At 39.5% G+C, this 144,179-nt stretch overlaps 1 protein-coding gene across 3 annotated transcripts; it reads right to left on the reverse strand.

Annotated features, from left to right (window-relative positions):
- Positions 1–24,881: 24,881 nt before the first annotated feature.
- Positions 24,882–74,589, reverse strand: LOC148010507 (uncharacterized). Of its 3 annotated transcripts, none has more exons than XM_087672064.1 (2): positions 74,384–74,583; positions 24,882–26,022 (listed from the first exon to the last, which is right to left on the reverse strand). In XM_087672064.1, the coding sequence occupies exon 2, from the start codon at positions 26,019–26,021 to the stop codon at positions 25,506–25,508; it is 516 nt and encodes a 171-aa protein (XP_087528190.1). In that variant the 5' UTR covers position 26,022; positions 74,384–74,583; the 3' UTR covers positions 24,882–25,505. The 3 variants fall into 3 exon arrangements, 2 of the variants coding, with proteins under 2 accessions (XP_087528190.1, XP_087528189.1); XM_087672063.1 differs by having other exon boundaries at positions 24,885–26,022; positions 74,357–74,581; XR_015689567.1 differs by lacking the exon at positions 24,882–26,022 and adding an exon at positions 48,875–49,765 and having other exon boundaries at positions 74,357–74,589.
- Between the last annotated feature and the right edge of the window lie 69,590 nt (positions 74,590–144,179).

Below are 144,179 nucleotides of genomic sequence, written 5' to 3' on the forward strand. Positions count from 1 at the left end.
AGAGAAAAATAGTGAAAAGAGAATTGAGATCAATTTCTTAGGAATCCCTAGACCACTAGGCCTGATCATTACTCATCCTCATAGTACTGCTACTATCCATTATGCTGAAGGACTAACATAAGACAAGGAGTACATTGATCCCTTTGTTTGAAATGACAAAGAGAGTCATATTATTTTGCTAGGTTATAGCATGTGTCGATCATGATATTAGGATGAGGGAGGGGGAAAGGAATTATCCAACCTCAAGAAACATTAGCTTGCTAGAATTGCGGACAATCAGGACACATGTCCTCACACTATCTCATCAGAGACAAGAAAAAGCCAAGGAAAATGAAGTAGACCAATGGTGCTTAGATTGTGGAATCACTCACATGTACCAAGATTGCCCTAGATGCAAGGCTAGTAATAGCAAGGCAATTGTGCCTTTGGTATCTTTGAGTCTCTTCATTTTTGAGATGATTAAGGATGAATAAATTATCCCTATTCCAATCAATGCAAGCACTCAAGTGCAAAGCAAAAAAGTTGAGACTACCATTGAGGGACCACCAACCACAACGATTTGATTGACGATATGAAAGAAATAAGAGCTAAAATAGTATTAATCTTAAGTTCAAAAGTGAAGGGTTGACCATGCTACAAGGCACTACTTGTATTTTAGGTGCAAAAAGTGCAACAAAAGTAGGAGAGTACCTCAATCTTGAGTAGCAATTATCTACCATAGATAAAGTCAAGGAATGGGTCAAAGAAGCACAAATTTTTTTACCAAAGTTGAGATATCTATGGATAACATCAGTCTTTCCAGTCTCTCCCGTGCTTCGCATGCATCTCTTTTTGCTCAACCCTTAAACCCTAGTGATTCTACCATCGAACCACTATACTTTGGCTAATATATGCAAGAACAAGAGCTTGTAACTCGCAAGATGTAGGCCATTAACATTTCCAACATCAAGAGATAGGATGCATTGCCATGTTGATCCTCTTCTTGATTTCTTGAAGTCTTGATGAAAGGAATCCCTACTATATGGAAAGCACTGGACGGATAGAGTTGAGAACCTCAATAAGATTATATCTCAATACCTCTCTTGATGATGGCCATTGACTTAGTGTCACACGCTTGTACCAAGGGCTATCCTATCCCTACAAACAAGCTTGAGCTGTACAAAATATTGAGCCAATGGTAGCCATATTTCGTGGTATAACCAAAGCTAACCTCTCAATCTTTATTGAGTTGCGCAATGGCACAATTGGATGGACAAACCTCCATCAAGTCCTATTTGATTTACATAACTATCTCTTCAATTTCCTAATGTGAGAGTAAGGTGTAGACGTCAAGGAGGAAGGAAAACTAGACAAGGACGAACTTATGGACAACAAAGGCAAAGATATAAAACTAATAATAACTCCATTGACTATGAGACCAATGGCCAAATGATAGAGCAAAGCTCGCAGATCCCAAGCCCTCTTAGATAGAAGTTTTAGTTATAGATGTGGTTGCAATCAAACTCAAATTGGAGTTGGTATGATTGGAGCACTTAGAAGTACTTGATTACAAGCAAATGAAACATCAACTTGTTTATTTGATTCCCATCTCCATAGTACTAATGGTTGATAATGAAGTTAATGCAACCTTCTTTGACGCTCCATCCATAGAAGATATTGGCTTGGACATGGATGGAAGTATTAACTTCAAGCTTGAATTCCATCACTTGATCCATCTTAGGCAAAAATGTCTCAAAGACATGGCACCAAACAATGATCCAAAGCCAATAGTTGAAAAATTTGCAAGATCTCCCCAAACAATTTATAACGTATAAGAAAGGAGATCAAATCATTATTTTGTTTGGTGGCAAGAGAGAAGGGCAATCCAATGAATCGTTTGAGGGTTTGATGAAGGTAAAGGAGTAAACCTTATTAAACCAAGGGAACCCCCTAAACCAATTTACATCGTTGAGGATCCTTAGCGCAAAGGCAAAAAATACCTTATTGATCTACTAAAGGAGTATCATGACATTTTTGCTTGGAACTACTTGAACCTTAAGGACATCATCCCAAGTGCTAACACACACAATCCCACAGAAACTTCATGTCGAGTCTATAAAATAAAGACCCTACTCTATCAATCCTTGCTATATGCAACACCATGTTTGATAAGAAATGGAAAATTTTCAAAAAGTAGAAATTATTTACGAGATTGAGCATATGGATTAGGTACCACCCATTGTCATGATACTCAAGAAAAAACATAGGATATGAGTATGGGTTAACTATAAAGAGGTCACAACTGCAACTAAATGACACCATTAACCACTATTGTAGAAATTGGATGTGAATAAGGGCATGGAATATAGTGCAACTTTAGGGAGAATAGAGGTGCCATCTACATGAAATTTTCCAATAAAGACATGAAGGAAAAGGGAAATATCTCATCTTTTTGTTCATGAAGAGAAGCAGCTCATAGTAGGGTAACATCAAGAGAAAGCAAAGATTGAAGATAGAGAGTCCTTGGAGGTTTTTTATGAACTCATCTAAATGAGATCAATGTGCAATACAAGGTATATAGGTGCAGTCTATAGCTTTGGTAGTTAAAGCTCTCTTGATTCGAGTACCTTCTCTTAGTTGTAGCTATCTTGATGAGATAATATAGATAGATTTGAAGATTTCTTGATTTTACTATTAAAGGTCTTGATGTAAGAGTTTATTTTGGATTAAAATAGGTGTCTTAAAAAGCCTCCAACATAGAGCTTTTGGATTTATGCGGGTTGCTTTGACTTGAATGAAATATGCATATATGGGTTTTCTTCTTGGCAAAGGGGTCTATGCCTTCATTTTGGATCATGTATATAGAAATTGGATTAATGCACACAGGGTATTTTTGAGCTATCATCTTAGTGAAATTATCTTGAGCTCTTGTCTCAAACTTGTCTGAATTGGATTCATGTATGTTGTATAAGATTTGAATCAAAGACTCTCCTATAGTTGGGTTTCCGATATTTCTTATGTCTCTATTGTAGACTACATTCTTTCTTCTAAGTTTTCTTGTCTCTCTTCTCTATGACTCTTCTTATTGAATCCTTGTGATTAAGGCATTTTTCTTTAACCTTCACCTCACAACAGTAAGTTGAAATTTACACTATGGTAAACTTTGGACACTATTTTCTCCCCCTTATCTTGTGAATTAGCAAGTCATCAAGAGGAGATGATTTATAAAACTTTTTGTTATTTACAACTCTCTAGTTATAATCTTAAATTGAATCTCGAATAGGAGAGTATGTTATGAAAAATAAGCATTACTTGTCATTTGGTGAGTTTTTTAATAGATTATAAGGTTAAGAATGTGATAGGGATCAACTTATTCTGTAGGATTATGTAATAGATATTATAGAAAATACTATGATAAGATAACTTAAATTTATTTCTTCATAGATTCTCATTTTCTATTAATCACATAATCACGACTTGTCACACGTAAGCACACATGTGATATTGGTTGCATTATGCATGGTAGATAGATGGAAGAATACTAATGTGATTTGTGATGTGGTAAGAAGATTATTATATGAATAATCTTTAAGTAAATCTATATAATAAGTATCATGTATAATAACATACATTCACATGATATTGTGTATTATTAAAATTATTAGTTTATTTATGAATTACAAGTTTAATCTTCTTTAGTGGTAATTTTAAATGAATTATTGATTTCTTAACTAAATTATTTGATTTGATAATGTTCAATATAAGTGATAGTAGAATAATAGATTTAAAATATGATTTAATTAAGATAAGCTTTCTTTATGGAATGCTTTGCTATTTTCTTTATGTGGTTCAAGCTTTCCTAGATTTCTTTATAAAAGCAACATGATTACGTGAAACATGAGAACATGAAAAAAAAATAGTTTTGTTATTTTTCCCTCATTTGAAGAGCTGAAATTTAGAGCTTTCAAATTTATTTTGAAGATTTTGGCATATTCTAGATGTAAAATGGAATGTTAAAACATCATAATTCGATGCACATAATTTTTTATATCAATTGCAACAAACTATAGACATGCCACGTGGTCCGTCCCACGGTAGTGATATTAGAGCTTGGCTATATTCCAACTTTTGGTCATTTGGTATCTTATGCAAAAATGAGCACTATAATACAATCAAGATCTATAAGGCAAACTATTACAAGCAAAACCTATGGTCACAGAGGCTACAATCATAGTTCTCATACTTCAAAATCCTCAATTTCATTACTTAACTACGTCAATTGGTTTATATTTCTTATCTCTAGTTTTTGGATAGAGTTATTGGATTTTGATTGATTATATGGATTGAGTCAACTTCAAAATCTCAAAGTCATTAACATGACTATATTTCAATCCCAAATTCTCTTATGGAGCTATTTTCTAGGTAATATAACTTTCTTTTTGTTCAGTATTTGAGGATAACATATAAACAAAAGTTTTAAGAGATTTAAAATATCTAAAATTACTAGAGGCACGTTTTTACAAATTTGAATATTTTTGAGATATTTTAATACTAAAGTAATCCTAAACCCACATTTCATAGCAATAAGTAGAAATATATATTTTGGTAAACTTTGGGCTCTATTTTCTTATACTTATCTTTAGAATTTGCAAGTCATCTCAAGAGGAGATGATGCAATGGGCTAAACTCTACGTAAAGAGCATGTGTTGTGTATCTCTTTTCTTTCATCTCATGATATCATTATATATGTGCAATTGCATAACACAACAAATGTGATGACTTTTGTGTACATATCAATCACTACCCAACTCTTTTGTTTCATTTTAGAATATCTTTGTGCTATCATTGTATCATGTTGGCACTTCCTCTATCATAAGGATGTGGCAATGGATGAGATGCTACATACTTAAATTGCCATGGATCCACAAGCCAATTGCACAACCACAAACATGCATCCCTTGTCATGTAGTTTACAATCTCTTCCATTGGTAACCCTAGTATAAATTCACCGCATGAGGCAGTACTAGTAACTAGTGACGTAGATTCACCACACAAGACATCATCACTGGATTGCAATGTAGATTCGTCGCATGGAGCAACGTCGATATATTTCTTCGTATAGATTCACTGCACAAGACAATAGAATGATTTGTGGTGCAAATTTGTCGCGTGAGGCAATACCAATGTGTAGCTAATCATTCACATCTATTATGAAATTTGCAAGTGCAAATTCATCGTATGAGGCAACACTGATATGCTAAAATTGAACTTTATCGAGCCTCATTACATGATTTATCAAAATATTATATATATTCCACGTTCTAGTGGTATGGGACAGTAGAATGTGTAGTATGTGGGTGACATAGTACTTGAGTTGTTTATGCTTTCGCCATGAGCATATTAAATTTGTAGTACTTTTTGTTTGAGCACTAATGCTAATTCATGCTTCTTTTAGTAGGAGTATATGGAATTGAGGAGAGTTTCTTCTTAGGAGGAGAGTATGTTATGAAAAATAGACGTTATTTTTTGAGTTTTTTGTAGGTTGTTATAAGGCTAAGAATGTGATAGGGATAAACTTATTCAGTGGAATTGTGCAATAGATTTTATAGAAAATACTAAGAATGTGATAGGGATCAACTTATTCCATTGGATAGTGTAATAGGAATTATAGAATATACTATAATAATAGGACGGTTTTAGGTTTATTTATTTGTAGATTCTCATTATCTATTTTTTGCATAATCATGACATGTTACATGTAAATACGTGTGATACTCGTGTCATTATGCCTCGTAGATAGATGGAAGGATATCAATGTGCTTTGTGATGTGGTAAGTAGATTATTATATGATTTATCCTTAGGTAAATCTCTATAATAAGCATAATGTATAATAATATACATTCAAATGATATCATGCGTTATTGAAATTATTAGGTTATTTATGAATTATAAGTTTAAGCTTCTTCAATAGAAAATTTAAATAAATTATTGATATTTTTAATTAAATTATTTTATTTAATATATTTAATATACATGATATTAAAATAATATATTTAAAATATACTTTTATCAAAATAATCTTTCTTTATGGAATGCTTTGCTAGTTTCTTTATATGATTCAAGCTTTCCTAGCTTTCTTTACAAAAGTAAGAGGATCGTGTGCAAAATAGGAGAACATTGTAAAAACTTAGTTTTGTTGTTTTTTCCTCATTCCAAAGTTGGAATTCAAAGCTTTCAAAGTTTTTTGGGGATTATGGCATGTTTTTGATGCAACGGGGATGCCAAAAAGTTATGATTTAGTACACAAAATTTTATGCATGAATTGCAACAAGCTATAGACTCACCACGTGGTCTGCTTTGCCATAGTGATATCAAAGCTTGGCCACACTCCACCTTTTGATAATTTGGCATCTTATGTGAATGTGAGTAGTGTAGCACAATCAAGATATACAAGGCAAACTGTTAGAAGCAAAAGCTATGGTCATAGAAGCCATGGTTATGTTTCTCATACTTCAAAACCCTCAATTTTATTACTTAATTGCACTGATTGGTTTATCTTTCTTATCTCTAGTTTTTAGGAATGATTAAAATTTGAATGATTATATGGGTTACCCAAACTCCAATATCTCAAAGTCATCACATCATGACTATATATATTTTAGTCCCAAATCCTCTTATGAACTATTTTCTAGGTTTTGTAACTATCTTTCTGTTGTGAGAATTTGAGGATAACATAGAAATAATTTTTTTAGAGATTAAGACTATAATATAATTTTTATTAGATATACTATTTTTCAAATTTTAAATATTTCATGAAATATTTCAATCCTAATGTAACCCTAAACCCAAATTTCACAATAGTAATCATAAGTTTATGCTCTAGTAAATTTTGTGCTCTATTTTCTCACCCTTATCTTTTAAGTTTGCGAATCATCAAGAGGAGATGATACAATGGGATAAATTATATATAAAGATAATGTATTTTCCAACCATTTTATTTAATTTCATGATATTGGTACATATGTACAATTACATAAGATAATAAAGGGGGCCACTTCTCTATGTATATCAATTCATTGTTCAACTCTTTTCTTACATTTTTTTAATATCTTTGTGCCACCTTTGTATCATGTTGGTACTCTCTCCATAATAAGGATGTGGAAATGTATGAGATATTGCACAACTTAAATTTTCTTAAATCCACAAGCCAATTGCACAACCACATGCACACATCCCTTGTCATGTAGTGTACAATCTATCTTGTATAGATTTGTTGCATGAGGCAGTATTAGTAACTAGAAATATAGATTCACTACATGAGATAATGTCATTGCTCACAATGGAGATTTGCCACATGAGGCAACATCAATATATTTCTTCATATAGATTTATTCCATGAGGCAACACCAATGATTTGTGGTGCAAATTTTCTACATGAGGCAATATTGGTGCATGGTTGATTACCCATATCTATTATTGAGTTTGAAAGTATAGACTCGTCATCGCATAAGGCAACACTAATATATTAAAGTTAAATTTTATCGAGCATGGTTACCAATGATATTCTGATTTATCAAAATATGGCACATATTTCATATTGTAGTTGTATGGGACACTATAATGTGTAGTATGTGGGTGACAGAGTATTTGAGTCGTTTATGCTCTTTCCATGAGTATCTTAAATTTTGGAGAGTTGCTTCTCAACATGAGAGTATATTATAGAAAATAGACTTGTCATTTTGTGAGTTTTTTGTAGGTTATAAGCCTAAGAATATGATAGGATTCAACTTATTTCTAGTCACATTATGCCTAGTAGATAGAATGAAGAATAATAATGTGCTTTGTGATGTGGCAAGAATATTTACATGAGATTTTGTATTATTATTATTATTATTAGTTTATTTGTGAATTACAAGTTTAAGATTATTTAGTAGTAATTTTAAATGAATTATTAGTTTTTTAAATTAAATTATTTGGGTTGAAAATTTTAATATAAATGATACTAATATAATATATTTAAAATATAATTTTATGAAAATAAGCTTCTTTCATGGAATGATTTGCTATTTTATATGTGTGGTTCAAGCTTTCCTAGCTTTCTTTACAAAAGCAACAAGATCACATGTAAAATAGGAGAACATGATAAAAACTTAGTTTTATTGTTTTTTCCTCATCTAAAGTTAGAATTTAGAGATTTTAGACTCATTTTGGCAAATTTTTAATATTCTAGATGAGAATCTAGAGGTGTCAAAATGTTATGATTCGATACACAATTTTTTTTGCATTAATTGTAATAAACTACAAACTTGCCATATGATCCGCTTCATAATAGTTGTATGAGAGCTTGAATACTCCAACCTTTGATCATTAGGCATCTTATATCAATACAAGTACTATAATACAATCAAGATCTACAAGGGAGACTATTACAAGCTACAGTCATGTTTCTCATACTTTGAAACCCTCAATTTCATTACTCAACTATACTGATTGGTTTATATTCTTATCTCTAGTTTTTGAAAAGAGTTGTTAAATTTTGCATATTTATATGCATTGCCCATACTCCAAAATCTCAAAGTCATCATCATGACTATACTTCAATCTCCCAAATCCTCTTACGGAGCTATTTTCTAGATATTGCAAGTTTCTTTTTGTTCAAAATTTGAGGAAATGGTATCAACAAAAGTTTTAGAGATTAAAAATATCTATAATTTCTATAAGAGACATGTTTTTCAAATTCTGAATATTTTGTGAGATATATCAATCCTAAAGTAATCCTAGACCCATATTTCACACCAATAAGTAGAAATTTATGTTCTGGTAAACTTAGGGCTCAATCTTCTCACCCTTACCTTTTGAATTAGGAACTCGTCAATGTGAGATGATTTGCAAAAAATTATGTTATCTATGGCTCTTTATTTATTATCTTGAATTGAATCTAAATACTTAGAAAATTCTTTGCCTCTAAACCGAACCTTCAGTTTGTTGACCTAGACTTGGCCAAAATTTTTGGCTAAAACTTATATAGTAGCCTAGTTTCTCATCAAAAGTACTTTTAATTTATTTAGAATCTAGATATACTATAAAAAGAAAAGTTATAGATTATAAAAAGGAATATAACTTATATTAGATATGGTTTTGACTAAATATGTATAGTTTTTAAGGTAATGTTATCCAAAGTCAACCTCTTAATCTAGTTTTGTAATTTTGTCCAAAACTTTGCTACAATCTATTTGTTGGGGGTAAAGGTGCCTCTGCCTAGCCACCTGTGTAAACTACACTGATAGTACCCGCCACTGCACACTGCAGGTGGTGGGTATCCATCACCATCACTTTATTCTTTATTCTTTTAGTAGCAGTTTGAATAAAGGAAGGCCCGATCACACATTGTGACTGTTGGAGTTTCCATTTGTGTCTATCTCGCTTCTTGCTCTTACTCTCTGCCATAGCTCTAATACTAGTTGAAAGGTGAGAAGGATCGAAGCTTGCTTGGAAGTGGCTTAGCCATGCACGCTTACCATATAGAGCTTTTGGACTAAGATAGTCAGTACCGCGGTGCATGTCATAAATAGATCACCTCCTAGTGGTTTGGATTTCCAGGTTACAGAGGAGGTATGGATTGAGAAACCTCTGTCTTATGCACATCTACGTATCTTTGGATGTGAGGCATTCTGCCATGTGCCCAAGGACAAGCATACTAAGTTGGATCCTAAGAGTGTCAAATGCATTTTCCTTGGCTATGGGGATGCAGGCGAGATGGGTTACCGCCTCTAGGATCCACAAGCGCAAAAAGTCATATGCAGCCATGATGTAGTCTTCCATGAAGACAAGATGCATAGGTAGCTTGAGAAGGTGGTAGAGATATGCAAGGTTATATTTCAGGAGGAGCCACGTGCTCCTGCACATCTAGTTGGATAGCCTGCAGCAGTAGTTGGTACACATGGCCAATGTGTTGGATTGACTGTAGCTATGAGATGGTCTACTAGAGATAGACGTCCACTTGATAGATTTGAGCCCTCGATGCATTATGTCTTGGTTAGAGATGTAAGAGAGCCTCTTACCTATGATGAGGCTATGCACTGCACAGGAGTGATAGTCACTCATGGGGGAGAGGGCTATGTAGTCTGAGATAAAATCCTTGCACAAGAATATGACTTGGGATTTGAGTGCACTGCCTCAGGAAGAAGGTTTTGCCACGAAAATGGGTGTACAAACTGAAAAGTATCCCTGGAAACCCCAACCCGGCTTATAAAGCAAGACTTGCTGCTAAAGGTTTTAAATAGGAGCATGGAGTTGACTTTAATGAAGTCTTTTCTCCTATGGCCAAGATGACCACCCTACGCTTGGTTTTGGCCTTAGCTGCACAGCTTGACTTAGACTTGTACCAGATGGATGCCAAGACTGCATTCTTGCATGGGGATTTGCATGATGAGATATACATGGATTAGCCTAAGGGTTTTATAGAACCTGGCGGTGGCAGGCCTAGTGTGCAAGTTAAGGAAAAGCCTTTATGGCTTGAAACTGACACCTAGGGAGTGGTATCATAAGTTTGATGCCTTTATGCAGTCACATGGCTACATCAGGAGTGCTATGGATTTGTCTTTACACGAAGAAAGCCCGTGATGGCTCATTGCTTATTTTGGTACTTTATGTGGATGATATATGGATAGCAGGGAAAGCTCATGATGAGTTGGATGCTCTTAAATCTTAGCTGAAGAAGAGCTTTAAGATGAAGGATTTGGGACATGCCTCTCACATTCTTGGTATGTGCATTAAGGGTGATAGGCATCAAGGACTACTCTACCTCTCTCAAAGGGAGTACATTCATAAAGTCCTTGAGCGTTTCCACATGCACAACATAAAGCCTATTGGATATCCATTACCTTCTTATGTGAAGGTTTCACACGCCAATTGTCCGTAAAATGGATGAGCAGAGGGCCAAGATGGCCAAGATCCCTTATGCATTAGCCGTGGGCAGTTTAATGTATGCTATGATAGCCACTCATCTAGATATTGCCTTTGCAGTTGGTGTTGTGGCACGCTATATGGCTACACTTGGCAAGAAGCATAGGGATGCCATGAAGGGTATCATGAGATACCTAAAAGGCACAGAAGATATGTGTATTTTCTATGGCAGCCAAGATACAGGAGTTGTTGGCTACATAGACTTCAATTATGCAAGACATGCAGATAGTAGGAAGTCCACTTCCGGCTATGCCTTCATCTATGTTGGAGGTGATATTTCTTGGATGTCCAGGGTTCAGAAGTGTACAAATCTCTTTACCATTGAGGCCGAGTATGTTGCGGCCACTGAGGCTTGCAAGGAGGCCATATGGTTGGGCCATTCGATTCATGACCTTGGGATTGATATTATACCTACGTTGCATTCTGATTCTATGACTGCTATTCAGCTAGCCAAGAATCCGATTTTCCATGCGAAGATGAAACACATTGAGGTGAGGTATCACTTCATACGTGGGGTCGTGGAGGAAAAGTCTTTGACTTTGTCAAGATCTCCACTGATGAAAATCCTGCAGATCTGCTCACGAAAAGCCTCACTACTAAACCCACTGCCTTCCTTAGGAGATTGATGGGCGTTGGATGAGATTACGTTTTTCCTCATCCTGCTATACATTTGTACATTGTACTGTCTTTTCTTTTCTTTTCACCTCTCACTAGGACAGATTCGCCTTTAAGTGGGAGGTTGTTGGGGGTAAAGGAACCTTTGCCTAGCCGCCCGTGTATTACTACACCGACAATACCCACCACTGCACACTGCAAGTGGTGGGCGCTCGTCACCATCACTTTATTCTTTATTCTTTTAGTGACAGTTTGAATAAAGGAAGCCTTGGTCACACATTGTGACTGCTGGAGTTCCCATTTGTGTCTCTCTCTCTTCTTGCTCTTGCTCTGCGCCATAGCTTGCTTCCAAAGCAAGCTTCGATCCTTCTCACCTTTCACCGTTAATGTCAAATAACCCTATTTTAACTTTCCAAGTGAATGTATATGATGATTTATGATCTCCCAAGTATTTTTCTTGTCCATTGGTAATCTTAGTACATATTTGTTTTATGTGGCAATACTAGTAACTGGAGGATGTAGATTCGCCACATGAGACAACATCACTAGCTCACTATGGAGATTCACCACATGAGGCAGTACTGGTGTGTGGTTGATCACCCACACCTATTATGGAGTTTGAAAGTGTAGATTAACCACACAAGGCAACACTAATATGTTGAATTTGAATCGTATCGAGCCTCATTACCAATGGTATTTTGATTTATCAGAATATGACACATATTTCATATCCTAATGGTATGGGGCACTAGAATGTGTAGTATGTGGGTGAGAGATTACTTGAGCTTTTTATGCTTTTGCCATAAGCATCTTAAATTTATAATATTTTTTGTTTGAGCATTGATACTAATTCATGTTTCTTTCAATAAGAATATATGCAATTGCAGACAATTGTTTCTCAACACAAAAGTATGTAATGGAAAATAGACTTGTTATTTTGTGAGTTCTTTGTAGATTATAAGGATAAGAGTGTGATAAAGATCAACTTATTTCATGGGATTGTGTAATCGATATTATAGAAAACACTATAATAATGAGATGATTATTGATTTATTTATTTGTGGATTCTTGTTATCTATTTTTTGCATTAGTAGGAGTTTGAGGTCACTTTTTGGCCATTTAGTAGAAGGAGAGAGAGTGCACTCCATCAATGAGAAGGCTTCCGTTATGTAACTTTTTTTTTAGTATCATTTTAGTTGACATTTTTGGAAAATCATTTTGGCATTTTTGAAATGGTTAATTTTATTGAAATGGCTCAAATAATTATCACTTTCCATTAGTAAAGTGGATCAATTGTTGGTTTTATTGAGATGGGGTGGAGTGATTGTTATTTTCTAATAGTAATGTTTGGTTGTCACATTTCAACCATTTCTGTTATGTAGATGAAAAGAAGGTGGCAAAATCCTCCCACTCTAGTTTGAAATATTTTGATGTTCATTTCCTCTCTTCTCTTCACTTGAAAGACCTGGGAGTTCCTCTTTGTTTTCTTTACACTTCATCGGATATTTTTGCTCTCCATCGTTCTAATCCATGGAGATGTTTGCTCAGTGCTACATCCATGTACATCTACAAAGCATGATTTGGTATTCTTCATGCTTTATAGAGACAACATATAGTCCTAAAATCATGTAAGTGCTATTGTTGTGACTCTATCTTCAACTCTATTGTTTTCTACTCTCCTCTATAAATATCATCTTTAAAGGATTAATACATCTATTTTTGACTAGTGTAAATACTTCCAAGACAAGTTTTGTATTGGTTGCTAGATTTATTATACCAAACCTTGAATAGCTACTTGCTTGGCTTTATAGATGGTCTTCTACACATAGACATATAAGGATCTTGATTTGGTTCACTTAACGGTCCTACCACCATATTGTGGGAGGTTAGTCAAACACCCACCTATGATCTAAGTGCCCATTGTTGTGATGTCCCCCATCTCATAAGGAGGATAACAAATCTCGAGTTTCCAATAAGACTTTGGAATGGGTCTTGCCTTGTAGAAAAAATGGTTATGAGATAGGCATCTTAATATACTTTTAGGTTTAGTAGGGTCAATACATAGAAATAGCAAAGCAAACCTTTGAAACACCTTGCATATGGTATATGATTGGCCGCCCTCTAGCACTCTATCTAGATATGTAATGTTTTTTCTAGCATATCACATCTATTGAGCACTCATAAATTGTGACCTCTAGTAAAGCTTGTTGCAACACACAAGTGCACAAAGGCATTGTCCCATTTGGTAAAAAAATTTAACTCTCCTATTTTCTCTATTTTATTTGTATGCCTTCTTATCTTTATGTTGCATTGTATTTTTTTTCACATGTTATGAAGCCTTCAACCTTTCTTTTGGGTGTCTTATTGATATTAAACTACAATAATGCACATTAATGCACTCATTAAGTAGGTAATAAAGTCCTCAATCTAAGCAAGCATGCTAGCCATGCCCAAAAGAGGTTTCAAGAGTCCTATTGTGAAAGAGAATGGGAGATTTGTGGGACCGATGGAACCATCCATGACTCCAATGATAAAAAAGTACTTGAGAAGAGTGAGGACCCAAATGTGCACATTGGAATGTTCAAAAGTAAACCAAGTAGTTTTTGACATATGTTAGTAAGGGGAAGGACAATGATCTCCTGAAATAGCACTTTGACCTCTTGTTGGGGAAGAAACACATGGCATGGATTAGTGTTCTTGAAAAATTGAGCTTTAATTAAAATGAACTGCAAAATTTTTGCCAAAAAAAATCAACATTTCAAGGAGGTGGTGTAGCCATGCAAAATATCCTTGAAGGAGTCTCAACTATGGATATATCCTAACAGTCTATAGCCATGGCTATACCTCACGGTCCAAATATAGTAGATTATAATACTAGCAATTAGCTCCCATTTGTGACAATGTCCCTAGGTTTATTATGACTACAAGTAATGTGGAGTTGGAATCCTACTCAAACATTGTCCAATAATGAGGAAATATAGGCTCCCTTGAACATTTGGAGCATCCTATGAGATATGTGAGGCCTGATTCCTCTTCTTGGAGGCATCCATCCTCCTCTATCAAAAAATGAATGCCCAATCTTTGTTAGTCATAGTGACCACTAGAAGGATATACCCCTTGGAAATGAGACCAAACTAGGTTTGAGAAGTGTGTAACCATCCCACTCAAGAGATACTCCCTCTATCATAGCATTGTCGATCATAGTCATGGCTTTGCTGAGACCTTGTAGTCTTTCCCTCTTTAATCTCTTGCACTAGCTCCTAAAATTTGAACAAATCTCTCCTTGAGGTAGCAACCTGTACAAAGAATCTCCCCGAAGATAGGTAAGTCCTTTGTCCAAGAGTGTGGCCCAACTCTTATCCCAAATGATGATTCAAGAGAAAGGGCTATCTCCTCTTTTCTTTAATAATAGTCAGTGGTAGCTAATGAAGGCTAGTTGAAATCTTTGATAAATACTAGTCATAAATTTGACCTCAAAGCTCCTCTCTAAGTCTTTTGTCTTGATGTGTTGAAAAATCTAGCGAATGATGGTTTGCCTGTTGCGGGCAAATGCGCATGTGCCTAGTTGCTCATGTAATAGTTACAATGACAATACCCACACGCTTGTACATTGTAGGTGGTGGGTGCCCATCATTGTCACTTCATTCTTTATTTTTTCAGTGACATTTGAATAAGGGAAAGTCGATCACACATTGTGGTTGTTGGAGTTTCCACACACACACACACACACACACACTCTCTCTCTCTCTCTCTCTCTCTCCACCATAGCTTTTGCTTCTACTTGTGTTCTTCCACTCAAGGTTCACTTCCTTCAATTGTTATCAGAGCATCTTCACTGAGAGCTTGGACCCGAAAATCGACATTGTTTGAGCTTTCATTCAAATACCTATAATAGGTTTCTCCATTGGTAGCCATAGCTTCAACCTTTGAGATTCATATTGATCCTCCATTTCTCCAGGACTCTTCAATATCTATTGAGGCTTCAAGTGTGTGTTCTTTGGGGCCCATTGGAGCTTGGGTTGCAGCTCATTTGTCATAGCATTGAGGGTAGCAAGTAAAAACGTTTTTTTTTTCAACTGCTAACCTATGAACTTTTAGCACTTATGCCTCTTCAACCACACCTCCATTGGATTTCAGCTTGAAGGATCTTATCCCAAGAATTCTTGAGAAGCCATTGCTCATTGTTAAAGTGAGCATCTAGTTCAATTGGTTCAATAGCCCCTTAGCCTAGGTCAATGCATTTTGCACATAATGCTATCATGATTTCCTTGATTACCATTTGCAGCTCGGGCTCATCATTTGCAACTTGTGAATGCTTCTAACACTTGGTTACTACTCTTGGGCATTGGGTCATGGGATTTAGGCATTGCATGCATTGAATTTGATCTCTTGAGCTTCAATTCATTGGTGTATACAATAGTCATTTGTTGTAATCTATCTAGGAAAGCATACTTATCAATGTTTTGGAGCTTGTATTAATGCCTAGTGATGCTCATTTGATGTTGGCACATTAGTAGATGTTTGGTTATTGCTCAGAGATGCTTTGTGGACCACATTGAGCTCATTTGGATCATTTTGTAGAGGTTGTCTCATTGCTAGAATAATAGGGCAACACACTATTCTATCAGTGATCTTGTATGCCTATTGCTATTGGATGCTTCCCAATCACTTTGGATGGTACACTAGTGTATACCATTAATGTTACATGCTTGGTTATGCTCATAACATGGTATTGAGCTGAGGCTGGAGCTTGGTTTTATTGGCATTGGTTGCCATTCACTATTATGGATGCTACTTGGATGCCAGAGTAAGAACTTTGCAAACTACTTGGGTCCCATGCTTCCAAATGTCTATCATATGGATCCTAAATGTTTAGATGCCACACACACATTATGTTTTGAGCTTCTTATGCTTGTTTGGCATTTAATATTTGTTCCAATGGGAGCCGCTACTTGACACTTGGAAGTTACATAGAGCACTTGATATTTGTAGTTGTGCTTGAGTGTATTACAATGAGACAGTGGAACTCATTGTGACATGTACATGCTCTCTTGATATGTATTGGATGCACTTACCCTATTGTGGGTTGATTTGATCTCTTGACTTTATATGCTTCTGGATTATGTATTAAGCTTTGCTCCATGGGTTATGCATCTGGCAATTCTCTTTATTTACCCTTGTGACCTATCATGTGCATGATGTCTATGCCTATTGCATGTATGGTTATTGACACGCTATAGTTGTGATAGTCTTTAGTGTTGGTTATTCCTCGTATTTTCATCTTGATTGCTCACAATGGGTTGTTGACCTATTGCTGCAATTTATTACAATAGCCTATCATTTTTTATCTATGCGTTCTTTATGAGAGCAGTCACTTGTACTTGACAATTTCTTGATTGTAGTTTGTGGATAGCTCATTACCTTGGCAATCTTTCTTGTTTACAGCTTAATTTGGTAGTGGTTTTGGGGTTGATTTGCAAGAAATTACAGTAGCCTATTTTTCCCTTTTATGCACTTGCTTAGTGTCATTATGGCTGGTGGTTCTTGTGACAATGCTATCTTCAATATTTAAAAACTAGATAGGACCAACTGCAACTACCAAAAGACATAGATATGGTAGGTTTTAGTGTAAAAATTGATGGTTAGACCACTAAAATTTGAGGGTGCCAAACCCAAAAATATTGATGTCGAGGATTGGGCTGAATTGGATGAGCTATGCAGGTCCACAATCATTTTATTACTCTCTAAGCAGGTTCACTACAATATTGTGATTGAAAATTAGATTGCATATCAACTTTGGACCCAGATTATGAATCTTTATGACAAGAAAAGTCATGCATCTCAAATGTATTGGTTGAAATAGTTGATGGACCTTTACATGAAGGAAGTGACTTCTATGTCTGCACATTTGAATGAGTTTCACTCCATCATTAGTCATCTAGCTTCATAGGATATTGAGTCGAGGATACTTTGTTTCCTTTATTTTTGCTTGGTAACTACTTGAGTCATGGGATGCTTTCCGTATGTTTCTATATGCTAACACTTCAAAGGATGGGCTAAAATTGCAAGATGATGAGAGTGCCCCCTTGACAAAAGAGGTGACTAAAAAGAATGCGGATGCTTCTTGTACGGCACATGCATTGACTATAAGAGGCTAGCAAGATGGCAAGGGTCATGGTAGAGACTCTCAAAAGTCTCAATCTAGGACACGTGGACAGTCTCACAATAAGTCGCATGGCCATAAGTCTAGTCTTACTTGTCATTACTATGGGAAAGCAGGTCATATATTCAACCATAGTCTCATAACATGCGCGAAGACATGCACAAGGAAAAGAATAAAGGGAAAGTGCAAGAGAAGAATAATGACTGTAGCATTGTGCCTAGCAAGTCTAGCATCAAGATTAAGGAGATTAATGTGGTGTCGTCTGATGTCTTTGATGATCTCATATTAGTAGCTTCTTTCACAATTAACTGATGCTTTGTTAGGATATACTTAGTATTGGTTGATAGATTCAGGGGCTTCCTTTTATGTGACCCCTCATAGAGAGTGGTTTCACTCCTATCGCAATATGAATGAATCTATGTGCCTTGGGCAATGACCTGGCATTGGAGATAGTTGGTATTAATGATATCTAGGTGCATTTTGGTTCAGGCTGAAAGGGATGCAAGAGACATAGGAGAGAATAGCACACACAATGTAGGTGTTGTCAACAATGTTATGACATCCTTATTGCACTTTCATATATATATGAATAAAGAATATGGGCGGTCACTGTACATGGGTGGGCCCAAGGGCCTTTTACCCCTACAATCTCCCACTCAAAGGCCAATGGACCAAGGAGTGAAAAAACAAAACAAAAGAAAAGAGACAAGGTGAGGAATCATGACATCTCACCCAACGCCCAATTGGAAAGCGAGTTGTGCAATAAGTGGCTGTAATCTCCTCACAAGAAGAGTCAAGTATCCTTGAGTCCATGACATCCAAGAGATAAGCAATCTCGTAGCTCTAGACAATAGAGTAATCCATGACTGCTTCCCATGAAGCAAGAAACACAACTCATAAGTGCACGGTTGTAAAGCATCAGAGTGGCGCATAGCACTAGCACAGCGCATAAAAGATAGCGAAGAGCATACAGACTCTCTAAGGTCAATCATCGAAAGAGGGCCAGCATCTCGAACACAAGTCAAACGGGGTCTCAAGACAGTATGCAGCCTCAGCAAAGCGGAAGACTGACATACGGCTGTAGAATCAGCCGTAAAGTGCATTGAACGGGCATCAAGGGGCCTGAGAGGTGTTTGCGTCTTATAAAAGGCAACATGACGGCTGTGTAGAACCTGCGGGGCATCTAAATCCCAAAACATGTAAGCCGTAAAGTCACCATCTCCATAACCAAGGAGTATGCATCTGCGTGACATAGGCTCATGTGGCATATTGACAGATGCCCAGTAGCCAAACATCCTCAAGTGATCATAGGAGGGTCTCATGCCACTCCATGCCTCATGCAGAGTAATAACATCCAAAGAGAAACACAACGTTCGATTAACCAAGTAGATTTCCGTCATAAGGGCCTCAGCCCAAAAGCCATAGTTGTGGTAAGCATAGAAGCAACCTTTGCCTGTAAAGTCAGGCACATGCCATGAGCAATCCCATAATATCGTGGGCATAAGAAATCAATGTCATATTGCGAACAAGAGATCCGTAAGTTGGGAGAGATAGCATGACTCTCATAATCCATCTGCAAGCATCTAGGCCTGCTACTAATAGAATCCATAAACCTGTAAAGCATAGTAACAGCATCCTCAATCCATACCAAAGGGTAAGCCCAAACACGGTGGGTAGCATGATCCATGAAGGTCACAAAATACGACGCTCCACCAAGTGACTAGGAAGGCATAGGTCCATATACTGCAACATGGACTAGATCTAGAGGAGCATGTCTCACACGATCGCCATAAGCCAAAGAGGCTTTGCACAGACCATGAGTACAATGAGGGCAAGTAGCATGGGGAAGAGCAGGCAATAAACCCATATCACATAAATCATCCATCCCAGTGTGTCATACATACATGGCCTAGGCAACAATGCAATAACAATACATGTGGTATCTGCATAACTGCAACCATAGAATCTCCCACATGAGAGACATGCACTAGATAATCACTGCCATATCTAGCACCTCTGGCCAATACCAAGGAACCACGATAGATTTTCCATGAAGTATCTCCAAGAGAGACATAATATCTTGCACCATGCAACTGACTGACAGAGATCATGCTCTTACTGAGCATACGTATATGCAAGACATTACGGAGCATAAGAGAAGACCCATTTGGCAAAGCCAAGTGTATATCCCATGTACCAATAACATGACAATCCTACTCAAGGCCCAAAGAAATACATCTGTCAACATCCTTGTAAGAAGAGAACGAAGCTCTATGTGGAGTAACATTATGACAAGATGCTATACTATCTAAAAGCCAATCAAAGGTATAGGCCGTATCACTAAGCAAGTAATCTGCAGGGTAACACGATGCCAGGAGTCTAGGCTCAGCTGCATCATCATGGGTAACTACATGCACCATACCACTATCAACAGTCGTCTCACCTCCTGTATCACTGACTATGCTCTCATGTCTAGTGTGACACAATCTTTTCTACTCTCTAATCCACTTGAAGTATTTATGCTTCACATGCCCTATCTTTTCATAATGACAGCAAACAGAACCTGTAAAACCTATAGAAGAGGACAACTACTCTGTAATAGCATGAGTAGGGTTGTCCAATACATCCAAGGAGCTCAAAGAATCAGGGGAACTCTCATCAAAGAGAATAGGCTCATCAAGAGACTGTCTACATGACTAGAAGAGTTGGAAGTCGTCATAGCATACTACAAAGGGGACTCATCCAAACCAAAAGGGGAGAATACAAAGGCATCAACCACGGATGCAAAAGCTCCCACACGGAAAAGCCTAGTAGACAAAAGCATGACATATCCAACCACTATAGCTCATAGCCATAAAAGCATAAGCATGCCTTAGAGCCATAAATGCATAAGCATACTCGAAACATAGGAGTATACATAACTTTTGCAGTGTCTCATAGCATGTACTGACATACATGTCCAGCCAAGAACGACATGTGAAAAATAAACCTGCAAAAATCAAGCTCCAATAAAAGCCCAAATATCTATGTAAAAGCATCCAGGTAAGAGGCTCTGTAAAATACATAGCAGCAGACCATGTGCATACACGAGTGGCCATAAAGATCAACTGCTCCTTGACATATACGGATAATAGTAGCCCAAATACCATAGATGCCATACAACAGAGAAGCAGGATGGCCATAATTGTAAATCCCAAGCACTATCCAAGTCCACTGATCAGTAAGTATCCCGCATATAAAATGCAAACGAGCAATCACAACTCAATAGGCAACTGCCAAAACAAGGGAGCAGTCACTACTCAATACCTATAAGTGCATCCAAGTAATAGCCAAGATCCATAATCGGAGCATCAAATCCCATATAGCATCCAAAGTCATAACAAAAAAAGCCAAGTCGTAACGGAAAAATCCGAGTCAATGTCCAACTGCTCAAGGGGATACTCAAATGAGTGTCGAGATGAGGCTCAAACAACTACCATCCACAACCAACCAAAAGCATTCACCAAGACATCATAACCCACATTGGGTAGCCTAGGCATAAACCATGTCATGACAGGAAATGCCTGCTACAAGGAAGTAACAGTGAACTATAAAATCGAGCTCTAATCTTAGATTAAAACAATTTCAGAGCATAGAAGAACCATGTGGCATCATCCAAATGTGTGAATACATCAACCCAAGTAGCCGGGAGCACCCCGTACTCAATAGGCATAACCTGGAAAATTATTAAATAGCTTCAGCCCTGTAGTTTCCAATAGCATATAACCTCTATAAACTGAGCAAATCAGTGCTCAATCCAAGCTCAAATCCATAGGCATAATTCCTATATGTATAGGCACTAAACGGGCATAAAATGCCAAGACCTGTAAGCATAAAATTAAAGTAACAAGTGGCTGCCATGTTTTGGACAGATCTGGGATTATTTAAAAAAGTCAATGGCTGAGCTAAATCAACTCCAAATGCGTCTCACATAAGAAGCATAACATCCACAAGTGATCCGGTATCAATAGACATCAGTAGAAGCATCACATAAGCCATAGGCATACAAATATATGTTGTCTCAGACCTGAGATCTATTGCAAAATATTCTATCATCAGAATTTGGAAAATCCAACATCACCATCGCGTGCCAAAACCCCAACTTAGACTCTTACCTTGCTTAAATCGGGTTCTGAATGCCCGAGATACGATAAAAAAAGTTATTTTTGAGCCATTTTTACAAATAGCCGCAAATAAAACGTGAGCATGCTGTTGTACTTGAGGGGCCAAATCAGGGTGGGTAGGGGATAAGCAAGAGCCCAATAAAGGCCTACACAAGCCTACGACAAGTCTAAGCAAGATGTGAAGAGAACAAGCTTTAATGATGGAAGCTATGGCTACTTCTTCATAAAACCCTGCTATTCATGTCAAAGAATGGCTGAGAATTGAGTGAGAAGCAAGCTCTCATACCTTGAGTAGATGCCGAGAAAGGCCGGAAAGCACTCGTGAAGGACCTACTTTGATACCAGTTGAAAGGGATGCAAAAGACATGGGAGAGAAGAGCACACACAATGTAAGTACTGTCAACAATGTTATGACAGCCTTATTGCACTTTCATACATATATGAATAAAGAATATGGGCGGTCACTGTACACGGGCAGGCCCAAGGGCCTTTTACCCCAACACGGGCAACATGTTCACTCTTCATGATGTACGCCATGTACCGCCTTTCACAAAGAGCATTATCTCTGTTGGCACCTTCGATGATGTAAGTTATTTTGTCTCTTTTGGTGATTTCTCATGGAAGATTACCTGTGAGAAACTTGTTATTGCATGTGGCACTAAGTCTAGTATCCTTTATTCCTTGCTTGTATTTGGGTCAATTGACCATGTTTTGGCAATGGATACAATTCCATATATATCTCTTTGACATCATTGTCTTGGGCACATGTCTTTGAAAGGAATGAAAGTGCTTACCAGTTTGTAATATCTTCCACCCCTAGACTATAAGCGTTTTAAGTCTTGTGATTATTGTTTATATAGCAAGCAAACATAAAGTATGCATAAGAAGTCAAAAGTTATGGTGATAGATGCATATAAGCCCTTCTCTTATGATAAGGCCATGCACAGATATGATAGTCCCTCATGGGACTATCATATCTGACAGGGTTATGCAATCAGAGTTTGACTCTTTGCAGAAAAACCATATGTGGGATTTGGTTCCTTTGCCTAGTGGCAAGAAGGCATTGCCATGCAAGTGGGTATACAAGTTGAAAAGTATCCCTGCATGTCCAAGCTCGCTTATAAGATCAGATTGGTAGCTAAGGGTTTTAAGCAAGAACATGGTATTGACTTCGATGAAGTATTTTATCACGTGGTCAAGATGATGACTTGGTACTAGCATTGATTGCTCAACTAGATCTGGACATTTATCAAATGGATGTAAAGATGGCTTTTCTATATGAAAACTTGCACGATGAGATTTATATTCAACAGCCTAAGGGCTTTGAGAAAAAAAGTAGAAAATACCTAGAGTGCAAGTTGAGAAAGAGTGTTTATGACCTTAAGCAAGCACTTAGAAAATGGTACCACAAGTTTGATGCTTTTATACATTCACAAGGATATAGCCATAATACTATGGATCAATGTTTATACAAGAAGAAGGCTCATGATGGCATCCTTATGATTTTTATGACTTGAGGACTTAAGAATACTAGAAAGGAGAAGAGTTAAGATTAAAGGCTAACATTCATGCCACAAATGTTGTAGAAGAGGTCATTGAGTCCTTGATAGTCATACTAAGAGTATATCATTTAAATATACATAGATGATCCTTGACAAGCTCACTTTCCAGTGAGGCAAAAGGACTAAGAAGAGTGAAAACCTCATAAAAATGAAAAAAAAACATGTGATTAAAGTAAGCATAATGGGTATAACACCTCATCAATCAAACATTCAAGTAATGTTTAGTTTTTTTTAGAGAAGAGGACTAGCAAAAACCTCTAAAATACCTATGGAAGAATCCATTATGCCTAAATGAGGAAAATAATAAAGTTATTCAAGCCCATCATTCCAAGGAACTTATACATTGACATTGAAATGTATGATATTACACTTGTATACTTTTTGCCACCAAAAAATGGCTCATCATTACTAGGAAACATTAATTGAAGAGATAGACTTGGCCTTCTCCTTTGTGTTGAGCAAAAGTTGCATCAATGAAGATGAAAGAGCTCTAAGATTTAACTTATAAATATGAAACTAGTCAACTCATTACTTGGTTCCAAGTAAACTTTCCTTAAATTTTGTTAACAAACATAGTTCCTTATAGCAAGGTTTCTTTCTTGTTTCAAACTTGAAATATCCTGATTTTTATGAGAGTTGTCTATGAAATCTAAAAATGAAATCCAACAACGATGAGCATGCAAAGAGAAAATGACAATGGAGAGCAATAAATCATGATCTATCTAAAACTGTCACCAAATGAAGCCATCATTCCACAAGGAGCAACCACAAGAGCAAGCACCTGGCTGAAAATGAGCATAAAGTGTGTTGCTAATATTCAAACCTTGTATATGCAATTTAAGTAGCTAATAGCAATTGCCCATCCTACGCTACAACTTTTGAGTTCTCTTTATTCTATCCAAGATACACATCCTATCCAAGTTTGTGAATTGATTACCCATAGTTCAAACATATTTGAATCTCATTGCATTATGAAAATCTCTCATTACTCTTATCATTTGAGCAATGGAAACATAGCTACCAACTCAATTTTCATGGATAACTTGGCTTATCCATATTAGGTATAACCATGGAGATATTGCAGGATGATATTGATCCTCCTTTTCCCATGTCATACCAATGCCACATTGCATCAAATCCCTAGAATATTGAGTCACTTTAGTTATTTATTGTTTCCTAGCTAAATGCTTCTCCTTAGTCCATTTGGCTTTTTGTAGACATTGTGGCTATCCTTGTGCTAAGCCACTTATTTTATTAACTTACTAAACCACTCTCAAATCTCCCTTTTTTAAAACACTTATTAGTGTGCAAAATATATGAGTTGAACCCAACACTTTTGGTCACCACACGATCAACTTGAACAATTGAGCTACATCAATTTGAGCTAAAAGCAGATTTTCTGAAAGGACTTAAGTGAGGATGCTTGAAAGAGATCTAATTAGGTATCTTTCATTGGTTTCTACCTTTTTCCCAGTTTATATCCACACTTGAACTCCCCATCCAGTCTTTGAACCTCTCGCCTTATGAAAGAAAGTTGAGCGAGTATGACATTCTTAAACCTGATTGAATCATAACAGTATTCCTAGTTACAACAAAGATCTATCGAGATATTTAGTTCAACCAGTATACATGAAAAGCCACAGATAAACTGCTGACTCTCTCTCGAAGTATAGTATGTTGCCACCTTCAGCAGAAAGCCATGCAACAGGCCACATCTTTGCGGATTCAAGACAACGGTCTCTCAGGCCACTTACTACAAAGAAGATGGAGCGGATATTCATCATGGTTTTGTTAACAGTCTCACACAGGCCACTTACAACAAAGAAGATAGAGCAGATGACTGTGTTCATGATGAAACCCATGATTTACTGGAGAAATTTTAGTTGATGGTATTATAGGCTTTCCACTGGTGCTCAGCATATCTCAAGTTATCTCAAAGGGGAGACCCAAATAACTTTCCTGCTATCCCTTTCACGCTCAAGCTGTCAATAGATGTCAATAAAAGACAAAACCTTTGTTGTGTCAAGCTTCAACACCCATTCCAGAGTCCAGGGAGCCTACTCATCTGGTTTCACAAAGCCGAACATGAGAACGTCGTGAATTTTTCCTTTTGTATAAACGTAGTTTCGAAGAAGACCTTCTCTTACAAACCCAGCTTTTTCTAGCACTCTTTGAGATGCCTTGTTCTCAGGGTATACCAAAGCCTCTACTCTATGTATTCCCAAATCTTCAAAGCCCTGAGATATTGCTATCTTCACTGCTTGTGTGGTATAGCCTTTTCCCCAATATTTTCTTCCAATTACATATCCCAGTTCAGCACGGCAGCAATTCACACCTGTCCCTTGGTTAAGTGTTACTGAGCCAATAGGAATTCCATTGACACAAATAGCCTTGAACCAAGGATGAGGGATGATACGGGTAGTAATGAACTCCCTGGCCTGTTCAATTGATGCATAAGTGTCCCATGTTGTGAATCGAGTAACATCATCATCTCCTGCCCATACCATGAAATCATCGGCGTCACTTACATCAAAATCGCGAATGGTGACCTTAGGAAGAGAGCCCTCTTCCATCCTGCCATTGTAAGGAAAACTTGTCAGCACAAGGTCTAGTTTCATGTGCGTAGAACTTCAGCAAAAGCCCAATTGCAAATATCCAAACAAACCATTGTAAATGCTGCACACTTGCTTCCAGACATAGTAAGATTTGCCGCAAGCTAAATAAACGGTATTGTACAATTCATGGCAATATTCCACTTTAAATGCTTGGATGCCTGTTCTGAAAAAGTAGCAAGTGGCTGCATTTCAAAACCATCAAAGAACTCCTTTCTTGGCCTAGCTCACTACCCCCCTCACCCCATATCCCCACATTTCATCTACATTAAAAAACATGGAGGGGAAACTCAAGCAAACCCAAGTGTAAACATCCAAACAAAGCCATTGAAACTGCCGATATATGCATTGTTTCCAAACCTACTAAGATTTCAATGCAGGCTAAATGAACATCCTAGCACAAATTATGGCTTGCAAAGCCCAAAGTAAATGCTAGCTATTTGGATGCTCGTTCTCAAAAACTGACTGCTCCACCATGATAATGGCTAAACTGATGCAGCACTACATGCAATCTGCCCCTCCCCTTTTACAGTCCATTTATTCTCTACACCAACTTTAGCACTCTTTTTTGGCATATATCACTATTGTAATACCTTCCACTGTATGGGAGGAGAACCTCAACATGAGGGGACCTCTTCAGCATTTGCAATCAGAACAGTGCAAAGCCAACTCCAATTGGAATCAGCTTTGTTTTCATCAAAAGCCCATTCTACAACATTGTTTTCATCAGCTGAATCTTTAGCTGGCATTGTTGCATCCACCAAGGCTGTCCCAAGCTTTTTTCCACTAGGTGATGTTCTTCTCTGCCAGATTTTGGGCTGAATGTTTGGGACAAAATTCTCCCAAAAGTTGTCCAGAAAATGTACCTTCAAACTCAGCCCTTTTTATGTTCACAAACTTCGTGTCCAAGTTGGGATTCTGAAATGTATTTGCAGGACTGATCATTGCAGCTCTCATGTTGGACTGGATTTGGGATCATTGGCATCTAGAGGACCCTGAAGACCCTTAGGACAGTCATGAAGACTATTAAGACCATAAGGATCGTCCCAAAGACTAATGTGATCGTGAGAATCAACACAAAGACCAATGTCATTGTGACATGGATTGACATGTGAACCGTGACCGGCCTCCTCTTGTCGCCTATTGATTCACCTTTCCCTTCCACTAGCCATAGGGAAAACCATGGAAGATTGTTCTATTTGTCATAAGGCACAAAGGCTATTCAATCCATCCTCTTCATGGCTTTAGCTAGTGTTATTGCATCCTGATAGCTCCCTTTCCTAGTTTTTCCAAAATGCTCCACAATAATTTGCTAGTGTCCTTGTAATGATTATAAAAACAAACCAAACTCATAAACTAACTCCAAGTCTAAAGAGGTCGAATCCAAGGGCTTTCCCAAGGGTCCTCGTTATGGGAAATCCACACATCTCTAGGGAGAAGTACCAAATTTTTAGGCTTGAATTTCAAAGATGTACCTTCAATGCTAACTTGTATGTCTACAAGGATGGTGAAAAGTTTGTAGTGATAGTCCTATATGTGGACGACCTTCTTATTACATGTGACTATGAAGATATGATCCATCAAAATCAAAAGGCTTTGAGCTCCAAGTTTGAAATCACAAACTTGGGCTTTTTGCACTATTGTTTGGGGATTGAAGTCTAGGCAAGAGCCTTGTAAAATCTTCATCTCTCAAAAGAAGTATGCATCATGTCAACGTTTGCTGATCAGTCGCCAACATTTATCACTGGTCGAACAGCATTTCGTCACATTTTCCTATTGGTCAACCATTTTTGGCATATTTTGGCTATATATAGCTAGCTCCTATTTGGTTGGTGCAAGCTCCAGTACACTCCAACATTCCTCCTTTTGATGATGCCATCCACTGATTCAGTAACACCTTGGGCCGTGTGCAAGGACTGATCAGTCCTCCTTGAATTTAGCAGCAATGCAGATTTTTCTCTTCCATTCTCTTCTTTCTTTGCAGTCTTCTTTTTCCCTTCTCTCTCAGTGTTCATGTTTCCTCTTTCGTTGCACTCTCACGTGGTATTATCGCCAAAGTGAGGACTCAGAGGTTCTATGAAGAGAAGACCGCACTTAGGTTGCTGTTTGGAGTAGATCTGCCACGAAAAACACAAATTTTTTGCATTGTTTGGACCCTCTACTAAGTCTTACCAATCAACTCGTCTTGAAGATTGGCACAAAAATCAACCTTTGGGGCCTCACTCTCCCTCAATTAGATCGAGAAGATCAGAGCCCCCTCCTGCTTCTCTTCATATATCTCGCAGGGCTCATACTACCGGCTTGCACATTGCCATGATGGCACCCCTTGTTCAAGTGCATGTACTACTTTCCTTACCCAAAGAAGATCGCCTTGATGGGTCTAATTACACTCCCTATAGTCCTGCAAGGTAGGGTGTATATTGGACACTTTAAATATTTGCCATTTGGGACTTAATTACCACATCAATTCCCTATCCAATGAAGAATCCCCACATTGGTTCCAAGCCGCTCTATGGGATTGGCTCAATTTGCAAGCTTGGTCTCTCCTTTTTATGAGCTTACAAGATTCTGTCCAGTGCATGTGTGCCGGTTGTGATAGGCAACGGAAATGTGAACAAAGCTTGCTTCTTTGTACCATCAGAAGACATTTGCCCACTGTATTACTCTTGAGAGATGGTGCACAATCGGAAAAGGATGTGGCTACGGAAGGCTGCCTTGGAGAACCCTATACAAGAAAGGGGAATGGAGCTTGTAAAGCCCTCTCTCTTACCAACATGTTACTAAAATGACTCCTAAAGAAGAATCCTCAATAAAAATGGCCTACTCGATGAAGAAAAAGTGAGTACTTAGTCTACTAATGCCATAAACAAAGAGGACTGGAAAGCCCAAGTCTAGCATATATAGGACTTCCAAAACGGAGCTCGATGAATGGTAAACAATAACTACAAGTTCTAATACCACTAATAGGCACCGAAGAAATGTCACCAATAGTGATTGTACCCTTTGATGGATGAAGGACCTACAATAAATCTCCTCGAGAAGTCATATGACTTGAAGCACTGTTGTCAATAAGCAAAGGCCTCTCTAAAGCTAATGAAAAAGGCTCCTCCATCTCATGGATATGACAAAACACAAACTTGTGTAACAATTGGTGAAGAAGTAGAGGAGGGCTCGGATATTTTAGCTCCATCCTTCACTAGCGAATGAAGATGAGGATACTCCTTTCAACACTTATCCTCGGGATGAGTGCCCTTCCCATAATGCAAGCATTTAGGTTTCTTTGAATCTATGTCAAAGCCGAAGGAAGAATCCAAATGTTTAACTTGCTTCTTTTTCTTCACCTTCTTGTCCATCTTGTTGCCCCCTCCTAAACCTACAGTAAAAGCTTTAGAAAGATTGGATCCACAATCACCAGTCTCTTTGAGTCACTCTCCGTACTCCAAAGCACCCAAAGCCAGCTCTTTCCATAGAAGAGTCTCCTGAACCCTAGAGGTAGGCAAGCTAGTGTAAAAGACATCATACTTGAAAGATAGAGACTAAGTAATAAAAATCATTGCCATATCCTCCGATGAGATTGTTTCTTGCCAAGGGATGCAAACTCATCCCAGATGCCCTCCATCTTATTTATGTGATCTTGCATTGAAGGGGAATCATCAACAAAAAACATCTAGACTTTCTTCTTTGTGCTGATAACGGTGGGCAAAGGTCTTCTAATGGTAGAGAGAAGAAAGCTTCATCCACACCTTCATTGTGGTCCAAAGTCTATGCACATGCACAAGATAAAATCTTGCAAACTTATAAAGAGAAAAGATCGGGCTCTAAAATTGAGTTATCCCAAAGGCATACTTGTCCATCGCAAAACCAATGCAGAGATCCTCCACTGAAAGGGGAATTGGGATGGTAACAAAGTCCCATAAGTCGAAGGTGTCAAGGATACACTCCACTTTGCAAGACCAAAGGGAGTAGTTCACATCATCAAGTTGATCTTCTTTGGGGAGAGAAGAAAGCATTGGCGCTTAAACACAAGCAACTATCATGACTATGTGAGGATATGTAGTACAGGCCCTATGAGAAACATGTAGAGAAGTGGGGGAAGCAACCATCATGACTATGTGAGGATATGTAGTACAAGCCCTATGAGAAACATGTAGAGAAGGTGGGGGGGGGAGAAGGGGGCTCTGATCTTCTCAATCTATCAAAGTGAGAATGCGGCTCTGAATGTCAATCTTCACGATGGTCTAGCTAACGTGACCACCCATTGAAGAAAGATTGAATAGTCTCCTTATCTGAGTCATCAAACCTATCAAATCAATACCCCATAACTCTTTAGATAGACCTGCAAACACACAAAAAACTCCTGTGTTTTAATGTTGGGTTGCCTGAACGGAGGGAAAATTAGCTACACCCTTCAAATAGAAGTCATAGATGGCCCTACACACCTCGTAGAAAGCCCAAAAAACGAGGCAAAAAATCCATGTTCTTTGAGCAGATCTCCTCCAAACAGCAAGCTGAGTGTGGTGTTCTCTTCGTAGAACCTCCAAATCCTCAATTTGGCGATGATACTATGTGAGAATGCACAACCAAAGTGGAAACACGAGCATGGAGAGAGAAGGGAAGAGAGAGACTGTGATGAAAGAAGAGAATGGAAGAAGAAAATCTGCATCAAATCTGAATGAAAGCTGAATACAAAGAGAACTAATCAGCCCCTGCACGCAGACCAAGGCATTACTGAGGGCATTGGATCAGGCTGGTGATGGAAGGCAGTACCAAAAGATGGAGAAGAGTCCCGATGCGTCAAAGTGTGCTAAGACCTGAAAAATGATGATGGCAGCCACTGGATGCATGCTATGTAAAGCCAAAAATGCTGGACATTGGTCGACCTCATCAAACTGGACCTAAAAATGCTGGCCGACCTGATTATCAATGATGAATAATCAACAAATGCTAGTCATCAACTGAAAAGGCTGATTGCACCATCTGCCTATGTAAACACAGCCTCAAATCACTTTTTTAAAGTGCAATAGTTTGGAAAATAACTCAGGCAATGCGAACACACCTAAATCCAATTGAAAAAGAAATGCATGATATAAACAAAGCTACCTCCTCCATCAAATCACATGACACTATCAAAGCCCTTGATGTCCCTATTTGACTCAAACTAAGGCTCACACGCAAGAGATGACTATGCAAGACTACAAACATCAACCTGATATTTTGTAGTTGACCATAGAGAGTCACAACTCGCATGGTCAACAAAGCCTCATGCATAAGCTATAACTTCTCCCACACCTTGAAAGATATCTTGCAGGAGAGAAATGCCAAAAGGACCTCATTGGAGATGCATCAAAGAAGAGCAAAGTATGCAAGCATCATCATTATCCCAAGTAACTGCTTCCTCAGTGTGTTATGCCATAAACTGCATTTGCAAGTGGTCCTATTTCTACCCATTGTGAAGCCACCTTGCATTATGAAATAACACTATATATAGCTTTCCACCAGTATCTCTCTTTAATATTCTCAAAGGTAGCCCAAACACCCCTGTGACCAGCCCATAGACTCTCATGAAAATCTTACATAATCTGCAATTGAGTGACCTTGTCATGCACAGCTCGCAATGGAGTACCTCCTCTTCATTTAGGCTGTTTCCATAAAAGCCCATGCTTCAAGAAATAACCATATGCCTTTTTACGTACTTTTTTGAACTCCAAATCTGTCCACTCTTCTTTTCTTGTCAAAATGCTCAAATATTGTCCAATTTTCCACCACTCTCCTTCATATAAATGCTCCTCAAGAGTCTCAATTATTGAAACACAATATGTATTATCATTTTCAGCTGTTGTTTCTGCACTTTCAGCTGCAATTTCAGCCTCCTCATCATCAACCAACATATCTTCTTCATCTTCGTATCTGGTTCTAGACAACATGTTTGCCACTGGGTTATCTTTCCCTGCAATGTGTCGGAATTCAAGATTCATAGACTTCATATATGCAATCCATCTCAGCATAGCAATATCCGAAGTAGAATTACTCGTGATCATGCCAAGCAAAGGTGAACAATTAGTCTCCACGATCACTAGAGCTCCAATAAAGTATTCTTTTTTACACTTCAAAGTTGTAACAACTCTCTATAACTCTCTTCTTATATGTGGATATCTTCTCTGCCTTTTATTCAGCACTTTTGCTCCAAATCCGATTGCATACCTATTTCCCTCATTATCATCCTAGCTAATAGTCCAACCGATGCCGCTAGGACTCGTATCTACAGTGATGGCAATGGGCCTTCCACCTATATAATCTGATTTTCCCAAAGTAGGTGCATTCTTTAGTAGTTTCTTCAATTTCCTCATAGCCTTCATGCACATCTGTAATATGCACAAAATGTGGTATTTAGATAAGATAAAATACACTACCTTCTAAAAACCTCCCAACCTCAGACACTAAAGAGTATGTCTCAACCATCTTATCAACTATATCCACTTTTGCTAGTGATGGCCTTCTGCCATATGGTCCACACATATATCCAATAATCAATACTTCATTCAAACCAAAGATTAACTTTGTTGTTGTGGACACGAGGATCGAGACAGAGTGCGGGACTGAGATATGCATAGTAAGAGAGAGAGAGAGAGAGAGAGAGAGTGAGTGCAAAGTAGAGAGTGAGGGAGTGAGAAAGAAGCAAGTCTCGATGTGGGTACAATGGCGAAGTGTACCACTTTGGGTTTTTTATAATATATATAATGTACATGTGTAAGGGTGCGTGCACACCCAAACACCGTAAAGGGCACGGTGACCCTTTATTCCCAACAACCTCCCATCTAAAGGCAACATACCTAAAGGTAGAGAAAAGAATCAGCTAAGTCTATGTATGTACAAAGCTGAAATACACATATACTATCCAATCCCCATCATTTGGTAGCAATGAGCAAAACGCTCTACTAGAAGACCCTTCGTGAGAAGGTCTGCAAGGTTATCATCGGTATGTACCTTGACAAACTCAATACTCTTGCTGTAAAGTACATCCCTGATAAAATGATATTTCACCTATATGTGCTTTGTCTTTGCATGAAAGACACAATTCCGTACTACCATGATAGCACTCTGACTATCATAATGGAGGATAGGAACCTCTATAATGCCAAGCTCTCTCACCATACGTGAAAGCCATAAAGCCTCTTTGCATGCCTCAGTGGCAAACACATACTTTGTCTCTATAGTAGACAAGGCAACATACTTCTGTAGGCTAGATATTCAAGAGACTGCTTCCCCTGTGAACATGAACACATACCTTGAAGTTGACTTCTACAATCAGGATGACCAACACAGTCTGCATCCGTGAAGCCAACAACTGATGACTTCTGCTTCCCAAAGTAGATACACAAGTCCTTTATGCCCTTATGGTATCTCATGATATCCTTCACTGCTTTCCAATGCTTTTTGCCAAGATATGCCATGTATCTGCTAACCATTCTCACCGCAAATGCAATGTCACAATATGTAATAACCATAGCATACATCAAGCTACCAACGGCTGAAGCATAAGGAATCTTGGTCATCTCAGTCTTTCCATCATCAAATGTAGAACTGCCATCTGCACTAAGTTTCACATACGGAGGCAACGGACATTAATGGCTTCCCTCCCCCTTCCATATTGAAACATTGCAAAACCTTAGTAACATACTCTTGATGTGAAAGATAGAGAAGTCCCTGCAATATGTCCCTCAGTATACGCATGCCAAGAATATGATTGGACTCACCAAGATCCTTCATATCAAAGCTATTGTGCAAGCTTTGTTTCATGGAATCCAAAGCATGAACATCCTTGCCTGCAATCAACATGTCATCCACATACAAAACCAAGACAATAAGGTTGCCATCTGGTGCCTTCTTAGTGTATAAGTAGTGATCAACTTGAGAACTATAGACTCCCTAAGATTGCATAAATGTATCAAAATTTATGATTCCATTCTCGTGGTGCTTGTTTTAACCCATACAAACTCTTGTTAAGTTTACATATCATACGCTCTTTCCCCTTTGCAACAAAACCCTCAATCTACTATATAGAGATCTTCTCATGCAGATCACCATGTAAGAAAGTTGTTTTTACATCCATATGTATGAGTTCCATATCTTCAAATACAACCAAGCCCAAAATGATTCACAAAGTAGTCATTTTTACTACACAATAAAAAATCTCATCAAAATCAATTCCATGTTCAAGCTTGTACCTTTTAGCAACCAACTGTGCTTTGTACCTTGGCAAAGAACCAAAAGTGACTTTCATTTTCTAGACCCATTTGCATGGTAGCACTTTCTGTCCTTTAGGCAAATGCACCAAATCCCAAGTGCCATTTTTTATGAGAGATTCCATCTCTGACAACATATCCTTATGCCATTTCTTGCTATTTTTTATGTCCATTGCTTCCTTGAAGCATGACATCTCACCATAATTTGTAAACATGACATAATTAGCCACATAATTGACACCAAGAATAAACCTATCTGGCTGTCTTTGCATTTTTCTCGACCTACGGACCCAATGATCAAGATTTGCTGGCAATTCAGCCTGAAAATCTGCATTAACAGCTTGTTGTTTTGCAGGTTCAGCATGTTGTACAGTTGGTTCTAGTTGTTCTAAAGGCATCTATTCTTGCTAAAAATATGCTACATCATGGGCAATATCTTGCTGATCATTTTCAACATCATTCCTTGCATTTTCAGGGCCATTTACAACAGGTATTTGCTGCTATCTAGTGGGTATTATTTTGTTGTCCTATCGGTACACCTTCTCAGAATACAACCCTTTTGACTTCCTCAGTCTTTTCTGGCTGTTTGTGCATGCGATCTTCTTGCATAACCTATACCCCATTTCGCTCTCATTGCCATATCCTCGGAAAATACATTTACAAGACTTTGGCTCAAGTTTGCTGCATTCTTCCTTGTAAATGTGCACAAATGCCTCGCAACCAAACACTCTCAACTGAGCATAGGAAGGTGGCTTGCCCAACCACGCTTCTTGAGGGACTCCCCCTCCCCAAAGACCTGTTTGGTGACCAATTAATCAAGTGTGCGGCTGTCATAATAATCTCTGTCCAAAATCCATGAGGTAAAGCAGCATGTGACAGCATTGTACAGACCCTGTCTCGAATGGTCCTATTCATAGACTCTCCAACACCATTTTGGAGTGGATTGTGAAGAGCGGTGAGCTCCCTTTTTAATCCTTTTGCTATCACAAAAGTCCTGAAAGGCCTTGGATACATATTCCCCACCATTGTCAGAGTGAAGACACTTTAATGTCTTGCTGGTCTGATTTTCAACAAGTGCCATGAATTTTTTTAATTTATCCAAGGCCTCGTCTTTACGACAGATTGGATAAACCCATACTTTGTGTGTGGCATCATTAACAAAAGTAATGAAATACTTCTTTTCCCCTAGAGATAGCCCTAGTATCTAACATACATCCGAATGTACCAACTCTAAGGGTGAAGACTTTAGAGAAAGAGATTTTTTGTGTGATGTTTGAGCATGCTTACCATAAATACAATGATCACATTGTTCAAAATCAACATACCTCAAAGGTGAAAAATAAAATAAACGAGAAAGCACATTTCATTTCAAATTGACTCATGTGTCCCAATCGGCTATGCCACAAAGAGACACTTGGCTGATCGATTGTGGCAACTACATGGACACGCATGCTAGGTACATACAAAGGATACAAAGTATCACTTTTGGAGCCCTTGGCAACAATGCGAGAGTCCATACAAATTTTCCATTTGCTATCCCCAAAGGTGGTGTAATAGCCTTCATCATCTAGCTGCCCTGTGCTTATCAAGCCCTTGGCAACAATACAAGAGCCTTACCAAATTTTCCATTTGCTATCCCCAAAGGTGGTGTGATAGCCTTCCTCATCTAGCTGCCCTCTGCTTATCAAGCTCTTCTTGAGCTGAGGTACATGCTTCACATTATGCAAAACAAACACGGAGCCATGCTGAAATTTCAATTTCACACTGCCAATACCTGCAATTTAACATGCATAGTTATTCCCCAAGTGAACAACACCACATGCACCACCATTGTAGTCAAAAAACCACTCATAATGTGATATAACATGAAAGGACACGCCCAAATTAAGTATCCAACTGCACATGTCATCATCAGAATCTGTAATCAATGCATGTGCACTCAAAGAAGCAAGAAGTGCATCGCCATCACTGTCATTCTCATGAGTGACTACATTTACCTTCACTATTTTCACACTGCTTTTCTTTACAGGGTTGGTTGTCCTTTTTCTCAGCCTTGTTGTCTTCAATGTTTTTGCTGTTATCTTTCTCTTTTTTCAATTGAAAACAGTCACGTTTGTAGTGCCCTTTCTTTTCACAATGATGACACTCCACATTTTTGCCACAAGACTTGCTGCATGCTCTATTTTCAGAATTGCTGTTTTGCTAAAATCTGCCCCTAATGTGCAATGCATTAAAAGACTTGTTTGCTGAATTATTTTGCTTGTTGAGTTCTTCCATCAGCAAAGAACTCTCCACATCAGAATATAACAGCTGAGCATTTGAGTTACTTAAAGCAGTCTTGGAAGTATCCCAACTTTCAGGCAAAGGGCATAGCAAGAAAGTAGCCTTGAACTCATCATCAATGTGAAAATCCAAAGCAATCAGCTAACTAAAAATTGAGTTGAACTCGTTCAAATGTACAGACATAGACCCATCAACTTTTTTAGCCAATAAACCTTGCTAGCTGCACTTTTCTGAGCATACAATTCCTCAAGTCTTTGCCACATTTCATATGCAGAATTCAGCTTGCATGCACACCCGAACATCGTAAAGGGCATGGTGACCCTTTATTCCCAACAAACTTTTGACCTGAACGAATCAGATTCACCTCTTTCAATCTAGCCAAGATCCACTCACAATTAGCAATATGATCAGCAATGAAACTTCTATATCCCTATTCATTCAATTCCTCATTCTTATCCTCTTTTGCACACCCTTTTATTGGTAAGTCATTTAGAAAAGACATAGTCAAATAAGGTATATAATCTCGTAATACCTTGTTCATAGTATTCATCATGTGGGCAACAAAATTTGTTGCCCCCTATGGTAAAATGCACATACGCACTAATCCCAACGGTGTTTTCATGGCGGTAATCTCTACTTTCAACTATTAACTAAAATTGATCATAGCCAAAATACAAGTCACCCAAGGAAAACACTGCTCTTCTAGCAAAAGCTTTTTGCAAACTCATCAACCATGGGACCTACTCCCACATTCCTAATAGTCACCTTATTGACTAGTTGCATATCTTATATAAACCTCAAAGCCCTATCTTTCTTAGACACAGTGAACCATCTATTTGAGTAAGGAGCTAAGGAAGGCTCAAGAATTCCCATCTTTATCTTTTCATTTAGAAGATCAATCGACTTTTGCAATTGGGCTTTCGGCACTGGAATTGGCTATAAGTTCCATGGTATATGTGGAATAGTAAATATCACCATAGGAGCAACTATACTAGGATCTACACAACCAATCTCATGTGGCTGAAATTCAAATGCCTCAACAACGTCTCCTCAAAGCATCGCTTCTTTGTAGGCAAAAGAAAAAAACTCATCACAACCAATTTTTAGATCTTTGAGAGATTTTGTTGTAAATCTGTGACCAATCTTCTTTGGATCCATCAAACTTGGTTGCTGAGAAGCCAACTCAATTGTCTCGTCACTATTGTAGTCCTGCTTTACAATGGCACTCATTGAAAACCCGGTTCTCTAAATTCTTTTACATTCAGTAGCAATGGATAATCTCTTAATGTATCCCAATTCCTGGCATGGGCACAAACAATCAAAAACCAAACATCACTCTTACCATCTTCACTCCTAATACATGCATAGGCCAAACCATCATCTAGGACTTTCATCTCCATACATACAACAATGATGTACATATGTCCAAGAATAATGGGATAAGAAGAAGATTCATGCACAAAAAAGTGTTACTCATCTTGTGCATCACCAATAGTAACCTTGACATTTGGACACAATGCATACGAATCTCCTAGACAATTGTTGGCTGCCTTCATCCATCCATGATCAACATCTACCGGCCATCTATTGTTCTCATACAAGCTGCGAGCCATGACATTAATTCTTGAACCACGATCAATGAGTGCAATACAAGAAGTTTCAAGGTCCCAACCCTAACAATTGTCTCAATAGTAGCACGACCCCAATGATTACGTGTGTAATGGTTCCTAGGTATCATACCTACAATCGCATCATCATTATAATGTATTTGTTTCACACCTCTTTGAGTATCGCTACAAACTATTGCCTTTTCAGCCATACCATCTGACTTTTCATCATCAACAAGGACATTTTCAGTTTTAGCCAATTTAATTACAGCACCCACATCATCTTCATGAACTACCTGAATACCCTGTAAACCAAGCTTTTCATCACCCTCCATCATAGCATGTATGGGATCTCCAACAAACTGCCTCTTTCTCTTGATAATGTCAATAATTTCTTCATGAAAATTCCTCTTGGCAATGCCAAGAATCTCACCAAGGGTGAATTCAACTTTTCTATTCAACATACGCTCGTCAAGTACCTTTTCAAATCCATTGCAATTTCAATATCTAATTGCAATTTATATCCCAGTTGTTTTCCCTTAGGCTTCACATTTTCTTGCTTTTTCTCTTTTGCAACACCTTCCATGGTGTGTTTCGGCATAGACCTAGCAAAAGGCACAAGAGATGGTTGATCTAAATCAAACCTACCACTTTGGCGACTCTTTTAGAAGGAAGTACCAAGATTGCCATCATCCCTCTTTCTTTTCTCTTCTACAATCACATTGGTGTTCTATGATCTAGCAAGATATGCATAGGCAGAGAAAGAGTCTACTAGTGCATCTCAACCAATCATCTCACAGATACTCTTCCCTGCATCATTGAATTCAGCCCTAGGGATTTTGTCCTTTTCTGCCACATGCATTGCACAAGATCGAAGTTCAGCTTTCTTACCAGAAGCTGCAACACAACAAGGAGTTTTCTCAATTTGAAGACCAAAGGTAGCAACTTCTGCTGCTAAATATGCCTTTCCTACAACCATCTCATCCACTAACTTTTGCATTTCACCCTTCCCAAAATTTTCACAATCCCTGCGCTCGTGTTCTATCTATCACACCAAATACATTGGTGTACAAATCCCTTCTGCATCAAGGCTTAGTGGTACAAATTGACCCTTTTTTTCCATCCTTGCAAATTTCAATTGCAGATTGCACATGCCCTTAACTAGTTCATCCATAACATCCTCCTTATTGAAGACAGGATCTACATAGAGCACTAGTTGGAGAATCAATCGATTTTCTTCTACTACAAAAGCATCACCTCTCGAAAGAGAGGAGTTCCAAGTGCAGTGGAAAGCTATTGCCTAGACAGTTTACATATTGGGCGCCCACTATAGGAGCCTTAGAGATATAGACAAGTGTATGCCTTTGTGTTGCTGAGCATTGACTTCATGTAGTACAAGATTGGGGTATCCTTATAGTAGGGAGAGCACTCTAGGTATTTGTGAGAGTGGAGGAGACGTAAATAGGCTTGCTAGTCATATATGCCCCTAATAGCCAACGAGGGAGAGGACTTTTCTGGACTATGCTTACTCAGTCTCTACCTCATGTTGACCACTAGATTGTAGGTGGGGACTTTAATATGGTCAAAGCCTTGGAGGATAGAAGAGGCAAATGCGTAGACACTATCAAAGGAGGAGTGCAGGCAACTTGGGAGGATTTCATCTTCCATATCAAAGGATAGGACTGTTCGTTCATGGAAAAGTTTGCTAGATCTACAAGTTCCTTGTAGTTTTCCAAAAGATATAGGACAACTAGTGCCAGGATCTTGTCCCAATTGGACAGATTTTATATAGATGATTGGGCTTTGACAAGGGGGGTCTAGTGGGTATTGTTCCAAGAACCACTTTATCAAATCACACACCAATACAGTTGGCTCTTATGGAGGGAGCCAGAGGAACATTTATCAGCGTTAGAATTCCTCTACACTTGTATTATGAGGGGGAACTGAGAGAGGATATTACCACGATTTGCAGGGCCATGTCATTTTCAACAGGCAGGGCAGCTAGGGACTTGGATGAGAGTTTGCAGCAAGTGAGCTCTTTTCTTAAGAAGAAGGCTAGAAGCAAGAGGGAAGGTCTCTTAGAGAAAGAGAGGGCTGCTAGAGCCTCATTGGCAGCACTTCAAAGGGAGGAGGAAAGACAACCAGGATGTAGGTGGGTGGCAGAGAGGATGTATGCAGCCAAAGTGGAAATAGATGTTATGGAGGCAAGATCAGCGTATAAGTACCATGCGAGGGCCTCTTTTTGGACATAAGCAGGAGATAGGGTGAATAAAGAATTCTTTCACACCACAAGTCCTAGACACTCTAGACAAGGTGTTCGCCGACTTAGAAGAGCAGATGGATCCCTTGCCCAAGGACCATAGAAGGTTGGTTAGGTGCCCATCGGTTATTATACTGCTTTGTTGGGCATGATGATGAGGCCTCCAGGATTGGAGAGGGATAGAGAGATTGTGTACCAAAGTACGAAGAGAGTGGTCATAGAGAGCATGAGGATACATTTGATGGCCCCATTCTTAGAGGAGGAGATTGCGGAGGCCTTGCTTAGCACTACCATTAGGGAGTGCCTAGGGGATGATGGATTGGACAAGGATTTCTTCCTCAACTATTGGGATGTGATCAGCACAAGACTTTTAGCAGCATTCCAGGGGATCATTGCATTAGGAGATATGTCAGAAAGGATGTCAGAGGGATTGATTCACCTCATCCCAAAGGGCAACAGAGATAGACTGGAGATCACCTAGACCAACAACAACATATAAAATCCTAGCCAAAAAGATCAGCCTCAGAATCTCTCTCCTAATGCCAAATCTCATTCACCTACCTAGACTAGGGATAGCAACATCCTTGACAATATTTTCACCTTCTGGGAATCCACAACTCTTGCACGATTCAAGGGATAAAATCTCAGTGTTTTGCTTCTCGATTTCAAGAAGACATATGATAGAGTTCATTGGGAGTTTCTAGAGGGCACCATGTTGAGGGTGGGCTTTCCAAAGTAGTGGATTAGAGGTGTATCGGCTCTAAATTCATCAGCTCATAGCCACGTCGTCATTGGTGGGACCAAAGGTGCCAAATTCAGTATTCAAATATCAATGAGACAAGGATGCCCCCTTGCACCCCTCCTTTTCTTATTGGTTGCAAAGGCTATGAGCTCCTTCTTGAGGAATAGGAATACAAGTATTTGAGGCATTAGACTCCCCATTCCAGAGTTTGAGGAGTTGTTGGATGTAGAATTTGCAAATGACACATTTGTCTATCTGGATAGGGATGAGGAGAATTTTAGGGCCTTTGTAGATGTGATGCAAGTGTTCTACAGAGCCTCAAGAGCTCTTATTAACTGGTACAAATCCTATAGATTTTGAGTTTGCGATACTCAACAGATAAACTCGAAACCACTTGGGTCCCCCGTGGCACTTCTATGAGATACTTGGGCTTCCATGTAGGCATTGATATTTCTTCACAACAGCAACTAGCGCCCTTATTACTTAGCATAAGACCAAAACTACTATATTGGAGCATAGCAAGACTATCACTAGCAGGTAGAGTGGTAGTTGCAAATCAGGTTCTCTTAGACACCATGTGATACATAACCTCTTGTTGGGCCTTCTCTAGGTCATGCATTGGCCAAGTGAAGCAGCTCATCATGAATTTCATTTGGTCAAGTGGATATGGTAATCTTGCCAGAGCTAAGGTAGCTTGGGATGTTACCATCCAACATAGATCGAGGGATGATTGGGGAATTATTGACCCAGGTAGTTAGAGTAGAGCACTAATGGTGGTGAAGCTCATTGTAAGGGGTCTTCTTCCAAGTAAGGAGCCATGGAAGAAGCACAACAGTAGAGAGAGAAAGTGGTCACTACTCAACAGTTGATTGATTGAAAAGTGAGATACAAAGTACAAAGTACAACCCTTAGACTTTAGGGTTGTGTAAGTGACTTAAAGTGCGCTTACACACAAATGTATGTAATATGCAGTAAGTGACCAAAATATGTAATATAAATACACAAATGAAAAATAATGTGATTGGGGGAAAAAACTTCTCTTACCGAGAGTAAAAAGTACCCCAATGTCCTATGTACGGATCACAAACACTCCTATGTGAGCAAAGTAAAATCCAACAAACCCTCCTAGAGTGATAAGTGATCAATATACAAGGATTATCCACCAAAGGAGATCAATTTGTCGCGAGGAAGAGCTTTGGTGAAGATGTCTGCCACGTTGTTGTTGGTAGGGCAATAGACAAGGCTGATATCTCGTGCATATAGCCTCTCTCTAACAAAGTGATAATGTATCTCAATGTGTTTCGTACGTGCATGAAACATTGTTCTATGCCACTACAATGACATTTTAATTGTCAGTAAACAAAGAAGTAGGCTCCACGATAGATACATCAAGATTAGACAACAAACATCTCAGCCATACACATTCAACTATAGTAGTAAAAGCCACCTTGTATTTAGCTTCACAAGACGATGTGGCAACAGTGGATTGTTTCTTGCTAAGCTAAGAAATGCAAGAAGAGCCAAGAAAGAAACAATTTTCACTTGTAGAGTGACGAGAATCAAAATCTCGAACCCAATCAGTATCACTGTAAGGATGTAACTGCAATGGCCCCCCCCTTGACATAAAGCAATCCAAGAGTCCTAGTGTCTTACAAGTAACGGAAAACACACTTCACAACTTGCCAATGTGACATGCGTAGGCTATGCATATATCTGCTCAAGGCTGAAACTACAAATTGAATATTTGGCCTTGTGTTGCATAAATAAATAAGGCATCCAACTACTAGAGCATATGTATGAATATCAAACATATCACTGTCATCATGCAAAGACAACTTAAGTCCAGTCTCAATCATGTGCTTACTGGCTTGCAATCCTGGAAACCAAATCTCTCAAGTTTACCAATATATCTAGGTTGTGACGATCCAATACCTCTAGTATCATGAATAAACCGAATATCCAAATAGTAATATAAAGGCCCCAAATCTGACATATCAAAAGTTTGCTGCAAATTTTTCTTAAATATTGAAATTTGACTAGCATGTGGCCCTATGAGCAGAAGATCATCCACATAAAGACATATGACCAGCAAGGATTCCCCCTCTTTGCATACGTAAAGAGTAGACTCTAATGGGCTATCAATTTTGGCATATCAAGCTCATGGAGCTTGTTTCAAACCATACAAAACCTTCTTCAACTTGCATACCGAGTGTTCGAATCCTTTAACTACAAAACCCATGGGCTGCTAAACATACACTTCTTCCTAAAGCTCCCCACATAAAAATGTAGGTTTAATGTCAAGTTAGTGCAGAATCCAATCATAATGGGCTGCCAATGCAACCATACACCTAATAGTGGTCATACAGGATGCAGGACCAAATGTCTCCTCATAATCAATGCCCTTCTTTTGTGCATAGCCTTTTGCTACAAGCTTGGCCTTGTACTTATCAATGGATCCATCTGCTTTTCGTTTCAGCTTATAGACCCATTTAGTACCAATGTTTCTTTCCAACAGGCAATGTAACTAAATCCCATGTTTGATTCTTCATGATAGAATCATATTTAGCTTGCATTGCTACCATCCAATGCACACTCTATTGTGCATCCTCAAAAGAATCGAGCTCATCATCATCAAGTGTGTTTGCTGCCATAACAAACTCCATAGCATTAGCATGATCATACAAACGTGATTGTCTTCGAGTATGACCTACAAGAGAAGCATCCAAATGACTATCTAGTAGAGTCTGCAAGTACCATCAAGGTATGTGTCTAGCCTCCTCATTATGTACATGCTCTTGATGAACCTGATGTTCAATATCTTGCTGAATATTCAGATCAGCCATAGGCTGAATTTCTGCATTATTTAATGGAGCAGCTGGCTGAACATTTTGGTCATTTAATGAAGCTCAAGCTGTATCATCAAAAGAAATAGGCAGCACCCCTTCAAACACATATTTTACAGCTTGATATGTGTAGCTAGAGATAATTCTGATTTTTCATCAAAAATCACATCTCTACTAACAAAAACTTTCTTGAAAACAAGATCGTACAATCTGTACCCTTTGCTTTCACTACTATACCCCACAAATATGCACTTGACAACCTTATTGTCCAACTTTTTTCTCAATACTTTAGGAATATGAGCATATGCAAGACACCCAAAAGTATGAAAGTGACTAACTGAAGGTTTACGGTTGTTCTAAGCCAAGGTTGTCAAGTAAGAAAGGTACGATATGGTGCAGTACGATAAAATACCGTACTAATTGGTACCTTAAGATTTTATAAGGTATGATATGCTATTAGTACAAAATAAAAAATGGCCTTGGTTATTTGGACTACAGATGATAGAGCACATGTTTAGAGCTAATATAGCAATGTCACTTAAGTTAATAAGATGAATACACAAGGGTAACAAGGCAAAACCTGATGCACATGCACAATGCACTACAAGTAGACAAATGGAAGTGTATACATGATACATTATACATCATACAAAAAAGTAAAGTGTAGGGTGGATGGACAGAGGCTCTTCATTCTTATGCGTGTGTATGTGTGTGTGTGTGTGTGAGGCTTGGCAATTTGGGAGAAAAGGAGAGAGAGAAAAACAAAGAGGGGGAGCGAGAGAGGCTTGGAATTGCGTATTCATCTTGGAAGTTGGGGAAAAGAGTGTGAGAGAGGCTTGAAATTATGATAATAAACATAAGGCTTGAAAGTTAGAAGATAATGTATGGTCCAGTCTTCATGGGCGAAAAGTAGTCTATTTTTTGGTACAAATTGGTAGAATGGCCATCTCCATGAGTGACTAATTCTTCCTTTCTACAACCCCATTCTACTGTGGAGTATATGCAATAGTACATTGATGCGCAATGCCTTTTTTCTTCAAAAAATTATTCAGCAAGGAAGACGTATATTCCCCCCCTTGATCCGAACGAAGAGTCTTAATTTGACAGCTAGAGTGATTTTCCACAAGTGCAGTAAAAGCCCAAAATGCATCATACACTTCTGACTTTTTAACCAATGAATAAACCCAACAAAAACATGTAAAGTCATCAATGACGGTGACGAAGTAATAATATCCACCCAATGACTTTGTCTACATGGGTCCACATACATCTAAATGCACAATCTACAACCTAGTCGTAGCTTTAAAGGCAACATCACAAGGAAAAGAAAACTGATGCAATTTTTCCAAAATGCATCCCTCACAAATGTGCTCAAGAGGTCTCTCCAAGAGAGATAAGCCTTTCAACATCTAAGTACGCTACATACGCATCAAACTGCTATAATTCACATGCCCCATATGAGCGTGCCATAACTCTGTCTATGACATAGCAAGAGTAAGAGTAGATGCCAAATAAACTGACTAATCAACCGAGTGAGCATCTAACTCATAAAGTCCATGACATAATGTACCAGTGAGCACCAAAGTCAAGAATTCCTTATCCCTGACCATGCATTTATCATCATTAAAAGTAACTTGCATTCCACATTTTGCTAAAGAAGAAATGGACAACTAATTCTTCTTTATCCCTAGCACATATAAAGCATCCTAAAAACGGAGATAAAGCCACCAATGGCTTTCAAAACAATCTCTCCAACACCTCTAACAGAATAAGATGCATTGTTGGCACATTGCACTGATTTGCCAACAGGAGCTGCAACAACAGAAGTAAACAAATCCTTACGGGATGTTATGTGCTTAAAAGCACCATTGTCAAATAACCAAGTGGAAGCATTCTCTATAAAGTTAAATGCTCAATCTACCCAAGAAGAATCATAATTGCAAGTATAAAAATAGTAGTTATGGTTAATGATAAACGACGCAGACTCTGTAGTAGCAGCAGTAGAAGATGCATCTGAAACTGCCATCCCAAACTCCTTTTTCTCCTTGGCAATGTTTTTCTTGCATTTTGTGATATAATGACCTAGATTTTTACAGTAATGGCACTTGCCATTCTTGGCTTGTGTGCCCCCTTACTTCTTGTTGTTTTGTGAAGTTCCAAAACTTCTAGAACTACAACATCCACCACATTGTTCTTCCTTGTTTGTTCTACTTGTAGCAATAAGCTAACCAACTAAAGAAAAGTAAGTGGCCATGTAGAAACCCGCATAGTAAGATTCAATGCCATATGAAAGGCCAAATAAGAAGGTGGCAAATAATTCAAAGTTATAGAATCATCTGAGCATTAGAATAATACTCATCTACATTCATCAACTGCTCGCGCAAGTCCTGAATTTTATTGAGATGATCTTGCATAGCATCACCTTCTTCCATGCCATGCTACTCGTGAAGTTGCAATAGAACCGATATGCAGGATTATTGACTACTGAATTGCCAATGCAATAAGTGACAATGCTTGGGCATCCCTAGTGTCGCAAGCCTTCTGTGCAACTATTCTTTGGAGTGGTGGCTTGAACTCCAACTTGCCTTTGACCATGACCTCCTTGTGGAGGAGTTACAAGAGCCAAATCACCAAGATGTACTTCCCCACTAACATAATCCCAAAGATTTTTTGCAACAAGCACACTCTTCATCATGAAGGACCACAAAGAATAGTTGTTGCCATCCAATCTATCCTCTTTTGATACATAAGTGAAGACATCACTCTTTCCTTGATTTGCCATGATAAAGGTCACTCTTTCAAATGCACAAGAACGATAACAAAAGCTGGCTGACCTGGAAATCCTCAAATTTCCAAAAATTACAGCAAGTGCCAAGCTGTAATCAACTAAATCCTATCACACTTGACCACTACTGCCTCAACATGCTGAAATCTTTCAGATTTCAGAAAGCAACACGCCGCCCAATGCAATAAGAGTGCTCAGCAGCACTAGAAACACAAAAGCCCCAAAATTTGACCGTCCAGTGTGCGTAATTTCAGTCAATTTCAGACTAAAACAACAATACCAAAGACACAAAAGCCCCAAATTTGCTGTCCCAAATGCTTGCAAATTTCTGCGATTTGTGCACTGAAGCAGAAATTGACCTTTCCCTACAAAATCCCTTTGCTTTGGCTCTAAAATTCTGAATAAAATAATAAAATATACCTGTGGCAGCTAATAACATTGCAGTCTGGGACTGTTCAGCAGATTTACAGGCGATGACTGCAGAGCCGGAAAGTTGCTGACATGGCAGTCAACTGCAAATTGTTATTGCGCAGGAACCAGGGTGATGTGGCAGGGTGGAGCTGGTGAAACAACTGGCGGGCAGAGCTGGCTCAAATCTGGCAGGCGGAACTACTTTCAAACTGGCGAGCTGGTGGGCATGGCTGGAGCTGAACTGGCAGGTGGACTACAAGGCAGCAACAGACTGCAGGGCAGCGGCTGAGGTGGCTCTGATACCAAATGTTGGAGGAGATGGACAGCAGCTCAACTTGAGAGAGTGTGCACGATAGTAGAGAGAGAGTGTGGTCACTGCTTGATACTTGATTGATTGAAAAGTGAGATACAAAGTACGAAGTACAACCCTTAGACTTTAGGGTTGTGTAAGTGACTTAAAGTGCGTTCACACACAGATGTGTGTAATATGCGATAAGTGACCAAAATGTGTAACATAAATACACAGATGAAGAATAATGTGACCGGGGAAAAACCTCTCTCATGGAGAGGAAAAAGTGCCCCAATGTCCTACGTGCAGATCACTGACACTCCTGTGTGAGCTTAGGCGTGAGTAAAATCCAACAAGAGGATCTAGATTAATTAGAGTTCACAAGATGCTCTCGACAAAGGATTAGAGTTGTGGCTCATTATGATAGAACTTGGTACTTAGACCCACACCCTCGAACTTGTATGGAAGATGGATAGAGACATTGAGCATATAGGAAGAGGCCACTACAAAGGCTTCAGTCAGATTTGGTGAAGTGGGTATGGAGAGATCCATTTGCAAAGATGCCTCAAGATATCCCCTTCTTTGGCTATACCACTAGGTTGGGGAGGAGAATACAGATAAGCAGGACTAAAGTGGTGCCACTTGCAGCTGAGCACTAGACTATGTAGGGTATATCACAGTCTTTCCTAGCGGACTTCTATAGAAGATTGGAGAATTGCTTTAGACCAGGAAATATTTCACTCTTTCTTTGGCTACTAGCACACAAGAGTTTAGCAATCGGTACATGGCTTGGCTATGGTAGAGAACCTATTCCTTGCACTAGATGTGGGGAGCATGAGGAGACTCAAAGGCATTGTCTATGGGGTTGCCCACAGGGCTCAAAGAGGTCTAGAGGAGAGCCCTTAGGATGGTGTTTCACGGCACTACAAATTCTATGATTGCTACATGATTCATGCTTGGAAACAAAATCCAACTATCGTTATCATTGTTGCTACTGCAAATAGGCAGTAAATATCTGCAACAATTGCCTTACATCATCTACAAAACCTGAAGTATCGCCCATCCTGCTAAACTCTTCTGCAGGCTTTCACGTCAAATTAACCAAAGATGTCGCGGGATTTAGTGTCCAGTGCCAAAGTCATAGAGACTCAAAACAGTAGGCAAAGCTCAAGAACAAGTCAGAAAGAAGAGAAGAAAATGGTATGTAAGTTGTAGACAAGGGTTCAATCAAGAAACTTTATTCCAATTTGTATAAGCTTGTATGCATCCAAGATTCACAAAACTGAATAACAACCAGCACGAATATTACTTCCAAGAAACCATATTTCATCATGGTTCCAATTTTCTTCAACCCAATTAACATAAACAATTGTATGAATGTCTATGGACAGCATACAAAATCTTGTGATTTCAATTCAAGCCTATATATACATGAGAACAGCCCGAGGTGTATTCAGTCTATAAAACCCTGTTAAACCCTGATCTGACTTGCTTTTGTGCCCTTCTTGAATCTTCATACATCAATCGTTGCATATAAGACAGTAGAGATCCCAGAAAGTTGCATTTCAGTCCACTATCTACATGTAACAGGTAATCACTTCTTGCATGCATCCAACCAAACACATCTGTCTCTAGTCCATAGTATTTTAATGCAAAAGACCAAATTTCATGATGATCAGATCCAAATCATACCCTAGGTTTCAATCAAACATAGTGTTTTCAATTGCATTGCATACATAGTATCAATTTATCAAAAAGGACATATTCTTTGATAAGAACAGTCCAAGGTGATAACAGCCCACATAAACCTGTATTTTTCTGATCTGGAATACTTTCTGATCCTTCTTGCACAGTGAAGCATCAATCTTCTCAAACATGAAAGAAGAGATAGCCAAAAGCATCAAATCCACTAGGTTGCCTCGGACAATCATCAAAAAGCATATAAATCTGGAAGAAATATGGACAGCACTAGTGCAGCCCCTGTTGTACTCTGTTCACAGCAGTGGACTGCTGTAGATCAGTCCACAAACAACACCCAGGAACTCCCTGTCTTCTGCTCTTCCTCAATGTTATCCTGCTATGAGCTCCTTGAAAGCATCAACAAAAAGCATGCTCTTCTTCTCTTTCTCTCCACGTTCTGTACAAGACCAATCCCTGGAGTTTCCACACTGTTTTTCACTAAACAGACCCCTCTCCTCCACGTCCAAATCCAGCCCATAAAGCTCCACTCAACACCTGCAACCTGCAAAAATGGGATCGGGCTAAATGGAGGGCACCCTATCTATTTATAGAAAGTTTGGGTTCTCCCAAATTAGGGTTTGCATGTGGGACACAGATACTCACTAGGAACATAGTTCTTTTAATAAAGTTTGGTAAAATTCTTAATTAAGCATGTGTTGGGCTGGTTTTAAAGAAGCTAATGCATTTTTAGCTCAACACCCCTCTTGGGCTCAAAATTGTTACTAGGAGGGACTACCCCAGCCCCAAGCCCTTTTTCTTGTCTTTTACCCCAAGGTGTCCGTCCCAAAGCAACCAAGGGAATGGGCAAAGGGTGCACATCAGCTGCCTAGTGACCTACCAAGACTATAGAGGCGGCGGTTATCTTACCAAGGGATCCTAAGTGTTTACCCCGAAGAGGCCAGAGCATCGAACAAAGGGTGCACGTCAACTCCCAATAGCTGACTAAGTCCTACAAAGGCACATAAAAATAGTGGACTCTCTTTTCTTTTCTTTTTTGGAGGGCTTTTTGTTGTGTTCAAGATTTAGCATTAAGTGAGGGGTTTCAATCAATTTTCGTTCTATTGAGTATCCTACCCCAATGGGAGAATAATAAGGGATGGTTAAATCCAAGACCTTCACAAAAAAAACAAGCTATCCCTACCATTACTGGCTATCGATGATGAGGAAAAATGGTAGGATGAGGCTATGGGGAGTATGTAGTAGAGACAAAAAATGATAGGTGGAAGCAAGCTAAGCAAGGGAGACTACCGCAGGAGATTGCCATGGAAGATGTCGCAAAAATGATCGATCTAGAGTCAACCACTCCAAAGACTGAAAAGGGATAAGTGCGCACAAAAGCATATTTACAAGAACAGAATATTGATGCATTAGAGTTATGCAAGAGGCAATGCAAGTGATCATGTTCATGCAAAATGCTATGCAACAGTGCCAATTGGACAAGGCCCTCACAAGGAAATTATTCACTTGCTTAAACGCTATTTTACAATCATGGTCATCCTCATGATACAAAAGATGATACAAAGTACAAAATACATACATAGTGTCTCTATCAAATTTTAATCAAAACCCTATCATCATCAAGAGAAGAAAGTGATCCCTCTCAAAGTGGAGGGGAAAGATGAAGGGAGACACCCTCTCCCTGTCGATCTAAAGAAGTAAGGGAGGGTGATGCGAAAGTGGGATACGAAAGGCTTCTTTCCAAAGAAAGCCTCATAGGGAGTCATATCCTTCAAACCAAAGTACAGGATCTCTTGCGGACATGAATTCATTGTACCCACTACCTCACCCTAAAGGGAATGGAATGAGGTAGACTCCTATGCTCTAAACACTGATCAGGCTGTTTTGAGTATGGTCTAATTGGAGTGCTTCACCACACCATTCTCGAATGGTGTTTTCGGATGGAAATACTCCACCTGAACACCATGATCCTTGCAAAATTAAAAAAATAAATTGGAATAAAACTCACCACCATGGCTTGCTCATACACCATGAATCTTGAAAGATGATTGTATTTCCACAAACACCTTCCACATGCAAAAGTTTAGAGTACGCCTTGCTCTTGTATTCCAAGAAGTAGTGCCACACACAACGGTTGAAATCATCAACAATCAACACGACATATTTGGCCTTTCCAAGGGAGGCCATGCCCATATGTCCACAAAGGTCGGTATGAACCAACTCGAGCAATGTAGAAGCCCTCCGAAAAGCAATCTATAGATGAGGCTATATATGCTGCTTGTCCCTTAAGTAGATGGAGCAAAGAGTGTGAATAGAAGGAAAATCGGGAAGTCCCTCCACCATCTGTTTCTAAGAAGCCCACCTAATAGTATCAAAGTTTAAATGCCCATAGCAAGCATGCCAAAGCAGTCCAAGCTCGTGTAAAGACCATGCAACAAGGACTGTGAGTGTGTAAAGTCCACCCTCATATGTATCTGTCCAAAGAACCGCTATTGGAAAAATATCCTCCCATGTCGCTACATATTGTGTAAACACAACGCGGGTGTCTGGCTATGTAAGACCATGAATAGACAATAGGTTAAATCCGAAATTGACTACATAAAGGACTTTGGCTAAAGAGGTTTGCTGATGCAACAATAGGGAAATAGTCCCCACTCCATGACCAGTGGACGAAAGAGTTGTCACCAATGGTGACAGATCCAACTCTAGATCTCATGTCCTAAAGCCAATCTTCGTGGTAAGTCATGTGGAAAGAGGCCCCACTATCAACAAGCCAAGGCTTCTCCACAAAAGAAGAAGCAAGAGCAATGTCCTCCACCTCAAATAAACGGACAAAGACAAACTCAATGGTAGCTGGCGTAGCCTTTGAATCTTTAGACCCCTCCTTGGGATTCAAATAAGGGTACTTTTGCCAACACTTCCCCTCTATATAAGTGCCCTTCCCATAGTGTAGGAACTTGGGCTTCTTCTTAGTATCCTTTGTGTCTTCTTTCTTGTCCTCCTATTTCTTTGCCTTTGGCTTCACCTACTACCTCCCTCCTCTTGAACCTGCTATGAAAACCTTCGTGGAGCTGGATCCACTGGCACCGACCTCCTTAAGCTGCTCATCATGCTCCAAGACCAATAGAGCAAGCTCCTCCCAAATAAGAGTCCCTCGAATCCTCCATGTTAGAAGACTAGTGTAGAACATATCGAACTTTAAAGATGGCAATCAAGTCAAGAGAATCATTGCCAAATCCTCTGAAAAGATAGTTCTCCTAAGGGATGCAAGCTCATCCCTCATGTCCTCCAATTTGTTGATGTAATCCTTCATGGAAGGAGAGTCACCGACACTAAGCATCCGAACTTTCTTCTCAAGAGAAATCTTGTGGACGAACATCTTTTGTGATACAAAGACACAAGCTTCAACTATACTTCCACCATCATCTTTAACCTGCAAACATGCACTAAGACAAAATGTTGTAAGCTCATAAAAAGGAAGGATTGGTCTTGAGAATTGAGCCGATCCAAGAGGGGTGCATGATCCATTGTTGTTCCCACATGGAGATCTTCCACCGGACAAGGAATAGGTACGGTAACAAGCTCCCGAAGATCGAATTTCAACCAAGGGGATCTCCTCTTAAAGAGGTAAATCCATATTGTAACAAACATTTTCTATATCAATTATTACCAAGACATATTGGCTCAATGATTCCAAATTAATTTGATGCTCATATACTTTGAAAGGCGATTTATATTATTTAAGTGTTTAAAATATGATTAAATATTCAAGTTTCTATTTAAGGGTGGCCAATGGCTAGAATGTCCTATAATTATACTTGGGTCGCCATTGATGAGATATCCAAGAGAGATTAAAAGTTTAGTCACATGATCAGATTAACCAAAAAGCTCAGATGACTAAGACTTTTACACTTAGATAGTCACATTGATTAGAAGCCTATATAATAAGTAGTTTCAGAAAGTGGAACTAGATACTCATGATCGAAGAAACAAACCATGAACCAATAAACCTATATAATGAAGGTTTCCAAAAGCTAAATCGGATAACTCTTGAAATTTAGGAGGTTACTATTTTTGAAAGTTGCTCAAATTGAAATTCTATTCACGTCAAAGGCTTCGGAATTTTGCAAGGAACAATTTTGTCTTCAGCAGCTATCTCAAATTCTTAACCATTTGAGAGATTTTTAGAGTAGAAAGTTTGGAAGCTTCTTTCTCTAGAAAAGTGACATATGACATCTAGAAGAGAATATGTGTCATTTTGAAGAGACAAGTATAGGGGACAAGTGACCCTACACTTATCATTTTCAACAAACACTTGTTATTTGTAGCCTCTACTTTTCACTTTTGAGCACCTGAGTCCCATACCTATATACTGGAGGTCTCTCTCTTCATTTGAAACAAGCTCTCGTGTTGAAACTTCAGTTGCATGCTTTGTACTCTCCTATCTATCTCTCATCAAGAAACACTTTCTACTTAGCTCGATCTAATCCAAGTAGTAAAGAAGAGAATCAACTTACTACCCAGAGTTAGCAAAAATTGGGATTTTAAAACCCTAGTTTTTAAAATTGCAATAAATCACCCCTTTTGTATATGGTTCAAACACTTAGTGCCCGTGGTTTTGTTTCAATAAATTCCTGAAAAGAGGAAGAAGTCAGTTTCTCTCTCAATGTGGTGTCCACTCTTTTCTCTCTCTCTATCTTTTAATTTTTGTGGTGATAATTAATCAAGTTGATTAAGTTTAAAGTATTGTTATTCTCACGTTCTTCCCCACACTTACATTGATATCAGAGCAATGACTTCTTTACAAGAACTTTTTTGGGTGATAAGATCTTTGGGCCCAACTTTCTCACCATGTCAATTGGTGAAGAGAAGAATTTTAATGAACAATTGAAAGGCTCCTGACACTCTATATCTATATGCTTCTCTGATTATGAGAAGATACAAAGATACAAGGAGCTGAAAGCTGATTAAGAAATTCAAGCTTTGATGGAGAGAAGGGCTAGAACACGCGCAGAATTGAAGATCTTTGAAGATTTTCTTGCTGAGAAGGCTCTTGAGACAAATGGTATTACGACTACGAAGACCTGCCTCAACATGAAAGGTATCAATGTTATTGATGTCACTAAGTCTACGAAAGATAACATATCGCCTATCATTCAAGGACCCACCAAAGCAGTGGCTTCAAAGTCTCATCATACACAAGCTGCCTCCTCTTGTCCCAAGAATCTCTCCATGGAGAAGGGCATGGAGAAAGTCAAAGAACAAACTGTTTCCATGGTAGTCAAATCTCCAAATATGCTTTTAGCAAAAGAAAATAATGCTAAAAGAAACTTTAAGCCTAGAGAGAATAGCATCAAGTTTTATGTTTTCTATGGTAAGAGAGATTCTCAAAAAGCTCTGTCTTTTACTAGATAGTTTAATGCTACTTTTGGTGGTGAAGATTATACAAAAAAATAAAAAATTAGAATGGTTAAAATGCATCTAAAGGATACCACTTTGAATTGGTGGCTCAAAGTTGTTCAAGAGGAAAAGGAACCCAAGTCTTGGAAAGAGTTTAAAGAGATGTTCAACATGAAGTTTTTGTCTTTATCCTTTGAAGCTGATGTGCAATAAGAATGGAATGAGCTGAAGCAAAGCCATGGAGACAATGTTGAAACATATATCAGCAGGTTTACAGCCGTTTCTCTTAAGTTTATATCTCTTAATGAAGTTCCTTCCAATATGGAGATGAGAAAGTTTATCCACAGATTACATCCGACGTTGCAGTGAGCTATCAAGATGACAAAGCCTAATACTTTGAAAGCAACCCAAGATGCAACCTTAGAAGCTGAAGAACTACATATGCCAAGAAGCTAACATATCAACAGTTAGCAGAATATACAAGAGAATGACGATGTTTCTCTTGTGGAAAAAAGGACACATGACTAGTCAGTGCCCTAATAAGCCAAAGAAGAAAAACTAGCCCCAGAAGATACCTCAAGCAAATGTTGTACCTAAACAATCCTTGCACAGGATGAAACTCCATCAGAGAAAAAGAACCTTTTTATGACTTGGGTTAAGATTGCTAATCAACCTGTTCTCATTCATCTTGATACAGGGGTTACATATCATTATATCCATCCTTAAATTATTCAAGCTCTACATCTACCAAAGGAGAGATTTGGAACACCAGAAATGTCAGGTGCTGCTTTTCAAGAAATGAAGTCTGAAGTTACTCCCATTCTTGGGAAACTACGAATTGAGATAGAAGATTAAGTAGATCATGAGAGTTTTGTCATGGGAGATCTTAGTCATTGTGATGTTGGATTAGGAATACCTTGGCGTAGAAGAATAGATCCAACCATTGATTGAAATCAAAATAAGCTTAGATTCCCTTTCAAGGGTAAAAATATATCTTTTGATATGGAGGTGGAAGAAAACTCTATTCTCATCTTATCCCATGTACAAATTTGTAAAGCAATGAAAAAGTCTATTTCCTCGTACTTGATTTTTATCAAAGATTCTAACAAAGAGTCTAGAACTAAAGAGTCCATTAACAAGAACCGAATGAGTTTCTTAAAGAAGTATAAAGATTGTTTTATAGACACCTTACCCGACGAGTTACCACTAGAGAGGCTAGAAGATCATCACATTGATCTCATCCATTGGAGCTCACCTCCAAATAGGCCACCCTATTGTGTGAGTCCAACACAACAAGAGGAGATCATGAAGTAAGTGAATAAGCTCTTGGACAAGGGTCTAATAAGACCCAATTCCTCACCTTTTTGCTCTCCAGTCCTCTTAGTGCAGAAGAAAGATGGAGGCGCATGGGTATGGACTACAAAGCCCTCAAAAAAATTACAATTCGGAATAGGTTTTCCATTCCAAGAATTGATGATATCTTGGATAGATTGAATGGATCCAAAGTATTCATTCGGATTGACTTAAAGAGTGGCTACCATTAGATAAGGATTGCTCCTCAAGATATTCATAAAACAACATTCATGACAACTTTTGATTTGTATGAGTTTCTTGTGCTACCATTTAGTCTCACCAATGCTTTTGCAACCTTTAATAAAATGATGAAAATAATCTTTAATGCACATCGGAAGTTTATAAATGCTTTCTTTGATAATATTTTAGTTCATTCAAAAGATAAAGAAAAGCATAAGCAACACTTGAAAATAGTGTTTCAAGAACTCCATAAACACAAACTTTATGTGAATGGCAAAAAGAGTGAATTTTTCCTAAAAGAGATTCACTACTTGGGCCATAGTGTATCCAAAGATGAGATTCGGATGGATCCAAAAAAATTCAAGGCTATTGTAGAATCGCCAGAATTAACTATTGGTACAGTCTTAAACCAGAAAGAGCATGCAATTGCTTATACAAGCAGAAGGTTGCAAAATGCAAAAAGAAATGCTACTACCTATGAAAAGGAGTTAATGGCTATCATTCAAGCTTTAAAAGATTGGAAATACTATCTTTTAGATGAAGAATTTCTCATCAAGACAGACCATGACAATTTAAGACATTTTCTCAGCCAACCAAAGATTTTTGAAAAGCATATTCGACAAACCAATTATTTAGCTCAATTTAACTTTCAAATAATATATATTCTTAGAAAGCAAAACAAGGTAGCAAATTCCTCTTAAAAATACCTCAGATTCATGCAATGTTCATGATTCATCATACAGATTTTACTAGTACAAGGGACATGTATGCTTCTAATAAAGATTTTAAAATCATTTGGAAGAATTTACAACTTGATAAAAGAATAAACTCTCGTGTTATTAAAGATGGATTTCTTATGATAGAGAATAAGTTATGTGTTACTAAAGATTCAAGCCTAAAGTAATATAAGAATGTCATGCAGCACCTTACATGGCTCATCGTGATATTCTAGCCACAACCAAGGCACTTTAAATGTTTTTTTTTTTTCCAAGTCTTCGACGAGACATTGAGCAATTTATCAAAGAATGTCTTATGTGCCAAAAGATTAAATTTGATCACTAAAAGCCTGCACGGCTTTTGCAACCATTACTAATTCTGAACCAACCTTAGAAAGCCATTACTATGGATTTTATTTTTGGCTTGTCAAAATCAGCAAACGCCAATGATGATATATCGACTATTATTGACAAGTTTAGCAAATAAGCTTATTTCATTCCAGTCAAGAAAACTATCAAGTCGCAACATATGGCAAGAATATTTATTCAACAAATCTTTAAGTATCATGGGTTACCACAATCCATCATGGGTGATAGAGATCCATGAATCACTAGTCTCTTTTGGCAAGCTCTTAAAAAATTTTGGATACAAAGCTTACATTTTCTTTTTATCATTCTCAAACAGATGGTCAAAGTGAGATAGTCAATCTCACAATATTGGATATACTAAAGTGCTATTGCTATAAAGCCAACCAACAATGGGAAAAGTATTTGCTTATGGTAGAATATGCCTATAATAACACAATTTATACTTCTACAAGTAAAGCACCATTTGAAATTATATATGGAAAACCACTTTTATTACCTATTCTCAAAACCAAGGAAAAGATATATTATGCCAATGAGTTCGAGCGTGATATAGATACAGCTTTCGCCTAAGTTAAACAAGCTATCCAAAGATCTCAAGAAAAACAAAAAAAAGTAGCAAATAAGCATCAAAGACAATTGATTTTTACAAGAAGGAGATTGGATGTGGCTGAAATTTCACAAAGTTCATCTAAGAAGCTCTAATAAACCTTTATCCCAAGTCACTAAGCTCACAGTAAGAAATTATGGGCCATTTCAAGACATTGAAAAGATTAATAATATTTGTTGCAAGTTATCACTTTCAGAGCATAGGAAAATTCACAATGCTTTTCATATCTATCTTTTAAAGTCTTAAGAAGGGCCTCCACCATTGAAACCTATAATAGTAGATCCACCTGAAGTAGATGAATAGGAGGAGATACTTCAACTAGAGTAAATAGTATTTTATATAATCAGAAAACGAAAAAGAAACATTTTTAAAACATTTCTTTTTAAATTTAAAAATTACTTTTATTTAGATTCTAAATGAACATCGGAATAGTATTTTAAAGATAATCCAGAAATCCTTATAGCTTATGAAGAAGCTGTAGCATCAGAAATACTTCAAGCGATGGCTTAAGGACAAGACGGATTTCAAGAGGGAGGGATCTAATAAACCTTTTGTATATCAATTATTACCAGTACATATTGGCTCAATGATTCCAAATTAATTTGATACTCATGTACTTTGAAACGCAATTTGTATTATTTAAGAGTTTCATAATGTGATTAAATGTTTATCTTTCTATTTAAGGGTCGCAGAACATCCTATAATTATGCTTGGGTCCTCATTGACGAGATGCCCAAGAGAAATTTAAAGTTTAGTCAGACGATCACATTAACCAAAAAGCTTAAATAACTAAGACTTTTACACTCGAACAGTCACATTGACTAGAAGCTTATACAATGAGTGGTTTCAAACAGAAATCGGATACTCATGATCAAAGAAACAAACCATGAACCGGCTAACCTATATAATGAAGCTCTTTAAAAGCTAAATTGGGTAACTCCTAAAATTTAGGAGGTTACTATTTTTGAAAGCTGCTCAAATGGAAACTCTATTCACGTCAAAGGCTCCAGAATTTTGCAAGGAACAATTTTGTCTCGACAGCTATCTCAAATTCTTAACCATTTGAGAAATTTTTAGAGTAGAAAGTTTGGAAGCTTCTTTCTCCAAAAAAGTAACATGTGGCATCTAGAAGAGAACATGTGTCATTTTGAAGAGACAAGTACCCCTACACTTGTCATTTTTAGCAAACACTTGTCATTTATAACCTCTACTTTTCGCTTTTGAAAACTCGAGCTCCACACCTACATATTGGAGGTCTCTCTCTTCATTTGAAACAAGCTCTCGTGCCGAAACTTCAACTACATGCTTTGTACTCTCCTATCTATCTCTCATCTGAGAAACACTTTCTACTTAGCTTGATCTAATCCGAGTACTAAATAAGAGAATCAACTTGCTACCCAAAGTTTGCAGAAATTAAAGTTTCAAAACCCTAGTTTTCATAATTGTAGCAAATCAACCCCTTTGTATATAGTTCAAACACTTGGTGCCTGTGGTTTTGTTTCAATAAATTCTTGAAAAGGGGAAGGGGCCGGTTTCCCTCTCAACATGGTGTCAACTCCTCTCTCTCTCTCTCTCTCTCTCAATTTTCATGGTGATAATTATCAAGTTGGTTAAGTTCAAAGTATTGTCATTCTCACGTTCTTCCCCGCACTTACAAGAGTACTCACTTTGGCGATGATACCATGTGAGAGTGCACAACAAAAGAGAACCATGAACATGGAGAGAAAGAGAGAGAAAGACAGCAAGAGATGAAGGAAAGAAATCTGCACTAACTAAAGAAGAATGCTGAATGCAAAGGAGTGGACTGATCAGTCCCTACACGCAGCCCAACGTGTCAATGAGGGCACCGGATCAGGCTAAAATGATGACAACACCACCAACGGTGACAGTGATGGAGACAAAGAATATCCAGCCTGCTGTCCATGCCAGAGATGAAGGAGACCGCAGCCATCAATGGAGCACCTAAAAAGGAAGTGATCTTCCCAGCCAGCCAATCAGCTATACATAGCTGAAAACACAAAAAACTAGCCAACCAATTGACTGGGGATCCAAAAAATCAGACCGAGCTGCAATAAAGTCGGCAACAGCTAGACAAGGTGCAAATGCTGCGTAGCAGCAATAATGCTGACATTGCACTCTTGAAGCAATCAGAAGGTGGCAAGGGCTGGAAAATGTCATACAAAGGCTGCATAAACTCAAATTTGCCTAACAAATCTAGGAAAAACACAATTAGAGCTTGTAGACTCTAACGAAGCTCACAGCCAAGAGATGACAAACTGACTGACTAAAATAGACACACTAACACCACCAAGGTCCAAATCCCCTTTTTGTCAATACTCTCTAGTTCTTTTTCCATGGTCTCTTGCCATTGGGGATGCTGAAGAGCCTCCTACCAACTTTCCGGCTCAGAATGTGCTATGTAGTCTGCTGCAAACAACGACACAAAGCCTAAGAAGCAAGTTGGACAAATCTTCTAGAGCCCCCTGGAGTGGAATCCAATGGAAGGATCCTCGAATCCTGCATGGTTTGCTTGTACCAACAACGTAATGGGTCTCACGAAGGGGACCTAGAAGCTAAAGAATCTATGGGAAGGTCAGGAGCAGGCGATAGACCCAGCTCAAAAGGCACTACCTCCAATGGTGTATGCCAAGGAACTATTTCAAAGGCCAGTGCAAAAGACTACACAATGTCCCTCTCATCAAAACTGACATCTCTCCATACAATCACCTTATTAGTTCAAGGATCAAGCAAACAAGAGGCTTTCGCCTCGAAGAAATATCCAATAAAAATAAGGAGATCAAGGAGTGTGTGTACACACAACACCCAAAGACTCTAAAGGACACTACATGCCGAGAATCGAAAAAAGGTACACCAAAGTGTTAATAGCCTCAACCCAAAGACGCTCAGAGGGAGCTTTGCTACAAATAGCATAGAGCGTGCCATGTTCATGACTACTATTTGGTTCCTACGCTCTATGACTCCATTCTAAGAAGGGGAGTTGATTGAGGTGAGTTGGCAAGAGATACCATGCTCTTATAGAAACTTGGTGAACTCATGGGAGATAAACTCACCACCACTATCACTCCTCGTACAACCTACACAACAACCAGTCTGGTTATGAGCCGTACTCATGCAAAAAAATAGGTGAATGCATCAGATTTATGCTTTATGAAGTACAACTACATGTATCTAGAGAAATCATTCACTATCAAAAAGTACAACGCCCTATCCAAGGCGGCAATGGATGGTGGCCTACAAAGATCAGCATGGAACAATCTCAAGGACACCTCAACTCTATGTGTGAACTATTGAGGAAATGGAGTGTGGTATTGTTTCCCTAGCTAACTGGCTTTGCAAACATCTCGAGACAATTTCAGGCATGGAAGGCTCTCAACCATCTACCAAGAAGACAGCTCATAAAGAGAGTCATAATCGAGATGCCCCAAGTAGTAATGCCAAAGATGCTTATTGTTCATAGGCTCTTGTGTGGTGGCTAAAGCCTACAAGCAATGAAACTCTAAGTCCTCAGCTGTCGGCTCAGAAAGAAACTAGGTCATCATGTAAAGGCCACTACGCTATACCTCACCACAAGAAATTACTAAACCAATCTAAGAGTCAAGGACCTTGATTGTGGTCACTATAAAGAAGACTGCTTGCCTCTAATAGCAAAGCTACTAAACAAATAACAAGTTCACCCAAAGCTAGGGGACATAGTAAACATCATCCAAAGTAGCTAGCTGCAGACCTTGGTCAGTAGTAAAACTCACGCAACTGTGAGTTTGAACCTTGATCAAGGAGTTATTCCTGATCTGGACATGCCAACTCATAGATGTGGACAAGACTTGCATCCTTGGATGTCTCTAAGGAGACAAGGTGGACCTTTGCAAACCAATCAAATAGACCCTCTAGCATTGAGAATGATGTTGACTATGATGGCTAACCAATGGTAGTGTGGGCCTGACCACGCTACCATTGGTTAGCCATCATAGTCAACATCACTAGACCCTCTAGCATTGAGAATGATGTTGACTATGATGGCTAACCAATGGTAGTGTGGGCCTGACCACGCCACTACTCTTGATTTTGGTTGCCACCACCTTGCATTCCCTATTGGGGGTTTGCTCAACTGAGGGGCAAAGGTTTGATTCCGAAGTTTCGGCTATGTGCCTCTTGCCTTTAATCGACACTCATTGTCATAATGACTAGCTTTTTGATCATATTGACAATAGCTATTTTTCTTAGATACATTCTACCACCTAGGTTTAAGAGAAGACTAGGAAGTTCCTTGTGATTCTCTAGCTTAATTTTGGTTTTGATTTTATTTTTAATTTTTATTTTGACTTTGGTTTTGTTTGCCCTTCCCTTGTGGCCCCTTCTAAGAAAATGCAACAAGGGCCCCCTCTAAATAGAAAGTACTATGAAATTGATTGAATAGCAAGCACAATACAATAGTTGATATTTTAATTCATAGAATGTAGGCATGATAGGCTGCAAGATCACATGCTGTGCAAAATGGAAGTATTTCTTCAACAGCTTATTTAGAAACAATGTGACCTAGTCATAAAAGGACTTCGAAGTCCCTATAGTAGAGAATTCAGTGAGAAGTTACCTATACTCGACCAACTTGATCTTGAGGTCACCTTGGTCAGATTTTGAGCCTCTTGATATTTTTCTATCATCTCTCCAAATGCCACCAGCATTAAATGTTGGTAGGCCAATATTTATTGCACCTACAGTTGCAAGTCGCCCAATTTTTGCCATTGTTGGCTATTTATAGCTAGCCTCTCCACTTGGCAAACACACACTCTCCGGTTTTCATTCCCTCATATGTAGATGCGCACTCCAGTACTCCGACACTCCATGCTTGGTGCTGCCATCGTCATCAATCTGATCTAGTGCCCCCACTAGCACTGTGGACTGCATGTAGGGACTAATCAATCCATCCCATTTGTATCAGCATTCTTCTTCAATCAGTGCAGTATTCTTCTTTCGTCTTCTGCTCTCTCTCTCTCTCTCTCTCTCTCTCTCTCTCTCTCTCTCTCTCTCTCTCTCTCTCTGTTTCTTTTCCATTGCGCACTCTCACATGGTATCATTGCCTAAGTGAGGACCCAGTTTGGAGATTTCTCGACAAAGGAGCAAGTGATCTTTCACCGAGGAGCAGCCCAATCCCCAAACACAGGTTTTCCAACTTGCATTTGCTGCAAATACAGCCATCATTGGAGGTTTCATGCAAGAACAACCATCCTTGGCAATAGGTCGTCAATCCACAAGACTAGGTGGCAGCATTTATTGCCCAAACAATAGCAGGCAATAGCATTTATTTGCCCAAATAGCAACAACCGGCAACTTTCTTGGCCAAGCAACAACTTCTAACAACCAATCGCCCCCCTGCACAGGCGACAACACCCTTGGTGCAAGTGACATCCTCTGGTGGCAAGCAACAGCATCTTGTGTGCAAGCGGCACATCTACATTCACTATAGCTGACTACTTTCTATATTCCATGCTAACCAAAACACACATTTTTGGGTGATTACACGATCAAAGATGTCTTATTACCTCACGAGCTTTGATGACTTAGAGGAGGAACTTCTTTCTAGACACTCTTCTAAGGAAAGACACGGTTATCACAACTATTATTGGTGGGAGGAGTCTCCCATTTGCAATTGTACCCCTTCCATTCAAATGTCGCACAAGGCTCCATCCGAAGTGAAGATGTCATCCTTGATACCCTCCGTGTAGGTGCCTATTTTACCTTCCTTACCCAAAGAAGATAAACTAGATGGTTCAAACTATTCAGTGTGGTCGTGTAAGGTAGAGTGCATACTCGACACCTTCGATCTTCGGGAGCTTGTTTTTTATCCTATTCCATGTCCTAACGAGAATCCCACCGATGGGACTTTTATGGACCATGCAAGCTTGTGGGATCGGCTCGATTCTTGAGCCAAATCCTCTCTTTTTAAGTTTGTAGGATTCCATCCTTATGCACATTCACAAGTTGAAGACCGTAGCAGAAGTGTGGAAGAAGCTTGTGTCTTTATATCAGCCCAAGACGTTTGCCCACAAGATTTCCCTTGAGAAGTTGCAAATGCTCAATATTGATTACTCCTCTTCCATGAAGAAGCACATCACTAAGATGGAGGACATGAGGGGTGAGCTTGCCTCGCTTGGTCAGAAGATATCCTTGATGGCTCCTCTTCCACAAAGGAGCACATCACTAAGATGGAGGACATGAGGGGTGAGCTTGCCTCTCTTGGTCGGAAGATATCCTCTAAAGACATAGCTATGATCCTTTTGACTCAACTGCCGCCTCCTTGGTTCGATGTCTGCTACACCAACCTTATCACATCAAGGACCTGCGAGACACTCTTATGGAAGGAGCTTTCACCACTAGTCTTGGAGCATGATGAGCAACTCAAAGAGATTTGGGTCAATGGTTCTAGCTCCACCAAGGCATTTATTGGAGGTACAAGTAGAGGGAAGAAGAAGAAGGAGAAGGCTAAGGAAAAGAAACAAGAGAACAAGAAGGATGAGAAGAAGGAGAAGAAGCCCAAGTGCCCACATTGTGGGAAGGGCACTCATCTCTAGGAGGAATGCTAGCAAAAATTACCCCATTTGAAGCCAAAGGAGAAGGATTCAAAGGCCACCCCAATTACGACAAAGTCTGTCTTTATGAATGTATTTGCAGAGGAAGATATTGTTAGCCTACCTATGTTAGTCATGTTAGTCTATCATCTCATGGTTGTGAGCTCTTGTCTGAGTCTGACAAAGATATAGGAGCTCTGGCAGTTTAGGTGCATTTTCTTCAATTGTCGACTTCTTGTGTGCATTCCTAGGCCAATTTGGACCTTCTCATTATCATCTAGGATTTTTTTAGGGCCTCCTCTATTTTTTTTGGCATTTTTTTGAAGTGACCGGCATTTATTGCTGGTCGGCCAGCATTTATGGCCCCTACAGATGCAAGTTGGCCTGTTTTTTGGTCTTTTGGCTATTTATAGCCATACCTCCCACTTGGCAGACACGCTCTCTTCAACCTGATCCAGTGCCCTCACTAACGCTTTGGGCTGTGTGCAAGGATTGATCAACCCATTCCCATTGTATCAACATTATTTTTCAATCAATGTAGTATTCTTCCTTCCTCTCTCTCTCTCTCTCTCTCTCTCTCTCTCTCTCTCTCTCTCTCTCTCTGTGTGGGCTTTATGTTTGTGTTTCTCTTCAGTTGCGCACTCTCACATGGTATCATTGCCTAAGTGAGGACGCAATTTGGAGATTTCTTGCAAAAGAGCAAGTTTTCATAGCAGAGGAGCAGCCCAAATTTCTTAATAGCACATTTTCAGCCTGTGTTTGCTACATTTAATGCCCAAACAAGTGGTCCAATGCCTGATCAATCCTTCTGAAGACCAAGCGACATCATCCAAGACTGGTGACCTTGTTCAAACATCAGATGGCTCCAATTTTCTATGTTTTGCAGCAAACGCAAATTTGTGTTTTGTCAAGCAGCAGTTTTCTGGCTCAAGCAACAACTTTCTAGCATAGGCCATAGTTTCCTATGGAGGTGACCCCCTTCAGGTGGCAGGTGACAACCTTTCTTTGACAAATGCAACTTTCTAGGTGATTGCAAGATTGAAGATGTCTTAGCAGTTCACGTGCTTTGATAAGTCAAAGGAGAAGCTTCTTTCCAAACACTCTTCTAAACGGAGACCCGATTATCGCGATTATAATCAGCGAGCGGAGTCCCTCATTCACACCCATCCCCCCTCTATTCATCTATCATAGAAGGCTCCGCCCGAAGTGAAGATGCCATCCTTGATACCCTTGGTGCAAATGCCTATCTTACCTTCATTACCCAAAGAAGACAAACTTGATGGTATAAACTATTCGTTGTGGCCATGTCTCTTGTTTTTTATTCTATCTCCCATCCTACAAAGGATCCAGCACATGGGACTTTTATGAACCGAGCAGCCTCGTGGGATCAGCTCAACTCTCGAGCCCAATCCTTTCTCTTTATGAGTTTGCTCGATTCTCTCCTTGTGCATGTTCACAAGTTGAAGGCCGCGGCGGAAGTGTACAAGAAGCTTGCATCTTTATATCAGCACAAGACTTTTGTCTACAAGATTCCCCTCCAGAAGAAGTTGCGGATCCTCAATCATAAATGACTACTCCTCTATGAAGGAGCACATTACGAAGATGGAGAATATAAGGGGTGAGCTTGCCTCTTTTGGTCAGATAATATCCTCTAAAGACATGGCTATGATCCTTTTGACTCAACCGCCATCTCCTCGGTTTGATGTTATCTACACCAACCTTATCACATCAAGGACCCACGAGACACTCTTATGGGAGGAGCTTCCACCGCTTATCTTGGAGCATACCGAGTGACTCAAAGAGGTTGGGGCCAGTGGTTCTCACTCCATCAAGGCATTCACTATGGGTACAGGCCAAGGACAAGAAGCAGGAGGACAAGAAGGATGAGAAGGAGAAGACGCCCCCAAGTGCCCACACTGTGGGAAGGGCACTCATCCCCGAGAGAAGTGTTGGCAAAAGTACCCCCATTTGAAGCCAAAGGAGAAGGATTCAAAGGATACAAAGGCTACACCCCGACGACAACAGAGTCTGTCTTTATACATGTATTTGCCGAGGAGAATACAACTCTTGCTTCTTCTACTCAAGAGAAGCCTTGGCTCGTTGACAATGGGGCCTATTCTCACATGACCTACATACAGGATTGGCTTCGAGATCTGAGTGCCATAGGGGGCACAGTCACCATTGGTGACAACTCTACCATTCTCATTCGAGGAGTAAGGACTATTCCTTTATTGCGAGACAAGCAATCTTCTTTGGCCAAAGTTCTCTATGTATTGGATTTAGGTTTTAACCTATTGTCTATTGATGGTCTTACACGGCTTGGTACCCACATGGTCTTTACACAAGATGCAATGACAATGGAGGATGCATCTACAAGTGTCGTTCTTTGGATAGGATCCCTGGAGGATGGGCTTTACACACTCACAACCTTAGCTACAAGGCCTTTCCACGAGCTTGGGCTTTGGCATGCTCATTATGGCCATCTCAACTTTGATGCTATCCAACATGCTTCTCAGAAGAAGATGGTGGAGGGACTTCCTGATTTCCCTCCTATTCACACTTTATGCCCTAGCTGTTTGAGAGGCAAGCAACATAGGCAACCTCATCCCCAAGTTACCACTAGGAGGGCTGCTACTCCGCTTGAGTTGGTTCATACTGACCTTTGCGGACCTACGGGCATAGGTCCGGGCCTCCCTTGGGGAGGCCAAGTATTTGATGATCATAGATGACTTCAATCATTATGTGTGGCCTTATTTTCTAGAGTGCAAGAGCAAGGCGTACTCCCATTTCTATGAGTGGAAGATGTTTGTGGAGACAGACTACTTCCAAAGTTCATGGCGTGCAAGAGATCATGATGGAGAGTTTACTTCTAACCTCTTTTCTCAATTTTGCAGGGATCACAGCTTTTGGGTGGAGTATACACATCCAATACACCTTCGGAAAATGGTGTGGTGGAGCATGTGAATCGCACCATGCTAGAGATGGTGGAGCATCGAGGTCTTCCTCATACCCTTTGGGATGAGGCAATGGCTATTGCAGTTCACATCCGCAACCCTCCTCGAATTCTACATTAGAGGACATGACTCCCTACAAGGCTTTCAACCAAGCAAACACCTTCAGTGTCTCACTTACGTATCTTTGGATGTGATGCATTTATCCATGTGGACAAGAAGAAGAGGAAGACAAGACTTGACTCCAAGTCTAGAAAGCTCATCTTTGTAGACTATAACACTACCACAAAGGGCTATAGACTCTACGACCTAACAATACAGAAGATTGAGGTGAGCAAGGATGTGATCTTCGATGAGGCTTTAACCCTCCGAGGATCCTATTGATGATTCTATTGCAGGTGATTCTTTGTCATCGACATGCCCCTCTCCCACTCTCAATTCCTCTTCTCACTTCCAAGTCGCCTCTTAGCACCCCTTCTTCATCTTTGGCTCCTCCCTCTCCTTCTCCACACTCTATCCGAGCCTCCTTACCACCTTTGACAGATGTGACTACTACTCCTTGTTGAGAAACCCTTCACCCGCAGTTTGCGTTTTTGTGTTTCTGCGTTTTGCCTTTAGGGTTTGCAGCCCAAAAAGGGCCGCCATCCTAGACTGACTGTGCCTATTTATAGGCCACTCTCTCATTCATTCCTCACGGCTGATTCATTCAATCCGTCACCTCTTCTCTCTAGCCTCTCTACTACCCTCACACCCCTTCAAGAGGACATTGCGGTTCGTGGTTCATGGCTATCTTCATCATCTTCCTTGTGCTATGGCACCCTTGTTCCCTTGTATCACATTCACTCCATGATTCAAATCTTCATCATTCCATTCATCAAAGTTTCTCCTCTCTTCTCTTCTCTTCTCCATGTTTGCCGAGTTCACTCCGTGTTCCTCCCCGCAAACCCTACTGTCTCGCTAGTATGTCATCTTTTGACATGGTATCAGAGCTGGATCTGCTCACTTAGCAACGAAGATCATCCACTCCAGTGAAGGCAAAGACCAGTGGTGGGTTTGGCATCAACTTCTCTTCTTCTTCCGCTGCATCAAAATCTCATTTTTGCAGATTTCAGGTGTTTCAGCTTGCTGCCCACACCCCGTTCGCAGAGGGCATCTCAGCCGAAGCTGTCCATTGTTGTCTCCATCAGTTGGCACCTCATTTCCAGCCCTCTTCATGCAGTTTGGAGTGGATTCCAGCCAGGCGACTGCTGTTCCTGTGCAGACTGGCTGCCATACAGCTTGCCATGTCATCACAGTCCTACTGTTTGCGTTTTTAGTCTTTCTCTCTCCTGCAAGCTATCTTGCCTGCGTTTTTAGACTTTATCTCTCCTCACCATCGTTTTTCTACTGGTTGCAACCTCTTATTGTTGGTCGCATCCTCCTCCCACTGGCAGCTCACTTCCAGCCCTTCCATTGCCTTCCCACCCCTTGAGGCGGACATTGCGGTTCGTGCTTCACACTGCCCTCACACCCCTTGCGGCGGACATTGCAGTTCGTGATTCATGGTGGCTGACCTCTTCCTTCTTCAATTTGCCACACTGGTACCATGGCGTCTCCCCCAACAGATTGCCAGACTATTGGGTGCTCCTACTGTGGCATCACCGGACACACCACCGATGCTTGCCGACTTCGACCTTTACTCCCCACCCCTCCAGAGTATATGTGTCTTCCACAAGGCAATCCTTGTGCCACCTCTCCTTTCTGGGCCACAAAGATTGTTCTACATCGGCTATCAGAGTACTATGCTCAAGGAAATAAGACGCATCCGATGCGCGCCAAGTCCTTTCAAGCACATGGAGGATCAATTGACACAACAACCTCCTGGAGATCATCACAATGCCAGCGGCAGTCTTCTCCCACTTATTTTCAGGTACAGTGGCTTCCACGACCTACGACTCTGTAGTCCGCTCCACTGAGAGACAATGATTGTTTGATATCGTCTCCTTGTCACTCTGCTCCTTCGAGAGACAATGGCTGCTCGACTCCTTCCTCTTCTTCAGCTACCCAGTCTGCTCCACTCAGAGACAGCGACTGTTGCCTACCTCTTGCTCATTTTGAGCTCCACCCTTCCCCACCCTCGACTACTCAGATTCGAGAGGCTACCTCTGGGAGCTCTTCGGCACCCTAGATACCTTCTTTAACACGACCGGTGGCACTTCCTTCGTCATCAAACATTTTGGAGTCCGTGATCCACGAGTTTTTGGATTCCCTATCTACTTCAAAGGGGGATTCAGAGGGGAATGTTATTTCTTTGCCCTCAAAGGGGGCATCTACTTCTTCGACTTCAGCAGGGGCCCCTCCACCCCCCACCTCAGAGGGGGAACCCATCCTCTACTTTCTTGGGGTGGCTATCTTCGACAAGTCATCTCTTCTACTGATACCCAGGATCTTCAAGTACCACCTCGATCACGACCTCGAAGGTTCAGCCGCAACTTGGTGACGAGGCCTTCGTATTCCTTCCAACATGGATGCACGGAGCTAGTGGCTTCTCTCCCGAGGTTGTGTTTCGGGTTCTCCAGTTTACTCTGTCTACTGGTCTTTACTGCAGGTTCCCTTTTCAGTGGAAATCTTGGATCTTAGGGATCCTCTACATCTTCTTCCTCCTCTTCTCTTCTTGCCTTGATCGCTTGGTTAGCATGGAGCCACCTCCTGAGATCAAGTATGGGCATATCCTTATGGTTCTCAGCACCATACAAAGTCCGACATTCCCCCTATGCATTGCATGTTTTCATCATCTTTGTACTAGGGCGCTTAGGCAAGTGAACAATTTCCCCACAAGGGACATTGTTCAAGTGGCACCTATTGCATGAGCATTCTTCAACATGCAGCATTGCATCTCCACCTCACTCTTCCCTTGTTCCCCTTTTTGGGCTTGAGAGGGGGTGTTGAGAAACCCTTCACCTACAATTTGCGTTTTTGCATTTCTGCGTTTTGCGTTTTGCGTTTAGGGATTGCAACCCCAAAAAGGGGCACCATCCTAGACCGGCTGCGCCTATTTATAGGCCACTCTCTCATTCATTCCTCACAGCTAATTCATTCAGTCCGTCACCTCTTCTCTCCAGCCTCTCCACTACCCTCACACCCCTTCAAGAGGACAGTGCGGTTCGTGGTTCATGGCTATCTTCATCATCTTCCTTGTGCTTGTTCCCTTGTATCACATTCACTCCATGATTCAGATCTTCATCATTCCATTCATCAGAGTTTCTTCTCTCTTCTCTTCTCTTCTCCATGTTTGCCGAGTTCACTCCATGTTCCTCCCCGCAAACCCTACTGTCTCACTGGTACGTCATCTTTTGACACTCCATCCCATATTTCCACCCCCTTCAACCTCCCCTTTGAAGTCTTCTAGAGATACTCAACCGTCAAAGGGGAAGCCTTCTTCAAATGAGGATTTACCTTCCCTTGGTGAGGGGGAGTCCCTCTCACAGATAGATGCATTGCAGGTATTGAAAGTACTCAGTCTCCCTCGCAGCAAAATGAGCCTATTCGGATTCCTCGTTGGTACTGACAGCTCAGGCAGGATTCAAGTATTTCTCACTTTCCTGCTTCTCCTCTAGGTCCACGCAAATTAGTTGGCTTATAGGCCCATCGAAATAGTTCACTTTGTGTGAACTATGCTTGAAGGGAGTGAGCCTGAATTTGAAGCACGAAGCGGAAGCAAGAGCCATGGTGGAAGAAGCAAGAGCAAGAGAGAGACACACACTATGTGGAAACTCCAACAGTCACAATGTTGTGTGACCAGCCTTACCTTTATTTAAATGTCACTGAAAGAATAAAGAATGAAGTGACAGTGATGGGCACCCGCCACTTGCAATGTACAGGTATGCGGGTATGCGGGTACTGTCAGTGTAACTAATACACATGCAGCTAGGCACAGGCACCTTTACCCCATGTCACAGATTTTTCATGACAATGAACCTACTATAGTTGAGGAGGCTTTTGCACAGGATATTTGGCGTCAGGCCATGCAAGAGGAGCTCAATTCTATCAAGCGTAATCAAACTTGGGAGTTGGTTCCGCATCCCCTAAAGCAAAAGTTGATAGGTATAAAGTGGGTCTACAAGACCAAGTACCTTGCAGATGGTTCCTTGAACAAGCACAAAGCTAGGCTTGTTGCCAAGGGTTTTGCTTAGAGGGCCAGTTTGGACTATTTTGAGACTTCTGCACCTGTTGCTCAAATGTCTACAATTCATGCTATCTTAGCTCTTGCAGCCCACCACTGCTAGCTTATTTATTAGATGGACGTAAAGTCTACCTTTTTGAATGGTGTCCTTAAGGAGGAGATTTACGTTTCATAACCTCCAAGTTTTCTTGTGCATGGAAAGGAGGACCATGTCTACAAAGTGTGGAAGGCCCTCTATGGCCTAAAGCAAACTCCTCGCACTTTGGTACTAGAGGATTGATCGATTCTTTCTACAAAGTGACTTCCATTGATTGGCTCATGACTCCAACCTATACTTCAAGGTTAAGGGCAACATGTGTGTTTTTCTCATCTTGTATGTGGATGATCTTAACATCACAAGGAGCTATAGTCAGGAGGTTGATCATACTCCAGAGATTTTGCAAGAGAAGTTTAACATGACGGATCTATCCTCTTTCTTTCTTAGATTGGAGATTTATCAGATGGCACAAGACATTTTTATCTTGTAGCATAGGTACATTTCCGAGTTTCTCTCGAAGTTTGGTATAGCCGATTGTCGGCCTATTTCTTTCCCCATGGACCCAAATTCCAAGCTTTTGGCAGCCGGAGCTCCCATTACTAATGCCACCCATTATAGGTATCTTGTTGGCTCCCTCGTTTGGCTTATTCACACTTGGCCGGATATTTCTTTTGTCATGGCTTTGTTGTCTTTTTTCATGAAGACTCCCACTCAAGAGCATTGGAGAGAAACCTTACACATTCGTCGTTATTTATAGGGAACTTGATCCTATGATATCATGTATGGAGAGGGGGTTTACTCTCTCTATTTGGAGTGATTTTGACCGGCAAGTGATGTGGATTCGAGATGGTCCACTACAAGTGATGTCTTCTTCCTTGGATCAAGAGTTATCTCATGAAGCACCAAGAAGCAACCTACTGTGGCCCTTTCTTCTACAGAGGTAGAGTATCGTGCATTATGTTCTACAACTATGGAGGCAGTTTGGCTTCACTGCATGTTGGCAAAGATTGGCTTTCCCCAACCTGGACCTGCAGAGTTGCATGTGGACAACCGGAGTGCTCTAGCTTGGCAAAGAACCCTATGTTTCATGCTCAGATGAAGCACATTGAGGTTCAGTATCCCTATGTTCAAGATCGGATCATGGATTCCAAGTTAACATTGGCCTACTATCCCACAGAGGACAACACGATCTTTGCCCAAGGCTTCTACCCTTCATCACATGAGGTTGTTGGGTCTTCAGACACACTCAGGATCTAAGAGGAGGTCTTAGCCTGCCTATGTTAGTCATGTCAATCTGTCATCTCCTAGTTGTGATTTGAGGGACAAGCAACATAGGCAGCCATATCAACAGGTTGCCACTAGGTGGGCTTCTACATCACTAGGTGGACAACTTCAGTCATTATGTGTGGCCTTATTTTCTGGAGTACAAGAGCGAGGTGTGCTCTCGATTCTGTGAGTGGAACGTATTTGCGAAGAAGCAAACTACTTCCAAAGTCCATGGCATATGAGCCGATCATAGTGGAGAGTTTACTTCTAATCTCTTATCTCAATTTTCCAAGGATCGCAATATTTGAGTGGAGTATTTCCATCTGAACACACCATCAAAGAATAGTGTGGTGGAGCATGCGAATCAGACCATGCTAGAGATGCCTACACAACGGCCATTCTTTCTTCACAAGAATGCACTCCAAGCCCGGGATTCACTCAAGCAAACGCATCCTATGATAGCACATGCCCAAGAAATCGAAACCAACCAAAACTCTAAAACATAAGACATCATCACCATCACCAAGGTGCCTCTTGAACACCAATAGCTCCTAGATCACAATGACACACAATGCTAACCAACAATTGTGGGCACACCAATCAATCATGCAACACTATTTATATTAGCATCAACCCTAGATAGACACTTGCATTGCCAAAATGAAACAATGCGGATGCGAGATACAAGATCAATGAGCATAGAGATCTACAAAGTACATGAACGGAACTACACAAATGAGAGCAATGAAACTAAATCCACTAATGTGCAACCAAATCAAATGCAACAACTATCACCATAGCAAGGAGGAAGCAAGAATGGAGCAACATTCACTCTGCCTCCAAGAGCAAGAATCTCATGCCCAAAGATAGCCACAATGGGATGCACGAGTACAAGTGGTCCCACAAACAATATGCCTTTTTATGAGGCAAAAAGTGCACACAAATTTTGTGCTTTTTATGTGCAAATACTGGATGGGCTACTGATGAAGATGTATTTCTTGGTGGGATTCTAAGTAGAGAGGCGATGTGAAGAGGGATTGAATGAGTCCAATATTGAAAAAATTTTCAAAACATTTATGCACTGTTCAAAAATACAAGCTTCTGGTCATTTTGTCAAGATAGGTCATAGTAATATGCGTGTGACCGAGGAATGTGGCACTTGTCAGATTATCGTTAATTGACACCCAAGCAAGACTCCCAACAAATTCCTTTTTCTTGGCCCCAAGGCATGTTCCCGGTCATGCAGTTAACCTATCTGTCATAAAGGCATATCAGCGGCTATGCTATTGCTGCAGATTGGTCAATGGCTAATGTTAACTCACAAATCGAGAAATGTAAACGAGGCGTTTAAGAGAGGCAAGAGTCAGGTCGCTGCAATGGAAGGAACACTAAGGAAGCTTTGTGCGTACGTTCAGCTGAGATCAGGTGGAAGCTGATAATATGGAAAGCATTTCAAACATGTCGACTGACAATGCGACAGGTAGGGGTAGTGCATTCCGCGAGGCATCACCTGGGATGGAAAGTTGGGGTCGAGCACCTGCGCTGTGCGAGACGAGGCGTGCGCGGGGAGGTCGAGCAGGTTGACGGGACGCTCGATCAATCATCGACCGATCGACCCTTTCTTCTCCATCTTCTTCTCTTTCTTCGCACTCTTAAGTGGATACTCAGACCCAGAGCTTAGCTATAATTTCGTGCTACATGCCAAAGAAATTATTAGTTCTTGTCAACACTCTTCCCTTTCATACCTTTAATCGTTTGCTGTGCTGATTCTTTATAGCCTTTTGGCCTCTTTTCACGATTTTTGTCTATATTTTGTTAATTAATTTTTCTTCCACGTTTAGACTTCATAATTAGAGCTACAAAGATATCTAATGGACTTTTATGTAGCAAGTTGCTTGAGTACCAATCAACACCTCCGAGCCACCTAGCATCGAAGATCCATATGCTTCTTGCCTTGATCATTGCGAAATCAATTTGGTCAACACACAATTATTGACTTTAGTGCTTTTTGGTTTTAGAAAATGGAGTTTTCAATTATCTAACCTCTGTATGGTTTGCTTTCTTTTTTCGAACGTATGCTTACTTTTAGCATAATTGGTCTCAATAACATGTATTGATCAATTCACCATTCATTCTTACTGTATTTAGTTGCACCCATATTTCATGTGACTAATATATATTTAATATAATATATTGCTATTCAATCTTCTTTAAAATGAACTAACTTCGCTCGACAATTCATTTGTCTTCTTTCTCTCTACTCTTTTCCCTCTTTGTTTTTAATTTTTTTCTTCTCTCTCTCTCTCTCTCTGCGCTTAATTTTTTATCACTCTATTTCTTTTATTTTAGTTTATTTTCTCTCATCTCCTTGTTCTCTCTCTCGCATCAAATGTAAAATTCTCTCTCATCCTCTATCATTTTCTTCACACACACACACACACACTCTCTCTCTCTCTCTCTCTCTCTCTCTCTCTCTCTCTCTCTCTCTCTCTCTCTCTCTCCCTTCATTCTCTCTTTAAAAAATTTTTCCTTTTTCTCTTTTAAATTTTACATTTTCTCTCTCTCTTTATTCATATTCTCTCTCTTCTTATTGTTATTCTTCTCTCATTGTCTCTCTTCTCCCCCCTCTCTCCTCTCTTTTCCTTCTCTCTTCTCTTTTTTTCCTTCTCTCTCTCTCTCAAATTTTTTCTCTCTCTATTCAAGCTCTCTCTCTCTCTCTCTCTCTCTCTCTCTCTCTCTCTCTCTCTCTCTCTCTCTCTCTCTCTCTCAGTATATAAATTTTATCTTTCATCTCTCTACAATTCGTTCTTTGTGTTAATATTCTCTCTTTTCTTCTTCTTCGTCTTCTTCTTCTTCTTCTTCTCTCTCTCTCTCTCATTTTCTTCTCTCCCCGCTTTTCTTCTTTCTCTCTCCCCTTTTCTTCTCTCCCCTCTTTTCCTTCTCTCTCTATCTCCTCTTTTTTCCTTTTTTTATTCTCTCTTTTAAAATTTATCTCTCTTCTCTCTACAATACTCTTTGTTCCTCTCTCTCTCTCTTTCTCTCTCTTCTTCTTCTCCTCTCTCTCCCTTCCTTCCTTTCTCAAAAAAGGTTTAAATTTAAAAAATACTTTTCTCTTTCCTATTTTCCCCCTCTCTCTCCCTCTTTTCCTCTTTCTTCATATTATTATTATTCTTCTTCTCTCTTTCTCTCTCCTCGCTTTTCTTCTCTTTTTCTCTCTCCCCCCTCTCTCCTCTCTTTTGTTCTCTCTCCCTCTCCTCTTTTTTCATTTTTTACTTGTGTGTGTGTGTGTGTGTGTTCATCATCATCATCATCATCATCTTCTTCTTCTTCTTCTTCTTCTTCTTCTTCTTCTTCTCTCTCTCTCTCTCTCTCTCTCTCTCTCTCTCTCTCTCTCTCTCTCTCTCTCTCTCTCTCTCTCTCTCTCTCTCTCTCTCTCTCTCAAAGTATGTGAAAAATCATATTTAAAATTTTTTAAATTAAAAAAAGATTTTAAAAATATTTGATTAAAAGAGAAATTCAATTTTAAAATTTTTAAAATATTTTATTTAAAAATAGAAAAAAAGAGAGGAAAGTTTAAATTAAAAAGTTTAATCTAATTAAAAGAGGGGAGAGAGAGAGAGAGAGAGAGAGAGAGAGAGAGAGACTTCTAATTTAAAAAGAGGGAAAAAGAGACACTTGTGAAAACTTTGATTTAATTGAGAGAGAGAGAGAGAGAGAGAGAGAGAGAGAGAGAGTCTAGTGTGTAAGAAAGGGGGGTTTAATGTCAAGGGGGATAGGGAAGAGATAGGGAGAGATATTTCATGAGAGAGAGGGGGTTTTAATTAAAAAGGAGAAATTTGGGAAGGGGGCTAGCTTCGGAAGCCCTCCGAAGATTCAGGGCTTCCAAAACCTACAACCAAAATGACATAGTAGTATAGATCTGGAAGCTTACAATGGACTCAACAAGGAGGATGCTTATAGCACAAGATTACACACACACACACAAAATTTTCAAAGAAGCTACAAATCAATCAAGAGGCTCTACCACTCAATCGATCAATCAATTCACTCAATTGAGCATGATCAATAAGAAAAATTTGCCTTAGGCTTTCATGCCAAATCCATCCACCTTGAGCTACAATCAAAATGGTGCAATCTCAAAACCTTTGAAAGCCTTGGGAGTTGTCCTACGAGGACAATGCTCAAGTATCAAGACATGGTAGGTATTCCATCCAAGGCACTCTTGCTAAACACCCATAACATTGAAGGCCTTTCCATATTCTATGTGGACTCAATTTATGAAACAAATCCAACCCTATTGTTCTCAATTTTCAACCTTTACTAGGCCTTGTACCATATATTTTAGAGTATTCAACCACACAACACTCAAGACACAATAAAAACAAAAGCTTTGTGAAAAGTCTCTCAAACCAAAAATAGTAGAGCAAACTCAACCACAAAGTGATCGTATAGTCAAATATTAACTCTCTAATGCATAAAATTCAAAAACTAAGGTGCATTTGACATTGATCTTGTTGTCTACATAGCTATCAAATCATGAGATACATGAGTATGAAATAGTACTTTTAGGGAAAGTGTCATATATAATATCTCAAGTTTGAAGCCCCAATCCATGGGCGATTTGAATACACAAACAAGATGTGATTATCTCACTATGTCTTAGTCCAAAACTCATAATACCATGTATTCCATTCACATAGATCATGATACCATGTATTCCATGCACATAGACAACGTAAAACTCCTATCAACCTCTTCAAACATGTGATCATTACCACTTCAAGCTTGGCCTAGGCTTCATTGTACACATTCAAGAACCTTCAAAGCTTCACAAAGAAGAATAAGAACATGATGATGATGATGGCAATGATGGTGTTAGTGGTGATGACGATGACAATGATGAAATTGGTGAAACATGGCATCCTCAATCCATGCAACCCCTCAATGCAAATTGCAATCTCTTGGATAGCACAACGAGCAACATGAGCACAACATAATAATTAAAATGCTAAAGACAACGTTGACATGATTATGGGATGTCTAGTATTGATCATGACCATCTACCAAGTGTGTGGGATGCAATGAACAACATGTCATCATGATCATATAGTCAGCATGTTGTCCAAATTTTCCATTCTTTTTGCTTCATTGCCTTGTCTTTCTATTCTTTTTCATTTTTAGTTGGGCACTATTTTTACATGTGGGCAAGACATAAACATGTCCATCCTCTTCAATTTTACTATCCTTGATCCTTTGATAGGCCCTATGCATAGGGTAACATAAACACATAATGTTGTTGAGGTGGGGTCTCATATAACTAGCCATGAGATTCTAGTAACCACCTAAAACGTCCCTTGCAATGATATCTGATGATGAACCAAAATAGTGGAGTGCACCATATGAAATGGAGAGTAAGGGAGCCCAATATGACTTACCACCATGAAATACAAAAGCATGACCCATCAAACCAAGTACAATTGAAAATCCACAATGCCTACTGTGGGCACAAAATAGTATCAATTAAACCCTTATTAAAAAATGACATTAAGCTCTCACAAACCCTTCGATAACTACCATATGCATCTCAACCCACAGATGGGTGGAATTATCATCAGTCCCTCCAATGGATTCTCGAGTATTTTGTCATCTTTAGTATAAATCACATTACTTCAATTGATTACATACACTTGTGCTTCCTAGAAAATGATGTTAAATATGTGCATTATATCACAATAAAGGAAATTATTTTTGTAGTCGTATGCTATGCAATCAATCTCCCAAATATAAAGTAGCATTATGATATGCATTGAAGATCAATGCCTAGCCTTTAAGTATTGCGAATTATAATGCATAGAATGCCTACAAAGAGGTTTATTATTAAGATTGTGTCCAATTATTGTATTCTCATGAGTAAAAAATGATGGAACTCCACTCAATCTTTCGGTATTATTGATGATGATAGATCAATGAGAAAACTATCACCTTCTTGATTTCCGATGTTGATGTGCCAATGTGCACGTGATCCCTCATCACCTCAAATTTCACCAACCTCCCATGTGTGTGCGTGCGCCCAAAATACAAGACCTAAAAATCAACTTATCAAAGAAGAGTGTATATACAACATATTCCTTGTGTGTAAGGGCTAATATAGCCACAAAAATAAAATTCATATTATGACACATAATTCAATGTATAAAATTTACATTCAAGTCACTATAGATTTGATTGGATGGTGCAACGTTCATACATTGTTGTGACACCATGAATCATTAAGAGTTACAAAATTGAAATAGAAAGGGATTTCCAACATAAGTGAAATGACATTCCCCAAACTTCCACAAACAAGTTAGAGTAAAGCAAATTTGATGAAGGGTTGAACTTGCTACTTGCAAAACCATCCATAATAATGGGCAAGCGTCACAAGTTGAACATTGGGGTTGTCATATTGCCACATCAATCTTAGTTATAAAAACTAAGTAGCAAATTAAGAAGACATGTTGCTCTTTGCTAGTGCGAACGTAGCCAAAGTTGCAAGTAAAAGATGATAGAAAATAGATAAGATGGGAACTAGAGAAGGGGTCTCCATTATATAGGATCTTAAGCATTTACAAAAGTTCATAGCATTGTGTTTACATCATTGCAATGTTTATTACATCAAAAAGCTGTTCCTCCATCAAGACCAAGGCTATAGATGGAATGGCCATCCTAAACTAGTTGATCATGACATTTATTATCTTGTAAATAGAGCATTTATTTAGTGTTTTTATGCTGGTACTCCATGCTTTAGGGTGTGGTTTTTTAACATGTAGAAAAGGTTGTTTAAGCATGAAATTTACTATCATAACTTTTAATCTATAATCTAAACTAAGTTGGGGACATGCCATGATGAGAGAAACACATGAAGCCAACATAAACAATTATGGGACAAATTCGTCGAATTTTCCCAAAATGTAACATTACCATGAAGGAGACGTAGTCAATAGATGCACCCATTGAACAAAGTTTTGAGGCTAGGAGTTTCAAGAAACCATGAGTATTTATTGTGTATGGGGCCATGCTGCATAGCCCATGAGTGTGAGGGATGATTTGGGGCAATCCACTTCCATAGCTACTTTGAGAAGGGGGCAATGACTAAGTTACAATGAGCATGAGGAGTGTTGAGACTATTCAGACCCAAGAAAGGTTAGGTAATTATTTTTCCATGCAACGTGCAGTCCATAGGCACAATTGTTAAGTGGAACCATCAAAGGAACCATGTGTGCATGAGGTCATTCTACTCAATTCGTGTGTGAGAAGAATTGTTGGTGGTAGTTAGCCTCCATGGCCATTTCAAGAATGGAGTGACCACTAAGATTAGAGAAGTAATAGAGTGGAGAGAGAAGAGAAGGTAAAGATAGGGTTAGATAGGAACCCTATTTTCAAGGGTGGTTTACACCCCCTCCCCCTCATTTAGCCTTATCCACCTATCCATAAAACCAAAGAAAGTTTTATTAATCATTTTAGCTATCTACATGAAGTGTTATAATTTGAGTTGTGTGTAGAATGTACCTACCTATACCCATATAGTAACGGCTATCTATGGGTAGGTGTCACATAGGGGGACCTACCCAAGTGACATGGAGTCCCTCATATGCACACCTTATTGAAGAAGACCACAAAGTTTTCCAAGATTGAAAAAAATCCCACGAAATTTGTTTGCTAGATAGGAGGTTGCTAGCATTCATAAGTGGATTTTGTTAAAGCCATGGTCAAATATGAGGTTGCTAGCATCCATAAGTGTATTTTGTTAAAGCCATTGCTAGATATGAGGTTGCTAGCATCACTTATGTTGCTAGCATCCATAAGTGTATTTTGTTAAAGTTATTACTAGATATGAGGTTGCTAGCATCCATAAGTGTACTTTGTTAAAGTCATTGTTGCAAAATGCTTTATAGTTTTTTTGATGCACAATGCCACTTCAAAATGCAAACTGGTGGAGTAGATGTGAGGATGGATTTGGGATAACATGACTTTTTGTGACCAACAGATGGCCTATTACTATTATGATGGATGAATTTGATGTAAGGGAAAGAGAGAAGGTCTCTTTTGTCAAGGGTTTATGAGATGATTAGTTTCTCCAACAAGTATTTCCATATTGAGAAAGGTTGTTCTTATGGAAGTAAAGTGGCCAATTGGAAAGACATGGAATTGGTTTTCTCTAAAGTCAAGATGTATGAATTCTTTTGGATAAATTTCAAAGTTTGAGTCCTTATCATTTATGGCAATGTTAAGCTAAATTGTTGGATTAGGGACATTTAATAAAACAATGTCACAGTTCTATCTATAATAATGAGAAAACATTCTTAGTATGTCCCATCTATGATTTTTAACCAATCTTTGGCAAAAAAAAATTCAAAATAGAATAGATAAAGGTTACACCAAATGGGGGATACCTTGAGTTTGTCTAAATACTTTATGTCCCAATTGGATAAATGTGTGTCCTATGAGTCAATGGTTGATTTTAATTGTCTCTTTGAGGTTAAAAGAGAATGGTCTTTTATTCTTAGACCAAGTCCCGTTACATCAATAGGTAGGGAGTCCATTAAATTATGTATAGCCTTGTTGTGTTTGCTCAAAAGACCAATGTATAATGGTGGCAATGTTACTTTTTAGGCCACGGGCCCTATTATGAGGGATACATTCATAGCACTTCTCTAATGTCAGTCGTGCATATAGTAAAGGTTCTTTTTGGTAGGCTAAGAATGAATTCTAAGGAGGATTAAATTACTAGAAAAGGTATGGATTTTCAATCCTAATATAAGAAATATATTATTATTAAACTTTTTGCATTTTTATTGAATGGCGCTTTTGCATGAGAGCAATAAAGAAGCACATAGGTTATATATATGTATATATGTACATTTAGAGGCATTGGTAAGCCATCTAAAGTCCTTTTTATGTACTTTGTATGAACCCATAAGGAAGGGGAGTAATGGTTGTTGGGAAGAAGTTGATATTATGTTTAACTCTTGTGTGAGGGTAGATAGCAAGCTATCTACATCCTCATTATTAATAGAGACAAATTCAAAATTGGGCCCATTTATTCTATCAAATGCTTTTTTTTAAATGAATTTTTGCAAATCAAAGTGGCTTTATCAGGGGCTTTATTTAACCTTGAGATGGGGAACCAGTTAGCTATATATTTAAACACATGAATTGACTCCTCATGATTGCATGGTTTATGATATAAGGTGTAGTCCAATTTGTTACAAATACACACTTTAAATAAGGGGATGAAGTGACTTTTATCTATTTTAAAAAACTCAAGGAAGCTAACAAATGCTTCAATTAAAGCCATTTCCACAAGACAAGGATCAATAGGCCATGAAGGAACGTGATTAAGACCATGTTGAAGGAGTGACTTTTCCATTGGATTAGACATGATGTCTAAATTATATATAGGTGACAAAAACATCGATGTTCATTTGCATTCAAAAAACATGCTTTAAGCTCATACGACATTTCCTTTAGAGGGGCAAAGGGCCACCCAAATAAGGTTGAAAGCCAAATATTGCTAGAATTTGAAGTGGAATTTTTTCATGAGGTGATTAGGGTACAAGATATGGAAAGGGGGCTAGGGTTTTTATTGTTTTGTAGTGTTCTTCTTCCATGCAATAACTCCAAGAAATGAACTTGCATTAGTTGTATAACAAGTTTTTAATTGTGCTACCACAATCATCTAGAGAAACACCCTTTCTTTTGAGATTAGAAGAAGTAGAACTTCTAGTTGAAAGTCCTTGTATCTCCATTCTATTGCCAACATTTTTTGCCTTTACATTATAGTGCCCTCGTCTACTTCCACGTGAAGGAAAACTTGATTGTGAGCTTTCTCTTTTTATAGATTGAGGAGTAGCTTCTGCATTGTTCCTTTGTAATGGAAGGATGCATGCTTTGATGAACTTCATGCGATCTCCTTTGAGGTGTCCAAATAAGCTTCCACCCCTATGTGTAAGGGACTTTTCATGGTTGTGGGAATAGATTCTCTATAGTAGGAAAAATTTAAATAAGCCTCGATGAAATCATTCACATCATTGGTCCATTTGAAGAAAAGGATAATGGATTCTCAAAGTGATCTCTCCACAATTTTTTTTTCCATGTTATGTGTAATGAACCATGATGCATGTCAAACAAAAATATAGAGATGTTCTTACATTCAACTCTATGGCTAATGGCATCACATGCACATTTTACGAATGGTCTAAAGTAGTTCATGAAGTCATCTAAAAACTTGGCATCTTTTTTGCCATCTGATTCTTTATGGGCTCATAGTTGTTCCCAAGGGAGATGAGAACCCTCATATGCAAGTCTTGAGTACTCAAGGGCTTCGTAGCTTGTTGGTCCCTTTTCCCAAGCAAAGAAGCCACATTTCAATAGGGATACGTGCCAACAAAGTGTAGGTACCAAAGTTCCATGCTTTGTTATTTTTTCTTGAGAGGAGGATTTCAATATATCTTAGGGGATTGAAGGATCCACATATAGTGGTTCATCCTTTTTTGTAGCCCATTTGAGTGTCTTCCAAGAGCTAGTTAAGATATTAGCCTCTCCCATTGTAAATGCATGGAGAATTATGAAGTGCATTCTATTGATCTTAGGCTAGGGGAAGCAAAAAGGATTTCAAATGCATTCGCAAGGCCTTGGATTTTTGAATGCAAAGGGTACCTTATTTGTGTGAAACACATGCTTGAAACCTTGTGGTAATGCCATGAGTTTTGCAATGGCCGGTTGTGGGTTGGTGAGGTAAATCTAATAAAAAATTACCCAACACCCAATATCTAGTTGCAGTAGGAAAAGGAATTTTGAATTAGTATCTTCATTAGGGTACTTTTATCTATGTCAATGTGATAACCCTATAGAAATCAGCATCTTTGATACACATGAAAAGTCCTTATACAAATGTTGGGGTTGCAAGTGTGGGATCCCTATATCCAAGTCTAATGAGCTCATCCAACTATATATTCTAAAATATACATGAGATTTGATAAGTTGTTTATGAAATTTTTGAAGTAGTAAATGGAAAATTTGATATTGACTATAGATGTATGAAATAGCATAGCCTTAAATATGTGTGTCTTCAAAATACAAGGCCTTAATATCAACTTATCAAAGAGAAATATATACACAACATATTTATCATGCATAAGGGGTTGAGATAGCCATATAACAAAATTCATATTATGATGCCAAATTTGATGTGTACAATTTATATTCAAGGCACTACGTATCTGGTTGGATGGTACAATATTCATACATTGTTGTGATGCCATAAATCATTAAGAACTAAACATTTAAAATAGAAAGGGTTTTCCAATATAAGTGAAATGATCTTCTCCAAACTTCATAATCAAGTTAGAGTAAACCACATTTGATGAAGGGTTGAACATGTTACCTAAAGAACCATGCATAATAATGAGTTAATGAGAATGAACACATCAGTATGGGATGCAATTGTCTGAAGTGCAACACGGGTTGCCATCCCATCACATCAATCTTTGTTACAAAAATCGAGTAGCAGATGAAGAAGACATGTTGCTCTTTGCTAGATGCATTTGTGGCCAAAGTTGCAAGTAAAAGATGATAGAAAATGGATAGGATTAGAAGTAGAGAATCCCAAGCAATTACAAAAGTTCATAAGTATCCATTTACATCATTGCAATGTCTATTACATCAAATAGTTATGCTTCCATCAAGACCGAGGCTTTAGATGGGATGGCCATCCTAAACTAGCTAATCATGACATTTATTCTCTTGTAAGTAGACCACTTATTTAGTGTTGTTATGCTAGTATTACATGCTATAGGGTGTGGTTTTTAAACTTGCAGCAAAGGTAGTGCATGGTAATGGGAAGGAGATGCATGAAACTTACCACCATAATCATAAAGCCCTCATTTTTCTATAAGTATTTTGGGACCCACACATATTAAATTGGTTTAAAATACATATTATGTTTTCTTATAACAGTCCAATCTTTTTGTGTATAAGCTAAACTAAGTTGGGAACATGCCATGATGAGAAGAAATATATGGAACCAACACAAAAAAATTATGGGGCTGTCTATCCAGTTTTTCCCAAATCCAATATTATGATGAAGGAGGTGTAGTCCACGTTTGCAAGTATTGAATGGAGTTTTGAGGTCAAGAGTTTCAAGAAACAATGAGTCTTTCTTGTGTCTGGGGCTGTGTTGCATCATTCATGAGTGTAAGCGATGATTCAGGGCAGTCTCCTTCCATATATGCTTCAAGAAGGGGGGCAATGAGTAACTTACAATGACCATGAGGAGTCTTGGGACTATTCCAATCCAAGAAAAGATAGGTTACTATTTTATCCTGCAACATACAATCCATAGGTGTAACCGTTAGATGGGGCTTTGGAGCCATCAAAGGAACCATGCATGTATGAGGCTATTTAGAACATCCCATGTGTGAGAGGAATCATTTGCAGTGATAGTCAACATCCATGAATGTTTCAATAAGGGAGTGGTTGCTAAGATTGGAGAAGCAATAGAGCAAAGAGAGAAGAGAAGGTAAAGCTAGGGTTAGTTAGGAACCCTATTTTCAAGGATGGTTTACATTAGGCCCCCTTCTCCTCCTCCCCCCTCATTTAGCTTTATACACCTATCCATACAACCAAAGAAAGATTTCTCAATCATCTTAGCTATCTACACAAATTTCTATTATTTGAGTTGTGTGTGTGTGATAATTCATCCCAACCATCTAACCTTGTCTATGACGACATACATATAGGTTCCCACCAAAAATCTTCATATGTGGTACAAAAATGGAGCAAGGGATAAATTAGAGCTAAGGAGCATTGCTATTGCTTGGACGGCAATCAAATCATAGGTTATGTATTATGGAATGAATAATTGGAATATGTCTAAGGGATATGACGGGTCATAGAACACTAATTATCAAAGTTGGAGGATACCAAGATTTAGAAAGACATTCACAAATTTTTGATGAACCAATTAGAGTTACCAAAATCTTTGATGGGACTTATGCAAACTTTGTCTCTAACATATCCCTACAAGCCATGACAATGTTGTTTGTAGTTGCCATGGTGAGTCAACTGTGTATCTCCATGCTAGCAGTAGCCTTTTTGGTATTGAAGGACTTTTAGTATTGATATATGATAGCACATAAGAAGGAAGCCATGCTTATTGAACAAGGGTGGAGCATGTAGCCTCAAAGGGGTGTGATAGACAGGGTAAGAAAGGAAGGGTGTGAATAGAGCAACAATTCCCTTATCATTAGCAAGGAAATGCGCATGTGAAAGATGCATAAGGGAAAGATTAGTATTTGGCATGCTTGGTGCCAAAATTAGTCGTAAGGCATTTAAAGGCCTTGTTCTTGTCACAGTTGGCTAGTTGCCAAGGAGAGTGGTGGGGTGGCTAGCTTGTTTTTGCCAATTGGGCCTATTTGTAATTCATCCTAGTACCAACATCTCAGCCAATTAGCATTAAATCCACCAATAGTGTCAAATTGTACAATTGTGCATTACCATTTTTCAACTTTAGTATCATTAGTGAGACAAACAAAGAGGATCTATTTCTTGAGTAGCTAATTTAACTAGAAAGCATAGTAACACCTACTAATTCCCCTCATGAAGAATTTAGTATGGCCACTTGATAGTCATTCCATCAAAGTTGGTACAACATGAGCTAAAGAGGGTAATTATCTTCCTTTATGGAGTAAGCTAACCATGCCAATTTACTAGCAACTATTAAATCATGGATGCATATGTCAAAGTGATGGTTGGAATAATAAGAGTGCTAGGTAGGACATAGACACTTAGCATTTGTACTCATATAAGGTTGCCCCACCAAACATCTTGCACCCACATGTATAAGGGACCAATGTCTAAAGAAGGTGGAACCAAAGGGGACCACCTCCTAACATAGGTGGTCCCATGGTACACACCATTGATGTTGTAAGAGATGTAGATTTAGTCAAGCCATAAAGTCAATGACTAGAGACATATTCTACAACTAATGAATTATGGATCAATCATTAGTTGTAGCATGTTCCTGCAATCGCTAGTTAGCAATGGTTTAGTATATAGCATTTAGAAAGATTCTTTACTACAAGTTATGAAATGTAGTGAGAGCATGGAAATCATGTCTCGGCTAGTCTTTCCTACTTTGTGCACATATATTTAGATTACATTAGCTACTCCAATATTGAATGAAAGCTAGTACCAGTGCCCTTATTGAGCTATGGGTCTTGCTTTTTAGCATAAAATATTACAACTTGCATGGGCATTGAGCCTATGTCCCAAAATAATACTAGATATAATTATATAATTGCAAATTATAATATTATATAACCACATATAATTGCTTGAACTTTATTGTATGCCTTACTCATTTTTTGAATTCGCATTTTTTCTTGCTTTTCTCTACCTTGTGGTATCTGTCTTTGCCAATTCCACCATTTTTCATATTTGCATTTGTAGGTTCCACCACTTTTTTCCTTTACAGTTAACCACTACATATATCCCACCTAGCCTTGGCCAAGGACTTGTAGCATTGAGCTTGTAAGTATGACACCCCTTGCCAAAGGACTAGACTTGAGTCATTGGAGGAGAATATACACACCTTATCCTCTCACTCCATGGACCTCCTCCTCCAAAGCTCCCTTCATAGGCACATCCACACTAAAATTAGGATAGCCTTATTACATACCACTCATAATACACATAGGTGCATAGGATAGGCTAACCTTAGACCCATGCATAGAGCCTCATAGGTTGCTTGAAGGACAAGAAAATGTACACTAAAACTCACAATGTTGGTCATCCTAAGCTCTCTCCTTCAGTACACTCAAGTAGATTTAGAATAGGGTGTGCTAAATCATTCCACCTAGAATCGACAATTACAAGTCCACCAAAAGAATAGCTTAATAGAGTGAAAAGAAAATTATGCCAAAATGATCCCATCCAAAGGATGTTGAGAGCAAGAGTGTTGTAAAAGCAACACCTAAGTTGATAAGTATAGCAAAAGGTGGAAGAAAGAACCACTCACAAATGTGAGGTAACCCACATGCTAAAAGTCCATTGAGGTAAGCTTGCAATGAATTGAAATCAAGAGAAGAGCTGGGACTAAGTTAATATGAGATCCATGGAGATCAAAAGGGGCACACAGGTGCAGAGGTCATGAGGGAACATAAATGTGAGGTAACCCACACGCTAAAAGTCCATTGAGGTAAGCTTGCAATGAATTGAAATCAAGAGAGGAGATGGGACTAAGTTAATCTGAGATCCATGAAGATCAAAAGGGGCACATAGGTGCAAAGGTCATGAGGGAACACATTCTAGTGGAAAATTAAAGGGGAGAAATGCAAATCTATAACAACTTAAGAGTCATGAATACGAAGAGAACCCAAAAGGGGGAAACCAAACTGATAGGTTTCAATAACTTCAAAGACATTGCCATGTCAAACAATAGTTGTGTAATGAAGGAATCATTGCTAGATAGGATGACAATCCTATAGAGCAAGCTAACATCATTATTACATGTGGGATGAAACCAACCTAGCCATGTAGGAAAAAAGAGAGGTCACCTCATTGGGACAACATGAATTAGGAAAGTTTCATGTCCCCCATGATAAGCTCAAACTTTAAGACGTACCTTTCCATTGGTACTATTACAATGCTCCCTTTGTAAACCTCGTGTATATGGAAGGGTCAAAAAGCAAAGAAGAAGGAATGTTTGAAGAACTAGCAAATCTCACAAGTGACACACATCTAGATGTAAGGTCCATTGAATGTGGACATGCCAATAACACAGAATCATATTCTACAACTTGTTAAGCATTGCAAACCCTATGGGAAATTCCTATAAAAAGCACAATGTGGAATGACCTTTAGAAAATGACACACAACTTGTGACATAGACCTTGCTCACCAAATCCTAAGATGACATATAGTGCTTAGTGCCACCATCGACCCATCAAGAAATGTCTCTACTACCCATGGAACCCATTTCAAGTATATCAAATCCAAGACACAAGAGGAGAAAAAGAACCATGAGACATAACATTGTGTGGGAATTATAATTAGCTTAGTGCAAAAAGCAAGAACTGCCTACTTCTAATGAAGATTTTTGAAGATGCCATGAGTGTGAACTCCATGTATGCATCAAGTCCACCTACTTAGGGCCACCATCAACCCTTTCGGAAACACTCAGTATCTCTACCCCATGGGACACATTCCACTCATGTTGAACCCACATGTTCTATTGATAGACCCACCAAAGACATAGAGCATTTGCAACACTATCAAGGATGCTATGTAATTCCCAATTGCTAGAATGTAGGGAAGGAAGTCCTACTCAAATAATCTTTTAAGTACAAACCGAGTGTGATGTTGGTTACCAAGCACAAAATTTACAATTGACACCTAATGTCAAGATGGTTGTAGCTTTCTCCCCAAAAGAGGGGTAAAGGATGGGGCCTTGAGACAAACCCATGAAGGAAGAAGCTCAAGTGGAAGTATGTGTAAGTAGTAGTAAGAGAGGTGCAAGCTATGGAGGATGGTGCAAGAAAGAAAGAGAGAGAGACTCAAGACGTGGGAACTCCAATAGTCACAATGTGTGACTAGCCTTCTCTTATTAATTAGTCACTGAAAGAATAAAGAATGAGGTGATAGTGATGGCACCCACCACTTCTAAGGTGTAAGTGTGTGGGTACCATAAGTGTAGTGACTACATGAGCAGTATAATCACATGCGACTTTACCCCCAACAACAACCTCCCACTTAAAGGCAAATGTGCCTCTAGTGAGGAGAGAATAAGAAAAAAGTGACAAAGTACAAATGTACATAAAGCACAATAGATTGAGGAAAGACATAATCTCATCCTATACCCATCATCTTCCTAAGGAATGCAAAACTGAGAGACTTTTAACGAGAAGATCTGTAAGATTTTGGTCAGTTGTTTGTGATGTTGACAAACTCAATGGACTTTTCTTCAATGACCTCTTTGATAAAGTGATAATACACCTCAATGTGCTTTGTCTTCACATGGAAGATCATATTCTTGGCTAATTGAATAACACTCATAGAATTTAAATGCACCATAGGGACCATATCAATGATACCAAGGCCTGCTACTAGATGGCCTAACTAGAGAGCCTCCTTGCAAGCCTTAGTGGTTGCAACATACTCTACCTCTATAGTAAATAGGGCCATACGTTTTTGCACCCTAGATATCCAAGAAACAACACCTTTAGCAAAGTGAAGACATCGCCAGAGGTGGACTTTCTATTGCCCATATGTCTTGCATAATTAGAGTCAATGTATTCGATGACTTTGTTATCCTGGCCATCATAATATATGCACATATCTATAATGCCCTTAAGGTACCTTATGATAACCTTCATGGCATTCCAATGCTGCCTACTAGGTGTAGCCATATAGCGCCACAACTCCTACTGAAATGCTATGTCAGGATGAGGGACTATTATAGTATACATCAAACTGCCACTATGGATGCATAAGGGATCTTGGCCATATTGGCCTTCTACAGACCTTTTGCTCATTAGAGTGTGGAAAATTAGTTCACATGAGAAGATTAAAGATAGTTAATATGAATGAATTCTACAACTTATGACAATCAAGCCTAACCTTGGAATGATACTATTCTAAGTTTGTGAGTCTATGCAAATATGCACCCCCAATGATAGGCACCTCAACAAATTGCAAGATTTTGACAAGGACTAAATCCACCTTTGGACACTCGCCTTGAGTCAATGAGACCAATGACCGAAGATGCTCTTATGTGAGAAAAACCTATGGTTAAGGAAATCGCTCGAAATGGCCAAAGGAACCATCCAACAAACAACTATGGAAGGAGCTACCCAAACCATGGTATCGACATGGCCAATTGCTAGAGGGAATGGTAGAGCTAATGCAATCACCCAAGGACCAAATGGGATAGGAATCATGCAATGCTACCAGTGTGGAAGGACTGAACACTTAAGGGCAAATTGTCCTAACCGTCCTCAAAATCCTAGCCCAAACCAGGTTGGTTGAAGAGGCCAAGGGAATGGCAACAACAACCCAAGCCGTGTATATGGAAGAATAGCTGATGCCCGGGTAAATACCATGATTGGACAGCTCGAGGAATGCACATTAGGTGAAGAAATTGAAAAAGGATCTATTCATGTTGTCATGGAAAGGAAAGGAGCATGGACCACCAATGTTCAGTAATTCAATCTCTAGCTACTTACAGGGTACATAGTTTATAATCTTAATTGATTGCGATAGCACGCATTCCTTTCTTGCACCCAAGATAGTTAAAAGATTGCATCTAGAATCCAGGGGGACAGGGAAAATGATAGTAGAATTGGCTAGTGGGGAGGAAATCGCCTCAACCAAAACTGTAGGGAAACTTCTATTTGAGTTAGACAGCCATGTAAGTGAAACAAAATTTTGAATCCTACCACTAGGATGCTACGATTGCATTTTGGGAATGGATTGGCTCAAGAAGAAAAAACCCTAGATTCTATGTGTTGAAGAGGAAATAATCTTTCAAGACTTGGAAGGAGAAACCGTAAAGGCATATGGGAAAGCTGGAAGAACTAGAGTCTAGAACTAGAATCCAACTAGCCAAGGCAAGTCGACTCAGGAAGGGATTGAAGAAAGGTCAACCAATCTACATGATCCAGCTGAATAAGGTTGAAAAGACTAATAAAGGCACTCTACCTTCCTGGATCAACGACTTCAAGGATGTCTTCCTAGAAGAATTGACTCAACTGCCTCCAAAGTGTGAGGTTAATCATGAAATAAAATTGATTCCTAGAGCCGAGCTAGTGTCAAAATGACCTTACAAAATGTCTATTCCTGAAGGTATTGAGCTTAAGGAACAATTAAGGCAACTAATAGAACAATGATTTATTCGTCCAAGTAATTCACCTTGGGGAGCGCATGTCCTCTTCCAAAAAAAGAAGGACGGAACACTTAGACTTTAAGGACGGAACACTTAGACTTTGCATTGACTTCAAAGGACTAAACCAAGTTACAATAAAAAACAAGTACCCCATACCTAGGAACTTTTAGATCGCCTACACGGAGCCAAGGTTTTTTCCAAGATTGATCTAAGGTCTAGATACTATCAAATTTGAATCAAGGAACAAGATATCCCAAAGACTGCCTTCAACACTAGGTATGGCCATTATGAAATTTTAGTCATGCCATTCGGATTGACTAATGCCCCAAGTACATTCAAACGTCTAATGCAAGACATCTTTCGACCATATCTAGATGATTTTGTACTAATATTCTTTGATGATATACTAGTATATTCCAGATCAATAGAGGAACATGAAGGTCACCTAAAGACCGCTCTATGCCAAGATGAGTAAATGTATATTTCTCACTGATAGGATTGAATATCTTGGATACATTGTTTCCGCTAATGGAATCTTTGTAGACCCTACCAAAGTGAAAGATATCCTAGAATGGCTACACCCTTGACATATCTTTTGAATGAAAATACAATAATCCTTTGGACCATTGAGCATCAAGAAAGCTTTGATAAGCTTAAAGAAGTTGTAACCACTGCACCTATATTAAAACTCCCTGACTTCAATCAACCATTTGAAGTGATCATTGATGCAAGTGGACTTGCAATTGGTAGGGTGCTATTACAAGAAGGAAGACCAGTGGCCTATATTTCCAGAAAATTCAAATCCTACGAGTCGAATTATGCCACTCATGACCTTGAGTTACTCACAGTAATCCATGCCTTGAAACATTGGAGACACTATCTATTGGGAAGGGTGTTCACTTTAGTGATAGATCATAAAAGTCTTAAGTGGATATTTACCCAAGCTTACCTAAACATGAGGCAAAGAAGATGGATATAGATACTGCAAGAGTTTGATTTTTAAATCAAATATCATCCAGGGAATGACAATGTTGTTGTAGATGCATTAAGTTGAAAAGCCTTTCTTAACATCATTGTAGAAGTTCGAAGCTTAAGAACCGTATCCATACCTAATAACCTTGTACTTGAGCTTGTATGCCAAGGTATTTCTTAGGATAAGGGATATGAAGGACTCATGGATAAGGTACTTCAAGGAGGAAGCTCTGACAAATAAAGGTATAAGATTAAAGATTATCGTGCTAGCAATGGTTGTACATGATTGCCTTTATGTCCCAAAAGGACCAAAAGTGAAGACCAATATCTTATGGTAAGCACATGACAGCCCCATTGCAGGACATCCAAGGTATGCCAAGAAACTCAACACAATTCATAAGGTCAAGGTAGAAAGGATCAAGGTGCTTTGGAGAGTTACAACCCTTGGACATCCCACAAATGAAATGGGAGTCAATAATTATGGACTTTGTTTTTAGATTATCTACTGGTGGTGGTGGATATGATTCCATCATGGTAGTGGTTGATAGATTGACAAAAGTTGCACACTTGATTCCAGTCAAAACAACCTATAAGTCATCTGACATTGCTCGAGTCTTTATCAAAGAATTATTTAAGTTACATGGATTGCCAAATAGCATAATCAATGATTGAGACTCCATATTCGCCTCTAAGTTTTGGACTTGCGTATTCCAAGCAATTGGAATGAAACTATGCTTCAGTGCTGCTTATCATCCTCAAACAGATGGCCAAACTAAGAGAGTGAACTAGACCATTGAAGATATTCTAAGGTCTTATTGTGCAAAGAACCAAAATGGTGGATTGAATATTTATCTTTGGTGGAGTTTGCTTATAACATTGCCTTTCAACAAACAATCAAGATGTTGCCATTCCAAGCCTTGTATGGACAAGAATGTCATACACCTCTAAACTTCTCAGATCCCACTCTCAAAGTAGAGGCTTCTAAGGCTATGCTTGAAGAGATGGACCAACAAATCCAATTGATCCAACATGACATCTAAGCTGCTCAAGATTGGCAAAAATCCTATGCAGATCTTGAAAGAACCATAAAAACATCCAAGGAAGGTGACATGGTGTTTCTAAGGGTAAGACTCGAAAAGAGCTCATTATCCTTGGGGAAATACAAAAAGCTTAGTCCAAGGTACTGTGGACCATATTAAGTAATTAAAGTAATGGGAAGGCAAGCTTGCAAGCTTAAATTGCCACCCAATCTCAAGATTCACAATGTATTTCATGTAAGCCTACTAAAACCTTATGTACCAAACCCTGATCATGTGCTTAATGACAAACAAATAGTCATGCCTACCCAAGGAATTCTGAAAATGTAACCCAAGATTATTCTAGATACAAGGGAGAAATGTCTAAGAAGCCAAATCCTAAGAGAACACCTAGTACAATGGAAGGATTATCTTGAAGAAGATGTCACTTGGGTCAATGAGGCAACCCTTACGAAAGAATACCCCCAGTTTCTCTCGAGATGAGGACATCTTGATTTCTCTAAGGAGGGAAGAATGTAATGTCCCCATTACTTAGTTTATTTTAATAAACAATGTGCATATAAATTCCAAAGAAAATTGATTTATGTTACATATTTTTAAAATTTTTTATGAAAACCGGCTCTCCTTATGAAGATAATTGTTATTATTAATAAGGTATTGTATGCCAATTCATGGAAGAAAGACTTAGGAAACCCTCCCATGACTAGATTATTAAAACTATATTTGTAGTATAAAACAACAAAAAGAACTAGCCTAGTGGATAGTCACCTAGCAATTAAGTGCACCTGGGTGACAACACTGCCGGGATGGATGATCTCCCAGGAAGATTTTCCAACAAGCTAGTAGGAGCTTCTTACGCGCAGCCAACGGTACCAATGAAGCCTTCGTAGCCCATTGCCAAGTATGCCAAGGCCAAGATACCAAGGTCTATGCCTTGGTCGTGCCATCCATGCACTGCACAATGCGTCCTTGGCCATGTATTCATCAATTTTTATATTCTTGCTACAAAAATGGAGTCCCCTGATGTCATAAAAAATGCTAAAAGAAAGCGTTCTCTCTTTGTCGTCTATGAAATCATAAAAAATGCTAAAAAGTAGGTGCTCTCTCTTACTCCCCCCCCATTACTATATAAACATGGGTAGAGCATCATGTCAAAGACACACAACGATCCATGCAGAAGTCTCTCTACCGCTATTGATGCAACGAAGCTCTGTTGCAATCAACTTCTCTCTCTCTCTCTCTCTCTCTCTCTCTCTCTCTCTCTCTCTCTCTCTCTCCACTCTTATGTGTAAGCATTGCCCGAACCCATCAAGCTTCTTCCATGGCTCCTAAGAGACATCGAGATGTTGAGTAAGGTTACGCTCAAAGAGCTCCCCAACACAAGGAAGTGGTCGCCGCTGCTACTGAGGGAACTCAACACGATGCAGAAGCACAATCGAAAGTTAACCTAAAACCCATTCAAACCAAAGAACCAGCTATCCCACAACAAATCGAGGTTGCAGCTATAACCCGTAATCACGATGGATGACCAAATGGAGATAATTAGGTTAGTACATAAGAAAATAATCACGATTAGTTAGAACTTATTTAGACTTGTAAAAGCATGTTAGTATTATCAAATGCTTTTTAGGAAGGAATCCAGAAATTGATGAAGGGAATAGATTCTATGCATCACATTGACAATTGACTGCTTTTGGATTTGTGAATGATAAGTTATGGCTCTTATGATTTCGGGCTTGCACAATTGGACGAGTTGTGGATTGTGGTGGTTCAGGACATTGGGGTCCCCAACCCAAGGCTCCCTTACACTTTACAGAGTGTGGAAAAACTCACTTGCGGGCGGGGGTCCTACGCTCCCGAGGGAGGTATGTGTTTTTGGTTTTTGTTCACTCAAGCACTTGAGAGGGCAAAGGGCCAAGTGGTAAGTGCTTTTGTTATGTAGGATGGCTCCGGAGGCTCAGGGAAGCTTAGAGGGGCTCTAAGCTAGTAAATTCCATGTTGTTGTTGTTGTTGAGCTTTATATCATGGGACATTGACATGTATCTGCTCTCTCTGTGCTTCATGTATATAGTTCACCTAGTGGACTGATATGAAACTACTTTTGGGGAGGCACCTATCCCTGTCATGGTGTTGTCAGTTATGTATGCATCTTGAATGGCTCTATGTTGAGCTTTGATTACACTGCTCTATTAGTTGTGCTTGTGCTTGGTCTCTTCTGTTACCCCAAGACTTGTTACATACTTGACTTTTATGTCTATGAGATATATCTTGTCTAACACCCTCCTTGGTTGACAACTCTTGGTGCCCATTGCCCTTTTTTACTGATTATTGGATGTATTTTGCTTCCTGGTAGTTGTAGTTGGTCATGTATCAGTGATAGCTCTGCTTTCGGCTTTTATTGAGGGCAATCATTACTGTTTGACACCCTTTTGGTCATATTTGGTGGACAACTTGTCATTTTAGCAGTTCCTTTTATTTTCAGCTTGTTTTGGCAATGGTTTCTGCTTGTTTTGTGCTAAATATAGCAGCCTATTTTCTACATAGTCTGCCTCTATTTAACTCATTATGGCTAGTCATCTCAAAGATACAACTTTGTTTAACATTGCCAAGTTTGATGACACCAACTATGACTACTAGAAGTCTCAAATATGGCAAGTTTTGGTGCAAATATTGCATATTAAGCCCCTAAGAAACAAGTGTATTAAACCTAAGAACATGGATGATGATGACTGGGTTGATTTAAATATACTATTGCAAGTCCACTATTATTTTATCACTCTATGAAGAGGTCCACAATAATGTTGTCGAAGATGGAGATCATAATGCATGGAATCTCCACATGAAGGAGGGGACCCCATTGTCTACTCACTTTAGCCAGTTTCATTCTATCATGAAGAATCTGCTTCAACAAGGTATTGAGTTTTAGGATAATTTGCATCCTTTGTTTCTACTTGGCGCTTTACCTTAGTCTTGGGATTGTATTTTGCACTGTGATCTATACCAACAAACTTGATTGGGGTGAAATTGAAAGATGTAGAGAGTGCTCTTTTTACTGAAGAAATTAACAAGAAAAAATAATGATGCTTCCTGCAGTTCATATGCTTTATCCTTTAGAGGTGGCAGAAGTGGAAAGAAAGATAATGATCGTCATGGAAACGATCCTTAGAAGTCCCGGTCTAAGTCACATGGACATAGCAAGTCCCATGGGTATAAGTCTAATCTTACGTGCCATTATTGTGAGAAAGTCGGACACATATGGCTGCAATGCCATAAGATGCACGATGACAAGCACAAAGAAAAGGGAAAAGAGAAAGTGCAAGAGAAATCCAATGATCACAATATTATACCTACAAAGTCTAGTGTAAAGATTGAGGAGATGAATGTCATGCAGCCTTAGGAGTACGATGGTGACTATATATTAGCAGCCTCTTCATGTGATGCCTCTCAACTAACTGAGGCTCAATCTATGTATGCACACTATTGGCTCTTGGATTCAGTGGCATCCTTTCATGTCACCCCCTACTGTGAGTGGTTTCATACCTATCGCAGTGTATCTGGTTCTGTGCACTTAGGTGATGATTTGTCTCTTGCTATTGTTGGCATTGGTGATGTCACTCTACAACTTCCCTCTAGTAGCACCTTTTATTATGCATAATGTATGTCATGTACCTGCATTGACTAAAAGCCTTACGTCTGCTAGGTAGCTTGATGATGCAGGTTATCATATATGCTTTGGTGATTCTGCATGAAAGATAACTCGTGGCAGGCTTGTTCTTGCAAAAGGTGCCAAGTCTAGTAGCCTCTACCCTTTCGTTATATCTGGTACTATTGACCATGTTTTGTCAATGGGCTTATATCCCACATGTATCTCTTTAGCATGCTCCTCTTGGGCATATGTCGCTTAAGGGAATAAAAATGCTTAGTGCATTGTAGAATCTTCCACCTTTTGATTACTCGCATTTTGAGTCCTGTGATCATTGTTTATATGGCAGACAGACTAGGAATTCACATAAAAAGTCTGGTATTCCACACATGGGTGAGCCTTTGGCTCTTATGTATTCAAATATATGTGGACCCATGGCCTATCAATCATTAGGGGGTGCGAAGTACTTTGTCACATTTATTGATAATTATTCACATAATGTTTGGACTTATCCAAGAAAGTAGAAATATGATGTCTTGGCCGTCTTTCAATGTTGGCTTACTCTTGCAAAGAATTAGTCTAGGTATAGGCTGAAATGCCTAAAGGACAGATAATGGGGGTGAGTATGTCTCATATGACTCTGAGCGATTTTGTGAATTGTGACAAGCAAGGTATTAAGTGTCAGTTGATTGTCCCTTACACCCCTTCCCAGAATGGTATGGCTAAGTGCATGAATAGGACTATCCAGGAGAGGGTCTGCAGAGCAATATGCTTAGCCATGCAAGCTTACCACAACATTTTTGGGATGAGGCAATCTCTGCTACCATGCATCTCATTAAGATGTCACCTTGTAGCTGTAGTATTGACTTCCAGGTTGCAAAGGAGGTATGGACATGAAAGCCTCCCTCATATGTTCATTTGTGTATCTTTGGATGTCAGGCCTTCTGCCATGTGCCCAAGGACCAATGAAATAGGCTGGATCCAAAAAGTGTGAAATGCATTTTCCTTGGCTATGGAGATGTAGGTGATATGGGATACCGTCTTTGGGATCCACAAGCACGACAAGTCATCCACAACCACCATGATGTAGTCTTCCATGAAGACAAGACACATAAGTAGCCTAAGAAAGTGGTTGAGATACATAGGGTTAGACAGGATATTGGACAGGTAGCACAGCGTGCCTTGAGGCATTCTACTAGAGATAAACGACCTCTTGATTGTTATACACCCTCCATTGATTATGTCTTGGTTACACATGTAGGAGAGCCTCTCATCTACGATGAGGCTATGCGTAGGGGTGACTGTCACTCGTGGGAGAGGGCTATGTAGTCTGAGATTGACTCATTGCCTAAGAATCATACATGGGACCCAGCTTCCTTGCTTAGTGGCAAGAAGGCTTTACCTTGTAAGTGGGTGTATAAGTTGAAAAGTACCCCTGGCCACCTCAAGGCTAGATTGATTGCTAAGGGTTTTAAGCATGAACATGGTGTTGACTTTGATGAAGTCTTTTCTCTTGTGATCAAGATGACTAGCCTATGCTTAGTCCTGGCTTTAGTTGCCCAGCTTGACTTGGATCTATATCAGGATGTCAAGATAGCTTTCTTACATGGGGACTTGCATTGTGAGATATACTTGGAGCGGCCTAAGGGTTTTACAGAGCCTAGTAAGGAATACCTAGTGTACAAACTAAGGAAGAGTCTTTATGGTCTAAAGTAGGCACCTAGGGAATGGTACTGCAAGTTTGATACTTTTATGTAGTCTCACACAACTACATTTATAGTGCTATGGATCTGTGCTTGGTACTCTATGTGGATGACAAGCTTTTGGTAGGGAAAGCTCCTGATGAGCTAGATGCTCTTAAGGATTAGCTCAAAAAGAGCTTTGAGATGAAATATCTAGGACATGCCTCTCATATACTTGGTATGTGTATTACGTGTGACAGGTCTCATGGACTACTATATATGTCACAAAAGGAGTATATCCATAAAGTCCTTGAGCGCTTCTGTATGCAAGATGTGAAGCCTATTGGCTATCCATTGCCTTCTCATATGAAGGTATCACAAGCCAATTGTTCGCAAATAGATGAGCAGAAGGTCAAGATAGCCAAGATTCCCTATGCATCTGTAGTGGGGGCACTCTTATGTATGCCACGATAGCCACTTGTCCAGATATTGCTTTTGTAGTTGGTGTTGTGGCACCTTATATGGCTACATCTGGCAAGAGGCATTGGGACGACATGAAAGGTATCATGACATACCTAAAGGGCACTACTAATATGTGCATTTGTTATGGCAACCAAGATACATGAGTCGTGGGGTACACTGACTTTGACTATGCAGGACGTGCAAACAATAGGAAGTCCACTTTTGACTATGTGTTCACTTTTGTTGGAAGTCTTGTTTCATGGATGTCTAAGGTGCATAAATGCATGGCCCTCTCCACTACAGAGGCCAAGTATGTTGCAAACACTAAGGTTTGCAAGGAGGCCATCTGGTTAGGCCTTTGGTTGTTGACCTTGGTATGACAGATGATATCCCTACACTACATTTGGATTCTTTGAGTACTATCCAGTTAGCCAAGAATCTGGTCTTCCATGCAAAGACAAAACACATTGAGCTGGTGAGATATCACTTCATTTGTGAGGTCATTGAGGAGAAGATTGTTGATCTTGTCAAGATCTAGACTAAGCAGAATCCTGCATACTTGCTCACAAAAAGATCTAGGACAGGCCTCTCATTGGTATGTAGGATGATGGGTGTAGGATGAGATGATGTCTTTCCTCATCCTGTTGTACCTATGTACACTTGTAATTTTTTCTTTTTCATTTTTCTCTTCTCACTAAGGTAGATTCCCCTTTAAGTGGGAGGTTGTTGGGGGTAAAGGTGCCTTTGCCTAGCCGCCCGTGTACTGATAGTACCCACACATGCACACTGCACATGGCAGGCACCCATCACTATCACTTTATTCTTTATTCTTTCAGTGACATTTGAATAAAGGGAAGGCCAGTCACACATTATGACTATTGGAGTTCCCACATTTGGAGTCTCTCTCTCTCTCTCTCTCTTGCTCTTGCTCCTTCCACCATAGCTCATGCTCCTCCTTGTGCTTCCATTTTAGGGCTCACCTTCCTTCACTTGTCCCAAGTTAATGGTCACTTCTACAACCCCTTTGTCCTTACATCATTGTTGCCACCAAAGTTAGGCTTTGCCCATCAACTTTAGTTTAGCTATCATTGCTTGATTTGGAGGAGCTTTCCTGCACAACAGAGCAAAGTAATCCTCCATAGATTCAATACAAATTTTTGCTTTTGACTTGACATCCTTTCCTTTACCATCAAACTCAAGCAATTGATTTTCTTGAGAATTAATTTCTTCTCTTGTACTTTGGCTAGGGTAAACATAGTCATGGAAGATGCAATACCCTAGTTTGTTAACATTTGCAAGATTAGCTACATGTCTTGAGTGCTTGCAATACTCACCTCTCTTTATGGTCTTTTTCAACACTTGAATCCATGAATCTTAAATTTACAACCATACACAATCTTGCAAAAAAAATTTAAGACTATTTTATTATTCACGGTTCACAAGAAGGCTAACCAGATCTCTTTTATTACATTAAGTGGATAGTTGAAATCAAGCTAGGGGAACTTTTGGATTACATAATTCTAATTGTGAAAATTAGATACATCAATGGTTTTATAGATTGGGGGTTCATCAAATATTTTTAGGACGTTATACTTCTAGGAAAGATTTGGAAAAATGTCTTTACAATAATTATGGTAACATGAGTGCCCTAAAATGGCAACACACTCAACCAAAAGAATTTGGAGCACTTGATCATAGAGATAACGGTCATGGCAAACTCATTCTTCACCTATATTGAGGATGGAATTTAGGCAGGATTCTTCAATGATGAATAGTTTAAATAGTTAAGGTCCTCCATCCACTTGGTTCTCTTAAGGTTGTTTTGAAGATAGCTAGTCAATCAGCATTGATGAAGTAATAGACCATGCTTTACATCCATCGATGCTCCCGATATTGTGGTGAAGGATTGAATATATGCTCCAAGATCCATAAAGTGAAAAAGTCAAGGAAATGCATCACCGAGGTAAACATTCCTTGGAATACTGAGAATTTTTACCAATCTTCATTATTCTAAAAGTGATTTCACTGATTTGTTAGAGGCGAGTCATTCTTACATTAAATGTTTCTTTAATGAGGCTACAAATAAATCTTAATATACATTAGCTTTATTTCTCTCTAATACCATGTATGACATGTCCACTTGAGGCATCCTTGGTGGCATGATTTAGTGGTCCTTTGAGATGATTTTTCCTAGGCAATGCTACTCGGTACTCTTTCAAATAACACAAGGTTTGCTATCTAGACTCTCTTGATCCCACTTCACAATAGAAGGTCCTAGCAGTTTCCATGAGAATCGACTTGAATTTTGATTTTTACGTAAGATAAAGTCTCCTATTTAGAGTTAACTAGCATCAGTCTTTGAGCAAGTCTTCGAGCAATTGTTTATGCTAGATTGCTCGAGCCCAGGCCTACTCGTATCATACTTGGTTCCAAGGAGAGTGAGAAATGAGAGGGAGTATGAAAAGCACAACCCCTCTACCCATAAGGTAAAGTCTCACTCTGTTCCCCTAAAACAATACGGAGTCAAGGGTCCTATTTGACTCAAGCAGTTAGTTTCTCCTATGATGTAACAAATATTGTGAAAAGCTCTTGGCTTACCAAGACCACCCTACCTTAGGGAAGATTCATCATGGATCACGTCTTGCCACATCTCTAGGTTGGGTAGTTTTAGTTATCTACTTACCTAACACATTTAAGTTGTACACATAAAAATAGCTTCCTTAATGAATCCTTTTAATCACAGTATTTTTTAATGTAATTTAAAAGTCACAACACACAAATAATGATAAAAACCTTTTGAAAGATAACTTCTTTATTTAATAGAGATTTCTTATATAAGTGTTCACCTTCCATCCATATGGAAGAACGGCATGAAGGCCTTTATTTCTCTAAGATTTTTGCCCCTGGTATCAAGGCCTCAAGAAATCCATATTGAGTCACGTAAGAGTTTGGGCGGTTCCTAGGCCTCTCGTCATCAAAGCCAATCCAAAAACTCTTCGAGGCAGCAATATATTTTCCCCTTGGAAAATGACCCACAATTAGCCTTGGGGGAGGTCTAGTGAGCTTTCCTTTTTATCCAATTGTAGACCTAGTGTATTAGGATTTTTTATTATTCAATCAAATTCCTAAGTGCATTAAGTCGGACTTATATGCATTGCTACAAGCACAAGAAGTGATTTCTTTCAAACAATATTCCTAACAAGTAAAGAGGCAATTGAGCAAGATTTTAACTTGGAGGCAATCCCCTTTGACTCAATTCTCCTCTAACTCTTAGATTTTTCATAATTTCCCTTTGAATTTTGTTTTCTAAAATTTCCCTTTTCAAACTTTCATGAACATTCCTCCCTTATGTCATTTCCTTTAAGGTCATTGGTCTTTGTTTGCAATCTTTCATTCATAATATTTGTCAAGGATTAGTCATTGACCTCACTGAGAATTTGAAGGTTATTCTAATTTGTGAAAATTTATCAAAATTTTTGAATTTTATAGTGGAATCCTTCTCTCTTAAGCAGTACTCCTAATTGATAATCTTGATCATCTATTTTAATTATCCTAATTTGTTTAAGTACCATGATAAGGTTATTTTTTCTATGTTTATAAGTACTAAGGGAATATTTCTTAATATTTAAGAATTTCATAAGGGCAAAGAGAAATATCCTAGATATAATTTTCACCATCATTTACATTCACATGATTTATAAATACAAAAATAAACGATTCTTAATGCAACTTTCATATTTTCAATGTTTACATGATTTATAAATACAAAAAGAAATTATTCTTAATGCAACTTCCATATTTCCAACGTTGACATAATTTTATAAATAAAAATAGAAATTATTGTTGATGTAATTATTTGTTTATATAAAACATAAGATAATTTAATCCATGTGATGTTATGCAATTTATCCTAACTTTGAATTATACCATTTTAATTAAATAATCTTTACTTGTTGTATCGTTATGTTCCTAGCCATGCATTGAATGAGCATTAACTACGAAAGAACCTAGTCTTGTGCCACCTATCATGGCATGTCGACCACATTTGTGACCATGTTGGTAGCTCCCGTGCTCCTCACTCTAGAATATCTCCTCTTTGGGGGCATTGTGAAAAGATGTTTACAATACTAACTCCAAGCTTTGATAATCTTGAGCTCTAGATGGTTTGGCAGCTCCTTGTGAGATCGTAACTTCACTAAGACTTTGTATTGGAGAATAAAGGATAAGAAGGTAGATGAGACTCGTGCAAGTTGAAGTGGTGCTCCTCTTTGTGAATGGAGATATCTCTTCTTGCTCCTCCATCTCACTCCCTCTCTTTCTTTAGTCTCTCCCTCTCTATTCTTCTCTTCTCTTCTCCTTCATCTCTTATACTCTCCTCCTCTCTTCTTTTTCACTTCTCTTCTCCCTTCTCCTCTCCTCTTCCTCACCTCTTTTTCTCTCCTCCTCTCTTCTTCTCTTCTCTTATCCTTCACCTCTTCCACTCTCCTCCTCTCTTCTTCTCTTTTCTTCTCCCTTCTCCTCTCCTCTTCTTCATCTCTCTCTCTCTCTCTCTCTCTCTCTCTCTCTCTCTCTCTCTCTCTCTCTCTCTCTCTCTCTCTCTCTCTCTCTCTCTCTCTCTCTCTCTCTCTCTCTCTCTCTCTCTCTCTGTGGTAGCAATTGATGCCTAGAGTAATCAAATGTAGCCTTAAGGTAAGGTTAGCTTATATAGCCTTATCAAGGCACTTGGTCCAATTGATTTCGACCCCTTCTCTCCTTCTTATCTTCCGTGATGAAATCAAGGCTGTTGTTGATGACACAATTGTGTGGAATGGAATTGGCGATGAGTTCGAGAGGGCAACACTAGCAAGGATTTTAATAACCTTATTGTTTGAGCTAGCAATTGTTCATGGAGGGTTGGCATCAAATGGCAGTGGCACGATGAATAATTTTCTTTATTTTTTCATTTAATTTTTTTTCTTTAAAGGCCTTAATACCTTTAAGCTATGCCCCCCCTTCACGTGCCCCTCTCCACAAAATGTCACCATGGCGCCTTTCATGTTGCTCTCACTAGAAAAATACCCAAGGGAGATGTCCTTTCAAATCTTGGCCTTAATTTGACCCCCCCAAAGTTCGCGGCCTTCGGTTCCTCCCGCATTTGGTACTCGATTCTGCATCCAAAAAATGCTATGCATCTATCTTGAAGTCTTGAACTGCGGAGAACTTGTCTTGCTTTGATCAGGCACTCAAAAAAAGTATGAAAATTTTGCAACCACTGTGAAGGTCTCTTTTTTGAAATAATTTGAATTCCCATCTTCCACAACCACTTATAGTTATTAGATCCCCATCTTTCACTTTTGTCAATCTTTAAATTCTACCTAAAAATGGCATACTTCAACATATCTCTGGCTCTTTTTCTAGCTTAAAATCTTGCTCTCATTGGTGACAACCACAGGATAGCGCGACCCAGCCCATTGAATCCATGAATTTATCTACACATAAAGAAACTTTAAAAAGCATCAAGCTGCTTCAAAAAAGAATACATAGTGAAACATAAACACAGCTCTCACCCTACCCTTAGACAAAATCAAGGCATGACAATCCACAAGGGATAGGCAAATTATAACCTGATAGAGATCCAAAGCTAGTCACTAACCAATTGCTCCAACACAAACTGGCTAAAAAGAACTATCCAAAGAAGTTATCCTAAGTGGTGGTCTTAACTACCTACCTATCCTAGGACAACTGGACCAGGAACTCTATTAGGCGAGGACTCCTATAGCATGAACTTTTATTTTTAAATACTTTTGATTCATCACTTTGTAATACTTTAGGACTTGATACTCAGGCATGTAAAAAGGAGGGAGCTAAGCATAGTGACCTAAGGAGAACAGGGCATCATCCTGACTTGATACCCAAGAACCTACCAAGCCCTTGCAAGGCAATAGTTAATATTTTTTTCATTTTGCTCATTTTTATTTTTGCTCCAACCATCCTTATATATTTTGTTTGGCTAGACATCACCCCCAAGAAGATAAGGCATTGACGACCACAGGCCCCAGGTTGACTTATCCCCATAAACCTATCATGCCTCACAATTATCAGCTCTTAGATTTTTCTTTCATTTCATTTCGTTTTCTTTTTTTCAAGGACACCTTCGTATATTATAGTCTTCAAATATATTCATTTTTCTTCTCTTTCTTTATTTTGGCACGCTTCTCTAGCTACCTTACACCTAACAAAAACTCCCAGAAACAACTGAATAGCATGCTAATGGAATAGGGTCACTAGGACTACCTTTAGAAACATGCCTTTCAATGCTTGATAAGCAAACAACTACTTAGACCTCCCTCAAACACACCTAACATAAACTTTGGGACTTCATGCCTTGATCACCAAACCCCACAAAAAGAAAAAGAAAGTCCACATATACATAACCATTCAGCATAAAGGGAAATAACTTTATGAAGGAAGGAGATCGCATGGACTTGGTCACAAGAAGCATTAGTGCAACAAGAGGCTCACTCCAAGCACTCTGTTAGACCTGTTTGGTATAACACTAAAACAAAAAACCATTAAACGTATCCACACCAAAACAATAGACCCTCTTGGCCTAATGTAAAAAACACAATACAACTTATACACATCCCTCCTTGAAGTGGTATTGATATACAACAAGATACTCCATTCCAAGGAGAAAAGAGGGCTCCTAGCCCTAAACTAGATGCATTAGATTATGACCCATACCTTCTGCATATACATCAAGAGGTGTACACATAAGATGTCATATGACCACCCTATGGGTCCAAGATAACAACGATAAATGGGTATCTTCTACTCTTTGCATTATCCACACTAACCATCATGCCTGCCATATAAAGCATGTTCTAATTCATTAGAAAAATGTGCTAATGAATCGATAAACTGATTCCAATACTATGGAACTAGTTGAAGAGACACTCTCTCAAACTTGTTGATTAGGTTCATAGCAACACAATAATACATATGAAGAATGGGCTTCGTACAGTGTATAGCCCATTCAATTGATTTAAAACAATATGTGAGTCCCCTTTTACTAATAAATGGTGACTATCACTTTTCTTAGCAATATTTAGTCCCATGATTAGGGCTTTATGTTCTACCATATTATTAGTAAATCCTGTCTCAAGGTAGGTAGTGTCAAGAATCGCGTGGTGGAGGGGATTGCTCAAGATGCTGCGCCGAACACACACAGAATGCACAAGGAGAAGCTCACTCAAGAGACAAGAAGAGAGATGGAGTCCAAAACGTTTTCTTGCTGATTTCTTCTTCTTCTTTTTACGCACTTCACAATGTACACAAAGTATAGATAAGATACAACATAAAAGGAAAGTGGCCTACCTAGTCAAACAATGCATAACCGACTACACTAGTCGAATGGCGCTATAACTATGCCAGCTGTAAATAGATGTAACAACCTGAATATAATAAGTAATGAGTCAGTGGCCATGTGAGAGTCATAATGACCACCGACATTCTAAGTGTAGACGTGTGGACCCATCTAACCAGGCGGTCCATCATCCATGTCCACATGTGTTGAGCTTGCCATCTCAACACTCCCCCTCAAGCTCAACTGCATCTCTGCAACTCCAAGTAAGCTTCGAAACTTTTGAAGCTTCTCTGTACCCAATGCCTTTGTGAAGATATCAGCTATCTGATCCTGTGTGCTGACATACACCAAGTCAATCTCACCTGCTAGTACCTTCTCTCTCACAAAGTGGTAGTGTATCTCAATATGTTTTGTCCTGGCATGGAACACAGGGTTCCTAGCCAACTGTATACTGCTCATGTTGTCACAATAAATGACAACTGGACCTTCCACCTGCACATCCAAATCAGCCAATAACTTTTGCAGCCATACTACCTCACATGCTGCAACAGCAGCACCTCTATACTCAGCCTCTGTACTCGACAAAGCAACTGTAGATTGCTTTTTGCTGCTCCAAGCAACTGCTGCACTACCAAGAGAGAACATGTATCCGCTGGTAGATCTTCTATCCGACATACTACCAGCCCAATCTGCATCTGTGTATCCAAACATATGTACGTCTATACCTGCCTCATAGAAAAGTCCATAATGTAATGTGGACTTGACATATCTCAATATGCGTCTCACTGCATCCAAATGTGGCTTTCTAGGTACTTGCATAAACTGACTCACAAGACCAACAGCATAGCTCAAGTCTGGCCTTGTAATGGTCATGTAGATCAAACTCCCCACTATCCTCCTGAACATAGTAGGGTCTTCTATCTCATCCCCAACATCAGCACTCAGCTTTACATTCTGCTCCAACGGGACTGAAAGTGGTTTGCATGCAGTCATACCATACTTGGACAACATATCCAAGCCATACTGTCTTTGGGACAGCCATATACCATCATCACATCTGATCACCTCAATGCCAAGGAAGTACCTTAGCTTACCTAAATCCTTCATCTCAAACTTCATCTTCAAACAACCCTTGACTTCAGCAATCCCACTATCACTATCACCTGTAATAATCAAGTCATCCACATAGATGACTATGATGACCAAACCTGTATCTCCCTTTCTTACATAAAGTGAGTGATCAGCATCAGAAACATAAAAGCCAATATTGACAAGATACTCTCTGATCTTGTCAGACCATGCTCTAGGTGCTTGCTTGAGCCCATAGAGTGCCTTCTTCAACCTGCACACATACGTGGGATGCTCTAAATCTTCATAACCTGCTGGCTGATCCATATACACTTCTTCCTGCAAATCACCATGCAAGAAGGCATTCTTTACATCCATTTGCTGCAACCTCCAACCTTTGGTTCCTGCCAAAGCAATCACACATCTGACAGTTGCCATCCTAGCAACTGGACTGAAGGTTTCATCATAATCTATGCCATATGTCTGGGCATAGCCTTTTGCAACCAGCCTAGCTTTGTACCTGCTAATAGAACCATCTGCATTGTGCTTAATCTTATAAACCCACTTACATCCAATAGCTTTCTTTCCCTTTGGCAATGATACTAGATCCCAAGTCTTATTGGCCTCTAGTGCAGCCATCTCCTCATCCATTGCTGCATCCCAATGAGGATGATCAACAGCCTCCTCAAAACATGTGGGCTCAACATCCTCAACTAGTTTCACCATATAAGCATAATGGTGAGCTGCATAACCCTCAAAACCAAATCTTTTAACAGGGTATCTCACCCTGCTAGACCTGCGTACCACTGGATCACTCAATGGAGTCTTTGCATTAACACGTGCTCTCTGCACACCTGGAGTTCTCACTGAAGGAATGCCAAGCTCATCATCTAAGCTATCTGAGCCACTGGAGTCTCCATCAAGAACTGCATCAATGCCTTCTGACACTTTATTCTTTCCTTTGTCTTTACCTGTAGTGCTACTAGATGCACCTGAAGATGTAGAGGTACTCCTTAGTCTCCCAGACCAAGGACTACTAGATGATGTCTCTGGTCCACTAAGAGTCCGTGATTCTTGCTTTTCAGCCTGCACATGAGTGTCATGATCATCATCAACATCCAATGCATCACCACTAGATGCATACCAGCTGCTCATTTCATCAAAGATGACATCCCTGCTCACTCTGAACTTACATGTGACAGGGTTGTAACAGCGATACCCTTTCTGCTCTAAAGAGTATCCAATAAAGACACACTTTTCAGCCTTTGGATCCAGTTTCTTCCGCAACTCATCTGGCACATGAACATACGCAATGCAGCCAAATACTTTCAAGTGTGAAACATCAGGCTTCTTACCTGTAAAACATTCTTCGGGGGTCATACCATGAACTGCAGCTGTGGGAGTTCTGTTCATAATATAAACAGCAGTATGAACAGCCTCAGACCAAAAATGCTTAGGCATATTCTTTTCAGCCATCAAGGCGCGTGCAACTTCTGCAATATGCCTGTTTTTCCTTTCTGCAACCCCATTTTGCTGTGGGGTATACCTGCATGTGAACTGTCTCTTTATCCCATGAGACCTCAAAAAATCACTGAACTCATTTGAGAGGTACTCTCCCCCTCCATCTGACCTCAGGCACTTTACTTTCAAGCCTGTTTCTCTTTCAACTGCAGCCTTGAAAGTTCTAAAGTGCTCAAAAGCTTCACTCTTTTCCTTCATAAAATGTACCCACAGCTTTCTAGAGCAATCATCAATGAATGTGACAAAGTATGAACTGACTCCAAGAGATACATTTTGTGTAGGCCCCCAAATGTCTGTATGCACAACATCAAGGATATTTCTGCTTACATCTCTGTCATGTGAAAAGGGTTGTCTTGCCTGCTTACCAAACTGACATGCTTCACATACCTTCTGAAATTCTGCAACTTTAAATGTAGGCAAACCTGTAACCAACCCTTTGGACTGCATTAATTTCAGCCTTTGTACATTTGCATGTCCAATGCGTTTGTGCCAAATTTCAATGTCTGCAACAACACCTTTTCCTTTGGCATACATAGCCGCATTCATAGTAGGAATTCCAGCATCTAGAGTGAACATACGTCCAACTCTACTTCCCTTTGCTACCAACCTGCACTTGTCATTGAAGTCTTCTACAAAGCAGCCCTTTGCATTAAATCTGACTTGCAGCCCTTGCTCTACCATTTGACCGACTGACACCAAATTCTTTGTAATAGATGGCACATGTAATACATCTGAAAGACTCTTTGTCTTACCATCATGCAAGGACAAGGGAACTTTTCCAATGTGTGAAATTGGGTGGCATGAGTCATCACCCGTCTGCACATAACCTGCATTCTGCAAATCCTGCATCTCTCCAAACCATTCTGCATGGCTGGTCATATGATTGGATGCACCTGAATCAACATACCAAACATCTTCATGTGTTCCCTTTCCTGTAACAGCATTCAGCATATGCTGCATAACGAACAAACGTTCATTTTTGTCTTCATTCTGTCGTGAAGACGATGCATAGTTTCCTTGCTGCAACTTACCACTGCGGATATCATCTCTCTTAGCATAACATTGGACTGCAATATGACCTGTTTTGCCACAGTAGTGGCACACAATACCAGAGTTGTTAGAACCTCTGTTCTGCCATCCACCTCTTCCTCTAAAGCTCCCCCTGCCTCTAAAGTTACCACGACCTCCTGAAACCTGCATATCGCCAAATTGCTGATTCAATCTGTTTTGCTGGTTATCACTACCACGTCCTGCACCACGGCCTCTTGAAGAGAACCTGCCACGTCCCCTTCCAGAACTAGAGTAGAAAGCTTGGACCTGTTCACCACTTCTTTCAGATGTCTCACTCTGCATGTTGATCTCTTCAGTGATCATAAGAGAGACCAATTCATCGAAATCTGGAAATGGCTTTCTGACATATACGGAAGTTACAAAAGACTTCCAAGCCTTTTCATTGTTAAGTCCACCCAAGGTAGACGACACCAAATCATCATCATCGGGCATTGCATCAATCGCTGCCAATGCATCTGCAATGCTTCTTACCTTCAGTGCATACTCATTGATAGACATCTTCCCTTTCTTTAATGTATTCAACTCTTGCTTGAGTTGAATCTTTCGTGCCTTTGTATTTACAGAAAACATACTTTCAAGTATGGTCCAAGCTGCATATGCATTCTCTGCATTTCTAATGTGTCCCAGCATGTTATTGTCAATTACTGCAGACAACCAATACATGACCTTCTTGTCTTTTGCATTCCATTCCTTTCGTGCCTTTGTCTCTTCTGCAGTTGGAGGATCACTCACCTCCGGCTCATTTTCTTCACCTGAAACGAACTCGTAGAGGCCTTTTCCAATAAGAAAGTTCGTGACACGGAACTTCCATGAAGGGTAGTTGTTCTTGTCGAGCTTCTCAATGATGGGGCTTCCACTATTCTCTGCCATTATCACAATAATAATACCAAACAGCAAGCAAATCTTCTGCAACCCTCGACCTGTAGTACACAGCAATTCACCAGACAGCCTTTTCCACTGTCTGCTCAACAATACATGCAATCTGCAACCAGTTTGCAGATAAACCTTGTGTTTACTCACTGGTAAACACCTTTGAACTTACAGATCTGAAATCTGTAACCTGCGCACCCACGTTCGATCAATACAGTTGAAGTCACAGTGTACCCCGAAACTGCTGTCCGCAACCTTGCGGCTCTAAAACGGGCCCTGAAACGGCCTCAAATGCCCAAAATCTCTGCGGGAAAGCCCTAAAGGGCTAATCTGCAGAATATACAGCGCTCTTCGCGCACACCAAATCTCACTGCAATCTGAGATTTTTGCTCTGCCCTGCTTCCGGTGCCTCCACAGGCACTATCCAAGAGAAGGAGTGGAAGAATGGGAGAGATTCTTACCCGTAGCTTGCTTGCTCGAACCTTGCTTCTTCTCCTTCACTTCAACCTTCGAAATCAGCCTCTCTCAATGGCGCGGCTCTGATACCATGTCAAGAATCGCGTGGTGGAGGGGATTGCTCAAGATGCTGCGCCGAACACACACAGAATGCACAAGGAGAAGCTCACTCAAGAGACAAGAAGAGAGATGGAGTCCAAAACGTTTTCTTGCTGATTTCTTCTTCTTCTTTTTACACACTTCACAATGTACACAAAGTATAGATAAGATACAACATAAAAGGAAAGTGGCCTACCTAGTCAAACAATGCATAACCGACTACACTAGTCGAATGGCGCTATAACTATGCCAGCTGTAAATAGATGTAACAACCTGAATATAATAAGTAATGAGTCAGTGGCCATGTGAGAGTCATAATGACCACCGACATTCTAAGTGTAGACGTGTGGACCCATCTAACCAGGCGGTCCATCATCCATGTCCACATGTGTTGAGCTTGCCATCTCAACAGGTAGCTAATTTCATCATGATTCTACATCGGGAATCTCTAATGACTACCCCAATACTCCCTTTCTTATTGGGACCCATGGATGCTCCATCAAAATATAATGTATAAGCCCATAAAGGGTTCATGCATCCCACCATCGTCGACTCCTTTATTTGTAACTATGATAGTCAAAATTCAATGTATTCAGAGGATGAAGCAAAGGCTCCATTCCACCTTTTTCATTTGAATCCAATAGGGATGCTTGCCAAAATCCTTAAGCAATGATGGGAGAAGACTTTGATCTCCCAAAAAAATGTCTCCTCCTCTTGCTCAATCACTTTATAACCCTTGCTCCACCAAATAAGTCTTCCCTGATGGTATCTTTGTTCCAAGTATGGGTGTTCTAAATAGGGAATCAGCCACCCCATAAACCAAATTTTAGTCTCTCTTGCAGGTTTGAAATCAGTCTAGCCTTATCCTGTAAGACAATTATCTCATCAATATGCCTAAAGATAATAAGGTTTAATCTTATTTAGATTAATTTTAAACTTCACTCCTTGCAAATTTGCTAGTAATGTTGTGGTCTTATTTTTCTCGATTCTAACTATTTCATAGGGACCATCCTAGTTAGGCCCTAGTTTCCTAGGAAATAGCTCCATGCGTGCATCATAATATAAAACTAACTGCCCTTTCTTGAAGGTATACTTCTTTACTTTTAAATCATGGAGTTGCTTCATTCGATGCTTAGCTACCTCCTGATGTAAAAGACTCTGCAATTTGAGCTCATCAAGGTATGCTAAATTCATAAAGTGCTCAAAGAGTGCATCTTTGTTCCCCAAAGAATGATTAATTGCAAATCTTATAGTCGGTAACTCGATCTCTAGGGGTATTACTCACTCCTCACCATAAACTAACTTGAATGGGGTGTGGCGATAGCTTGCTTAAAGGTTGTATTATATGCCCACCATAGCCACATATAGCGTCTTATCCCAATCTCATTTCTTCTCTGATACTATCTTTGATAAAATAGCCACAAGCTATTTATTGGTACTTGCAACCTTCCCATTCACCTGTGGATTATAAGGTGTCATTTTATTGTGTTTAATATGCCATGCTTTAGTCAGGATCTTAATCACCTTATTCAAAAAATGGGTTCTGGTCCAACACTAACTCCTTTCGTGGACCAAATCGGCAGATAATTTGCTTAAGTAGGAAGCTAGCAGTCTCCTTGGCATTTTCCTTCCTCGTCACTCGTGCTTCTGACCACTTTTGTAAAATAATCAATTGTCACTATGATATACCTCTTCTATGTAGATGATGATAACAGGGTAATAGGACCCACGAAATTGATGTCCCACTTCTCGAATGGTAGTATAGTCATAATAAGATTCAGCGGGTGCTTTCTATTCTCCCTACTATCATGTCTTTGACATATATCACATCCCTTGACATATGCAAATGCATCTTGGAAAATGGACGGCCACCAATATTTGGCTCTTAAAGCTTTTTGTGCAATCAAGTGCCCAACAAATTGCCCTCCACAAGCGGAGTCATGACACTCTTCTAAGATAAACGGAATCTCATCGGACATAACACATCAGCGATAAACATCATCAACCCCTTGCTATAGTGTTCCTACAATCAAGGAAAATTTCAAAGCTTGATGCTTAATTTTCCTATTCTCACCCTTTAACAAAGTAGCTCCAATCTCTCCTACAGATAGATAGTGCATTACAACAGCATACCAAGATGGAATGGAAGGCTATCAATTTTGAATAGACCCTCAAGGCCACTACCTTCAGGAAAAATTTCCTTCGGATCCCCAAAATCCACAAGACATTTGACGATGCCCTGCAACTTCGGTGGCTTACTCTTGATTTCATAATTAAACTCCTACAAAGTGATCAACCACTTTGCTAGGTGGTTAGACAATTGCAACTTATTCATCAATAGCCTCAACCCCTCCACCTTCGTATAAAATACCACATACTCATACAGAATGTAATGCCTGAATTTCTTTATCGCAAATACCATCTCCAAGCACAACTTTTCCTTGTAGATGTAATTAATCTCAGATATCCCCCATTTGCGGCTAGCAAATGCACTTGGATGACACCACTTTTCCTCCAAATCTAGGCTAAACAACATCTAAGGCTATGCATTGTGGCTACATTATGGGTGCTTTCAGGACTGGCACTTTTACTAGTTCCTACTTTACATCCTCAAAGGATACTTGACATGGGTCACTCCAAACAAATTGACGGTTAAAGGACAATAGATTCATTTGTAGCAACGTCCTCTCTACCAATGCATTGATAAATCTTCAATAGTATCCCACTGATGGTGATAGAAAACCATGGACTTCTTTAGGAGTATGTGGCAAACTCATAGCAATAATAACCTTTATCTTTTGAGGATCGATTGCAATACCAATTGAGCTAACCACATGGCCCAATAGCAATCTATAAGGTACTCCAAAGAAGCACCTTCTTGGATTAAAAGCAATGCAGAACTGTATGCAACACTCAAAACATTTTCTTAAAATAACATGTTGTCTCTCCCTTATGGTGGCTGCCTCCAGATCAGCAATAAATATTTTCAACTCCTCTGGAGAAATATTACCAAAAGTCTTATCAGTTGTACGTTGCCAAGAACCTGGTGCATTGCATAACCCGAATACTATAACATTATATACAAAGATACCAAATACAATAATAATTGTCATTTTCAACTTGTCTTCCTTTGCAATAGCCATTTGGTTATATCTAACAAAGTAGTCCATACATGAATAGATATCTATACCCGCCAACAAATCCAGAGTCTGGTCAATAGATAGCAGCATATAGTAATCTTTGACCATCTATTTATTGAGCTCCCCAAAAACTACGCAAAGCTAGATTTGATTCTTCTTCTTTTTCCTAATAACTATTGGTGAACACCACTCTATGTTGTACAAAAAATATCAGGCTAGCCTTATACAATTTCTATAACTTCTCAAATAGTCCATTCCTTAGCTCAAAAGGCATGTGCCTCACTTTTTTGTCACACAGGGCAACTACCTTCCTTCGAGGGAATGGTATGCACAGCTAAACTAGGAGGAATACTCGTAAATTCATCATAACTCTAGGCAAAAATATCAGGATTTCTAGGATCAAGGATACGTAGTCCTTCATTTCTTCTAGACTGAGCATAGACCCTAATTTAATCGGTTGTGGATCATTCAGTGTACTGAGGTCCAGCTCAATCACATATGCATCTCTTATTCTATCTTGAGCTTCTATTGGCTCATTTAGAGTCACCTTGTAGATATCCTCTGTAGTGGACCCCTCTTTTGATTCATCACTTGATGAAGTTCCACTATTAGATGGATCATCTAATGCATCTAATTCTGACAAAGATAAAAACACTCTCTCACTTTGAGGAGATTCAAGATACACATCCCTTATCACACATTGGGCACCTCTACCAAAAATCAAATGACCAACGGGTATATCAACTTGACAATTAGATTTCAAGATCCTTGGGACTTCTCACACTCTTAAAGTGGGTCAACATTTAAGAAACCAAGTGATATGCAATCTAGGAGATGATACTTGCTTGATATCATGGATATGGAATACAATGCAAAGGTGAATGCCCACAAGTGTACATATAATTTATTTAATCAAATCAACTCATGGGTCTGCACAACCAATTCTTTTCATGATTTTATACTAGTAAAGTACTTGCAACATTGCATCGGGATAGCACCGAGTATACTCGTACTACTAAACCCTTTAACTTTTAAAATAAATGCATCCTATATGTAAATTCCATCATGAAAATCAAATTTCAATCTATATTTAGCACTCATGACCTCTCCCCTCCCTACCATTTAATGTTATGCTTGCGGTAGTAGATGTAGAGAATGTTTTCATGTCATTTTCTTGTTTGAAAGGCAATAAATCATGCACTATAACATCAAAATGGGGCTAAGCTGAGACTAAAACTCATACCCTAGGCCAACTATACAGCCATGAACACATTTATAAATTTTTGTACTTTTTTGGCACATGAAAACTATTTTCTCCATTTAAAATCTATTTTCTTGAAATTTCTTGATTTTTTATTAATAAATTCATATTATTTTCATATTTTTTAATTTAACCTGATTAGGATTCCTAAGATTCACCATTATATTTCACTTCATCCCATAAGAATATGATTTTTTCACCCGAAAATAAAAAATCCTATATTTTTCCACTTACCGCATTTCGAGCCTTAAATCATTAATAAAAACCACATTTAATTTTGGGTTCTACATATTATCACTCGTAGCCCCCAAAGACAAGTCAAAAAAGGTTCATACAAATGTTTATCCCATATCCATTTCATTTGGGTCATAAACTGTAAAAAACGCGTAAATTTTTTTCATAAAATGAACATACCACTAAGTTGCGTGTTTTAGGTCACAAAAATTGAATGCGTGGATAGCCATCAGGCCCACCATCGATCTTTCTACCATGAATGGTCTCTTGGAGGAGAGGGATAGAGGAGAGAGAAAGACTGAATTTACCACCATTCCTCTTGCGAAGATCGATGATGGAGAGAGAAAAATTGGAGAATCACACATGCATCTTCAGATGTATGGGTTACTTTTTTGCTCCAAACCCCCCTCTCCACAAAATGTTGACATGGTGCCCTTCATGTTGCTCTTTCCCAACAAAAAAAATACGTCCCCCCCCCATAATCATGAATTTTTGGCACTAAAGGCCCCCAAGGGCCATGCTTTCAAATCTTGGCCTTAATGTGACCCCCCAAAGTCCGACCTCTAGTTCCTCCCACGTCCGATACTCGATTCTGCATCCATCTCGAAGTCCTAAACTACCAAAAACTTGTCTTGATTCGATTTGGAACCCAACAAATTTATGAAAAATTTGTAACCGTTGCAAAGGTTTTTCTTTTGAAATAATTTGAATTCCTGTCTTCCACGGCTCCTTAAAATTATTGAATTCGTGTCTTCCGCTTCCATCAATATTTAAATTTCACCTTAAAATGGCATACTTCGGCATGTCTCTAGCTCTTTTTCTAGCTTAAAATCTCACCATCACATCGAGCTACATTTAGTCTCATGATCAAGGCCTTGTATTCTACCATATTATTACTAAAAGAATGCCCTAAATATACTCCTGTTTTCATGACAACCCTACGTTGGAGGTCTTTAATGACCACACCAATGCTTACGTGTCTAGCGGGCTTCAGTGATAGGCCACACCATATGGATAAGCTCACTCGTACTAATGATAATCAAAATCAAGCCAAGAGAGGGGATGTATAACATTTATAACCCCTCCTTCCTCACTAAACTCGATAGGAACGCTAGTTAAAATTCGTTGACAATGATGGTAATAGATCTTAATCTCTCATGTGAAATATCCATCTTGCTACACTCAATAACTTAATAACCTTTACTCCACCAGATCACTCAACCTTGGCGGTAATGTTGCTCTAGGTACGGATGCCCAAGATAGGGAATGATTTGTCCCATCTGATCGTCTTGATACCTATTGCAAGTTAAAGTTGAATCTTGAAGGACCTGCATAAGCAGGAAGCCCAAACGTTAGCCCTTACATGTAGTAAGGCTTCAACTAATTAAAGTTAAACTTTAGTTTTAAACTCTACCCCCTACAAATATGCTAAAAGGGCTATAGAGTTGTTCTTTCCTAAATGTACAATTTTGTATGGCCCATCCCATTTGGGTTCCAACTTACCAGGGAATAGCTCAGGATGAGCATCATAATACAGAACCAACTGACCTTTCATAAAATTGTACTTCTTAGCCCAAAGGTCATGAAGGGCTTTCATTCTCTTTTTCCCTACTTCTTGATGTAGTGAAGCCTATAACCAAATCTCATCATGATGTGTTGACAACACCTAGAAACAATGCCTAACATTGCAATTGTTTAAAAGCAAAATTGTATACAATTGGCACATTGTTACCAACTTTTCACATCAATTTAATGCAGATGTGGTTGAGATTTTGTCTTTGGAGGACGTGTCTTTGTAGTCCGACAAGTGGAAAATCCTAGATTCGAAGGAGTTTTGTGCTAGAGGGTGGACTTAGGAAAATACCAGGTAGAATTCGATAGTTTTATCTAATTAGAAGGGATTAGAATTTTGGCTTGGATGATCATTTGACCTTTCTTTCCATAAAGAATATATTGAAAAATCCAAATGAGTTGTTTTTGGAAGGTTAGAGATGGTTGAGTGTATAGTGGAGTACTACTTGGCAAAAGCAAAAGACACGAATTCGATAGCACAGATTGGACAAGTGGTCTTGGTCATTGATGATGATCGTAGATAGGAGTAGTAGAACTGGCGATTTTTTCGCCGCATCATACATAGGATAGACATTGGGATATGGTAGGGAGAGAGTTGTATTTCGAGGATGATCACATTAAAGATTAAAGGAGGGGAGGGACAAGTCAAAAGAACAAAGGAAATGCTAGTGTGGACAAGGAGAGTCACTACTCTACAATGCCAAGCATATGAGACATCTTCGAGTAAGTGGAGTTAATGACATGGATATAACAATTAGTGGACCATGAGTATTTGAGTTAATGTGACAAGATACTAACATGGTTACTTATCCATGAAGAAATAAATGCAAATCAATATTGATTTGTAGTGATCATCCATGCACTTGCCACCAATTTGATGTGCAACTTAGAGATTGGAATATGGAGAAAAAGGGTCACTTGCATTATTGTTTATAAATGTATCTACAACAAAAACATGTAATAAAAAGGTCAATTGTTGGTGGAAGAGGATTAGGAAGGGGAGAGGAAGCCCAAAGGGGGCCAATTGGAGAAGAGGAAGGGGAGGATTTTGTGGGAAATTGGAGAGTCGCGATGAAGGGGGAGCGCCATCCTATAGCAGGAGAGAGAGAAAATGAATAGAGGAAAGAAGAGGGTGCCATCAATTGGAGAAGAAGAGAGAGTGAAGAGGCATTCAAAGACATCCAAGCTAGATGATTTGAAGAAAAATTGTAGTTGGAGAGGGCAAGAAGAGAGAATTGAAGCCAATGCCTCTCCCATAGCGATCACCATGTCTTCTCCTCCTACTTCAAGTTTTGGAGCTTCAATATACCTGCCTAATGTGAAGTGATAGAGTAGGAGAATTCTATGTTGCCTTCCAATCGCTCTACTTTGCTCCTGATTTCGTGGACAGATGATGGATATATTGCATTACTCTCCTCCCCTCTCTTAGTCGTCAACATAAATCCATGGAGGCTAAGCTCTTAAGCTTGAAATTAATCAAGATTAAGTCTTAAAAGAGTTACAAGTGGTTATTCCTATAGCAACAATGCAATTGGCCAATGGATCTCTCTCTCGAGATTTGGAGCTCAGATTATGACAGTCTCTCAAAGGAGCGATTGGCCAAATGGTAGGTCTCAAAGAGACCCAACCTATGTGGCATCAACTTCCTTTTGAGTACTAATTGCCATTCGGGGTACGGCCTTAGCCGAAACTAGCCAAAAAAACTCTATGGTTGATAAGATTCTCATTGAGGAGGAGCTACATGTTGCGAGCAGACTCGGACAAGGTACCATGCTACTCGATGTTGCAAAATATTTGTTGTTATTGAGTAAGCTATCACAAGTATTGGATGCGTGTGCCACACTCCATTACAATCCTAAGTTCTACAATTGGTTTTTATCCTCACGAAGTGACATAGATTCATAAATGTGTACATAAATAAAAAATGTGTTTTGTGACTGTGTATAAATAATACCAAAAGAAGCAAAGCTAGCACACACACATAAGCAATGATAACCGGCGCAGGTGATATGCATCGAAGTCAACACTGTGGGATTCAGATAAGTGATGTCTTTTTGAGTTGCACCTATTCATTATGGTCGAAGCATATGACTTGCATGTACTCTCATGAGTTGCCAAGTGAATGTAGGATGACATAGGTCTCTGTACAAAAGCATTCAATGTCCAAGTCACCACAAGACCACCAACCCCACAAGGACCATTATGGAGAAAGCAACAGAAATACTAAGAAACAAAGAGGTGTGACGAATCTTCGTTGGAAGAGAAAATCATTCCTATAGAAAGTACACATTGCATTTGAGCATGGCCAAAGCATAGTAAATGGCTACTCTCTCTCTTTCTTGGCTGCCAGACTCTACATGCGGGGGTAAGATTAAGGTGGCAAGCTCTTGTTCTTCACGACAGAAGAGCAAGTAAATTTCGGCTTCGTGGTGCAAATGAGGGATTCAGCCAGTTTACATTCAAACTTACCCTAAAACTAAAAGATGCCATCATGGACGAGCCAACTGTAAAACAACTCCTGGACCATTGCATTCTACAAAAGTATGTAGAGAAGGTCGAGCAGGCTATCGATTACAACAAGTGCATTTCAAGGAGCTTCCGTGCCGAAAGAAACTGTGGCATGGTGACGGTAATAAGAGGAGAAGAATATGTTCAAGTAGAGGTGGAGTTGAGCCTTGCGATGGTGGAGAAGTCCCTGGGTTTATTAGCCAACATTAGGATTGAGAAACACCCAAAGAGGGATGTGTATAATATGCTGGGGGTGAGTCGTCACCAATCCAAGAACAAGAGGGAGACAAAGTACACAAGGAACGACAGGACAACATGGAGAGAATTATTAATAAAAAGGAGAGTGACCAACCATCTCAACAGCAAGAGAGCAGAAGGACAATCCGTGAGCAGCAAGGCTAAAAAATTGACAAGTCAAGCAGAAAGGAAAGATCATACTCTCAAAATCCCCATAATAAGAACTTGATCCACCTCAAAAGAAAATATAGAGCTGCAAAGGGCGGAGGAGGAATTGAAGAGATTAGAAGAAGAGCACAAGAAAATGCCAGAAGAGGAGGAAGAACGACTAAGGCAAAAAGGGAGGAGGAGATTACTCTAATGAAGATGGAATCAATGATTTAGCCTACAAGCTAGCACATAGTTGGTACATGGACTCATGCCATGACACCTAAGTCTAACACTAGCTTAGGAGCACAAGAGCAATGTGCTCCCCTAATCTCAACTAGATAAACCTCACAGGAACTCTCCTTGCTAGGCGGTTCGGGGACTCAAAACTACAAATGCAACCACCTCAATAGGGGCCACTGGAGCTGGTCCACAAACAAGGGTGTGACTCTAAATCAGATCAATGAATGAAATAATGAGTGCAAGAACCAAGCCCCTCTGTGGCCACAACAAGTATAGTCAAAAGAGAAAAGGGCTCCATGCCAAGGCATGCATTCCTTGGTAAATCTCTTAGGCCCCCTCAGAATGTAACTACTATAGAGCATCAGGATGATGTCTTGCATGCCCCCTCCCAATGCATCTCCAAAACAAAACAAAACAAAAAGAGAAAGAAATAAAACAAAAAAAAGAGGAGGAAGAAGAAAAAAACAAAAGAAAGAGAAAACAAACAAAGACTCGCACAAAGAAAAAGGAAAGAAAAAATGGGCTTTTCCAGGTATATCATAGTGCCACAAACAGTGCACCTAGGGGTCCTCAGGTTAGGCATGATCGGTGGCCTTGGTCAGCCGACGGCTCCGTGCCTAACCTCCTAGCCCTTCACATCCCCCTACTTCACACTAAGCGCACATCAAGGGTAGGACACACCTAAGGAGTTTGTGCTCGCCTATGGTTAGATTTTTCTCCCAAAGTGACAACCATAGCACCTTCCCTGTACACAAATTGGGTCCTCAAGTGTGGGATAACACCATAAGCTTCCTTGAGGTTCAACCCAACTCCCAGTTTTACTAGCACGGACACCTTGCAACACTGCATAGTGCAGTAGATGCACCCCCATGTAGTGCACTTCCTTTTTCTTTTTTCAGGTATACTCAACAACGGTGATCAACCACCACCGACATTGAAGCCCCCCACTACTTTATCAAATCTAATCTCGGCCTCCACAATCTAATCTCAGTGTCAGTGAGCTCAATTATCATACATCGTGTCAACAAAAGCACAAATGATGTCTCAAGAAGCCTTCAAGTGTACTTCCTCTCAACATCAAAATTTTTTTCCTTCCCATTGAAACCTTGTTTTATCCACACAATGCTACAAGAAACTAGACTAGTAGTCTTCTAACTACGTAATATCTAAGTATGCATGTACACTCACATAATATTTGCACCACAATCTATACACACTTTGGGTCCTCAAGTGTAGGACAATACTCTCAGCTTGCTTAGAGTTCAAAATATCTCCCAAACTAATCAAACTATGTCGTGTGTACGATAAGAAGACTAGCACTACCTCCACGAAGAGACCACATATGAGAGGTTTTCAATTGCATGTATTGAAGACTCCAACGAAAGTGCCATCAGCCTTCATCAACACTCAAATTTGAATTCTTATCCTTTATCATCATGCAAGCCTACCAAAGAGTTGTCACATGCAGAATCCCTAGAATACCAACACCTGTGACAGCCATGAGTGCAACTCCCAATAAAGAACAACCCTATCTCCAACTATAACAACCCTATCACCATCCAATTCTACCACCAAAGTACCACCAATGACCTTCATCTGCACCACCACCACAACTCCTCCACGGAAAACCACATCAGTCCCTTTCAACCACGTCTTCGGTGCATGCCAAAGCCTGCTATCTATGACGGTGAGTGCCATGGGATTGGCACTCGTCTAGGAGGGGGTAATGTTAACCCTCAAATGAAAAAGGTGAAAAATCTAGAAAATATAAAGCAGAAGATAAGGCCAAGGCAAAAGTGGAACGGAAGACGAAGGCGCACCAAGAAAAATATAGAAACACAAGAAGTGCAAAAAAGTCCTAAATCAAGGAGAAAGGTGCACAAGAAAAAACGCAAGTAAATACATTTGTAAAAGAGCACAAGGCACACCATGATTTATTTTAAGAGCTCCAAGTTCTCATATGTGCAAATTGTAAAGGTAGATGGGCGGTAGGAAGGAAGCTAGGAAGATAGGAGGACAATGGGAAAAAAGGCTTGCCGGCCATGTAAAAAAGGGGATGAGGGGATGACCCCGCCCAAAAGGGATTTAGGGTTTTGTATATAAAGTTGAAAAGTGAACGAGAAGCTCATTCTTGTGTGTGGACAAAAGTAGCTCACTTCTTCTTCTTGTTCTTGTTTGCTTGAGAAATTATGAGCTCACCATTGGGAATGACTGGATAGACTCCTCTTGGCTAACTGCAAAGGACACGGCTTCCAAAGATGTAATTACGATTCTCGTACTTTACGTAAGTGCCTTAACTCGTTTAACAGGAAAAAGTAATTTCACATAAATATTTCTTTGATTTATAAATTTTTAAAATATATTTGAATCTCATTTTCAACTCTGAATAGTTGTTAGAATTTATGTAGGTTTGATTTTATATTTTGAAAATAAAAAATAGTTAAAAATACTTAAAAATGGTATAGATAATTTTTAATAAAATATTTGGTAAAAAAATTATGAGATGTGATATTTTTCTAATAAATTATGTACTAATATAAGTATTTAATTTTTTAAAATAATTTTTGGAAGATATTTACTATGTCTTAAAAATAAAAAATAGTTATTTTGGATGAAAATTACAGTATTTATTGATAAAAATCATGTTTTGAATTCAACACAAATTAGGATATTCTATAGAAAACCTAAGAATATAGTTTTGAATATTTTATGAAATGTTCTTGGGATTAGATAAAAATAAAATTAATTTGACGTTATTACTTTGAACATTATTAATATAAAATATGATGTGTTTAAGTTTATGCAAATTAAAAGTGTTGACGAGGTATTAAGTTATACCAGTATGGGACGATGGAAATGTTTATAAAGAAAATTAGAGTTTATGGGCTTATGAATGTTAAGTTGATTTAATAATAAAAGGAATTAGATATAACTATTGGATTTATGCTTTGAAGTTAATTCTTGTAGGGATAAAAATCCTAGGTTTAGTAAGTTAGTATCCAGTACAAAGATAGAGACGAAGTGTGAGGATATGCAAGTTTATTGAGTTTTTGATATTAGATTAGTTGGACTACTATGAACGAGTGTTGTAAATATTGAGGAAGGCTAGGATAAATCGTAGAAATTAGTTATCAATATCACCTATTCAGTGCAACAACTCCTAGGAGTCGGCTTGACAACCTGGTTAAAAGTGGCTTGGTCTTTGGCTAGTCATGTGTAAGAGAAGTATATCTTTCTTGTAACACTTCTCCCAATGAATGATTGAGAGCACATCACACAGTGGGCAGCTTTATTTCCAATGGCAAAACACACTCTTCCCCATACACTAGCTTGAACGAGTGTGGCATGTATCTCTCTTGAATGTCTTGTTGCAAGCCCACACTACTATATACAATTTCTTATCCCAATTGCACTTACTTTTTGAAACTATATTGGATAAGATTCCAACCAGTTGTTTATTTATACTCTCAAATTGACCACTGGCTTGAGGATTATATAGGGTAGTCTTACTGTTCTTAATCTGATAACCTTATTCAAGAATTGTGTCCCTCAATCAGACACTATTTCCTTGGGTGGACCAAAATGGCAAAAAATTTGCTCCATAATGAAACTGATTGTTCCCTTAGCATTATCGTTCATCGTTGCTTGAGCTTCAGACCACTTTGTAAAGTAGTCTGTCGTAATAATGACATAATGCTTAACGTAACTAAAATAGGGTTTAGGGGCCACTTATGATTCTTCTTGGCATCATGTCTTTGACAAATATCACAGCGCTTAATAGAATTAAAAGCATCTTGGAAAATTGATAGCCACTAATAACTAGCATGGAGAGCTTTCTGGATCAAAAGCCAGCCAGCAAAATGTCCCCCACATGTTGAATCATGGCATTCCTCTAGAATGAATGGTATCTCATCAAGTACTACACAATGATGATATAATTCACATTAGGGAAAAAATGAACTCACAAATGGGCCCTTAAAAATAATATAATTTAAGATGTGGGTCTTTTGGATTGTCCAATAGGAAGGCTAGATGTTGACATCCATGGAGGGTAAATCTTCTCCCTCCAAATCTTGGGTTTTTAAATTAAAAAAAGGGGGTAGTGGAGGATTGAGAAAAGGAAGAATGAATGGTACACAAAATTTGAGCTTCTCTCACCTCGTATTTCCCCCATTTTTTTGGAGAATTTTCAATTTTGATTTTTTTTCCTTTCACGAAATCAATTTGACCCAAAAGTTGAGCAACATACCACTTTCCCTCTCTTCTCCACACTCGTGAATTTTTGTCTCCATTGAAGCTCCCTGGTGAGAGTAATTAGGGTTTTGAGCGTTCTGCTTACCTCTTCACTATCTTCTCCATGCAGCTCCAGCTTTTGGGCAAAACATAGATGCCCATCTCTCTTTGCATTTTCTCTTGTTTGCTATTTTTTCAATAGGGTTTGATGTCATTTCTTACTGACATTGTTGTTTTATTGCAGAGGTTGTTTTGGGTAGGAGGCAGAGGTACTCATCTCTCTCTCTCTCTCTCTCTCTCTCTCTCTCTCTCTCTCTCTCTCTCTCTCTCTCTCTCTCTCTCTCTCTCCTTTCTTTTCCCCCTCTCTATGTGTTGTTTCTCTTTTATGTTGTGTTTTCAATAGAATTTGATGTTGGTTCTAATTGTTGTTTTCTTGCAGAGTTTATTTGAGCAAGAGACAAATGTGTTAATCTCTCTCTCTGTTTGTTTGTTTTTTTTTTTGTTGCTATCTTTTTAGTATAACTTGATGTTAGTTCTAACCCTTGTTGTTGTTTTATTGTAGAGATCATTTTGGGTGACATTGTATATGTGCTCATCTCTCTCTCCCTCTCTTTTTCTCTCTCTATGTTTCCTCTTTTCTACTATTTTTTCAGTATACCTTCATGTAAATACTAACTCTTGCTATTGTCTTTGTAGAGATCAATTTGGGCAAGATTGGATAGGTGCTCATTTCTTTCTCTCTTCCGTGTACTCACATACACTCTCTTTCTTCCTATCTACATTATCACTTTTCTACTATCTTTACAATAGGGTTTGATACTAGTTCTAACTTAAGGATCAATTGTTGTTGCAGCACTTAACACAAGGTAGAGCAAAGATTTTGTAGCTCAATTTACGAGCAAATCTTCCATATTTTGTGGTGCCAAAATTTATTCATTTAATTAGTGACTTTTATGTTTGATGGAATTGATGTTTTCTTTTGTCAATCATTTGCAATGGGTTTTGATCAGCAATGATGCAATCTTATCTTCAGTAGATCAGCCTATAGGTAAATTGGCCATATTTTGTATTGCTTCTATTCATGCAGTTATCTAGATATTTTTTGTTAAAAGGGATTCATGCAAGTATTTTTGTTAAAAGGGATTAATGCAGGTATCGTACAAGGTTTAGATGAAGCATATAATTCTTGATTGACTATTTTGATGTGGTGAGTGATTCCTTTGTGCTGGATGATATGGATTTGTTGGAAGTCGATGGTTCAAAAATCCTCTGCTTTATTCGTTATGTGTGTCCATTTGGATCTCCATGCCAATTGGCAATGATCCATGAAACTCTTGTATCATATAATCCATATAACACAAAATGTGTTGAGTCATAGAATATCTCAGGTGTTAATCCAATGTGCCTATTAAGATTTGCATGCCATGTGGCTACTATCCTTGTAACAACTACTCTATAATACCTATGTTTCATATAATGTATTGAGTCAAATTAGACTCCTATTCATTATAATAAAATTTATTTTGGCAAAATTCTTTGAGTATTCTTGTACTATTATTTTCATTATATTTTATGTAAATGATATGATTAAAGTGATGCTTGAAGTTGAATCTATACTTTGTGTCGATGTATATATCCACATGCATTTCGATATCGATGTTTGTGTATGTTTACAAAAGTGTAATCATCTCTTAATGCCATGTTGATTTGTATGGCATATTGGTGATTACTAGACAAACTTAAGATGCTTATTATTTAGGGGTTAATACATACTTCTTTATATCTAATGCATAGGTTATAATGCCTGAGAGAAGAACAAGCATTCTCTCACACATAGAAGTATGTAGTAGAAAAGATGAAGAAGGGAAATGGATCACTGATATGTATCATTGCTTGTCTTGGGTACATATGCGTCCAAGTATGAAGGGAGCTTTTAGGGTGAAAGCATTTGCAATTGCAGATGTATCAAAGCACTGGAAGGGTAAAATTTTAGCTCTTAGACAAAGGAATGTTGATTCTCCCCTTTTAAAAGAGGTGTTTGTACAACATGTATTTATGCAAAAACAAATACATATTGCGCTCACTGTGCCCTTTCAACGAAACATTCCAAATAGTAAGTATTTGAAACTCATTGAGAATGGAAAATTTCATGATATCTATGTAACTACTTGTCTCGTATTTATAGAAGTATACCCTTAGGATTGTTGTGAGTGGCAAAATGTTGAGAGTTCTCACAAGTTCTTTTAAGTGTTACCACCTCGAAATTGGTAGATTGCTCTTAGAGGGGCATACAACTAAGCAACTCACAGAGGACCTTGTTTTTTTCTATGACTCCAAGTACATATTGCCCAAGGGGGGTCGAGAATATGGAACCCTTGAGTCTATGCACATATTGAGTCTCAATAGCATAGAATGGCCATTGTGTAGTAGCGACATTTTGTACATGTGTAGCACAAAAATTTTAGTAGATATATTGAACTCTATGAAGCAAGCACCAACTCAAAGAATGTACATCTAAGATGGTTCATACCGATTGTAATTTTTCAACACATGTTCAAGGAATGTAAGGGTTTGAGATGTATAAAAGCACGTACGTCATATAAATTGCATCGGAGGATTATGTAATAAGGATTCTAAGCAAAACTTGGATATAAAAAATGACTCACAGTCCTAACATAGTGGAGTGTTGAGTCACAACAATGAACATGACTTTTAGGTAAAAATTTTCTCTCTTAGCTGGCTATTATCTTACTTTGGGATGAATCGGCTAACTTTCCTTTCCAATTATAGGTACTTTGTCACACGACAGACTTCATGCCTAGTGTTCAAGTATCGTAGATGGAGGATGCTCAAGGGTAAACGATTGTGCTTTGATCAAGACATGCATGAATGTGTAGTTGTGGATGTTACAGTCATTTGTGAGGGCCGCGATCCCCAAGTGTTGCAAATGGAGGATGATTGGCTCTTGAGTATAATGCGCCAGGAAATTACAATGTTAATGTAAAATCCGCATGTTAGCTTCCATTTTAAACTAGATGGCAGGAAAATTGGAAGCCGAGCTGAGGATATTGTTACCAGTGGAAAGTGTGTGCCTCCACATATTTTAGAAATTGTAGAGTCTCCCTAAAAATCCCAACACCAAAAAGTTGTAATATCCAACACTTGTAAATTTTTGGATTTTTTTGGCCAATAGAATATTGTTACTTACAAACTTGTAATATTTAAAAGTTATGGCATTTATACAAAATCACACACTTGTTATACACTTTTCACATCAACACATTTACATATGCATGTAAACTTTATAAAGACGTAAGTAAAGCCATAACTAAATATCGTATGCGAACAACCCTTAATGGTTTAAAACTTAAGGTTTTTAAGGTAGAACTAGTTTAGTTCTTGTTTTATTTCACACTTTCTCTCTTCATCTCTTTATATCCACCACATCCCTCCTATCTGCTATGATGGATGCTCGCGCACACTTTGATAAGTGGATCCACGAGACTATCTTTGCTAGCGAGGGTGACGAGATATTTCAGGTTTTCTCTAAGAACTTCAATCTTGAAAGCATGCTCTCATCACTGGATCCCCCCCTTCAAGTTTTGGAAGACTTTGTGAGCACCATTACTACGTGCACATACTCCATTGAGGGATCTGACATGTCTTGGAACAACTCATGGTATTTCAGGCAGGGAAGAATCGCCAAAAAGTGGTGAATAGGTGTCTAGCCCATGTGGATCCTTTGCACAGAGTATGCACTGTTCCCACGGGCAGTGCACCAGGTATAGCACCTTTGGATCTCGTGGAGTGTGATTGCACATTGGAAATTTACGCTCTTTCATTGGATACACCCCTAGAGGATGAGAACGATGAAGATACAACTCCACAGGTTTTTTCTATCACATACACGGGAGAAGAACCGATTGAAGAGCTCATAAAGTTGAAGAGGAACATCGGGTGGTGGCAGAGCAAGGGTTGGCTCTCATGGTGCCATCTTCTTTAGAATAGCCACAAGTCAGAAAACCCAGCCTTGCCTCCTTGATGCCCATTGAAGTAGATGGTGCATAATACTTGCTTCTATCAGATGTGCTCCAATACTTGGAAATGAAGAAAGAAGAGTTGTTTTCCATCCTAGTCAGGGATTCGATGGAAGACTTGATCGATTATGATTACATGGATGTGCATCCAAAAATGGTAGAAATTGGAAGATATGATGGCACAAGCTTAGATACAGTGAGTGCCATCATAGTAGCACATGAGAATATTACCTTAGTTGAAGAAAATTACATTGTGCTGGATGCTGAATTTGAAGCACTACAACATGATCTATTCAGACCAAGGCCCCAACTTCCTACCAAGGAGTTTGTAGATCCCTCTGCCCAAAGAGGTGCCTTGCTGACACACGAGAAAATGAAGATACAAGATGATCTCGAGAAGGCAAAATTTCTAACTACCATATATTTTTATGTAACAAAACTTGACAGTAGGGTGCATTGGGTCCTTGAGAGTCCATCGGTGAGATCTTGGCAAAAAATGATGTCTGCAGCTGCCTTGTCCAATGTGGGCCCCAAACGTGGGCAGTTGCAGGCATCATTTTTGGCCAAGATTTCATCGGTGGACTTCGAGGGACCCGATGCACCTACCGTCAAGTTTTGTCACTTTCTAATAACTCTAGGTTAGTTTCTAAATATATTATTTGATTTGACTTTTTCATTCTGGACATATCATATATAGATGAGTTTTCATTAAGATAAGGAGGAGCTTGGCATGCGGATCGACGGAAGGATTCAACTTTGACGGAGTACATTGGCAACTTTGTTGCAGACTTGGTGGTCTTCCGTAAGAAGTGCTCACCACGAGGGCAAGAAACAAGCATGAAAATTCTAGCTTTGACCAATTTTGGACCTTTTTGAGCGATACTTGTGACATCTAGCTTGGAGAAGGTGGTGCTAATCAAGTGGTCAAAGCTTCTTTACTTGTTTGACCAAATGCATGGTGGAGTAATATGCGTACTTGCTACACTAGGTGATCTTGCGAAAGTGTCACATCTGCTTCTCTTGGAGAAAGAGCTGAAGGGGGAGCGCATCGTTTTTGAAGCAAAGAAGGAACTTATATTTTTATCGGAAGCTGGCCCCTCCTCTCCACTGATGAAAAAGCCAAGGAACAAATGAGAGTTCTTGTTGGCTATCGGCCTTTTGTATCTACCATCACTATCAGCCATCACATGTATTTTTCTTGATGAATATAAGATATTTTACTTTGTTCCTATCAATAAATATTTATTAAATAAATGTGTGGTTTGTGTAAGTGTGACGATAATGTGTAGTACGTGAATGACACATTCGCATATGTTAACATAATCCAATTTAATTATGTCAACGCATAGTACTGCACTTGTGCTTGTGCATAAGCAATAACGTAACTCGTATCTATACACATTACTACTTTCGATGCGTGCGTACGTTAAACAAAAATTAAGAGTTGTGCATTTCAAGAAACAAAACAAAGAAACTTTACTCAATTATTTGAATTCAATACACATCGCATGAGATATTATGTATATATAGATAAATATTCCAATGTGGTTGTGTATACAAAATTTTTTGGCCTTCCAAGATGCTATGGTGCTATAACACTCATTACAAAATCTTGCATCATTAATCTCATAACCTATGGAGGAGTCCCCTTGCCATATCAAAGCTGAGTGTCGAAGCCGAACGATAAAGTTCATGTCTTTATTTGTGATTGTGACACGCTTTAAATGGATGGCCGCTAGTTGTGTATCATCGAACAAGTCGATGAGAAACCCCTCTATAGCTATTTGTAGGGCCTCCACAGCTACAACAATCCACCTTCCTGTTGGTGGGCCATCCCACACTCGCGCCCAAAATCTTTCCATCCCTTTCAGCTCCAAGTCTTGCATGACTTCCCGAACAACCTTATGAAGAGATATTTTCGAGATGAGAAGCTCATATTTGTGTTAGATTCTCCTTATCTCCTGAAGGGTGATAGTGCCCGGTTTCCATCTCCTCTTTTTCTGTGGTGGTTGTTGTGCTCTATGGGGAGCACTTGCTACACTACTAGAGGAGGCTCCACCTTGTGCTCCAGGTGGCGGGCCTTGGTGTGAGGCATTCTTGTTGTTGCCGAAATGGCGACATGCTTGCTTGGTGCATGCCATGCAAGCTTGAGGAGGGCAAGATGGAGAAGAGATAGAGGTTGGAGCTGTGAGAATGGAGGAAGCAAAGAAAGCAAGATGTGAAAATGAGAAGAAGAATGAACTTTGAATCCATTTAAACCCCAAAACTGTTGAGATATCGAGCTCCACTCGCGATACGCCAGGGTGACCGTTGTGTATTTATGTCACCGACTTGTCAGTTGGCAGACGCGGTTGGTACACCGCCCATGAATAATAGCTACATGATAGCTATCCTTATCTACTCTAGTTCGTGGCTCAGTTAGTATGCCACCTTAGTTAGTTGTCTTTGGTTTGAGACCCATATATAGGGTTCTTCTATTTCTTTGTAAGTGAGTTCTTTTTTGCTTACACAACTAAGAAGAGAAAAACTGTTTTCAGCCTCCACCTCTATGTGTATTCCCCCATTGTGCAAGCAAGAAAGCTACAAGTAAGACTCCTTCCTTCTCTCCCACAATCTTGACATGGTATTAGAGCCTTGTTCATGGTAAGGAGCTCAAGAAAGCAAGCCAAGCTCGTGGTGTTCTGGTAAGAGGAGCAGTGTTGCTTTCATTTTCTATTTTGGGAGCAAGTCTCTGCAGGTAGCACAGCCGGAAAGTGCAGGAGTGCATTGTCTCAGGTTGAGACGCCCTTCACGGTGAAGCAAGAGGGCAGTATATGCTGCGGGGGAAGGCTTTAGCCCTCGACGACCTTGTTTTTTTGATTTCAGGCCATTTCGAGGCTTGTTTTGGAGGCGGAAGTTTTTTGCACGCACTCAGGAAAAAGCCCTGTTTTATGTGTGTGACCACTGTTCTACAGGTCGGTGAATAGTTACCACAGAAATTGCATTGTATGCTTGTGTGCAGAGACATTGGGAGTTACAGAATCATCCTTGGTTCCTGGTTATGCAAAATCGTCACTAGGAAGTGACTGTGTGGTCAAATACCACTTTTGCCAGTTTTGCAGATTTTCCCTTGTGAGGGTCAAGCTGTGTTTTTTACAGTGACAGAATTTTTTGCAGTGTTCTGTAATGGCATCTGATTCTCTTTCACAGATTGTCATCGAAAAGCTTGACAAGAACAACTTCAAAGCATGGAAGTTTAGAATGACGAATTTCCTTATGGGAAAAGGATATTGGGAATTTGTTGCAGGAAATGAAGAAGAACCAGTTCTTCCTGATGTTCCCAATCAACAGTAAATGCAGGCATTCAAAGCATGGCATGAGAGAGCCAGGAAAGTTATGTATTGGCTGTCTATCAGCATTTCAGACTCTATGATTGTGAATATTCAGGATGCATGTACGCCAAAGGAGGCATGGGATACTTTGTCAAAAATGTATAGCACAAATACGCAAGCCAGGAAAATGCAGCTCAAGCAAGAGTTGCATAATGTGCAAAGAGAAAATATGAGCATCAATGACTACCACATGAAGGTGAAGAAAATTGCAGATGCACTTGCTTCCATCGGGTCGCCAGTGGAAGATGATGATTTAGTTTCTGTGACCTTGAATGGTCTAGAAAAGGATTATGCACAGTTTCGGACATCCATTTCAGTTCATGAAAGTTTTCCTGATTTTGAGGAGCTGTGCTCTTCTAATTTCAGAGGAGCAAAGAAATGGTGGTGCATCTTCTTCAGGAGGAACTTCAAAAGAAGCTGTCTTCTACTCAAATGCTGGAAGAGGTAGAGGCAGAGGTAGAGGAGGCCGATTTGGAGGCCGTGGTAGAAATCAGAATATGCAACAAACTCAGGAAAACCAGTCCTATGGAGGAGGACGTGGTAACTCTAGAGGCAGGGGGAGCCAAAGAGGTCGTGGTGGATGGCAAAGAGGCCAAAATGCAAACAGCAATGTTGAATGCTACTACTGTGGTAAAATGGGTCATATGGCTAAAGACTGCTATAAAAAGCAGAATGACATTATGAATGGAAAATTGCAACAAGGAAATTATGCATCTTCTAGTAGACAGGGTGATGACAGAAATGAGCACTTGTTTATGGTGCAACACATGAACAATTTTGTGACAAGTGCAGAAGAAATCAATGATGTATGGTATGTTGACTCAGGTGCATCAAACCACATGACAGGTCATGCAGAATGGATGGAGGATGCAAGGAAAATGGAAAAACTAGGATTTGTGGAGACTGGTGATGATACTGCACATCCTATTGTGCAGATTGGAAAAATTCATTTGTCTATGCAGGATGGGAAAACGAAATACCCGTCCGATGTATTTCATGTCCCGAATATCACCAAGAATCTGGTTTCTGTTGGTCAAATGGTTGAGCAGGGCTTGCAGGTCAGATTTAATCCTCATGGATGCTTTGTTGAGGATATGAAAAATAAAGGTCGCTTGATAGCAAAAGGAAAGAAGAAGGGCAGAATGTTTACATTGGATGCAGACATGCCTGAATTGAGTGCAGCAATGTTTGCACATGGGACCGGTGTAGTTGCAGATATTGATATCTGGCATAAACGCATTGGTCATGGTAATGTACAACGACTTAAATCAATGCAGGCCCATAATATTGTTGCAGGATTGCCTAAATTCAAGGTTGCAGAAATGCATAAGGTATGTAAAGCCTGTCAATTTGGAAAACAGGCAAGGAAACCATTTCCTAGACATGTTCAAGAGAGTAAGAAGCCATTGGAATTAATCCACTCTGATGTGTGGACTACTAAAGCTGCATCTCTTGGAGGCTGTCATTATTTTGTCAGTTTTATTGATGACTATAGCAGAAAAGTTTGGGTGTATTTTATGAAAAAGAAAAGTGAAGTTTTTGGGCATTTCAAAACTCTTAAAGCTATGGCTGAAAAAGAAACAGGTCTGCAAATAAAATGCCTAAGGTCAGATGGAGGGGGAGAGTACCTCTCAAATGAGTTTGCAAGGTTCCTGCAGGAGCATGGCATAAAGCAGCAATATTCATGCAGTCATACCCCACAACAAAATGGAATTGCAGAAAGAAAAAACAGGCATATTGGAGAGGTATCTCGTGCCATGCTCAATGAAAAAGACTTGCCAGATTTTTATTGGGTTGAAGTAGTTGCTACAGCAGTCTACATAATGAACAGGACTCCCACTACAGCAAAACATGGGATGACTCCAGAGGAGAGGTATACTGGTAGGAAACCAGATATTTCTCATTTCAAAATTTTTGGTTGCATTGCCTATGTACATATGCCAGATGAGCTGAGATCCAAGTTGGATCCAAAAGCTGAGAAGTGCATCTTTATTGGTTACTCTCTGCAGCAAAAAGGGTATAGATGCTATAACCCTTCTACTCGTAAGTTTATAGTGAGCAGAGATGTTGTTTTTGATGAGATGAGCAGCTGGTATAAACCAGTAAATGTGATTGATGATGTAGATGCACAAAATGGTAATGCTGCACAGAATTCACAGCGGCAGTCACAAAATATTAGTGGACCTGGAGCGTCCTCTAGCAGTGGTTCACATTCTTCGCCATGGACAGGCAGATTGAGATCAGGAGAATCTTCTCAAAGCAATGCAGATAGTGGTATGTAGGTATCACGAAAAGGAAAAGAGAAGCTGATCAGCCCATGTTTGATGTGAATGCAGGTCACTCTTATGTGGATGGTGAATCCAATGGCTCAGAACAGAGCATTGATGATGAGTTGGGCATTCCTTCTATTGTTACACTTGGAGTAAGGAAGACCAGGGATGTTTTGAGAGCACCTGGGAGTGAACCTACTTTGCGCAGGTCTACGAGAGCTAGGTATCCTGTGGATAGGTTGAAATATGATGGATTTACAGCCATTCACTATGCATATATGGTCAAAGTGATATAGGAACCAGAACCCACTTCTTTTGAGCAAGCCATGGAAAAAGAAAAATGGGAGAAAGCCATGGATGAAGAAATGGATGCCTTGGAAGCAAATGCTACATGGGAATCGGTACCTTTGCCTAAAGGTAAAAATGCAATTGGCTGTAAGTGGGTTTATAAGGTGAAGCACAATGCAGATGGTTCTGTGAATAGATACAAGGCAAGATTAGTAGTCAAGGGGTATGCACAAACATATGGCATTGACTATGAAGAAACATTTAGTCCGGTTGCAAGGATGGCAACTGTAAGAGCAGTCATTGCTATGGCTGCATCAAAGGGATGGTCTTTACATCAGATGGATGTAAAGAATGCCTTCTTGCATGGTGATTTGCAAGAAGAGGTCTATATGGAGCAGCCACCAGGTTATGTGCATGTTGTTCATCCTGAGTTTGTTTGCAGGTTGAAGAAAGCCTTGTATAGCTTGAAGCAAGCACCTAGAGCATGGTCTGACAAGATAGGACAGTATCTTGTCACTATTGGCTTTCAGATTTCCAAGGCAGATTTCTCACTCTATGTGAGAAAAACAGAGAAAGTTATTATTCTACTTGTCATTTATGTTGATGATTTGATTATGACAGGTGACAGTGATGAAGATATCCTTCATGTGAAAATGCTATTGAAGCAGAAGTTTGAGATGAAGGATTTGGGAGAGCTGCGTTATTTCTTGGGCATTGAGGTGATTAGATCACCAAGTGGGATACAGCTCTTGCAGAGGCAGTATGGATTGGACATGCTGTCCAAATATGGGATGACAGGCTATAAGCCTATTTCAGTTCCTTTGGAGCAGAATGTGAAGTTGAGCACAGATGCAGGTGAGCTTCTAGAAGACCCTACCATGTACAGATGCATAGTAGGAAGCTTGATTTATATGACTATTACCAGGCCAGATTTGAGCTATGTTGTTGGATTGGTAAGTCAGTTTATGCAGGCTCTAAGGAAACCGCATCTGGATGTGGCTAGACGCATACTCAGGTATGTGAAGTCCACATTGCAGTATGGACTATTTTATGAGACTGGGGTTCAGATACAGTTGCATGGATATACTGATGCTGATTGGGCTGGTTGGATTTCTGATAGACGATCTACCAGTGGATATGTGTTCTCTTTTGGGAGTGCTGCAGTCACTTGGAGCAGCAAGAAACAGCCTACAGTTGCCTTGTCTAGCACAGAGGTTGAGTACAGGGGTGCAGCAATGGCTGCATGTGAGGTAGCTTGGTTGCATAAGCTACTTTATGATATGCATCAGCCTACAGATGGGCCAGTTGTCATTTATTGTGATAACATGAGTAGTATACACTTGGCAAATAACCCAGTCTATCATGCTAGAACAAAGCACATTGAGGTGCATTATCACTATGTGCGGGAGAGGGTTTTACTAGGTCTTATTGATCTAGTTTATGTCAGCACAGAGGATCAGGTAGCTGACATATTCACGAAGGCATTGGGCGCAGAGAAGCTGCGCAAGTTCAGAGACCTGCTTGGTGTGCAGGAATTGGGATTGAGCTCGAGGGGGAGTATTGAGATATCGAGCTCCACTCGTGATACGCCAGTGTGACCGTTGTGTATTTATGTCACCGACTTGTCAGTTGCAGACGCGGTTGGTACACCGCCCATGAATAATAGCTACATGATAGCTATCCTTATCTACTCTAGTTCGTGGCTCAGTTAGTATGCCACCTTAGTTAGTTGTCTTTGGTTTGAGACCCATATATAGGGTTCTTCTATTTCTTTGTAAGTGAGTTCTTTTTTGCTTACACAACTAAGAAGAGGAAAACTGTTTTCAGCCTCCACCTCTATGTGTATTCCCCCATTGTGCAAGCAAGAAAGCTACAAGTGAGACTCCTTCCTTCTCTCCCACAATCTTGACAAAAACTGGGTTAATGTAGCTTCATATGTATTGTCCATCATGTGATCGTAAATCCATAGCCTTTTATCAAAATGCGATGAAACTTCACATGTGCACTCGTTCGGTGGCCAAGAGCCTTTTTTTTTTGGAAAAAAAAATGCATGCAGACCCTTGGCGGCTCTTGGCCACCTACAAGTGTATGTGTGAAGTTTCGTAGCATTCTGATACAGTTTAGTATTTTAAAAATTACCCCACACCAAAATTATGGATGGATTGATAATAGAGAAATCAACATCGCGACTACTAGCCCTTAGAAACTTCGCACCACATAGACTATACAGAGGTATCAAGAGTAAAGTCTACAACAAGAAATGACAAATTTTTGCATGCTTTTCCTATTGAAATTGATAGTACTAGCAAAAATTGTAAGTAAGAGTTGAAAATACAGAAAAGATGCACACTCAAAGTTGAGAGCAAAGGACAAGAGTAAAAATTTAATTCATATTTTAAGGGCGTGTTCAATAGTTTTGCACTGGGACATAGTCATATGTTCAATGCACAAGGAGAACACTATGCCAAAAAAGATAATACTACAAATGGTGTTCATTCCATTAGAATGAATGCATCCTTTACTACTTGAAGATTTTTTACAAGTTGGAAGTCCTTGGGAGTTATAGTAATGCGCTTCACATGTATTGCACAACGTTGAGCATCAGTCATCAAGTCAACTAAAAAGGCCTTTGCAACACATTGTAGAGCATGAAGACATTCTTTTGTGAAGCGATCAGGTCTATCTTGACCTTGTGCCAAAAACCACCTCTTGCTTTCTATGCAGTAGAGGTGTTGCACAATCTCGCGAACAAGTCTCGAAAAGTTTTCCTTCGAAATGATGAGATCAAAAGAGCATTGATACCTCCTAATTTTTCTCAAGGCCACTGTATATGGCTTCCACTTGCATTTCTTGTGGAAATGCTGAGGAGGACCCTTGTGAGGGCGACTTGAAGAAGTTGGGTTAGGTTGAGAAGGGGATGCATCTGAGCTAGTAGATGCTCCAAGGGACTGAACACGATATGGGACTTTGAGCGGAAGCTTATTTGCAACTACCTTAGACCTAGCCATCTTTCCTGCACAAGAGATGTGAGAACTTAATGAATAAGATAGAAAGTGAAACCCTCTTTTATATAACCCTAAATTGTAAGACTCATTCACATAGATACACACACTCTCTTTCTCTCTTAAATTATGAATTACATTCACCTTGAACACATTGTTCATCTTACTATCTTAGCTCTCTTCAAACCCATTTGCTACCTTGTCGAAGCCTTGTTTCTAGCCACTTACCACAGTTTTCTTTGGCACTTGAGGCTTCATAATGCACTCTTTTCGTGACATGTCTTGATTCCATCATGTCTATATCTGATGAAAGGGAAGTAGAACCCAGGAGGAAGAAGCTTGGTGGTGAGAGCTATGGTGGATGGAGAGCAAGAGCAAGAGAGAGAGAGAAACTCCAAGTGGAAAATCCAACAACCACAATGTGTGGCCGGGCCTTCCTTTATTCAAACTGTCACTAAAAAAATAAAGAATAAGTGACTGTGACGGGTTCCCTCTACCTGCAATGTGTAGTGGCGGGTACTTTCAGTGTAGTAATACACGGGCGGCTAGGCGGAGGCACCTTTATCCCTACTTAAAGGCGAATCTTCCCCAGTGAGAGAGAAAAGAAAAGAAAAGACAGTACAATAGGATGAGAAAAAAGATATCATCTCATCCAACGCCCATCAATCTCATGAGGAAGGCAAAGCACTCTGTAGTGAGGCTCTTCGTGAGAAAGTATGCAGGATTTTTCTTAGTCGGAATCTTGATAAGATCAATAGACTATCCTCAACGACCTCATGAATGAAGTGATACCTCACCTCAATATGTTTCGTCTTTGCATGGAAGACCGGATTCTTGGCCAACTGAATGGCACTCATAGAATCCGAATGCAGTGTAGGCATAGCATCTGTCATACCAAGGTCTGCAATCAAACGGCCTAACCAATTAGCCTCCTTGGAAGCCTCTGTGGCTACAATATAGTCGGCCTCTGTAGTAGAAAGAGCCATACACTTCTATGCCTTGGAAATCCAAGAGATAGCCCCTCCAGCATAAGTGAACACATAGCCAGAAGTGAACTTCCTACTATCTACAAGTCCTACATAATCAGAGTTAGTGTACCGCATGACTCAAGAATCCTAGCTACCATAGCAAGTACATATTTTTGTTGTGCCCTTCAAGTACCTCATGATACCCTTCACGGAATCCTAATTTTTCTTGCCAGGTATAGCCATATTACGAACCACAACCCCAACTACAAAAGAAATATCTGGATGGGTGGCTATTATGGCATACATAAGACTACCCATGACTGATGCGTAGGGAAACTTGGCCATCTTGGCCCTCTGCTCATCTATCTGCAAACAATTAGCCTGTGAAACCTTCACATGAGAAGGTAATGGATAGCCAATAGGCTTAACATCTCGCATACTAAAGCGCTCAAGGACTTTATGAATGTACTCCCTCTATTGACAGATAGAGTAGTCCCTGAGATCTCTCGCGTGTAATGCACATACCAAGTATATGAGAGGCATGCCCCAAATCTTTCATCTCAAAGCTCTTCTTGAGCTGAGCCTTAAGAGCATCTAGCTTCTCATGATCTGTCCTTGGTAAAAGCATGTTATCCATAGAGAGTACCAAAATCAGTAAAAACCCATCACGGGATTTCTTCGTGTACAAACACGGATCCATAGCACTACGGCTGTAGCCCTATGATTGCATGAATGCATCAAACTTATAGTACCATTCCGTAGGTGCCTACTTCAAGCCATATAGACTCTTCTTTAGCTTGCGCACTAGGTGTTTCCTGCCAGGGTTTGCAAAGCCCTTAGGCTGCTCCATGTAAATCTCATCATGTAAGTCCCCATGTAAAAAAGCTATCTTGATATCCATCTGGTACTAGTCCAGGTCAAGCTGTGCAACCAAAGCCAAGACTAAGCGTAGGGTGGTCATCTTGACCATAGGAGAAAATACTTCATCAAAGTCAACACCATGCTCCTTCTTAAAGCCCTTAGCAACCAATCAAGCCTTGTATGCCGGCTTGGGGTGTCCAGGGATATTTTTCAGCTTGTACATCCACTTGCATGGCAAAGCCTTCTTACCTTGAGGCAAGGAAACCAAATCCCAAGTCTGATTCTTATGGAATGAGTCAAGCTCAGACTGCATAGCAATCTCCCAAGAGTGACAATCACCCCTGTGCATAGCCTCATCATAAGTGAGAGGCTCTCTTGCATCTATAGCCAATACATAATCCATAGAGGGTGCAAAATGGTCAGGAGGTCATCTATCTCTAGTAGAACGCCTCAACCCAGGCTCTGCTGCCTGACCAATATCCTGTCTAACATCAGTATGTCTAACATTTGGGCCATGAGCATCAGGGGATGCTGCACGCTGTCTAGCTAGCTGTAGAGTGGGTTGTACGAGAGCAGGTGGCTCCTCCTGAAAGATAACTCTGCGTACCTCAACCACTTTCTCAGGCTGCATATGCATTTTGTCCTCATGAAAGATGACATCATGGCTGCAGATCACTTTCCACGTCTACAGATCCCATAGATGGTAACCCATCTCTCTTGCATCTCCATAGCCAATGAAAATGCATTTGACACTTTTAGGATCCAGCTTATTGTGTTTGTCCTTGGGCACATGGTAGAATGCCTCTCATCCAAAGATACACAAATGATCATAAGAGGGGGGACTTGCCTGTCCATACCTCCTCTGCAACTTGAAAGTCAATGCCATTGCTAGGTGACCTGTTAATGAGATACACTATAGTAGTAACTGCCTTAGCCCAAAAGTGTTGTGGTAAGCCAGCTTGGCTAAGCATGCTGTGGACCCTTTCCTGAATGGTCCTATTCATGTGTTCAGCCATACAATTTTGGGGGGGGGGGGTGTAAGGGGTGGTCAACTAACGCTTGATACCCCGCTCATCACAAAACTGCTCAAAAGCACATGATACATACTCACCCCCATTATTTGACCTTAGGCATTTTAGCCTATTCCTAGACTAGTTCTCTGCTAATGTAAGCCAATGCTGAAATGTGTCTAAGACATCAAATTTTCTCTTTATGGGATAATCCCAAGCCTTACATGAGTAATCATCTATGAAAGTAACAAAATGCTTTGCCCCTTCTAGCGACTGTCAGGGCATGGGTCCACATACATCTGAGTGCACAAGAGCCAAGGGCTCACCCACACGTTTCTTACTAGACTTTTTATGCATATTCCTAGTTTGCCTGCCATACAAACAATGATCACAAGAATGGAAATGCAAAGAGTCAAAAGGTGGAAGATATTGCAAAGCACGGAGCATTTTCATCCCTTTAAGGGACATATGCCCCAAACGAGCATGCCAAAGGGATACATGGGGGATAGAACCCACAGACAAAACATAATTCAAGGTAGCTCTAGATACAAGTAAGGGATAGAGGCTGCTAGACTTGGCATCTCTTGCAAGCACAAGTTTGCCACAAGTAGTCTTCAATGCAGAGTCTCCAAAAGACACAAAATACCCTACATCATGAAGCTGTCCAGTTGACATAAGGTTGCGAGTCAACGCAGGTATATGGCGTGCATCATGCAAAACAAAAGAACTGCCAGAAGGAAACTACAACCTAATATCTCTAATGTCCATAATGTCAAGAGACCTGTCATCACCAAGATGCACAGAACCAGAGATGCTCATGAATCTTCTCCCATAAGTCCCATGCACTCTGATTCTCATCTTCAATAACATTATGATGGACCTCTTCTAAGAGTGACAAGATAATGGTAGACTTGCATAGCTCATCCACTTCCATCCAAACATCAATATCCATATCCTTGGGTTTAGCACCCTTGAAACACAATGGTTTAATATGCAACTTTTGCACCAAAACCTACCATATCTGGGACTTCCAATACCCATAGTTGGTACCATCCATCTTGGCAATGTTAAAGAGAGCTGTATCTTTCAGATGACTAGCCATACTATCCCAAATCAAAACAAAAAATGCAAAATTATAGGTTGCTGTAATTACTAGAAAATGCACTAAAACCATTGCTAAAACTGGCTGAAAGAGTGGATATCACCAAGAGAACCACCTGTCCACCAAATATGACCAAGATAACATCAAACAGTAAGCATTACCCTCATACAAGTGCTCGAAATCTATAGATTTTAGCTTGCTGGAATAAATTACAGTAGTATGTAAAACTATCCCAAAGTGAAGCAATCACTGATACATATGTCACTGCAATTGCCAGGTAGCAAGATACATCCAACAATGAGTATCAAGGGGCAAGAAGGTACCAAGAACTGTCAAACCAATAACCTGTCAGGCAAGATACATCTCATAGGTCTAGAAGTCATGCATGTAATGGGTCTCGGGATAAGAAAAGAGGCCAAGCACAAGCATAACTGATAGAGCAAGAAGCTCAGTGCATAACCATCCAAGATGCATACAAAACTGAAAAACCTGTGACAGAGATAGGTGCATGCCCCAATAGGCATATCAAATCAGCCCACTATAGACTAACTGCAGATATAAAGCTCTTAAGAGAGAAAATGCATGTAACTGTCCCACAAGCTCAAGCTCAAGTGTAAGTAAAACTATGTGTACATCTGAATATGCCAAGAGGCTCCCACTGGAAGTAAAGTCAGATGCAAATAGAGCAAGCAACGCAAAATACATTGAGTACATAGAGTCAGACATTCCAAATCCCAGTAGGGTACATCCGGAGCATAAATCCCCAGACCTGTAAAGCATAAGCTTGAAAGCATTCAAATAGCATGTAACAGACAACCAAATGTAATACCCAGTAGGTCCAAAATGCTCAAATACATCCAAAGACGAAGCTCCAAGTGGCTGTCATGCATGGTCAAACCAAGTGGTAGCGATATTTGACCAAATCATAAATGCAAGAGGTCTAAATATCAAGCAATGACAATAGGCATAAACCGGTCCAAAGCATGCCAACTCAATCCAAATGCTAGTGAATGACGACCAAGACGGAGCCTAATCCAAGCTCAAAAGCATTCTGGAACAAAAAAAAAGCATTTGACAATCTCTAAATACATCGGTATGATCATTCAAATCATCGGTAAGCACCTTGTATCTAAGAACCAATGCATACACCAAGTAAATGAGCTTCAGCCCACTGTATTACAACAGCATATTCACTGTCAATTGAAGCTCAATCGATGCCCAAATCTACTCCAAATCAGTCCCAAAACATAGACATAGCATTCCATAACATATGAGCATCATCGGGCATTAATAGGCATCAAATGGGCAATGCCAAGAAGCATCAAACATCAAATGTCAAGTGTTGCCCTATTTTTGATAGCCTTGGGACTGTGTATATAGCAATGGCTGAAGGTGGAAGCACTTGTATTGATCAACGGGAGCCAAGAACCAATGCCGGGGAGTTCGAAGATAATCAGGAAGCTTGCAAACAATGCCGGAAAGCTGAGGAAGAAGCGGGAAATGCTAGAACTGGATCAGCCTAGGATCAGCCTAGGCCCCTAAAAATGTGCCGCATTTTGCGCTGGTTGCTTATGGGGGCTCAGGAGTCTTCAATAGTGCTATTGAGCGCTTGGCAATGATCAAGGGGCTCCAATACAGCCCTATAAGGTGCCAAATGAAGGCCAAAAAGATCGGGGATGAGACGGGAGATCAAAACATACA

This window comes from Lygodium microphyllum, chromosome 29, assembly GCF_053477565.2.
Source record: "Lygodium microphyllum isolate KBCC chromosome 29, Lygodium_microphyllum_v1.1.10, whole genome shotgun sequence".
Lineage (NCBI taxonomy): Eukaryota > Viridiplantae > Streptophyta > Polypodiopsida > Schizaeales > Lygodiaceae > Lygodium > Lygodium microphyllum.

Excerpts from the sequence above, each read along its gene's own strand:
- LOC148010507 (XM_087672064.1), bottom strand. The coding sequence starts at position 26,021 with ATGGAAGAGGGCTCTCTTCCTAAGGTCACCATTCGCGATTTTGATGTA.